Below are 132,867 nucleotides of genomic sequence, written 5' to 3'. Positions count from 1 at the left end.
GCTTTGGTCATATCTTCCTCGTTTGAAAAGAAGTTGGTTAATTTCTCCATCTTGTCTGGGAGAGTTCGTAGAACACGTTGTCTATGAGACTATTGCATAATCATAATATTGTAGAATCTCCGTGTCCTCGGCAGCGTAATCGTATGGGTACGCCATCCTGTTTAAGGTTGTTGGGCATTCCTGGACTAATAGAGATATAGAGTACCACCTATCAGGGACTTTATTTGAGCTTGACTGTTGGTAAAGATTAGGATATCTCTGTTCGATAGCCTATGATACCAGAGAAAGTTGGCTGTTATTTTATGTTTGATATCTCGACCTGAATTGGACTACAATTGGACTGTTTCTGAAAATAATCTAAACTCCAAATTCTTGAATAAAAATTCCTCCCCCTACTTGTTATCCTCGTTTAGACATATCCATGTACGCGGATAGGCCACGAGGAGACCCACCTTCCTTCAGTCCCGCATTTTCCGAGATGACGAAACCAAAGTTTCTCTGGAATATCTGGTCTTGGGAATGTAATAATCAATATTATCCGGTAGGTTTAACATCCTCTCGGTAATTCTCGCATTTCCATATGATCTGTAAGATAATGCGTTTATTTTTGCCATTTTTGTGGCCAACAAATCTGTTGGAATCCAGTTTAGCAACGCAAATATGGATTTCTTTGAAATTCTCCACAGTGATCCAGTTATTAGGATCTACATTCCCCTCAGAACTTTGTGGAGGATTTTGCCTTTTGGTTAATATTTCTTTCCACCAAACAATAGCTCCATAAAACTGAATTAGTTTGGCAACTGCTTCAAAACTATTCACCTATAGTTTTCTTGCAGGTGTACATTGCCGTTACGGCTTTGGTCGATCTTTCAATGATTATAAGTTCCCATTATAGTTTACTATCGAAAATATGCCTTTGGTGTTTTGCGTTCCGTTCGGACGAGGTTGTAATAAAACCATTTTGTATCCGATTCCTTCTATCAAGAATAGTTTGTGTTTAAAAAACATAATCCAAACATCTGGCAACATGAAATTCCTGCTACAACAATAACTGCAACGAATTCAATTATGCGTTTTGTACTTTTCGCATTGTTTGTACAATCGAAAATCATGATAATGACGATGACAACAACGATGATGATGATCATGTCTTTAGACCATTTAATATAAATGCATACTGACTAAACATTTAACAACAAAACCATTAGCATATGAACATAAATTAGGCTTATTCCGTTTTATTTTCGTAGTTCATTGGATTCGTAATGCGATATAATTACAGAAGAAATCCTACGTTTTTGGGGGGAGAAAATTGTTTTGTAAAGTGCTAATCTTAAATTGTCATCAAGTCCATTGGAATAATGTTTATGTCCTTTATTGTATTTAATATTGAATGCATGTTCTCATCTGATGTTGTATATCAAAGTGTTTCAACACTACATGTTTCGTTTCGGCTTAAGCTTTTTGTTCTCAAAAATATACATTTTTTTAATGTTGTAAATGAATACTTTGGAGTCAAAATTATATTTATGATACACAAGTTACCACATACGTTTGTGGACAAACAATACGATTTAATTAAAGTAAAAAGAGAAAATAATTCTACACTTTTAAATCCTTCAAGTAAAAGACAATAGTCATCTGAATATTAATAAATATTTATTTATTGTTTACCAACTTCTGCAACAGGCTGTTATTCTAGACTTGAACGATGTATACAATTATTTAACTTTCAATTTTATTTCACTTCAAGCTCTTAAATTAATGTATTAAAACTTGTATTCCTTTTCTAAGAATAGACACAATTCCATAATGGTACGAATGCATTGGGATTTAAGATTAAATCTCAGTTACCTACATGATTGTGTGACTCTATGGACGTCGTCTGGTTGTTGGTATGGTTGATTGCCAACAAGTAAGAGTAAATCAACAACAACAACAACAAGTCTAAAGAAAAATAATCTGGTGCTGCTGTCAGAGATGTTCATGTAACTTACATAAGGCCTGGGAAAATGTGTGGGTGTTGGAATTACATAGACACGCACTTTATACTATTTTGTGCAAAATATGCTCAGATTCATCCAGAGCAATGTTATGTTGGAAAGTTTTAGCTGGCGCCATTTATAAAGTAACTTAAAATAATTAATATATTTAAAGTCTTTTATGGTGTCCATTCGGATTGATGATGTTGAAATTCGAGTGGTTTTTCAAATTATTTCCACAAATATTATTAAATTTCTAAAGAAAGTTGTCCACAAATAATGACACATGTACATAATGTTGATTCATGAATTTATGAGCTATTTATTTTGTCCCCTAAGGACCCTAACCGAGAAAGGACTTAGACCTGCTATGCAGACGATGTCTTAATACTTCTAAAGAGAAATGATCTAAATTACTTGTGTAGAAGATCTGAAGAGGATCTGAAATCTGCCAATATTAAACCGAAGACGGAAATCTGTCTTTTCATAAGAAAAACAAAAGTTTTTAGTGTATTTAATACTGTTTCCAGGGCAAGAAGATACCGGTGACAGATAAAGTTAAGTACCTAGGTGTAATCCTTAATCGGAAATTAATTTGGAGACACCAAATAGATGATAGGATCAATAAGTCACATCGGTGCTGGGCGCTATATAGGAGAACCATAGGCATGAAATTTGTCCTTAGTCCTTCATAGCTTATGCTTCAATACTCTGTTGGACTTCTTTGGACTAAAAACGTAATATCAAACTACTACAGATAGTTCAGCGTACATGCTGCTTGGGTATAAGTGATGCCAACCAAGGCTCTGTAAACGTTTCCAGATATTCCACCCATTGAATATGTCGGAAACTCGGAAACACTGATCCCAGATAGAATGTCAAGCGGAATATTAGAGCAAATACCCGTAGGAATCCATTGCTACACGAATTGCTCTAAATGGGGGGACAAAGTTGGCCTCGGGTTCTATTTTGAAGACCCAGAAGCAGAAATATATATATTTACCTAATCACAACATTAGCTTTCAGTCAGAAGTTCGAGCAATAACGGAATTCGTAAATTGGATTAAGCCCAGGGCTTAACATTTCAGATGATAACGTTAAATCTAAAACCGTATTGGAATGTAAAAAAGATCTAACCGAATACTCTCCCAGAGGTAAGGCTTACATCATTGCAGAGTACCAGGGCACTCGGGAGTAGTCGGCAACGAATGAGCGAATGTTATAGCATTAATTGGAGGGGACCTGACAAACGAAAAACCATTTGACCCATAAGGCCTCATGGAATAATGAAACGGTTGGTAGAACCACAAAGATCCTATGGGGTGACCCCAACTGGAGCAAGAGGAGAATTCAATGAAGTAGAGAGAGAGAGGACAGTAAAACTCTGGATCACTTTATAACATGCCTCTGATTGGAAAATTCTTAGGAGCGCGTAACAGACTGATGGCCTAGGGGTATATCTTCGGATTTGAAGTAGATACATCCTTCTTATAACCTAACCTAATCCGAAATTGCCGTACTCTAAAGAAGGGGTAGGAAGAAGATTTATTTATGAATATATAATAATAACAAGCATCAGTGTATTACAATGTCAGATTATATTATAATTTCCAATGACTCCTGAGATTAGTGGATCGATTATCTACCTTTGTATGTAAGCCAAACTTGATCAGCATTCCATTAGTGGACTATTCGTAAAATTTTAGTTAGACTAATATGCCCCACTACTTTCCCCCGTATTCAGTATGTTACGTTAAACGTTCTGCTATGATATATCTTAAATGTAGGGCCTCGATATATAAGTTAATCTTAATAATTTAAACAGATCATCTATTATTCCCTCTGAGTTTCTTACCACTTACGCACTTTTTAAATGCAATTTTTATGTACTTGGATTAACAAAGTAAAAAATTTAATAGAAATTTAGTATTGATATGTGCAATCGAAATCGCATTGTTTAGGCAAACTCCACTCCAAAGGATGATACATCTGTTGATACGAACAACTTTATTTGCAGACAAAGACCACAGAAAAATGTGAAATTACATGTCAATAGACATGTTCTTCTTGGACATGCAATGATCATACACTGAAAGAAATATTCATGTAACTATTAAGGCTCCACAATGAATCAACTGATTCGAAAACTGCATAAGTCGATCCTTTAGATGTACACCACATTATTGAGAAAACAAAATTCATATTTAAGTTAAAGAAGAAAAAATCTTAAAACAGTATGGAATTATTATATTAAATGTATGGCAATATTTTCTTGCTGTGTAGTACAAGTTGCTATTATGTTGAAAATATGCTCTCGTGAAAATAAAAAAAAACAAATTCAAGCAAAACAAAACAAAACAAAGTTAATGGGCTGAAATGCCGAACAAAAATTGAAATTCCAAAACAATGTATCTACTCGTTGTAAGTAAGTAAGTTAAATACGTCAATCAATCGAACAAACAATTTCTGTAGCAACTTTTAAGTAACTCATCGTCGTTAAGCTTAAATGAAGAAGCAGTTAAGGCATTTTATTAAGTTGTCCTTTTTAACAGATGAATGAAGAAACAAGGACAACCTAAACAAAATACGAAAAATACATTCAGTATAGTTAGTTACATTCAACATGGTGGCATGCCACAAACATTAAGTCCGTCAACAGTCAAACACACAATCTGTTTATTGTGGGGCACAAATCTTTGTAATGTTTTTCTTTTAGTTTGTTCTTCATTCATCTTTGCTCGTATCAACAGCAAAAGTTACGCGTTTGATGAGACATTGATGCTTTAATCTTGCAACAATTTGAGATGAAAACAAAATGTGATTTTTATGCATGAACATGAGAAAGAAAAAATCAATTGATTCTTAACTACATCAGTGACAAAACTGAAATTTGGAATCTACACTCTGATTTTTACAGTGAAAAGTTTCCGTGCAAAAGTTTTCTACATTTAATATTATATGTACGATAAGGTTTGAATGTCATATTCGTTGGGCTTATTTAATAAAATTTGACAGGTGTCTTCAATTTTAAATTGATATTTTTTCCAAGTGTACTTTCGATTAAAAGCATAAGTGTGTATGTTTTGTTTACACATCGCATCATTTGAGTGCATACGCTTAGGAGAACAAACCGCAGTTATGTGCAGGAACCTATAATCAGCCTCATTTGACTCTAACCCTCAAAATATTACTTGAAGGTCAATAATGTACTTATATCACGATCAAATTTTGCATAAATAACTTTAATGTAAACCTAAATTTCCTTTATCAATATTTATACATTTAGACACATATTTACACTTGTCCCCGTATAACGTCTGTGATTGTCATTATTTCCTATAAAAAATATATAATTATAAAATTTACATCTGTGCTCAATGAAATTTTTCCTTCCTTACTTAAAATATCTCCAGTGTAAGCAACAAAGTCTCGTTATACTAACTTATTGACTGTCTTCAATGAGTTGGTGGGTTAAGTTAAGAATTGATTTGATTTCAACTTAAACATATCTTCAAATCATTACTATCATTAAAAGTTCCCTCCTATTCGTGATCTTCTTCGTTCAACAACAGCAGCAGTTCTTCTTCAAAAGTCAACATTTGCGTTTAAAGGAGACATATACTGAAACATTTGACATTGTTTCGGGTGACATTAAATCAAGCAATCAGCGTATAATATAATCTCTGGAACAATAATAAAATAAATACACATTGCAATGGAAGGCTTATTTTTAAGAACAAAACAAATCAATTTTTGTGATTGATCACTCGGTCAAATGACCGCATTCAATAGCATTAATTAAGTTGAAAAGTACAAAAATGGTTTCATTTTATTTAATTGGAACCTAAAAGTTGCGTGAATAATTTGCTATATTTTTAAGGAACCTAATACAACCTAAAGAATTGGATTAAATATGGATTGTTAATACAAAAAATTTAAAAATAGTACTAACTTATCTATGAAATAGCGTACATACTAAACTATAGATTAAACTATATACCAAACTATAGTTAGATAAGACTATAGATTAGACTAAAGACTAGACTATAGACTACACTATAGACTAAACTATAGACTAGACTATAGACTAGACGAGACTATAGACTAGACTATAGACCAGACTAGACAATATACCAGACTATATACTAGACTATAGACTAGACTATAGACTAGACTATAGACTAGACTATAGACTAGACTATAGACTAGACTATAGACTAGACTATAGACTAGACTATAGACTAGACTATAGACTAGACTATAGACTAGACTATAGACTAGACTATAGACTAGACTATAGACTAGACTATAGACTAGACTATAGACTAGACTATAGACTAGACTATAGACTAGACTATAGACTAGACTATAGACTAGACTATAGACTAGACTATAGACTAGACTATAGACTAGACTATAGACTAGACTATAGACTAGACTATAGACTAGACTATAGACTAGACTATAGACTAGACTATAGACTAGTCTATAGTCTAGTCTATAGTCTAGTCTATAGTCTAAACTATAGACTAGACTATAGACTAGACTATAGACTAGACTATAGACTAGACTATAGACTAGACTATAGACTAGACTATAGACTAGACTATATAGACTATAGACTAGACTATAGACTAGACTATAGACTAGACTATAGACTAGACTATAGACTAGACTATAGACTAGACTATAGACTAGACTATAGACTAGACTATAGACTAGACTATAGACTAGACTATAGACTAGACTATAGACTAGACTATAGACTAGACTATAGACTAGACTATAGACTAGACTATAGACTAGACTATAGACTAGACTATAGACTAGACTATAGACTAGACTATAGACTAGACTATAGACTAGACTATAGACTAGACTATAGACTAGACTATAGACTAGACTATAGACTAGACTATAGACTAGACTATAGACTAGACTATAGACTAGACACTATAGACTAGACTAGACTAGACTATAGACTAGACTAGACTATAGACTATAGACTAGACTAGACTATAGACTAGACTAGACTATAGACTAGACTATAGACTAGACTATAGACTAGACTATAGACTAGACTATAGACTAGACTATAGACTAGACTATACTATAGACTAGACTATAGACTAGACTATAGACTAGACTATAGACTAGACTATAGACTAGACTATACTATAGACTAGACTATACTATAGACTAGACTATAGACTAGACTATAGACTAGACTATAGACTAGACTATAGACTAGACTATAGACTAGACTATAGACTAGACTATAGACTAGACTATAGACTAGACTATAGACTAGACTATAGACTAGACTATAGACTAGACTATAGACTAGACTATAGACTAGACTATAGACTAGACTATGGACTAGACTATAGACTAGACTATAGACTAGACTATAGACTAGACTATAGACTAGACTATAGACTAGACTATAGACTAGACTATAGACTAGACTATAGACTAGACTATAGACTAGACTATAGACTAGACTATACTATAGACTAGACTATAGACTAGACTATAGACTAGACTATACTATAGACTAGACTATAGACTGGACTATAGACTAGACTATACTATAGACTAGACTATAGACTGGTAATGAGTAGTCGTTATCAATAACATTACTTAATTTTTTTTTGAATGAGCGTCAGTCCAATTATCTAAAGCATGTATCCAAAGTTTGTGGTTCGAATCATAGTTGATATCAGTATATTTTAAAAAACCTCGATTAATACTTTTTTAAGACTTTTCCAAAAAGTACTATAAAATATCTGTGGAGCCAGGTTTAAGCCCGGCAAAGTAGTGTAAGCACATTTGTAACATTTGTTATGTTTTGAACCTCGTCCAACAAGTAAGTTATTCACCCTAAAAGTAAATACTTCCACATTGCTATAATATTACTTGCCTGCTTACCGGGTAAGTAAAGTTTTTCCTGGGTTATTCCAGTACTTGAGAATATAACATGGCCTTGGAACTGTGCCAATTAACATGAAATCACATATTCATGTAATGGATCAGCTTTTCGCAGAATTTTATTTACCGGAGCTGAAGGAGTTTTTTAGTTAAACATTGTAAGAAGTTTAGAATTTGTGTGTTGTATTCGACTTTTAAGATTAATGATTTCATGCTTTGCATTGTTTCAGGGAAAACATTTTTCTCTTTTTGTACTAGAATCGATTTGATTATATAAATTGCATACAACAATCTAAAAATTAAATTGGAAACAAAAAGATTATACACTTCTCTTACCCCATAATTGTCCACTAAACTTAATATTAACCTCACCATTTCAAATCATATAATTATTAAACATATTTCTTGGTGTTTTTGTCTAAATAATTGAATAATTAACCCAGCAGGAAAAAAATTAAAAAAAAAAACTTCGATTCAAAATTACTAATACCACAAACAGTCAATTCCTGATGGACAGAGTGAAGAAAAAATACAGTAAAAAATATATATAGGAACAAATGGTCAGTTCAGGGATCAGGTGGCTGTTACAAATTTGCCCAACGATGGCAACTACAAAAAAAGAATAACAGACCATATGTATCAGAATTGCTATAAGAAATCGAGCCATTTTACCAGTTTATTTTAATCTTTAGATACTTAAAATACCACAAAAAATTATGCCGCAGGGTATAAATTATATCAAATGCGGTTGGTTGGTGGTGGCGGTGGTCAGTTATTGAAACATCATTCAATACGCATACGATGTGCTGAACACAACCGAAACATTTGGTAAATATACACAAAAAGTTGATGAATGAAGGAGCAGAAAAAATGCATTCAAATACTATGTTTGCAAAACCCTTCAATTTTTAGTTGTCAATATATCCCTTAAAAAAGTCTAACTTATTATCTGGTTAACTCCTCTCAATTAAAACTTTAGTATCCACATGTAATCTAAAGTGTAGTCGTTTAACTACTTTTAAAAACATACATATGTTTTGGAGTATTTTTGTGTGGGGAAAAGTGACTTCCAATTTAACACTATCACTTTACACATGCAATCTTTTTAAATCAGGACAGTACACCCAGCACTGCAGAGAACTATTATTTATACATAGTAAGTACATACATAGACTCATGCCTACACGAATCCCCATCATATAGACTTTGTGGTTTTTATGTCGTCTGCAAAATTTACAAAAAAAAAAACATGAGCTAAATACCAAAAAATATGTTGTGACTGTCGATCAGCAAGCAGCATCAATACTAGAGCAACGAACGCATCAATAGCAAACGAAGAAACAAAAAATTAAAGTTTAAAAAAAAAACAAATTGTACAAATTGTTATGCGAAAGTGGGGAAAAATGTAAAAGGCAAAACCAAAACTAACCAAAACCCGACTAAGCATTTAAGCCATTCTACTAAGTCATCAAAACTGTACTACACATTTATACATATTTTAACTTATTCGCATTTGTGTATGTTGCCAAAAGTAAGACACAGCAATTTTATTTCCAAAAATTAAAGGAGAGAAAAAAGCTGCCGCCTCGTGCTGAGCAGAAGCCAAAACTTTTTATTGCACAGTGTTTGAAACTTCACTCAATATATGTAAAATGTTAGGTTAGGTTAATTTAAGGTTGTATCTACTTCAAATCCGAAGAAATACACCTGGACCACTATCGGGCCTGTTGTGCGCTCCTTTTCATGGAAAATGTCTTTTTTGGTAAAGTCAAAAACCTGCTCAAAAAATTGGTTTCTAGGACGTAATTTATAAGAATTTTCCAATCACTGTTCGTGAGAGATGTTATATCCGGAATAATAACACTCCTCATATAGTTGGATCTAATTTCGACGAAAGCCTAACGAGGGTAAAGAAAGTGCTTTAGAGTTTCATTATCATCTCTACAAGCTCTACATTCGTCTGAATTCGCAAGTCAAATTTTGTACAGCTGCAACAGAAATTCTATGTGTCCACTCAGAATGCGTTCCATCATACTAACCTCACCTCATTTTACTAACATGCTCATTTTTAGGAGGCTTTTCGTTTTCTCGTAGGGTTACCCCATAGGATTTTTCCGTTTCATTATTCCAAGAGGCCTTATGGGTTTCTCTCACCCATATGTTTTTTCATCAGGATACATCGATCTACCTTCCCTTTAAAGCTATAACATTCGCTCTTTCGTTGCAGACTACCCCCTAGTGGCTTGATACCCATATGATTAATGCCGAAGTGCTTTACGTGAACGCCTGCCATTATTGGCCAATTTCACGGTGATCTTTTTCACCACAGGGTGAGCTTCTTTGACGACTCACCAACGATCCATTGTGGCAATTTTTGTACATGCCAGTCCATGTACAAGCACTTTGCTCAAGTACTTGAACTATCTAATCTCTTACCATTGCTGCCCCGTTCCTTAACCTCGGACGACTTCCATTTAAAACCACTCAGATGGGATGGCCTTTGTTGAATTGGCAACAGCATCTAGAGCAGAGAAGCTCAATATGGCCGTGTCATAGCACGCGTGATAGGGTAAGAAAATTCTGCTGACGCTAAGTTGATACACATACACTATAGGTTTAATTCTTCTTCTTTTTATAATGAGCAATATCAGTTGGTTTGCTCTCAACTTGAAAAAAAAATCAAATCAGTTGCTGATCAGCACTTGCCAAAGCAAGGTCTGTGCGCGACGTTTTTAAAATACACACAGAAATACAACAACAAAATTTTGAGAAAGCCGAATTAATGTAGGAGAACATGGGAGAACAGTTGATAGTTTTTTATATATAGACGTTGCTATACGCTGGCTGTCAAAATCCATAATAAATATTTGACAGTTAGCATATACTTTATAGTTTGTAGTCATTTTATTAGTATACTTTTATTTTGAATTAAATTCTGTTCTCTGCTGCTTTACCAACACAAATAAAACTATGGTAGTCTATGGTAGTATGTGTTTGAGCACCACTGATCTAGAGACATAACCAGTAGAGCAAAGTACGAATCCAACAAATAAAAATCTCACAGAGAACACAATGTGGTAAATCTGATATAAACATAGTTTTCACTGAACACACCTAGACAAGGAAAGAAAATTCAATAGTATCACTTGTACAAGATACCTTTCATCCATCACTATTTAACTGTGCACACCTCTTATTCATCCAACACACTCATAAGAGAATAACAGACTCACTCTGGGTATATGGGTGGATGAGATCCGTATATCCCTACATTCATCCAATGCTTAGTTCCACAGTCACTCCTCTGTGGGCTATCTGTTGTCATTCGGCAACAGCACCGAACTTATCCCTAATTATAGTTTCAGACGGAGGAGTGAATTGACATTACTAGTTTATAGTCCAGGCAGACTAGAGTTTCTGGTAGCACCTCTTTACACCAAGATTGCAATACACCAAGATAGGGTCTATTTTCAAGTAAACATGCCCCGGGGGATACCCATATGATGTAAACCTTATATGTGGGAGTGTATTCGGTTACAGCTTCTCTACAATCCAACACTGGCTTAGATTTAACTTTATCATCCGATACCGCCCTAATTGCCTTCTGGCTGTCGGTAACTATACTATGCATTCCGTTATTGCTCGAACTTCTTCCTGGAAACTAGTGTTGTGATTAAGTAAACGGTGGTATAGATATTTCTGTTTCTGGGTCTTTAATATAGAACCCCAGGCCCATTTTGTCCGTCAATTTAGAGCCATTCGAGTATCAACGGATTCCTACGGGAATTTGCTCTCATGTTTCGCATGACTAAGACATTCTATCTGGGATCAGTGTTTTAGTATAGTTTCCGATATATTCTGTGTCAGGTATACGATAGGAAACGTCCTTCCAATGTGTCCAGTATACATTGATAACGTGTTCTATAACCGCTTTTGGCCAGTTGGCCCATAAGCGCCGCCTTATATCTTATATATGTTTCAACTGGTGGAATATCTAGCAACGTTTCCAGAGCCTTGGTTGTCGTAGTACTCGTGACAACGCCTATACCCAAGAAGCGTGTACGCTGAACTCCCTGTAGTAGTTTGATATTACACCTATTGTAGAAATTTCACTTAAATGTACCGAAAGAAGCTAAAACCAGATAAATAACTGGTAAATAACCTTAGCTTTAAATCAAACTACTATATTCTAACCTATAGTTTAGACTTAAAACGATATTATAGTCTAGCCTACAGTTTTGACTAAATCCAGCCGATAGTCTAGTGTATAGTTCTGAATTTTAACTATATCAGACCATAAACAAAACTATAGAATATAGTCTGGTATATAAACATGTGACCTATAGTCAGATTTAAAGTCTAGTTTATAGACGTCATTACTATAGCGGCTATAGTATAGTCCTGACTATAAACATGACTGTAGCCCAGCCAATAGTATTAACTATAGCAGACTATAACCTTGCCTTAAGTCTTCCTAACTATAAACGTCTTCGAAACTAGAGGCGAAATGCTGATGTCAGGATTATTAATTGCTGGTAGAGAACAGAGGATTTTTCAACATTGAATACGCATCAAATTATATTATTACAATTTATTATGTATTTTGCCCACTGTGCTCAGTAAGTTACAGCCTCTGTAGATGCATGTGTATGTGTTATTCGGAAAATAACAGCAAAAAACATAAAATGTGGCTGTGCAACATTAAATTAACCAAATTACTGATTGCATTTGTGGCTGGATGTTTTTTTTTCTGATATTGCTGCCACTTTGGAAACGACTTTTTTTGTCGCATTCGCTGCCGTATGAGTAGCAACAAACTAACATGCAACTTTACTAATATTACTGCATTGTTATTGTTCTCCTCTGCATACAATTTACTGTGTTTTTATTTTTTGCTCCCTGTTATTTTATGACCAAAGTGTCCATGGTGGTTATAAGTTGGAATGATGATTTTTTTTTTCGGTGCAAATTTTTATACCCCGAATATGTGTGAGCGGATTAACATTGAAAGTTATAGTGTGTTATGAGTTTGGGTAATGTTTGATGTGTTTTTTCTCTTTAGTCGACATTTTTTTGTTGGTTTCAATTTTAATTTTGTGTCTGAAAGTGATGATCACCGACCAAAATAAAAAAATTTTCTGTGTATGGCTGTAATTTACATACATTTGTTCAGCGATTTGTGTACCTTACATCTGTCTAAGTATATCAAGTACTTGTGATGCTATTTGCAACATTTGGGGATATGAATTCTTTACATCGAAGGATTCTTAAGATTAAAGGTCATTAACAAAATCGATTCTTGTTTTAAGACTTTATATGTATGTCCATAGCCCTTCCCTAACTGTAAATATTTCGATAAATTGATATTATTGACTCCTATATTCACAGCCAAAAAATCAAATTTTGAGGGGCCCATTATATCCGATTTTGTCAAAATTGTCGTCATTTTTGGCTTATACAGAATTGAATTCCCTTCAGAAGAAAATGTTACTTTGTAGTGGTACTTTTAGTCTCATAACACTTCATCATATTTGTAGCAAAATTGGTAAATGTGGTCTTGTTTTTCTTTTTTTGCTCAAATATACAACCCGATTATCTTCTGAAACATGATTTTGTTGGTTGTTGATTATGAAAATTATATCAATTCGTTTAAACTTTAAATGTTGTTGTAAATTGTGAAAATAATGCCAATTTTTGTTGCTGCTGTATGCAATTTACTGCATGTTTCGATGAAATAGTGTCTACTTATTATCTCCAGCCTGTTTGTTTGTTTGTTGTATACTGCTGCAGTGGCATTAAATTAAGCGTAATTCTTTTAGTTTTTTTGATCTACAACTTGCAGATTGCAGATGTTTGAAAATAAAAAAATAATAATATACCAACGTATCTATAAATATAAGTAAAAAAAATCTGTTTCCAATTACTTAAATGACCACAAAACTTTATCAATTATTTATCATATAAACTCACAGATTCTGAAAGTATGTTTTTAAAAATATTTTGTGGTTTAAATGTTCTGTTAGAGTATTATAAAATAGTTTTTTTTTGCAATGATTTTAATCAATGATAACTTTTCAGCAAAAACTTATATTGAAAAGTAATGAGTTAAAAAGCTAAAAACGTTTTTCACAACTAATTTATTAGCATTCTAAAGGTAGGTACGTTCACAACCTTAATATATCGTTGAAGTTATTACTTTAGAACATCTTGATAATTTGTTTCGACATTATTTGCTATGTCTTTTTCGTCAAATAGTTGATAGGTGTGAACGTAGCATAACTCATGATTTTACCACGGTGATGACATTTGAGGCAAATTCTTACTACGCTCGCTTGCAAATAACTTCTTAAATTAATACTTACGAATACATTTATTTCGCTTAACGCACAAAAATATGCACGATAATTACAACAGTTGATAATTATACCAAATCAGTGTGTTTTATACTAGCCTTCATGATCCTGATGACCCTCGCCCCTATTCAAAGCCCTCTTCGAAATATGACTTAAATGTACGCAATTTTATTCAACAAAAGATGGCTAAAGAATATCTGAGGCAAGGTACAATTCGACTTAAATGCTTTATTATGAACACTAAATCACATTTTATTTTTATAACTAACCAAACCTAGGGTATTATATGGTCGGCCTCGCCCGACTGTAACTTCTTATTGTTTTTGTTTGAAATTGTTACCTTCGGAACAGGTTCTGTGGAAGTGTTATGGAGTCGTGGTTCGTTCTATGGAACTGTTCTGGAATAATTCTTTAATCAATGATTTTTGTTCGAAGCCTTAAAAAGGCTGTTCTGGAACTAGTTATTTTTTTTTTGCTCATCGAATCTTTCCCAAATGAGAAAAATTTTAGAATTTGTCTAAAAAATTGTTCTCGGACGAATGCAAACAGTATGCTTCTAGAACTTGTTTCCTGGAACATTACTTTTAGTCGACTCTATAACTCTTCCACAGAACCAGTTGCGAAGGTTGCAGTTATGACAATATCATATAAAGATCTGATCTTAATCTACAATCCCACGAGTTTTCTGTTGAATGATCACATTTGTTTCGTTCGAATTAGGTTTTCCAAAATTTGGAAAAGTCGCACAAAAGGGGATTTTTCGGAAAAAAGTCGCACTGAAAGGGGATTTTTAACGCAAAAAGTTTCTAAAACGTTTTCTAGCTGTCACCTTTAAGGTTTCAGCATATTAAGGACATTCATAAAATATTTTTCCACTGGGGGCTTAATTTGTAACTCGATTATAATGAAAAAATGTTCGAATTTGTATGTTAATAGTTTGAATGTTAAATTAATTAACATTGTGTTCGAAAGATTTTTCTTTCAAATCGAAATACAAGGTAAACCCCCTGATCAACTCCGAATATGTTTGAAAAATTCCATCTCCTATGCTCACTATTTGTGGGCCGTTTCACCCGTAGAACAGTCAAATAGACAGAAATAGATTTGTATAAAAGCCTAAATAAAATCGGTGAGCGTCTTCTATTTGTAAAAACATATGTATTATTTTTATAAAATGTATGGGATCATAGCTTAACCTCAAATTCATTATCGTATATCAATAGTTACATGAACATCAATGCTATTTTCGGAGTAGTGCATTCAATGGGGGTAAGAACATTTATAGACCGATTCACATAAATATTGGTAGGAATATTTTGGTTTCTTTAAAATTTATTTATGTCGAATTTCATAGGTATAACAACATTTTTAAATCAGTAATGATTGTTAAAGTAATTTTCTGTAGGAGTGAAGCTCCTACGGGTGTAGTGTCAACTACAAAAAGATCTTCATAAAATTTGGTAAAAAGATTTTGGTTCCTACATAATTTGTTTATATTATATGGGTTTATTATATCTCCATTTTCATAAAATTTGGTATGCAGTTTTTGTATTCCAGAAAAGTTCAAGACTGTTATGAGTGTTAAACTTACATTTTGAAGGGGAACGTCTACATGGAGAAAGGCCAATTATGGACCGATTCATATAAAAACTTAGCAAAAAGATTTTGGTTAATATAAAATTAGTTTTTGTCGATTTTCATACTTGTTTTTCTGGGGGATATACATTTTAAAGAAAGATGCATATAAACTAGTCAATCTACTGTTTCGATAAAATATAACGAGACATTGAGAAAATGGGGGTATGTCTGTTAAAGTTGTTTTTCGGAGGGCACTTATATGGGAGCTATGCAAAACGTTGACTAATATTGCCCATTTTCAATACTAAACAAACCTGCCTATTGGAAATATTTGTGTAAAATTGCAATCCTGTAGCTTTTTCCGTTCGGGGGTATGTCTGTTAAAGTTGTTTTTCGGAGGGCACTTATATGGGAGCTATGCAAAACGTTGACTAATATTGCCCATTTTCAATACTAAACAAACCTGCCTATTGGAAATATTTGTGTAAAATTGCAATCCTGTAGCTTTTTCCGTTCGGTCTCTATCATGCTTTCAACAGACAGACGGACGGACATGGCTAGATCGTCTTAGAATTCAATAAGAACCAAGAATATATATTCATTTGTGGATCCATGTCCAACATATATTTCGATGTGTTACAATTGGAATGACAAAAACAATCACCATCTTTTTTGATGAGTATTAATATACAAAAATGTGTTTTATTCAAAAAGGGGCAAAAAGTGGTAAGAAGCGAAAAAAGTCGCAAATTTAGTTCATTTTGACAAGGGGTCACAAAAAGAGTCAAATTGCGACTTTAGTCTCACAACGGCAACGCTGATCCGGTATATGTTTGTCTCTCATTTACAGACATATTAAACTGCGGAACAGTCTAGAGTCTAGACCTTGGACCAAATCCTTATGTTGACAACAAATGTGGTTACGGAAGTGCAAATTACTACTAAGAGACTCCTAGTGGAAAAATATCAGGGTATTTAATGTATCGTTTATCAAGGATTTCTACGTAAAGCGCTTAAAGTATCACGTTATTTTGACAAATACTTACCTTAACATACAAACATATATAAGAAACTATAGTCAGGCTTGACCGACCATATAACACCCTACACCAATTGTGAGTATTGAATTTGATTTATTTTATATTTTTTTTTATCAAATTATTTTAAATATTGCGACCTGTAGCGAGCGCACAGGTTTACACGGACACACAGGCAGGCATAGCTTCCCAGCAAAAAATCTGAAATTTTTGGTAATAGCCAGTAATTATTTCATATATTACTTGGTAATGAGTGTTCATTATCATCCACATTATTTCATTTAGCTGAATAGGTTATTACTGGTAAAGAACAAAACAATTTGGATTTGTTATGGCTCAATTGTCTAGGTCGTTCAATTAACAAACAGGGGGTTCGTGGTTCGAGCCCTGCTGGATACTGTTTATTTTTTTCAGAATGACATTCATTTATATATTTTCGAAAAAAGCCGTTCTCAAAATTACAAAAAGCAACATGTTAATGGAGCATCGAGTAAGCGGCTGGAGTGAGAAACATAGAAAACAACTGAATGCCTGGGTTCAAATCCCGGCCGAGGAATTTTTTATTTTTTGTTTTCTACATACAAAGTCGGCCCAAAATAACTAGCTATCACATAACATATTTGTAGGTTTATTTGTAACTAGTTATTTCGCAAAGTTTTTGTAATCAAATTAGTAACCATTTATTAATTTGTTTAAGGTAGGTACATATTATTTGAACCTCGTCAAACAAAAATAATTAGTTATTCACCCCAAAAGTAATTAGTTTCCACGTGATTCCAATATTACTTTCTAGATTACTAGGTAATGAAAATTTTTGCTGGGTTAATAGAGACAGAAAGTGATTCTGAAGAGAGAAGACAGGCAGATATACAGACAGACACATAAACAGACGGACAGATATATATAGTTTAATCGACTCAAAAAGGGAATCTGAACCGATTGGTATATTTTTGGGTGTTACAAACATTAGCACAAATGCATAATACCCTCCCCACTAAAGTGGTGTAGGGTATAAAAATGAGCTGAAATTGGTTTGACATTTATCTTCTGTAGCGTTTGCATAACATTTCTAAAATTATCAAAATCAAAGAAAACCACAAAAGATAATTTTGTTTAAGCATAAATAAGTTTTTTATTTATTATGTAATTGATATACTATATGAATAATCTTTATTGTTAATGTTTTGTTTTATAATTTTTGTTTGTCACTAATTTCATTAATAAGTAGATCTTATTACACTAGAATTTTTAAAAATAGTATTTATGTCTGAGTAAATGTTAATTTTCATTGATAAATTTTATTTTATTGTTCATGTCATTTTTTTTTTGCGACTGAGTACATGTTTCTTGTACATACGATATTCAGTTGTTTTCATTGTAAATTTAAACTGTCACTGCAATATTTTAAAATTTGTTTTTGTTAATATTCTTTATTGTTTTACTTGTTTTTTTACAACTCATTATTGTTTTCTTTTTTTAATAATTTTGCAAAATACATGTTATTTTATAGTTTATTGCACCTATAATCATTTTTAATAAAATTTTATGAATATATTTAGTTTTATATAGTTTTTGCTAGAAATTGAATAAAATTAAATGTTTAAAAAATTATAGTTTTATAATGATACTTTTAACGGATCATTCATAAACTAGAAATAATTATTTAGATTTTCTTTTTCTTTAAAATAATTTGAATAGTTTTCAGTTTTACCAATGATTTTTTTTTGTAAGTTGGGTGTTTTACAATTCGTTTAAGCCCAATTATTATTGCAGTTCATGCAGTTTATTTCATCGTTAATATTAAATTACATTTGTTTTTATTTTTTTGTTAATTGTATTAATTCATTATAATTACTTACTTAATATTTTAGTAGTAAAATTCATTCATTCATTGAGCAAAATTTTTATTTTTCTTTTTTAATTTTATTTTTATTTTATTTATTGTTAACGTTGCAGTTCTGTTTTTATTGCTTGCATTAAAGTTTTTGTTGTTTTAAGTACTTTTTTAATTAAAAATTTAATTATTTGGTAATAATAAGTTGTTTTTTATTTATTTGTTTGTCTTTTTTGGTTTTATCTAGAGAGTTTTATATTACAAACTTTAATTTCTTTGGTAAAGTATATTTTGAATTCTTTTAGTTTTGTATTTTACTTTTCTTTAATGGACTAATAATAAACTATTTTTAAGTTATTATAAAAAAAAAAACTTTGTAAATTTGTTAACTTAAAAAAATTATGTAAATAATGGAATAATGAAAAGAAAATTTAATTTAGCCTTTGTACGACTCCCAGGGAAAACGGAATTAGTAACTATTGTTCTTCAGACGTTAGAAAATTACACCTTTTCCGCTGCCACGCCTTAAGGTCATGGCATCTAAATGTCCAATCAAGAGCATCTAGGTGCCTTTGACTATCTACATGTAGAAAGGACAAAGGTAAGACTTGTAGCGTTAGATCAATTACTACTAAGTGACTTTTAGACACGGCTGTCCAACGTGATGGAAGCTTTGGTCAGATGGTATTGAAAAATTATAAACAGTTTGGTGTCAATTTGGTACCAGGCGTGTATATTTCTTTTTCCCTCTGTGTAATTACTCCGGATGTAGTCGAGATTGACTTGGTCTCTCTAAGACAACCAGAGAGATTAAATATTTACTTCTGTAGAAGTGGTTCCAATGAGAATGAAGAGAAACATTCATACGCATCAATTGTCAGTGTCACAATGGGATTTGCTTTCCCGCAAGGCTTAATTAATCTCTCCTAAATTGATGTTTGTAAGATGGATTCGTTTGCCTCAGCGCCCACCGTAGGAAGTCAATTGTTTTATTCGTCCCGGGTATTACAAATGTAGTAATGATTGACCCAAGAAAGTGGGCTATTCTCTGATGATCAGAAATTTTATACATACATATATTAAAAATGAACAAAATTTTTCAGCCAGAAAAAAATTTGGAAAATTTCTTAAGATGATATAAATGCAATAAGCCCTTAACGAAGCGGGATTTTGCAGGAATACGACCTGCACACATTTCCATATGAATTAGGAAAATTAAACAAATTAAAGGGTTGGACCAGCTGTCATGGGTATTTACTATATACATATCAGGTTAATGCTGAAAACTGATCTGGTCACTTCGAACTTGTAGACTTTGAATCTGTTGAAACTATGTGACCAACAAGTGATAAAATCGGTATAAGGCCAACAAAAAACACATTCATGGACAAGATTTGTTAAATATATAAAAATCATGTCCGAATTGAAAGATATTTACAATTATGTACATAAAAATAAAGATCAATATTAACTAAATCAACAATATTAAAAAATAAGAAAATTAAAAGAAACAAACAAAATAACACATTATATTTTAATTATACATATTATTACTGATTTATAAAACAAATTCATTCAGTCTTTGGCTTTATCTTTACGATTTGGTTTCATGTTTTTTGGGCTTAAAACTGCATTGAAAATTAAAGAGAAAATATAAAACTATTGCGAGTATTAGAAATGAATACTTAGTTATAAAAAAATCGTTTATTTAGGATATGCCCAAATCATGAAACAAATGTTGTTTTATAACTTCACCTTCTTCTTCGAGTTTTTGAGCAATGACAGTATTGATCAGGTTAAATGCAATGGCGAATAAAGTAAATGACGCATAGACGCCAAACGCAAGCCAACGTATTAAATTCGATTCGGTTTTATGTTCAAAATTCGTTAATACTAAAAGTCCAATAGTGAAACCGGCTAAAGATCCAGTCAAATGTGCAATATATGATACCGAGGGTATTATATCTAAAGAGTCTTCGTTTATAAATTTGCTATAGAAAGCATAGCCCGTATCACAAAATACTGGAATTGCAAGAAATTGATATTGGTTTTCATTTTTTACCTCAAATAAACTTACCAAATATTAATACGGCCAATAGTTGAGAGACACCATAACGCATTTGTCCAAAATTAATCATGACATTTGCCAATTGTGCTGCCAGCAGCGCATAAACACCACCACTCGCTCCCACCAAATACACTTCGGAATCAATCACACTAGTACCCAAAGAGCCGGCTAAAACACCGGCTAGATAAATTATCGCAATACGTGCGGAGCCATGTACCATTTCTAATGGCAACCCATAAAGCAGTTGAACGATGACATTGAAACCCAAATGAAACCAATTTGCATGCAAAGCCATGTACGTTAGAAATCGCCATATCTGTAGGCGACGATCTGGACGATAAATCAAGAGTGACTCACTTGGTATGCTGGTGCTGTTCAACTCCGTTTGGGGTCTTACTGTTATGTAATCGTACAGAAAAACGCCGATCTGTAAATAGAGCCATAAAAAATCAGAAAATTAAATTAAAATATGTAGAGTATCAAACGGCTTTGTTGCTAAAGAATTTTATGGAAATTTATCAACCCTTTTGTTGTTACTATTGAACATTTCAAAACACTTTTGCACAATGGCCTTAAATCCATTTGAAGAATTTATAAAAAATGGGGAAAATATTTATTTTTGACCTCAATATTTTAACATAAAATCTTTTAATTTATAGAAAAAATACAGGCTAGTATAAAAATAACCCAACAATGACATAAAACATATATCGATTGATACAGACTTTATGACGGCGACATATAATAAAATGAACAGACTAAAGGATGGAGTTGGTATAAAAGTCTATGCTTTTTTTTACAGCAAAAGTTATGCACTCATTCCACAACCAGTGGATTTGTTTAATACGAGTATATTTCAGTGTATAATATAAATGTGCTGTTAGTAAATAGATTCGAATATATGTAAATACATATTGAAGTATGTATATGTTTTTGTAAAAATATTAAAGTCGTTTAAAATTCCTTTCAACTCTGGTCAGCAAATTGGATATGTAACTGATTACTGTAAGCATCTAAGAAGGAAGACAATTACCGACCTGTTCTTTGATATCAATGTCTACATGGACACGACGGTTATACGGTCATAGTTTAATTGACCTTAGGTAGGTAGATAGTAGAGCCCTGCATGAGTGACTTAAATAATAAATTAAAACATTTGATTTTTTTCAAACACTGTGTTTGACTCACTCATTGTTTTATGAATGAAATGAATAGTATATTTGAAAATAAGGAATGTTAGTCAATACTCAATTCAAACGAAACAAGTAATGAGAGTGTTTGTGTGATTCAATTCAAGTAGTATACAGTGAGTGAATCGAGTGAAAGCAAAACAATTTTTAATGGGGTCTTCAGAGAATTGATTTCAACAGACAGACGGACAGACATGGCTTAATATATAATAATATATATAAGGTGGCGCAAAAGTAATCCTCCTATCAGAAAATGCTATAAATTTTGCGATGCCCCTAATGTCAGTTCTGTTTACTACACGAATGTCAAAACAGAACTGACATTAGGTTATAAAGATCTAAATTCTAGGATATATGTATATATGTACTTTATAGAATCGGAAAATTATCTTGTGTACATTACAAACTGAATGACAAATTAAATATACCATTCTCACGAAAGTAGGGTATAATAAATCTATAAATAACAAGGGTTTGTTTTTCGTGCCAGCAAAGGCAGTATAAAGCTTATTTGCTATTACTGCATTTTACTGAAGTTTTAAGCAATACTGCCAGATTATTAGGAAAAATACAATTCCTAATTCCTACTTCGATAAGACGTTATGACACACTTAATTGAGTCATAGTGTCTATGGACGTTATGACAATTTCAAAATTACACAATGTCTATGAGCACACCTCCCCGGGTCATGTTTCCTTGATGAAAACTCCATCTTGGTGTATTGCAATCCCGGGGTATAGAAGTGCTACCAATACCTCTAGTCTGCCGGGACTATAAACTGGTGATGATCAAATGTATCCTTTGCCTTTCCTTGCAAGGCCTTGAAATGATTTGATATGGGGTCTAACCAGAGAACCACATAATATGGCACTACGGGTGGCCAGTTGCCTGCAGGACTTTGTCCTGTCTGGTCAGTTGATTAAGGTTCCTTCGGGATCCACGCAGTGGCTGTGGTTTATATCCAAAATCGCGGAAAGGGACTGTTGGTTTGGTTTGATTCACGGTGAAGTAATATCTTTTCAAGAAAAGTGTCTGTTATCGTCGTTAAGAGCGGTACAAACCACAGGGTAAGCTGTGGAATAAAATGTTGGGAATGAGCTGTTAATGCAATGATTGATCATTAAAATGATGTGTTGACTGTTGGATACGATGTATCTTATGGAAGAGATGAAAGTGTCGGAAGAGATGGAAGTATCGGAAGAGACGGAAGTGTTGGAAGAGATGGAAATGTCGTATAAGACGGAATGGATGATGTAGGAAGGTTGATAGGTTGGTGTTTTGCTGCATACTTAAGTATGATTGATGGTTTTTGAACGGTTTGGTGACGATGTTTAATCTTTGTTTTATCGACAATTTTCCTTCACGGTTGGGTGTGTTTGGAGTTTACTCTAATCATGCTTAAAGCAGTAGGTCCTAATGGCCACTGAAATAAATCTTGTCAAGTTATAATGGAATCTGTGATTCGATCTACCAATTTGTCTCTAGGTGCTGTTGCCGAAGCAACAGAGCCTTGTGATGTGGTTGTACGACTAATGGTTGTTAATACTACCTGTGCGAATCGTTAGAGGATGGGGACGCTACGGCGTCGCTCATGGCTGTGCATATACCTATTGATTAATCTCAGTGTTGATCCCGAGATTATAGATTCAATGGGTACGATGTTGAGGTCTTCGTTGACCCCTCTCTTTAGATGCATCTGGTACTTCTCAGCCTGTCGGGGTAGCTTGCTACTTGTCTTTTCGCAACGTGATCAACGAGCTCTTTAACAGAGTACTTGTACATGGACCGGCTAAGCCTTAATTTATCCAAGCCGGAATTCGAAATACCCCAGAGTTTAAAACCCATGCGCCTGAATGAAGGCCGTCCATCCAGGACACTTTTTTTAAAAGAAATCCAAAAGGTTTAGTATTTAGAATGAGAGTATCATAAATACTAAACAAATTTTCCAATACATTTCATTTTCGAAAGTGTAATAATCTCTATGGACACTATGACACTTTTTAGTGTGTCACAACATTGATGTGATTCGATCTACACTATGACACTGGACATTATGACAGGCCACCAAGGAAAGTAGCTAGCTGTGGTTTGGTCATGGTGTCATGTCATAATGTCTATGGACTTTATGACATCAAAAAGTATCCATTGACGTTATAACACTTCCAAAAGTGTAATGGTGTCCATGGATGTTATAATAATACTTTCAAAAGTGTCATTATGTCAATAAAATACGAATGAGCTAGAGTTCTGAAATTTATGCGATAAATGTTTCCCTGAAAATGAGCATCAATCACATCAATTGCTACACAGAGAGAAAAGGAAATATACACGCCTGGTATCAAATTGACACCAAAGAGTTTATAATTTTTCAATAACTTCTTTTGTCAAAGTATATACATACGTATGACAACACTATGTAATGTTGACAACGCAACGTTGTCAACATTGCAACACTTCCTTGTCAAAATCTAAATTTTTTACACATCCGTTGTCTAAATATTAACAAACGTGGTAAGCTTACTATTGGCAACGGATTGTTTGTCAATAGTGAGCTTACCACGTTTGTTAACATTAAGAAAACGGATGTGTGTAAAATTTAGATTTCGACAACGAACTGTTGCAATGTTGTCAACATTACATAGCGTTGTCGTACGTACTTATGTATATACTTTGACAACGGATGGTATTGAAAAATTATAAACAGGTTGGTGTCAATTTGGTACCAGGAGTGTATATTTCATTTTCCCTCTGTGTATGCATATGCTTAATTTAGCGAAGCCGGAATTCGAAATACCCCAGAGTACAGAAGCCTTGCGGCCGGCCGAAGTCCGTCTATCCATGACACTTTTTAGGAGCAAATCTTTTCATAAATTCTAAACAAAATTTCTAATACATTTCTGTTTTGATTGTGTCATAACTGCCATAACACTATGACGCTTCGAATAATATTCTTGAATTTTTCATTTTTATTTCAGAATTTTCCATCTGTATTTCAGAAATTTTACCCAGAATTTCCATGCAAAATTTCAAAGACGAATAGATATTTCTGAAATATATTTAGAAATTTATGAACAAAGAATATAAAGAAATTGTGGCTTGTCAGTTGGTACGTAAAGGAGTTGTCATTCGGTACCTAACTCTAAGTATGTATTGGCAGAATTTTTGTATTAGTATTGAAGCTCCAACCACTTTCACCACACTTTCCAAACATACATACTTGCATAAAATCGTACATAAAAATTTTAGGAAAAATAAATAACATTTAAATTTCTACATTCGCAGATTTTTAATTTATTTTGCCCACATCTAATCAGTAAACATTTAATAAATATATTTTTCGGACTTAAAATCTCTTTTTTTGCAAAAATAATTTTTTCATTAAATAATTTTTTCATTTTCAATTTCCAGATTATTTAAACTGAATGTTAAAAGTTTTTTTATCTGGCAACACTTTAGTTAACTACATACTAACAAAAATCTAATAAAACTTAGACAACTACAATAATTCCAAGTGGTACGACGACACAACTCAAAGTAGACTTATTATACTGTCTCGTACTATTTCAATGAAGTTTTTATACCCACCATCAAAAAAGATGGGGGGTATATTTTTTTGTCATTTCGTTTGTAACACATCGAAATATTGGTCATAGACCCACAAAAGTATATACATTCTGGGTCCTTATTAAATTCTAAGACGATCTAGTCATGTCCGTCCGTCTGTCTGTCTGTTGAAAGCACGATAGAGTCCGAACGGAATTAGCTAGAGGGTTTATATTTTCCACAAATATTTTCTATAGATAAGGTTTGTTTGGTATTGAAAATGGGCAATATCGGTCCACGTTTTCGGATAGCCTCCATACAAGTGGGCCCCCGAAAAACAGCTTTAACGGGCATATCTGCTTTAAAAGTACGAGTATAGCGATAAAATTCGACAGAAATAAGTTTAAAATCTCCCGCCCAAATTTTATGAGGATCGGTCCATAAATGACTCTACCCCCCATATAAGGACCCTCTACGAAAACGACTATAACGCTTATAACTTGCTTCAAAATGATAGCAATGCATCAAAATTCGACATAAACAAGTTTTAGTGGAACTAAAATCATTCTGAAACATTTTATGGAGATCGGCCTACCCTACCCCCCACATTTATAGCTCATAACTTGCTTCAAAATTGCAGTAGGTCAACGAAAGTCAGCATAAACAAGTTTTAGAGGAACATAAATCTATCTACCAAATTTTATGATGATCGGTCCAAAATTGACCCTTCCCCATATATAAGCTCCCCTTCAGAAAATGACTTTAACGCTTATAACTTGTTCAAAATGGTAGTTAAGCAATGAAATTCGACGTAAATAAGTTTTAGGGGAACTAAAATATCTCCCATAATTTATGGAGATCGGCCGATAATTGACCCTACCCCCCCATATAAGGTTTCACTCAGAAAATTACTTTAAAGCTTATAATATTCTTCAAAATCTCAGTAAATCATCGAAAGTCAATATAAACAGGTTTTAGAGGAACTAAAATCTCTCTGACAAAATTTATGAGGATAGGTTCATAATTCCGATATATTAAAGCTACGAAATTCTACGTAAACAAGTTTTCGGGGTACTAAAATATATGTGACAAAATTTATGGAGATCGGCCCATAATTGACCCTACCTCCCAACATAAGGTTCTTCTCAGAAAATTACCTAAAAATTCATAATTTGCTTCAAAATTCCAGCATATCAACGAAATTGACATAAACATGTTTTTTAGAAACTAAAATATCTCTGCCAGATATTAAGAGGCTCGGTCCATAATTGATTCTACCACCATAAAAGGTCCTCCTCATAAAATGGCTTTAAAGCTCATAACTATAACTTTATTCAACATACATAAAAAAAACAACTTCTTCAAAATTATAGTAAAGCAATGAAGTTCGACAGAAAAAAGTTTTATAGGCCTTTCTCATAGAATGACATTAACACCCATAAGTGACGATAAAATTCATCATGAACTAGTTCTGTAGGATCTAAAATCTTTCTGTCAAATATTATGAGCATCGGTTATATAGTAAAGGTCTACTTTCCGAAATTCACTTGAAATTTAAGACACATGATTTGATGGTGGGTATATAAGATTCGGCACAGCCGAATATAGCACTCTTCCTTGTTTAGTTATAAAACTGTAAATACAAACGAAAAGTCATGATACAACAAAAAAAAACAAATAGGCCACCTTCTAGACATGGGTCAACATAAAAAGGATTTACTTACAAATAAAAATAAAGAAATAAGTCAGAATTAAAGCTAAAGGAACATATTCTAACGGATGAATAAATAAATGACTGCGGTATTATGTTTGTGTGCATGTTAATTGTTTTTAATATATGTGTGGGTGTGTGAACAATGCGTGAGTGTTAAGTTTGCCTTGTAGAATGGGAGGGAGTGAGTGTTCTGTTTTTTTAAATACAACTGTCTGGGGTAAGTCTCCCCTAGTCTGATTTGGTCTAGTCTGGTTTGCCATTTATTTGCAAAATATTTATGTACATATGTATGTATGTATTTATGTATATGTGGTTCTGTTTGTCTGTATAAGTATATAAACTTTCTTCTATTGTGTTGAAACTTGCTTCAATAACAATAATAAAATCTATGTACTGACAATTTTACATACTTATATACATACACACACTTATACGTTTTGTGGCACAAAACTATGTAATTTGTTTTTTTGTTGTTCTTTTACGTGCCACATAAAATGGTCTCGTGTTCTATACGATTTTATAAAAAGAACAAACAATATATTACGTATACGTACATAATCGTTTATTTTGTAATTAGGAGGTCAATTTGAAAAGTATTTTAAATTTTACTAGACATACAAACAGACGGACATTTTAAATATACATACTAGTAATTTGTGTTGTGTATTATATGGGGGCCACGTACGAATATACTTTCTTACTTGATTTATACTATTTTAGTCTGATACAAATCATATTTTAAAAGAGGGTGGTACATATTTACCCGCTTACATGACTACCTTCTCTATCATTTTCAAACCCCTTTTTGGTCCGCTTTCCTTAAAATATTGTTATACTAGTCATATAGTTTTTTGCACGTGTTCTTTTGAGTGTGTTCAGCATTTAGCAATATGTGTATAATTGTGACTTTGTTTTACAAAATGCCACATACAATAAAAATACTTGCCTCTACACAAACAAACATAGAACTTACAACAACACAAGTAAGTTTCAGCTTTTTCCCCGTTTCGTTATATTCGTTTCATCGGTATTTTTCAACTCCAAAAACCATTATAGAAACTCCAAGGCAATCTTGACTGTCTGACATGGTGTCTCGTCTAAAGAATATTTATATTTTTCTATTCGTTTTGTTGTTTGTTATAATCTCGTCTGAACAATATATATGTGTATGTGTATCTGACTGTATGTACTTGTAGCCATGTCTTGGGGAGTTTTACCCTGTTTTTTCTAGTTTCCTCATGTATATTTGATGATATAAATCTCAAATAACAAATAACTATAAAATGGGGGAATTTGCAAATGACTTCACTCCTTTTTCTGTAACAAAAAAATAAGTTTTATCAAAAAATAAGTGAAAAGGGTTTCCAAAAGAACTCATAAGGGCATAAGACGTCATTGTTGGAATATATGTAAGACGACATATGCGATAATATAAACAAGCTCTGTATTAATCTCCAAGCGAAAGGCTTTCGTCCAATTAGTCTTTCATCTTTTCAGTTCAAAACGCTGGAAACACTCATTGACTCACATATTAGGCAACGGCTAGATAGCACATCGCGGCTTTCAACATGTCTGCCTTAAAGTGGCTGCTCTACATGAGGTTGACAGAGTTATAGAAAGATCCCTGGAATTTAAACTATATACTATGGGAGCCTTCTTCAATAACGTAAATACTTCTGCAATTCAACAAGCTCTTGCTAATCTAGATGTTGAAGAGTATATTGGCAACTGGTTAGTAACTATGTTGAAATCCAGAATAGTTACTGCAAGTCTTGGTAACAGCGTTAAGCACAAACAGGTGGAACGAGGACATCACAGGCCGGCGTAATCGCTCTACTACTTTGGCTCAAAGTCGTTAACTCGATTCACATTGAACTGGACAGCAGAGGGATAAAAGTTGTTGTTTACGCTGAAGATGTTGTGATATTGGTATCAGGAATGTTCCCAGACGTGATTAGTAATGCTTTGGTGCTTCTCGATAATTGGGACACAGACAGCGGCCTAGGAGTAAATCCAAGCAAGACAGAACTGGTACTATTCACAACAAAGACCAAGATTCCAAGCTTCAACATGCCGCAGTTAAAAAACTGCGAAATACCCTTATCGAACAATGTCAAATATCAAGGAATTAAGAAGGCAACTATACCTGTCGTATAGTTTGGAATGAAATGGGGACTTAGTCCCAACATAGTTAAATGGATGTACACAGCTATAGTATAGTTAGTATAGTATTCTTATATATGGATCTCTTGTATAGTGGACTTCAACTAAGAAGAAATTTGTTGTAGATCATCTATACAAAGATCTGAGATCAGCGTGCATTGGGATAACAGGTGCTCTAAGAACTAGTCCTTCAGAAGCTCTGAGCACTATATTGCACATCATTTAGATCTTCATATTATGGCCATATCTGCTTGCAGCGCAGCGAGGCTTAACTCATCCAGAAGTTGGAAATCAAGAACATATGGATACGCTAAGATTTTAATCCAATTACCTCCAATCTTGAACCAACCATCCTCACACACTGATTTTGATAGAGTTTTCAAAGTGAGAGTTCCTTCCAGAAGCGAGTGGTGTAAGGATAACCAAACGATTATACCACCAGAATCTTTACAGATGGTTCTAAAATGAACTGTGGTGTTGTTTCTGGTGTCTTCTGTGAAAAAGAAGGGGTAAGTATATCTCACCGTCTTCCCAACAAGCTGAAATATTAGCGATAATGTCAGCTTGTAGGGTACTACACGACCTCAATATCCGCGGCAACATAGGAATTTTTGTCGATAGTCAAGCGGCACTTCTCTCACTAAATTCTTATACTACCCCTTCCCTATTAGTTAGACAATGCAAGAAAGATCTGTCAAAGCTGGGTCGCCAGTATGACCCTTGTTTGGGTCCCTGCGCATAGGGACTATTATGGAAATGAAAAGGCAGATGAGCTTACCAGAATGGGATATGCTCTTGATATCTCCAACGCCGTTCCAGTAGCAACCCCGTTAGGTTTTATCCAGTGTAGTATCCTCATATTCTATCTTCAAAAGGCTGAAAATAGGTGGAATAATCTAGACTCATGTAAAGAGGCCAAGATGTTGTGGCCCTCCTTCAATGAGAAACACACAAGACACCTTATAAACCGAAGTAGATGGGATATATCGAGATTAACAGCAGTAATAACAGAACACTGGGTGCTAGGCAGACATGAAAATAGGTTTGGGCTATCCTTCAATGAACACTGTCGTTGCAAAGACAGGGAAAAGGAAGAAACGGTCTTCCATTTTCTCTGCAAATGCCCTGCTCTATCCGTAAAAACCCCGTTTTCTTGGCAGTTACTTCATATCTAACCTCGGTGAGATATTTGGATATAAGCTTAATGATATCCTGAGATTTCTCACTGCTACAGGCTGGTTCTAAAACTATAAAATAATACATCTGACGAGTGGAGTGATCCGGTCAAAACGAAGTCTCTTCTCTCCATTGAAAATATTGAGAATTGACCCTATCTCCATTTCCGTAAGTCCATGTGAGAATCTTAATCATTTTAATCACTCTACCATATTTTATAATAATTCGTCCTTAACTACCACCTAATTGTCCATATTAGGTGTCAATTCTGGTATAATTATCCAAAATGATAGGCTTTACAGTGCATTTGTCTTTTAAACGAACTTAGGTTTAAACCAGAGCCACCACGTGCACCCCGAAGGGACCTCTCCATTAACCGGGACAAGACAAAGTCCGAAACACTGGCCTACGGTTCTCTGTTCTAGTTCGATCCCATGGAAAGGCAGAGGATACATTTGATCATCACCAGTTAAAATTCCCGGCAGACCAGAGGTATGTGTTGATAGCACCCGGGAACTTTCATCAAAGTAGCATGCCCCAGGGGGACTTGATATTACAATCAATCGACTAGCTACCTAGTCGTCCGAATAAGATATTTTAAATGAATATTTAATAGGTATCTGAAGCCGATATGTAAAAAAATAAAGAAAATACATAGTGGAAGAATGACATTTTATATAATTATAAAAATATTTGAACGTTTAAGGGTTAATTTCGTTTTTTTTTTTTTTTCGATGCCACCATAAATACGAGTCTTTATTATATATTTTACCTAAATAAGTTTCTTTTAGATCGGGTTAAAATAAAATAATATATCACTATGGTTTCAAGAAAATTTACCAATATTTTATATTTTGAGTTGAATTTTACAGTTCATGGGTTAATATTATTCGATTTTACTTAAACTTTAGATATCTGTTTCCTAGTATCTGGAATTTTATATTTTAAAAAGATTTTATATTGGCGGCTAGAATAAAGCCATCAGTTAAAGTAGTCCAGAATGCACTTTTATAACTTTCAGTTTAAGTCTAGAGGCAGAGACGGTCAATATAACTTCAAAGTTGATTGTCCCCCCGGGCATGTTTCCTTGATGATAGACCGCATCTTGGTATATTGCAATCCGGGGGTAGATAGGTGCTACCAATACCTGTAGTCTTCCGGACTATAATTTGATGTTGACAATTTACTGCCTGGCCTGGCCTGGTCCTTGCATAAATTAGAAAGAGGTCTAACCAGAACACCACATAATCTGGTACTACGGGTGGCCAGTTGCCCACAGGACTTGTCCTGGCTGGTCAGTTGGTTGAGGTTCCTTCGGGATCCACGTAGTGGCTGTGGTTGAAACCTAAATCGCAGGAAGGGGGTGCTTGGTTAAAAGACTGATACACGGTGAAATATAATTTTCAAGATACATTTCTGTTATCGTTCTTATATGCTGGAGCGGTACAAATTACAGAGCATGACTGTGGATTAATAAAATGTTGGATTTGAGCTGATAATGCAAAGATTAGATATACGAGGAGGAATTTACTGTTGCTCTGATGTTTCTGATGTCTACTCTGATTCTATAGAGAGAATGTGGTGATTGATGGATTTGACGGATGGTGTAACGATGTGTTAGACTACGTTCTTGCAAAAGGGGAAGGATGACGTGGACTGCCCTTTCTTTAATTTATTGGCGATTTTCCAAAATGGTTGAGTGCATGCTCAACTTATCACAGTTGGTCTTTGTGGCCACTGAAATAAAGTCTTGTCTATTAATATGATCCGTGTTTCGGATCATCTCCATTTAGATTCTATTGAGATTTCGATCGATATCGTATGCCGTAATTTGGGCCCTGGTATTAGTGAAAATTATTTCAAAAGTTTTTTCAACGTTAGACTGTGAATTATTGAGAATCAAGTGAACTCATTTTCTCTCCATACACTTGTTCGTGTAATATAAAGCTATGTATGTATGTAATATATTTACTATATAGGAGTACTTTAATAATATATACATATGTACATATAAATACATATTTTTCCACATATTTACCATTTAGACATGGTAGTCCCGTTGGTTGTTGTTAGCTTCAAATCATACAATACATACAATATTCATTTAAACGAAAAACTTTTTTCTATAAATAGTTGAGTTTTTCTTTTTCTACTTTTTTGTTTCAAAATTACTTTTGATAGAAAAATATATTTTTATTCCCGAAATGAGAAAAATAAAAATGAAATTACTTTTAGATTTGTTGCGGTTTTATTACATTTCTCCAACATCCTCAATGATTAATGACCCGACTTGAAAAGTTGTACTTTTTTAATAAAGAATACTTTTATTGTGGAAAAATACTGTTTCCTAGAAAATGAATTTGTCTGTCTAGACTTTTTTTTAACAACATACGTTTCTAATACAAATTGCGATTAATCGATAAGGATACGTGACATCTTATTTAAGGGACATTAAAACTTTAATGTGAGAAAGTTTTTGTATTAAATTAAAGTTTGATATTGATACTTAATAATGGTTTAAAACTTTTATTTAGTATTTAATATGTGATTTAATAGGCAGATTTTATACGCTTATGTTTGCAAATAAAAGTGAGTCCCAAAATTTCAGCCAATGATTGTGGTGTAAGTAGATTTTGGGCAATTAAATAAATATCGAATATAAATATACTAAATTATTACACGTAATTTTATCTAGAAATCCCAACCGAATTTGAATTTGAATCTAATTCAAACTTTACATGTTTATTATCAATAAATATTTCATCAAAATTTTGAAGTATTTTATTTTCTTCTGTGATTATTTTAATAGTCTTCATTTTAATTGTAGGGTGCTCTAGCAATAAAACTTTTCAAGTATTCCAATAACTTGACAAAAAAGGTACACATATTTATGTTTGAACCACCCTCAACTTTATACAAATAATAAGCACTACAATTAGAAAAGTTTTTTCAAGTGCGTGTTGACATCATCTTAAATGTTCGAGTAGTTTTCGAAAATTTATAGCGCCACTTACAAAGACTACTTTAGGGAAAAAAACAAAATTCTGAAAAGGAAAAAATAACATTTATGTTAAGGAATAGTTGTACACAAAGTGTATAAAAATATTTATATGAAAAAGCTTAATACGATGTGACAAATATTAATTGGTATTTCAGGAAGGAAGTTTGCAATTACCCAGCAAAAAATAATTGATGTCATACTTTACAAACGACATCTAAGTTAAAAGTGAGGAAATAGATATAGAAAAGTCACTATGAATAACAAATTCGAAGTACATCAAATTTTGGTGAAAAACCAATGAAATTTACATAAACGTGTCATTGAAAGAATGTGATTTATTTTTGACATCCAAATATCGGTTTTTACTGCTTCTAAAAATAAGATTAGATGTTGTTCAAAGTTGCTAAAAATGAGCAATATAGTAAAATAAAAGAAATATTTATATATTTGAGACCCGGGACTTAAACAGGAAAAATATCTACTTATACCAAAGACAGACAAAGTTAAGTACTTAGGTGTCATCCTCGACCGGAAATTAAAATGGAGACACCACATAGAGGATATGATCAACAAGGCACATCAGTGCTGGGCAATATGTAGGAGAACAATAGGCATGAAATGGGGTCTTAGTCCTACTATGACAAATTGGCTTTATAAAAGTGTAATTAGACCAATTCTAAATTATGCTTCAATAATCTGGTGGACTGCTTTAGACAAAAAGTGCAATATCAAACTAGTACAGGGAGTTCAGCGTACATGCTGCTTGGGTATAAGTGGTGCCATGTGTACTACTTCAACCAAGGCTCTGGAAACGTTGCTAGATATTCCACCCATTGAAACATATATGAGGCGGCGCTTACAGCCGAACGGCTCTTTACTTTAGGCGAACTGGCCAAAAACTGTTATAGGACACGTCATCAATGTATACTGGACACATTAAAAGGTTATACACATTCATCGGTCGTGCCTGATCGCAAATCAGACACAGAATATGTCGGAAACTTTGAAACGCTAATCCCAGATAGAATGTCTTGGTCAAGCGGAACATTAGAGCAAATACCAGTAGGAATCCGTTGCTACACGGATGGCTCTAAATTAGGGGACAAAGTGGGCCTGGGGTTCTATATTGAAGACCCAGAAACAGAAATATACCACTGTTTACCTAATCATAACACAAGCTTCCAGGCAGAAGTCAGAGCAATAACGGAATGCGTAAATTTGATTAGCGACCACAGCGCTTAATATATTTACCGACAGCCAGAAGGCAATTAGGGCGATATCAGGCGATAGAACTAAATCTAAGACCGTATTGGATGTAAGAAAGCTTTAACTGAATACTATCCCAGACGTAAGGCTTACATCATATGGGTACCAGCCCACTCGGGAGTAGTTGGTAACGAAAGGGTGAATGTAATAGCTTTAAAGGGAAGGGAGCTCGAGGCAGTTAACCTGACAAACGCAAAACCATTCGACGCAACAAAAGCTGAACTAAAAATATGGGTGAGAGAATCCCATAAGGCCTCTTGGAATAATGAAACAGTGGGTAAAACCACGAAGATCCTATGGGGTGACCCTGATGAGAGCAAGACGAAAAATCTCCTCAATATGAGCAAGTCTGAAGTTAGTATGATGGTACGTATTCTGAGTGGACACACATGATTACGAGCACATCTCTGCAAAATTGGACGTGCGGATTCAGACGAATGTAGAGCATGTGGAGAGGACAGTGAATCTCTGGAGCACTTTCTTTGCCACTGCCAGGCATTCGTCGAAGTTAGATCCAAGTATCTTGGAAGTGATGTTATTCCAGAAATAACATTCCTGACTAACACTGATTGGAAGATTCTTAGGAATTACGTTCAGGAAACTGAGTTTCTGAACACTGAAAAATAATTCGTTCAGTGAACTTTTTTTATGATAAGGAGCGCACAACAGACCCTATAGTGGCCTAGGTGTATTTCTTCGGATTTGATGTAGTATACATCCTCCTATCAACCTACCTACCTACCTAAACAGGAAAAAGGTGATTCCATTGAATATAAAATTTACATTAGCTTAAACCTTATTTCAATGTTTATATAAGTTGTGAAGTTGTGAAACGTCCATTTGAAATCGGTGGCGTGTCATAATGTCCATGGATGTTATGACACACCAAAAAGTGTCATAAATAATAGATTCGTATATGAGAATAGGACTTACTATAGCTGTATACATCCTTTTAACTATGTTTGGGACTAAGTCATCATTTCATCTCAAACATCTTACGATATAGTAGGCGACTGTTGCCTTCTTGAGTCTGTGTAGGATGTTAAGTATCCATGATATTTTCATGTCTAGAATTATTCCTAAATATTTAGCATTGTTTGATAAGAAAATTTTGCAGTTCTTTAACCGCGGTAGGTTGAAGCTTGGAATCTGGGTCTTCGTTGTGATTGGCTACTGTATGTGGACCAGTTATTGAGTTTCATGGGACCGTTGAACATAATATCAGTAATCACGTCTGGAAACTTTCCTGATACTAGTATCACAATGAATCCAAAGGATGATATACTCTATTGCATTTTGTAACATCTTTGGCAAAATACCATCGGGTCCTAGTGACGTAAATGGGGAGAATCTGTCTACCGCCCATGAAATTCTTTCCTGGGAGATAATGTCATTATTTATTTGTGATAGTCCTATTTTCATTAGCAGTTTCCTTGACACCATCTTTGCAGCAATGGAAATGGGTATTCAATAAGACATCAAGAGATTCTGCTGATGATTCAGAACAAGAGTCGTCCTTCCTTTTAATATAGATCGGATAAGATTGGCCTTTAACAAGAAGTTTTCTATGTCCAGCAGAATCCTTTGTATTGTCTATAGATTTGCAGAAGCTTCTCCATGATAATAATTTTACGATTGTTATAACTTTATTTTATTTATATGTATGCTCTCAGTATGGCTGTCACGATTTATTTTTTAGCTCTACGCGTTTTGCTAAGTAGTTTTGATAGCTCTGAGCTCCACCATGGCGGCAAGCTTTTCTTTGCCTTAATGATTAGGCAGGAAACTTTAAAAGCCTTGCTAACAACTTAAAGTTTTACACTATTTTTCCACTTCAGGAGCTGGCATATTCCTAAGTTTATGTCTGAGGATTCCATGGAACTTGAATCAATTCGTAATCTAATATCGAAGAGAAACCAATTATGGTCTGAAAAAGACTTTTTATTGGATACCCTTCACATATCAAATGATATTTTAGATTTTTGGTCCACCTAAATTTTGAATTGGAACCACAGTGAATAGTAAAGAATGCTCGTCTTCTGGAAACCAAAACTCAAATATGTACTATAATGTACAAAAACGGACTTGTGTTACATTTACTGAATATATAAGCAAGTCCTTGACACATACATATATCAAGTATAAATTGACTCTTAGAAACCGTCATTCGCATTTCAAATTGTGAAATAATTGAAAATCCAATTTATTTCTTCTTTTAACATGCACCCATAGCAGGTTACCTTGATTAATCTAGTCTGTCGCGACTATAAACTGGTCATTTCATTTGACTCCTCGATCACACCTGGAATAATTTGCCTCGCGCTCGAACCAGAGAATCTATCTTATCTGATACCACAGGAACCGGTGGATCGCAGGGGTATTGTGAAATCAATATTTCGGGATGAATTCGGTGCTGTTGCCGAAAAAGGCAACATATACCCCTAAGAGGAGTGACTGTGAGTAAATAAGATATAGAACTAAACAAGAGGTAGCCGTATTTCTAAAGTGAGTGTATTGAATGTTTTTCTCTTTGGACGTGTCGGATGAATGAGATGTGTACTGGGTTGAATGGTAATAAATGTTCAGGATTTAATCTGACTGTACTGAATCAAAAGAGACTATTCCATCTGCGTAGTTGTAAATGAAAATCATGCTTTTAGAGCATCTCCGAAGTTAAGCAATGAGGTAACGATAGTAAGAGATAAGATAGCTCGAGAGCTTGTACATGGTAAAGCTCTTCGAGGTTTTCTACTCAAGAAATGTCAAAAAATTTCTTAATGAAAAACCTTTTACTAAGTACGTAGTTACTGCGTAAATTATTTAGCTGAAGAGCAATCGATATATGTATGTAATTTCTATTTGATTTCATTCTTTACACGAGCAGTGTCTAAAATAAATGAACAGAATTGGTTCTCGGTTTACGTCTTCACATAAATTCCAGTAAAAGAAGGTTTAAATTTGTTGATATCAACTTTGCTTATGAGTTCAAATTGTTCCACGAATGAAATTAATCGAATTGAGTTTACTTACTCTGAGTAGACAATTTATATACCAAACTCTTAAAAACGCATAATTCTACTCCCGTTTAAACATATTTCATTCACACTGTAGATTTTGACAAAATCAACAAAACCTGATGATAATTTTCACTTGGACTTACATACATATGTATGTATGTTGAAACATGCACATGTCACCCTGTCATAGAAAAGGGTAGGAGAGGGTTGAAGTAGTATAAGTATGGAACTTTCATTTAAACGTGATTAAAATAATAATAGAAACATTTTTATTAAATACACTCATATTAATATTTGGATTCTAGAATAATACATAAATATAAACATTAACTACGTTTTTATTTATTTGAAAATGTTCAATACATAAGTTATTTTATATTTCGCTCATAGTTAAATATTTCAGTAGTTGGCTCCTCATAAATAAGGGGGTAAACTTCAGTTTACCACCCACGTTTCGATTTTAATGTCTGTATGACTTCATTATTCCACTTGTTCAAATCAAAGTGTTGCCATAGTGGCGTTAAAAGCCCACAACATACATAGTTCTACAGCAAACAAAAAAAAAACTTTTTTTTTGAAGTTCAAGTAAAGTGTGGTCGATTTATTCAACAACGTCATATTGATTTTAAACAATATTTTTTCTGTAAGAAGGCGCTTGTAGTGCTGTGTAGAAATGTAACCTAATTTATTCAAGTCTGTCCAAGACAAACTTTTTTAAAACATGTTTTCCCTCATTTATATATTTTTTTTCGTAACTTTCAGAATTCATTGAACCTGCAGAAAAAAATTATATATAAAAGCTCCCACATGTCATTTTATTGAACTCGTACTTATTTAAGTTCGTACGTAGAATGCCAACATATTTTTTGATTTTTTTGGGACATTCATACATGTGTTTCCAAATGATGATGTAGATCATGTTTTTGCAAGCATACTTTTCTACACACACACAAAACTAAATGAAGCACATGTTTGCGAATAAGTAGTGCGTTTTCGGTTAAGTTTTTGTTAGTGGTGGCGGCGTCTGATCCAACACTAAATGAGACTATTTTTTTTGTTTTGGAGTGATTCCCTTTTTAAGCCACCCAAGTGGTTGTTAAAATGTTTGCTTAACTCACTGGCAGTGTGGTTTGTAAGTTGGCTGGATGGATGATAACTGCTTGTTTTCTTAATGATATTTTAGTGGTCATTTGGACAATTGTTAAGGATTTTTTCTTGTCTTATATATTTTTGCATATTTTTTTGATGTACGAATAATTTAACATGTGTGTCGGTTAATATAATACATAATTATGTCTGACGTTCATTAGTAACAAAACTAATGCAATAGAATTTCGATTATTTTTGCAATGTGTTACATATTACTTCGAGGGACCATATTTAGTACCATTCTGCTGATATTTTCATTAAACAGAATGTTTAATTATGAAATACATTTTGAAGAGTTAATTAAATAGCTGGATGTAAGGGTAATATTTATCTCCAAACCCGGAAGACTTTGTTATGCAACATCAAAGTCTATCGACCGATAACGTTCTTCCTACTTAAAACTTTGGAACGGACAGTCGATAGCATGGTTTGAACCAGTATACCAAACAAAGATCTCAATTAAAAGCAAAATACTAATGTAAAGGGACTAGTGGAAACCGCCGTTATACGAAGTTGTTCACTATATAGGCGAATCCTTCGATATCAAATTGTATACATGACCACACTGATACTCTTATCCAATCTTTAGACCTGTTTTATGTTAACCGGGTGCTCCGTAACTGGATCAACTAAGAAAAACTATTAGCAAAAGGGTACTTCGCGGTACACCACAGGGTGGTATTTTGTCTTCTTTACTTTGGGTGACTAAGATTCAGAGCCTCCTAAGAAGTCTAAGCGAGAATGATCTGTCTGCTGTGTAGACGATGTAGTAATACTTCTAAGGGGAAGGGATTACTTGCGTAAGCCGGCTTAAGAAGATCTGAATGGGGCCTTAAGCGGGGCTCAATCGAGAGGCCATAATGTTAACCCGGCGAAGAAGGAATCGTTTCACAAGCAAGACAAAAATTTATATTTTTATTGAACCCTATTTTTTGTCCAAGAAGTTGCGGGTGATCGATAGAGTTAAGTACTTAGGTGTAATCATTGGCCGGAAATTAAAGTGGAGGCAGCACATAGAGGATTGGATCAACAATGCACATCGATGCTGGGCGCTTGTAGAAGAACCATAGGCATGAAATGGGGCCTTGGTCTAACTTATGCTTCAATAATCTGGTTGAATTCTTGGACAAAAAGTATAATATCAAACCACCACAGAGATTTAATAAGCGTATCTTTTTTCTTGGGTATAAATGGTGCATGAGCATTAGTCAACCAAGGCTTTGGAAACATTGCTAGATTTACAACCCATTAAAACATATATAAGATATGAAGTGGAACATTAGATCTCTAAATTGGGGGACAAAGTGGGCCTGGGAATCTAGATTGAAGACACAGAAACAAAAGCTTCCAGGCATAAGTCCGAAATTGGATTAGAATAAATATGGCGCCCTTAGGGCTTAACATATTTATCGATGGCCAGAAGACAATTAGGGCGATATCAGATGATAAAGTTTAATCTAAGACCGTATTGGATGATAAGAAAGCTTTATCTGAATACTCTCACAGAGGTAAGCTTTGTATCATATGAGTACCAGACCACTCGGGAGTAGTCGGCAAAAAAGAGCAAATTTATGTGCATTATAGGGAAAATTAGATGTGCGGATTCTGACGAATGTAGAGCTTGTAAAACTCTGGAGAACTTTTATTGCCATTGTCTGGATTTCTTCGAAATAAGATTCAAATATCATGTGATTGATATTATTTGGGATATGACATCACTTAGGAAAACTGAAACACATGGAAAATTCTTAGAAAATACGTCCAGGAAACAGAGTTTCTTAACATCGGACGATAATATATTCATTGATCACTATTTAAGTTCTTATAACTTTCCATGATGAATCCTTTCGCGCAGAAAAGTTAACCATTGGACTTATTTTTCTTTCGAATGAGACATTTATTTGAGGCGTGAGATCAAAACTACGCTCTACATTGAGCAAAATTCAGAAATAGATCTTGGGACATCTTGGGAGCTTTAACTGAATACTCTTCCAGAGGTAAGGTTTACATCATATGGGTACCAGCCCACTCGGGAGTAGTCGGTAACGAAAGGGCGAATGTAATAGCTTTAAAGAGATGGGAGCTCGAGGCAGGTAACCTGACAAACGCAAAACCATTCGACGCAACAAAAGCTGAACTAAAAATATGGGTGAGAGAATCCCATAAGGTCTCTTGGAATAATGAAACAGTGAGTAGAACCACGGAGATCCTATGGGGTGACCCTGATGGGAGCAAGACGAAAAATCTCCTCAAAATGAGCAAGTCTAAAGTTGGTATGATGGTACGTATTCTGAGTGGACACACAGGATTACGAGCACGTCTATTCATAGTTGGACATGCGGATTCAAACGAATGTAGAGCATGTGGAGAGGACAGTGAAACTCTGGAGCCCTTTTTTTGCCATTCGCCAGGCATTCGTCGAAGTTAGATCCAAGTATCTTGGAAGTGATGTTATTCCGGAAATAACATTCCTGATTAACACTGATTGGAAGATTCTTAGGAATTACGTTCAGGAAACTGAGTTTCTGAACACTGAAAAATAATTAATTTAGTTCCCTTTTTTATGATAAGGAGCGCACAACAGGCCCTATAGTGGCCTAGGTGTATTTCTTCGGATGATGTAGTATACATCCTCCTATCAACCTAAACTAAATCTTGAGACACCAATCTCCCATATACTTGAAAGAGTTAATAATATAGGCTGACGTTGCAAATTGTGATATAATTGCACATAAATTATTAGACATGATCGTATTAGTCATGGAACTTGAATACCACATACATTAGCACGATCTTCCGAATCAGAAATTCAACAAGGGCTCGGTCATTTTAACCGATAAGCTTCGTCTCCGTAATATTGGCAAGTGCCTTTACTATAAAATCTACGACATGTGTACATATTGAGAAGAATCTGAGAATAAAATCTTCAGATATGTCTTCTCAAATTTCATTATTATTTACTCCATGAGAAAGAAACTATTTTACAAAATTACAATCTATACGATATCGAATGGAATTCAAATGATCTACTCTTTCCAAAACGCTCTAGTGGTCACAGTAAAGCACTATCTGTTTAAAAGTTTAGTATTTAAAATTCTAATATTTTCCAAGAATTCATTTAAGATCTTAAATTAAAATTGGAAACATTGCGCCATTCATTTCTTACCTCCAACAGTGATATGAAAACAATAAATACTGGCGGAGGCCAGCTACGTTTTCTATCGGCCAAATAAAGTTGTTTCTCATTACATTCACTACTTGCGCCAACTCCAACGGTATTAGTGCCACAACCACTGCCACTAATCACACTTGGCAACAATGCGAACTTTGTTGGCAATTCATAAAAATACGCTGAATTCATGCAATGATGATGATAAAATCCGTACGAATTCGATGATGAACAACGAGCATTTTCAATATCACAATGACATTTTACATTCAATACAACGGCAGCATCTAGATTTGGCTTCTTAAATGTTTGAATTGCTGCTATTTGTTGTTGTGATCTTGTTGCTGTTGTTAAGGCTGATGATGGCAACAGATTCGGTAAATTCGTTAAATTTTCATTGGGAATGTTTTTTGTGGAAGTAGGGATTTTTTCTGATTCTTTTGACTTTGATACAACAAGCATTTCCGCTTGTTGTTCATGGAATATCATTGCGCTTAACAACACACAGAGCGGCAGCATGCAGCAACAACAACCGCATCAACTGCTGTTATACAACAGTCAACAACTGTAGAATTAAAGTTGCAACAAATAATCCCTCATTTAATACTTTGGTAAATACAACAGAGACATGATGATGATGTTGTCGTTGTTGCTGTAATAGTTGAGCTGTTGTAGCTGATACAGACGAGGAAGATGGTAATGATTTTTTATTGCTTCTTCCTTTACATTTATATATTCTTCTACATGGATGGAATAAACTACAACTCTTTTATTTATTTCTGTTTGATTTTTTGTTTGTTTTGAGATTTTCTTTTATTTTTGTTGTCGTTGTTGATGCTTAATTTAAAATGTAGGAACTTTGATTTACATTGGGCACACTTGGGGCGGTGATGCGCTCTGGCTGTCAGTTGGTGTTGGTTGTGTGACAGTGACACTGTTATTTTGTGGCAGCGGCGGCGCTAAGTACTGCTACTGTGCCACGCTAAAATCATGTTACATGTCACCTCTACAGCATGTGGCACATACAACTTAAGCCCGTTGGCAACATTTCACTTTAGCTGCAAATAAGTGAAAAAAATTACAACAAATTACAACTTATTTAAGAAAAAAGCAGAGAAAAGCGAGAATAAAAATAAATCTTAAAATACTCGTAAACAATTTACAAATGAAAATGTCTTTGCAGTAATTGGCTCAAGGTTAATTTAAAATAAAATGCAAATTGACTTGAACAATTTAGCACCTTGTGTATAAATTTACCCAAGAAAAATACACTTGTCATTGTAAGAAAATGTAAAATACTTGAAACCTAAACAAAAACTAAATAAATAATAATAGACAATTTCCTTTTTACACTTAAAAACATTAAATTTTTATCTTTTAAGAAAACTAGAACTAGATTTTATATACATTTTTCTTACTTTATATTTTCTTCATTTGAATAAAAAAAATTACGATAAAAACTAAAATTACATGAGCATTTAATAGACGAAATGTCTTCTGAAATAGAAACACGAGTTTATCATCAATGTCGCCAGTTTTTGACGCCGACACTGTCAGACGGAATCAGGGTTTTTTCCGTCGTGCGTCGCATGTTGTAATTTAGTCTGCTGATTTTTTTCTTACACTTTATTCACTTGCCAACAAATATTTTTGCTCACTGCAAAATTTTTTTTTGGAATCTTGTCAACAACAAAGAAATTGCTTTACCTACCAAAATTGCATTTGCCATTAAAGAAAACCCTCATTCACACACAAAAAGTTCTATAAATCACTGAATTTTTAAACTTAAATGCACTTGATTTAAGACATTTTTAGTTTTAATTCAGTTGATTATACAAAGGATTTGGGCACGCGATAAAATTAAATTGTGTATACAAAGTGATTGGTTGAGATAACTTTGATTTTATTTAAAGCAATTAAAGCATTTGATTTCTGTTTGTGATTTTTATTAAGCTTGCACAAGTTTACGAATTCAAATCTTTGATATGTATGATTCTTGTCGAACAAATATCTGATTTATCAGTCTTTTGAATGAATGTAGGCACCTTCGTTGTTTTTTAGAGCGTGCCATTTTCCTAGTCCTAGTCTAGGTACTTACAAATTTTCCAAATTTCTCCTAAAGGGTGCATAGAGAAACTTCTCAAGATGGAATGTCGAAGTGCTTTATGTGAACACCCGTCGTGTTGGCCTTATTTCACGGTGGTCTTTTTCACAGGGTGTGCTGTTGTGACGACTCACCACCGCCCCATTGTTGGTGGAAATTTTCATACATGGCTGTGCCGGTCCATGTACAAAAATTTTGCTTAAGTCCTCGAGCTATCCAATCTCTGACCATTGCTGCCCCATAACTTAACTTCCCAGATGCAGATGGGATGGCCTCTGTTGAGTCGGCAACAGCACCTAGAGATCTATTCGGTAGGCTGAAACACGAATCTATCAAATAAGATGGAAACTTTGTTCTAACTCATCATATACATTTAACACTGACTAATTTCCAACACTTAGTCCCGCAGTCACCCCTTTGTGGGGTATCAATTGACTTCGGCAACAGCACCGGACTTATCCCGAAATATAGATTTCATCGTGCATCAGTCTTTTAATCTCATTCTCTTCCCGCGAATTTGGGTTTAAATCACAGCCACTACATCCATCCCGAAGAAACCTCAACCAACTGATCAGCCAGGACAAAGTCCTGCGGGCAACTGGCCACCCTTAGTACCAGATTATGTGGTTCTATTGTTCGACCCCATGTCAAATCATTCCAAGGAAAGGTCGAGGATACATTTGGTTATCACCAGTTTATAGTCCCGGCTGACTACTTGTATTGGTAGCTCATCTTTTCCCAGGGATTGCAATCACATCAAGATCAATCATTAGACTTCTTGCCAAAGTAGGCTCTCTTGGTTTCAAAATGACTGCCTTCGCTTATGACGTTGATATATCGGTAGCTGATAATAACCTTGAAATTCTATCCCAAAGGATAGAATTATTATTCCCGAAAAAATTCACTCTAGCACCTAAAACGTCATTGTTTTAAAAGAAGATACAGATAGGTCCAAAATTTTAAACTGAATTAGTGGTGGACCAAGGTCTGAAATACCAACGATTTAGAGGACAGTTGATTGGTTAAAGTTAGTATATCTTGCTTGAAAATATCCTGCTCTGGGAATGGACTATGAACTGACATTGAATAGGGCCTATTATTCTAATCTATCTGGTGTATCAAATGTTCAATTGAAGTGTCACATTGTATTCTTAACATGGACATTGTACTCTTCTTCTAACTCTATCATCAGTTTTTATTTCTCAGTCACTCTCCTTCTCAGTTACTTTTGTTCTCTTCTTTATTCTCTCCTTGTAACTTCTTCACATACTCGTCACCTTCATGAGAAGGGTTTATATAAGTTTATCACTCCGTTTGTAAGTTCTACAATATAATTTTCTGAGTCCTTAAGTTAGCGGAGTCTTGTACATAGCCATGTGCAGATGTACTATATGTGTGTATGTTAAAATCGGTTTACAGAAAACGCCAGATATCAGCGAATCTTCAATAATTCTATTACACGTACTTTCGAAAAGATCTTTATTTAAAATCGGTGTACAAATAACGGAGATATGAGGAAAAATCGGAAAGAACATCTGAAAATGTCATCAAAAAATGAGAAATTTTGTGTGTGCTTTGACAAAAATAAAAAACAACAACAACTTACAGCATTATATGGAAAATTTCGTTTATGTACTTTTGATATATTTAGGGCGATATCAGATGATGAAGTTAAATCTATATATATATAGGATTTTAAGAAAGCCCTGACTGGATACTCTACATCATATGGGTACCATCATTTGACACAACAAGAGCAGAATTAAAAATATGAGTCAGAGAAACTCTCTCTTGGAATATTGAAACGGTGGGCAGAACCACAAATATCCCATGGGGGACCGTAACGAGAGCAGGACCGGAATCCTCCTCAAAATTATCAAGTCTGTGGTTAATATGATACGTATTCTGAATGGGCACACAGGATTACGGACACAACTATACAAAATTGGACGTGCGGATTCAGACGAATATATTACATGCTCTACATTCGTCTGATTCCGAGCACAGTCATTTATATCCCGACAAGTTATATTCCGATATTACCAGATGTTAAGAAATGTCAGATTTATTACTAAACTTTTCGATTTGGCCCCATTAGGCTTTGTAAGTGCGCATAGAAAAAGACTTTTGTAAACCCGAATCTACAAACCATATTTATTGATGCGAGAAATACATACCTTTAAAATATTAAATATCCGTTTCAACTTCATCAGTTTATAACATCTATATATATAAAATTCTAACGTTACTGACTGACTGATTCACTGACTGATTCATCATCGCACAGCCTAAACGGTTGAAGCTAAAGAGCTGAAATTTGGACAGGAGGTTGGTCTCCCGCCAAATAGATCCACTAAGACGGGATTTTTGGAAATTCGAATGTTTAGGGGGTAAAAAAGGGTAAAAACGGGTAAATTCGGTAACCTTATATCTCCTAAACTAGAAAAGATACAAAAACAGTTTAAAGCTTATCGCCGTTCATTTAAAAAATAAACGGACAGGTGTCTGGTACTTTTTTAAAATTCGGCCCCTTTAGGGAATAAACGGGTAAAAACTGTATTTTGGTACTTTTTTCGCACCCCATGTATCTTTTAAACCAGTGCACATTCAAAAAATATTTTTGACTCCTTCATAACTTAACGAAAAAATAAAAATATGAATTTAGTACTTTTTGGATATTCGGACGTTTAAGGGGTTAAAATTGTACCTATTTTTGGTACTTTTTTCATAAAACATTGTTTTTGGTTTATTAACTTATACATATGAATACATAACAACTACGATGTTGCAACTTTTTGGAATAGAATTTTTATTTCGTTAATGGGGAGGAAAAAAGTACCAAAAGGGGTAAAAACGGGAAATTTGATTTTATTCAACCACAATGATCCAATTTAGATAAAATTTTTAAATTTAGAAACACTAAATATCCTAATGGGGTATTATTTGGAACCCCGGTATCAAGTGATATTTTTTGGTACTTTTCATTCTCCAACTGGTCCTTTTTGAGTTTTCTATGATATTGAAATAGAAACATGAAATTAATAATAAAGGGACTTTTCGCTACTTTTTCGTTCTACACAGGTACTTTTTTGAGTTTTCTTTAAAATTTAACCTAGAAACATGAAATTAAGCATGCGGAGGCCTTAGTTAATGAGAATCTATAAAAGGGGACTTTTTGGTACTTTTTCGTCCTTCGACTGGTGCTTTTTGAGTTTTCTATAAAATTTAACCTAGAAACATGAAATTAAGCATGTAGAGCCCGGAGTAAATGAGAATCTATAAAAGGGGACTTTTTGGTACTTTTTCGTCCTTCGACTGGTACTTTTTGAGTTTTCTATAAAATTTAACCTAGAAACATAAAATTAAGCATGTAGAGCCCTTAGTAAATGAGAATCTATAAAAGGGGACTATTTGGTACTTTTTCGTCTTTCGACTGGTACTTTTTGAGTTTTCTATAAAATTTAACCTAGAAACATGAAATTAAGCATGTAGAGCCCTTAGTAAATGAGAATCTATAAAAGGGGACTTTTTGGTACTTTTTCGTCCTTCGACTGGTACTTTTTGAGTTTCCTATAAAATTTAACCTAGAAACATGAAATTAAGCATGTAGAGCCCTTAGTAAATGAGAATCTATAAAAGGGGACTTTTTGGTACTTTTTCGTCCTTCGACTGGTACTTTTTGAGTTTTCTATAAAATTTAACCTAGAAACATGAAATTAAGCATGTAGAGCCCTTAGTAAATGAGAATCTATAAAAGGGAACTTTTTGGTACTTTTTCGTCTTTCGACTGGTACTTTTTGAGTTTTCTATAAAATTTAACCTAGAAACATGAAATTAAGCATGTAGAGCCCGGAGTAAATGAGAATCTATAAAAGGGGACTTTTTGGTACTTTTTCGTCCTTCGACTGGTACTTTTTGAGTTTTCTATAAAATTTAACCTAGAAACATGAAATTAAGCATGTAGAGCCTTTAGTAAATGAGAATCTATAAAAGGGGACTTTTTGGTACTTTTTCGTCCTTCGACTGGTACTTTTTGAGTTTTCTATAAAATTTAACCTAGAAACATAAAATTAAGCATGTTGAGCCCTTATTAAATGAGAATCTATAAAAGGGGACTATTTGGTACTTTTTCGTCTTTCGACTGGTACTTTTTGAGTTTTCTATAAAATTTAACCTAGAAACATGAAATTAAGCATGTGGAGCCCTTAGTAAATGAGAATCTATAAAAGGGTACTTTTTCGTCTTTCGACTAGTACTTTTTGAATTTTCTATAATATTGATCCTAGAAGCATGAAATTAAGCATGTAGAGCCTGGAGTAAATGAGAATCTATAAAAGGGGACTTTTTGGTACTTTTTCGTCCTTCGACTGGTACTTTTTGAGTTTTCTATTAAATTGAACCTAGAAACATGAAATTAAGCAAGTACAGCCAAGATTAAGTGATAACCTATAAAAGGGGACTTTTCGGCACTTTTTCGTTCTTCAAAAGGTACTTTTTGAATTTTCTATAATATTGAACCTAGAAACATGAAATTAAGTACGTAGAGCCCGGAGTAAGTGAGAACATATAAAAGAGGACTTTTTGGTAATTTTTCGTTCTTCAAAAGGTACTTTTTGTGTTTTTTATAACATGAAATTAACCATGTGGGGCCCGGAGTTAATGAAAATCTATAAATGGGGACCCTTTGGTAATTTTTCGTTCTTCAACTGGTACTTTTTTAATTTTCTATAATATTGAACTTAGGAACATGAAATTAAATAAAAGAGGTCTTTTGTTACTTTTTCGTACTTCATTGGTACTTTTTGAGTTTTCTAAAATATTGAATATATAAACATAAATTTAAATAGGGGACTTTTTGATATTGCAGATATATATACATTTACAATAATATTTATTTTATTCCATTACGATGAGGGTAGCGAAGCACACTGGGTATAGCTAGTATTAAATATATATGAATGTTTGCACTTTTCTTAGATGATCAAATCTTGGCAAGTCAACCTATTCGACTTTACCAGAACCTGCACAAAGATTATTTTGTTTTTGTTAATTATGTATAACTTTAAAACCATAAAATTTTCACTTTAAAACGATGCAGACAGTAATGGTTAAAATAAATATTTATTAAAGCTTAAATTTATTTTTCTATGCAATATTTCTCATAGCAGATTATCTATTTTTCAACCAGAAAATGATATTCGTAAAATGAAAACATGAAAATTAATATTTCAAAGTCGACAAATTCGTAATCCCTAAAGGTCGTATAATACGATATTCAATAACACAACTGCACTAGACTAGATAATTAAAGCCGGTGTAAAGGTAAACTAAAAGGATAATGGTTTGTTGGAGACATACGAGTATGAGTATAATATTTCTGGTTCGTTTGTTTGTCATTATGTTGCCCTTGGTAATGAGTTTCAACTTAATAACGATGATTACAATTTTAGCCAAGTTCAGGATACGACAACAACAACAACATTAGCTAGATGAGAATGACAAAAAACCAAAATAAGACTAGAAGGGGAAGTAAAGCGTTGAAAAACAATATATTTAACCACAGAGTTGTTGTTGGGTTTGCTGAAGTTTTTTTTTCTTCTCTCTTATGCCTGTTTTCCCTCCAAAAGTGAAACATGGAAAAAAGGCTAATGGAATGAATTCTGAAATACAATACGGCAATGTACGTGCAAAAGTTGCGACATACAATTATTGAAACAACAACGATAACAGCGACGACCTCAGCTACTTCCATAAAGGATATCAATAATAAAAGCAGGAAAAGAATCAAACACTAACAAAATATGAACATGTCCTAAAATCGTCCAGTAAGTAAAAACCAGTTGACGTAATGCCACTTTGTTCTGCTCTGCTCCTTTGCTAATCAGCGAACGAACATGAATGTAACAAACCAAAGCCATGCAACCGAAGCGAAACAAACAAACCAGACCAAGACAAACAACAAACGAACAAAAAAAAACTTGACAGAGTCATAACTAACGGAAATGTTTGTTTCCTACCGGGAATTGTCGTGTGCGTTGACATTGCTGTTGCTTAATACAAAAATTAAAACTAAATGCTTCCAAAAAAAAACTTGTTTCTACTTTTGGAAAGGACAACACGATTCGTTCCTTTCGGTATTCATTTGCCCAGTCGAGTTTAAGTGCTCAAAAAAAAAACAGCGTTCAAACTGGTTGATAGCGTGTGCTACCAACATTTAAAAAGGATATTTTATGCAACAAAGTACATTTATAACAAACTTAATATCAAGCATACAAATGGGATATTAGTTGGTCCTATATGACTGACTGAAGTTGAATAAACGTCCTTAAATCAAAAGAGAACAAGTAATATTATTATATTTGGCTACGGCGAATATTTTCTACCCAACACCAAAACTAGAATATGTATATCATTGCATAATTCCATCAAACACAGCTCTCTAGGCCCCTTTGATTAAGTCCTGTCGTACTCAGTTTAGTCATTTTTGGACGGACGATAATTTATTATAATTTAATTGATCCCTCCAATTTCTCTACACTACGTCATAGCGTGACTTCAACAGATAGAGAAACAGGCGAACACAGCTAGTTTGTTATAAAATTTCGATGTGTTACAAATGAAATGACAAAATCAATATACAGTTCAGTTTTGGTGGTTAGTATAAAAATGCTTCATTCTCTCATACTAATATTTAATTCTTGTACAATATCCGCAAAGTTAATGGATTTTGTAAGTGTGTTTTGTAAAGTGTATTTACACTTGTAGTACGAAAAAATGTTTAAACTTGAATAGCAGGTGTAATGATTGTTTTTTATAATAAAAGTGTCCTGTTTTTCAAATTAAATCCATTCGTTTATTTTTTCACAGCAGAGTTCGTAAGGATTTTAGTAATGCGCAATAGCACAAAGTACAAGGATACATTTAGTAATATAGTCCAAAATTCGAGTGTTATTAGTAGAATAACTTTTCAATAAGGCGAAAAGGGATAACGATTAGGCGAGCTGGTCATAGTTACAATACGTCCAAAAGGGAATCCAAGAGTTCTTTAAAATGTATTATAGGATAAACTCTGGGTGGCGTGTCATAAAGTCCATGGATGTTATGACACACTAAAGTCCATGGATTTCAAAGATTCCAAGGAGCTTAATTTAGCGAAGCCCCTGCGCACGGCCGAAGGCTAGCTATTCAGGGCACTTTTTCTAAGGAATCCAAAATGCAACATACATCAAATTTAGGACCAATTCTTGGAATTAAGAGTATCACTATCCTAAATTCTAAATAAATTTTCCAATACATTTCTGTTTTAAAAGTGTCACAATGACCATGGACATTATGACACTTTTAAGAATTGTTATAACGTCCATGGACACTATGATACTTTTTGCTATGACCATGAACATTATGTCACTGGACATTATGAAATGCCATCAAGCTCTGCAGAGATAAAACCTAGGCTTCACGGCTACTAAACATACTTTTGAAACATCCCAGAATGCCTGAATTCCCAAGGAAATTAAGTATTACCGATAGAGCTAACTAGAATGAAGAACAGAACACGTTGTAGTAAGCGAGCGTGAAAAATATAATTTTTAATTCTTTTAATATCTAGGGCCAGATGTCATATTCCCAGTCTTATCAGAAATATTTGAGGGTAGCCTGGTACATTTCCATGAAATTGATATATGTAGGTAACAGTGGTACAATGGAAGTGCATATGTCAGAGATATCAATAATCCTTCTAGAAATAACAAAGCACAACAGGAACTCCTAGGAAAGTCAAAGAAAGCAGACCAGCGTATTTTCAACAACGCGATTATGTCCTCTATAGTCGATGAACTAAAAATAATTAACTAGATGGTTTTATGCTGAAGGACATGACAATTAATTCCATTTTACGTATGGGTAGAACAAAGACGTGCTTTAACGGCAACGTTCTGAGGAGGAGGCTAATCTTCAGGGGCAACAGTCCGGTACAAAACGATCGAAACCACATAAGCCGCATGACAGGACTTTCAGTGAGGTGCCCAATAATCAATTCACGCTATGTCTCCATAAAACAGAACCCTCCTTAAGTGTGAGGACTGCGGTTGGTTTCACAATCTAGTGAAAGTGGTATCTGTTGACGAAATAGCACGAAGGCCTAGTTCCACAGTCACATTCCTGTGGCGGAGATAATGGAATGGTTGGAGATTCCAACAAAAGATTGGAAAGTCGTCAGGTTTTCCCAACCAGTAGGAAGCTCTAGAAGATTGTGGTGATTCTGAACCAGAAGTCGTTGGCGCCGCTTTTGTGAGAAGCAAGGGAAGGTGTACTACGGTTTCTGCAAAGGCGACGTCAACAAACTGCTGGAACAAGCTGATTCCGATCCTGAACAAAATTCTGCAGATATGTCATAAGACAAGACTGTCTTCGTTCTCCTTGTGTCAGACAAGGAGGACCCCAACGTCAAGTGGAGTCCTCTTGACACAAAAAAAATGGTGAGAATAACCCATATTAATCTCCAACACTCCAAAGTAACTTCTGCAACCCTGCTTCTACGTATGTTGGCGTTGGTGTGAATGATTAAGCAGTAAGCGCTGGCAGTTTAAAAACTGCTACGTATACTGGATCGAGAATTTTCTAATTTTTTTCGATCATCTTCAGATTTTCTTCGAAAAGAATCAGAGAAGAATTGAATCTCGAACGGTGGATCATTAATATATTAATTAAATATACGTCAACAGTGTTGCACCAATCAAAACTCTTAATTTTATCATTATAAGGTCAAACTATGTTCGCATTCACTCTCTGTCACAAATCAGAAATTATCTAGTCGAATTTACAATTAGGGGCAGGGTGCACTTATAAGGTGAAGTCAATTTAACAGCTGATCACTCATTTTTTTTATTTGAGGTAGATACAACTGTCAAAGTACACCATTTAGAGTTGCCACAATCCGAAAAAATATGTACATCTATCTAGGGATTCATTATATTTTTAGGACAAAAAATTAATAAATAAATTTTATATTCATTTTAATCCGTAGTAAATTTATACGAAATACTCAAAAATTGCACAAACTATTTGTCTTAAATATGCATCTATTTTATCAATTATAGGGAACTTTTTACTAATCAATTGAGAGTACAAACATCCCACAATTTTTAGTCCATGTTCAGAGTAATATTATATTTTTTTTTAGTCTGAGATTGGCTATCTCTGTACCCTAGAAATTTTTAGAGTCTAAACAAAAGTTTTAAGAAATTATATGTATAATTTATTGACTACTCCTTTCTCAAACCTTATACCTTATTCGGTTCCATGCGATTAAGTCAAATAACAATTAAATATTTAATATTTCTCTAACTACACATGCAACTGACTATGTGTAATTATTAAAGTAGAACATCAGTGATAATGTCGCATCATACCGTACATATGTACAATGTACATATTTATGTCTGTTGGTCTGTCCGCGATCTGTCTGCAGACTTCTTAAACATGTAGCAAGTTAATTCATGCTGCAAACAGTTAATAAAGTTAATGTTTGTTTTTCTGATGACAATAATGATTTTTTTTTTTTGTTTTTAAATTTTAATTTCACTTATAGTACTTCATTTTATAATATTCTCATTGTGTGTTACTTTGTTGTTTTTTATTGTTTGAAGTTGACATAAAATTAACTTAATTTAATAAGTTTTCTCTTTATTCGGTAGTGCCCTACACTTCATCAGAACATATTTGATCAAGCATTGAGTTAATCGTCTCCAGTTGTAGAGCAAACTTGACCATGTAGAACAAACTGAACAAGAATCTCTAGATTATAATGCTTCTATTGCAATGCAATCTAAAAGTTCTTAACTGGGTCAATTCTTGCTCTTCCTAGAAGACTTGATAAAGTTGATGGCAATAATCCAATATAAGACAATTTAAGACTTATCCACAGCAACTCTATACCTTGAGTCTGAGCCGTGCCCGCGCAGGGGCTTAAGCATCCTAAGGATGTGAACTAAGAACTACCCTCCTCATACCTCACAGCGTCTGTCCTCTATGATAAGAGTGGCTGTGGCTATCTTCGGCCTAGCGATATTGACTTCAATTTGGTAGCGTCTGTTCCATTAGTTTGGGCGGCGAACGGACTGAAGCATGATCACATTGATCACTCACCATCCTACAAGACCAGAATATCGACAAGTGATGATTGGGCCGCGTACTCTATCCTAAGCGATGATATGATCTCAATCTATACTGCTGGCTCAAAGACAGAAAACGGCATGGGATCGGGAATCTTCTCTAATAAACTGAATCTTCTACTGTCTCTTCGACTACCTAACACCTATACGGTCCTTCAGGTTTTATTAGAAATACCAGCTGGTTTTCACGGAGACCGCAAGAACCAAGTAGTAAACGAAATTAGGGAGGGAAACCATTCTCTCAATATAAGGGAATGGCAATTCTAAGTGAACTCGCCAACTAGAGAGCAACCCACGCAACATAATTTAACCTATCCTCAGCAACTGAGTCGATTAGACAATTTATATTAAATCATAATACTTAGACCAACTTTACTATCGAAATTTTGCCATAGTGTATCTTATGATCGGATTCTATCTCTATAATATTCTCTTTTGTTATATTTAAACAAGTTAATGCTGTGACTTTATTTAATTTCATTAAACCTTTAGGTTTAAGCAAATGTTTTCGTTAAATAAAACAATAATGAAAAATAAAAATAAAACAAAAATTCCATTCCAGTCAAAATATAGACAGACAGAGATCAGAGAACTTTAACAGCATGTGCTGCGTGACATGAAATGAAATGGGTAATGAAAACATACGGAAACACTGACGTACTGACTACAACACTGAGTCGATAAGTGTTGTAGTCAGTCCGTCAGTGTATCCGTATGTTTTCATTGTTTGTCGGACTGTTCTCTATCTGTCTGTCTGTCTGTCTGTCTGTCTGTCATTCTTTCTGACTGTCTCTACTATTGACATTTGGACAAAGTTTTATTTTTTTTAATTCATATTTTCACATCACAATTTTAATTGTTGTTTATTATTTTTATCCATTCAACAATGTTTGCTGTATGACTGTCCGTCTGTCTGTGTGTTGGAACATTTGCCTGTTTTTAATGAGATGGTGTATAGAGATGGTACTTATTATTACGAGTATGAATTCGAGTAGTATTTTTTATGCGTGTGAATTGTAGCAAGTACATCGTATGGTATTCTTTTGCAGACATACTTAATATATGTATTTCTTTTTGTGGCAGAAACACAAAGAAGATGACAAAAACTATATCAGAAAAATATAATGTAATTAAACAATAAAACTGACATTTTTGAAAAAAGGGCAAAAAGACCAACCAAAATATAAATAAAAAAGTTAAACATTCGCCAATAAAGGAAATAAATATTTAATAAATATCTGAATATGACAAATACTTTCTTAAGAGCACATTAAATATTCATTCACTTTATGATGATATCTACATTAATTACCATTAAATAACTGACTGGACATTTTTAAAATTTATCATTTTAAATTTTAAATTATAGCATGAAATAAGTAAGAAAAAAATAATAATTCCAATGAATTAGTCTTATACGATTAATGATCAGATAACATTTTATTGAATTCGAAACAAAATATTGTGAAATTGTTTGATTAAAATTTTGTTTCAGTAAAAAACCACCTACTATTTGATTTAATAATTACTGGATAAGTTATCGTTTTTTCCAAAATCCTCAGAATTTATGCTATTTTTGAAATGTATGTAAAGCAAAGTTAACATTAGGGTGATAACCAAAATAAAGCTAGTAGTGTTCTAATAACGAAAAACCGGTTTCACAGTCGGCAAATTATGGCATTCAAACGAGCAGAAAATAGGTTATGAGAGGGAGGCTAAAGATAGTAGTATTTGAGAACATTCGATTTTACATCGCAAGAAGACCAGGAAAGGCCTATGCTGGAGTTTATTCCACATGTGGAAAATAAAGATTAAGAGCGAGTTTTTTTTCTAATGCATTTCGCTATCCATTAAACAATCGAATTCCAATGGATGTACTCTTAGGAGTGCTGCATACAGGATCCTTAAATGTAATGGAATACTTGCAATTTTAATATCCTTAGAGTTGGTACTCGTATACTGATACTAAAAACAATTTGTTTTGATAAAAAACCAAGATGCTACACCCTGTGTCTAATGTTTTCGAACTATTTAGAGCCACCAATTCACTTTGACCAAAGAGTAGGATAAAGAACAGAGCCTTGCGATACCCCAACTTGCATAAAGCTATACTGATACGAAAAGCAATTAGTTTTGATAAAAGGGCAAGATGCTACACCCTATGTCTAATGCCATGGAAATATTTAGAGGCACCAATTTACTGGTGGGGGATGGGATCTTTTGTTAAGTTTGAAAGTTATCCGATTGCTAGTCATTTGGGAATAACCAGAAGCGAGATCTGTACTGAAATTTTCAAGCACTCACTACTTCCGATCATTGGTCGTGTATTCCCTAGTAATGGTGCACAAATCCCCAATTAGTCGACAGCTAGAGTGAGAAGGCGTTCTTGTAGCTGAGTAACCTGATTGGCACTTTAAAACTGTGCATCTTAGGTAAGTAGGTGTCTTCAATAATTTTGCCAATCACTAAAACTGAACAACACAACGTCCTGCCCAGTGTTTGTTAGCAGTCCCAAGTCTGGGATTATCTTAAAACACAGTGACTAAACTACAGAAACTATGCAAATCAACGGATCCCAAAGATGATGACCCTCAGCATGAAAACATACGCACAGCCCTTAGAGCTTGATCCGGTGGGCAGAGAACTTAGGAGATATGTCCTGCTCATCCTAGGATTTTGCGACACTAGATAGCCAGAACACTCTACTCTGAAAAGCCAGAAAACCAGCCAAGATCGAAAAGCTATAATTAACTGGAAGCCGTAATAATCCCCGCTAACTTCAGCACAATATCTAGAAACCTCACATGCGTACATTGCTATGGACTACTAGATATGTCTAACGATTTGGAGAATGAGGGCTTTTACAGTTGTCTCAGTCGAATACTATTCTCGATAGCAAGGGGTAACATACCAATTGCGATAGGTGTCTTTAACGCACAAGTAGGCCCTGACAACAAAGGCCGCGGTTACGCATGACATCGGTAGATTAACAGAAAATGGAATGTTGTTTACTGAATTCTGCAATAATTTAAATCTTGTTGTAGGAGGTACTTCATTTCCCCACAACAACCTGCAGTTACGACAAAATGGTAAAGCGTAGAGCTTGATGCGATAGAAGAAACTTTTACACAAAAATCGCTTCTGATGGCCAGAAAGCTGTGGAGGAGAACATAACTGTACGCAATCACTAACAAGCTTTCTGGCAAAAACGTTCAACAACTAAGCCTCTGAATAAGACATGGGAGAACTGACCACGTCTAGTTTAGAACAACTCACAAGTTGCAGGCAACACTACTCAGGATTGCTGTCCAAACCTCCGTAGCTTGTGCACTTGTACCATATTGTGAACTTCAACTCCCTGATTTGAGGAAATATTGAAGGCTGTTTTGGCTTTAAAGGCTAGTAGGGCACCAGAAGCGGACATTATAGACCCCGAAATACTTAAGGTAGATGGGCAGAATGCTACAGCCAACATACTGCCACTAATTGGAACTTAACTCAAAGAGGGCATAATCGTTCATATTCTCAAAAAGGAAAACCTAACGGAATACTTCATGACCTTCGCGTTGAGTAAGCTGGTTTTCGGTAAAAAATTCCTCACCCGACCATATCAACCTCAACAGAACAGTCTTCACAATGGAAATCACCTTTGTATATGGCATTTATCGAAGGCATTCGATGTAGCTAGCTTAACTGCACTTGATTGAAGGGAATCCAAACAAAAATTTATTGTAGCACATTGTAACAGAAATGTTTTAACCAATAAGATCTTTGTCGACCTGTGTACCCGTGAGACTTTTCTTCTTTTCTGTAATCCATATATACAATGAAAACTCATTAAGCAAAGTGCGGCATGCCTTGGAATTTTTATTATGCCGATGATTTTGCAATAAAAAGCTTTTAAGTTTCAATATATTTTATTTATTTTGTTGCTTTTATTACTCTTATTATGAATTCATATCTATGTGCTCATAATTTGGTTGATATTCATTTGATACATTACTTATTTATTTATTTATGAATACACATACAATATTGTATGTCTTTATGGATGTTGATAATATTGGGTGCATAAAAAAGCTATTTCTTTCGAAAATTAAAAATGAATAATGAAACGGTGGGTAGAACCACAAAGATCCTATGGGTGACTCTGTTGAGAACAAGACGAGAAATCTCCTCAAAATGAGCAAGTCTGAAGTTAGTATGATAGTACGTATTCTGAGTGGACACACAGGATTACGAGAACATCTATACAGCATATGGAGAGACGGTGAAACTCTGGAGCACTTTCTTTGCCACTGTCAAGCATTCGTCGAAGTTAGATCCAAGTATCTTGGAAGTGATGTTATTCAGGAAATAACATTCCTGACTAAAACACTGATTGGAAAATTCTTACGAATTACGTCCAGGAAACTGAGTTTATGAACACTGAAAAATAATATACTCAGTGAACAATTTTTTTCATGAAAGGGAGCGCACAACAGGCCCGACAGTGGCCTAGGTGTATTTCTTCGGATTTGATGTACTATACATCCTCCTATCAACCTAACCTAAATTACAAATCACAATAGCCTTTCATTGGAAAATTTAGGAGGTGGATTCTATCCGTTATGGCGTAAACTTAGTTCAACAACTAAATAGATTGTGCTTGACTCATGACACCTGTCATTCCCCAACGGGTCTACTATAGCAAAGTGCTTGTGCGTGTAAGATACACAATGGGGCGGTAGTGAGTGGTTACAGAAAATCACCTAGTGGTTGAATAAGAACACCGTGAAATAGACCAATACGGCAGGTTTTCAATCTGGAATAAAATTGTTTGAAACAAATCGAAAACTGCCTCCTAGGAAATCATTAATTGTTCTTTGGTTGTTATGAAAGACTTCTTGTAGAGGCTATTGATCCTACTTTTCTTTCTTTGAAATTATCGGATACCAAAAGTTATGGAGTGGGTAAATGTATATTAAATATATATTTTCGGTATTCCCATTAGATCCAATTTTAGAACAATATTTGACGTTGAAACTTTACTAAAGACTATTGAAACTACTGTTTTCCAACCCAAAACTTTATTACATCAACAGCATTTGGATTTGGAGATTTAGTCTCAGTCGTATTGCCATCAAATAGCTAAAGCAAGCAGCCAGTTCCCCCAACCAATTGGTTGCTATGATTTCAAGAAATTTTTTTATTTATTTGTTTTTGTTTTTTTTTTTGTTGTTTTGTCTGCTTTTCGGGTTTTAATTGTTTTTCACCATTTCAGTGAGTGAGTGCCATTATTTTTGAGTAGACTCGTTACAATTTTTGTCTGCTGGTTTTATTTTTGAATTTTTCACAATAAGTATGTATGTATTTTTTTCGTTGCTGGTTTCATGTGCTGTGATTTTGAATGATTTCGTCAAATATCATCGTAATCTTTTTAATTCTTCCCCCACCACTTTAAATTAATTCGTGCCATTCATCTAACCAACAATCAGAGAATCCAAAGTGTAATAAAATTATTTTCGTACACGCTGCTTATTCACTGTGCATTGGATGGGGGGGATGAGATGTTTTTTTTTGTGGATTTGGAATTTTCAAATTTGTTTATTGTTTCGGTTTTATTTGCTTAAAGAAAATTTCGTTTTTATTTTGCGAGGGTTGACTGTCTAGGGCGACTGGAGTGCCTCTTGGTTGTATGTTTTCTTGTATATGTTTGCTGTAAAATTTTCTTTGTTATAAAAGCGATTTAACGATTTAAAAATAAATAAATAAAAATCTAAAAGACATTTTTAAGATGTTTGTTTTGTTTTTCCAAAATTGCTATTTTTAACAAATTATTTTTCCAGTTTGTTGAGGGGTGTTTTGTGGTTATTTTTGATCTTAAACCGTATGAAGTAAAAGATTTTCAACATAGAAACAATTTGTAACAAAGATATTTTAATTCAATTGTCATGTTATTTTTTTATTTGCTCATTTGAAATGTTTAAACGATTCGTGATTTGTAAGAAATACACAATTATGTACATATGTATGTACGTAAATATACATATGTATTTTAAGAATTGAATGAATACATCAATTAGGAACATCAATTTCACTGAGCCTCTTTATATACAATTAATGAATTAAATGTTGAAAAAGTTTTACAAAACACTTTGCCAAATAAATTGTTTAATATGAGCATTTCCACCGAAAAGTATATTTTTTTGTCACATCACATCATGCACATTAATTGACAATTTCTTAGGACCATTCCTTTTGATTGGTTCTTTCTTTATCGTATGTATAGAGCTATTAGAGCTCTACAAAAAAATATAAATAATTTTAATATATAGATATATTCAGTTAATGGCGTGTCTATCATCATTATATTAATATAATATTTTAGAAGTAGGCCCTATATTTAGAAATTTTTGCACAAATAATCTTTACTGATTCCAAATGTTTATTATTAAAATATTCGTATATTTTTTGGCCTAAGAATCAATTATGTTCAAAATTAAAACAATCGATCCAAAATTTCCCATAGCCCCCATACAAAGGTACATATTCTCGGAAATGGATTTATTGTTAATAACTTAGTTGGTATCACCAACAGATTTTGCATATATGTATATAATATAAACAGAAATCATACTTAGATCGGTATCGAACCATAATTGATCATAGCTCCCATATAAAGTCCACTTCCGAAAATCACTTAAATGCACATAACTAATTAAGAAATAAAGATATTGGAATAATATTCGACATAAATAGTGTTTTATGTATACATAAACGACTCTATAAATTTCTTTCCGGATCAGTCCATAATTGGTCATAGCTTTCATATAAGGACCACTTCCGATAACCACGTAAACGGACATTTTCTATTACTGAATGAAGATATCGGTATAAAATTCGTAATGAATACGTTTAAAGTAGATATAAACCACATTGAGAAATATTTCCCGAATCGGTCCATAATTGGTCATAAACCCCATATAAGAATCAGTTCCGAAAAACGCATACTTCATTGGTAAATAAAGATATCGGACTAAAATTCCGCATAAATAAGTTCTTTACATATACAAATCACTTTCAATTTGTTTCTGGATAGACAAATAATTTGTCTAGTCTATGATATACGGTCCACTTCCGAAAATTACTTAAACTCACATATTTCATTGACAAAAAGAGATATCGCTAATATATTTTTTGTATATATAAATCATTCTGAAAAATGTTTGGATCAGTCAATAATTGCTCAAAGCTCAAATATAAGATCCACTTTCTTAAGTCACTTCATTCCACATATATGTATATATATATGGATAAAATCCGACATAGAATATTTTGTGTATCGATAAATCATTCTGCGAAATTGGTCATATCTTTCATAGAGGTTATAGACTTGATTAAAGTTAGTTCCATAGATGAAAAATGATTTCTAAATGATAGCACCCTCATCACGGAATATTTAAAACTAATTATATGGGTTTTTCATAAAAAGTAGCTTAAAGGTGGAGGGTATTTAAGATTCGGTCAAGCCGAATATAGCACTCTAACTTGTTTTTTGCTCCTTTTTGAGACGTTATAACAGCGGCAACACAACTTTATTTATAAAACGTTGTATGCCAGCTAAATGTCTATTCTGTCAGCTTAAAAAATTAAGATTTAACATCTGACATATGTATTTTCTTTCTTCTTCGATATATCTTCACCTAAACCTTGTATTTTTCGCCTTTATTCTAAAAATCTGTAATTGCTGAGATATCATAGTTAAATTGAATCAGAAAGTGATTTTGATTGGAATATCCTCATGTAGGTGCATAATACCCTCTGCACTGTTGTATTGTAGGGTATAAATACCATGAATATCCCGAAAGTCATGAGTTTTCAAGCTTAAGGTGAAGATATCTCGTAGAAGAAAGAAGATATGACATATGTTAAGATATTATTTTAAAGTTGGCGGATGACATACAACATTTTGTAAATGATGATGTCTTGGAGTATTATAAATTCTCAAAACGGGCTAAAAATTTAGTTTTTTCAATGTTCAGGACACGATATCTCAAATCCCAGATGTAATGGAAGTCAGATTTGGCTTTAGAACGGCTAAAATTATACTTTAAAATAATATAATTTGGTTTTAGGGTTTCGAGCTTTTTTAAAATTTTGTCGGCATGTGTTATTTTAATAAAAGTATTTTCTTATGATCGTGGATTAAATAAATTTTAACAAATGATTATAAGAATGTCCCGAGAAGCAGCCTTTTCAAGAATCACATGTAAACGATGCGTATTAATGTTCTGATCAATAAGTGCGAGAAAAATTAAAAATATATTTTTTGTCCTAAGACTATTATTAGACTATTTTTGGAATTTACATGCCCCTTACAATGCACTCCAAGTCGTTCAGAAGTACTCTAATCTAACAAAAATTTTAATTATTTTTCCCGCGGTAAGCTCAAAATTGCGTAATTTTTGAGACTTATTTCGAAAGGAGATATGTTCAATCACTGGTAAGAAGTTGTAGTTCACGGGTCTACCCTTAGGATTATTAGATAGACAAATATATATGTCCCATATCTACCTTAAATTATACCAATCGTCTTGCAACAATTTTCCTAATTATACTCTACACCACTATAGTGGGGAAAGTATTATTCGTTTGTGCTGATGTTTGTAACACCCAAAAATATTAGTCTTACACCTACCTTAAAGTGTACCAATCGACTCAGAATATCTTTCGAATAAGATATGTCCGTCCGTCTGTCTGTCTGTCCGTCGTCTGTGTGTCCATGTAAACCTTGTGCGCGCATACTAATTTTTCGATTAAGGGATGGGTTTAAAAATTGTTAAAATCGGTAAATTATTTCGCCTATCACCCATAAAACCGTACCCCCCGAATAGAGCTTTTGAGCATATAATTATGAGAAATGTTCTAGTATCTCTACAAAAATCGTGGTTTTATATAAGTCTTATACTCGTAATGATCGCTCCATATTTGAGCATAGCCTTCATACAAAGTCCCTTTCAGGAAATGACTAGAAGATCAAAATTCACTTACAAATACTAGTATCACGATGAACTGTTTAAGAATAGGACCATATACTCTACTGTAGATTATTTAATGCCTATAGTTTAAATTAGTAAATATGTAAAATTACAAACATCGTTCTGTATATTTACTTTTCATCTTGCCACAATATGTAGAATATGAAAATAAACATGCAACAAACCCCTAAACGGAATGAATTTATTTATTTATTTTTTTAATTTAACCACAAAAATACAAAATGTTTTTGCAACAAAACATGAAAGTTTAATGACTAAAATGAAATTGTAAATTTACTCATTCGTACTCGGTAAAAGTACTTTTGTTTCAGTTTTTTCTTTACGATTTTTTTTTTCATACTAAATTAAGAATAAATAGTTTTGCTCAAATACAAAAAAAAAAGGAAAATGTGAAGTGGTCATGAAAAAAACTTAATATTTTCATCATTTCGTACTTTCTCTTTATGCAAGTGAGTATTTGTATCGTGTGTCCATTGTGGGTGGTTGTGGATATAATTTTCATGCGTCCACTTTTTTAGAAGATTTTTTTCTAAATTGTTTTTAATCTACATTTGGTGTTGTATTAAGGTAGTAAAAATAATATAAACAAATTTATTTTAATTAAGTTTCATGTTGGCCAAAGCTTCTAGATGATAATTCTGGGATGATTTGTATATCCTGGCTTAAAAATATCAGTATAACATGAAGTGCAACATTAACCTATGTTGTACTTTCACTCTCTGTTATCGTATTATATGAGGATCGATCTGTAGTTAAAACTAACCTCAAGTCCGCCACTTTTGAAGAAAATCAGTTGATTGACATGACAATAAATAGTTTAAAAATTATTGTATTTATATAAAATTCGAAAAAATTATCAGTATTTTAAGTTCTGTTGAGTTCGGTTCATAATTCACTGATCCCTACATCACACTGATGTTCATATTTATATCGTTAAACTGCGAAAGGCTCAATCTATACAAATGGGCCACTTCCGAAATTTATCTTACCATTAATCGTGGTAATAAGCGTAGAAAGGATCAATCCATAAAAATCTATACATATGGGGTCCCTTCCGAAATTTACCTCAAATATATATAGAAATAGAATATTTTGCACAAGCAACTATAACTGGTTTTTTAATTCTAATCTGTGAGAATAATTGGAGAGGTTTTATCTCTAGATCATTTTATCTAATCCCCGACATACCTACAATAAACGGAAAGGCATTGAACAGGGATATACTTTATGAGATCTTGAATTCAACCCATATATGTCTAAAAGATTCATATTTTCACAAGACTATGTATATATCAGAGATAGGTTTCATATAGAAACCCCACTAAGGGACCCTTGAAGATGATTTCTGAGATGTTTCATTTATTTGGGAATATCGGATTAGGCTTTCTATGAATAGAATTAATCCATTAGATAAAGAGAAACCAACCACCCTACGAGACCAAATACTTAAATTACATTAAAACAGTTGTCAGTTTTTTGTATACCACACAATTAAACAATTAAAAAAAGAAAGTGTTTTAAGTTCCAATTCAAACCACAGTTTTAAACTAAAATATAAATGAAACTAAATCATAGCAAAACACCTTAACAAGTACAATTCATGGCAAAAACATACAAAACAATATAATTTTCACTTTTTTTTTGCTTCTAACTTTTTTTAATCCACAATATTTACACATAATTTTTACTCTTACCTCGACACAGAAATTTAAGAACTTCCAGTAGTCAGACAGTAAAAGCTGCAGTAAGTCATAAAACCACCAAGTGGGAAACAACACACATACAATGTAAAAGCAAATGTATCTTATTGTATCACACACACACATAAACTGAACGGACCCACTGTGAAATAATATATTAAAGTAGAAAATTTTAATTTTCAAATGACTGCCTTTTTAGTTTTTTTGTTCACTTGTAATTGCACAATAATCAAGCGACGGACTAGACCCGCTTCTTAAGACAATAAAACGTAAAAAGAAACTTGAATTTCATTTAATAACCATAAAAGTCTAAAATAATAAAATCTAAATTATAACAAACTAAACAAAAGAAAAAAATTATTTAAAATTAAATTAAGATGATAAACATAAAAAACTGTCACATCATAAAATAGACAAACGAAAAAGAATTTAATGCTTACGGAAGAAAACAATTAATAGAAATCTGACTTTATTTGATTCTTTTTTTAAAAAGAAATGTGCACGTTTTATTTCAAATGATGAAGTTGCTTACGGAAAAAAACTATTAATAAAAGAAGAAAACATTCACATAAAAAAATCATAGTAAAATTTTATTTCTTTTTTTTAACCTTTATTCCGCCGATGTTTGCACGTCTTTTTTTAGAAATCACATTTATGCATTTATCAACATGGCCACCAGCGGTGACATTGTGATTTGAATAATTTCATTCAAAATTGATTTAGTGCAATCGTTATGGCCTCTACTGAAGGCTTGGGCCAATTATGGACCGACCTCGTCCAATTTAGAAGATTGATTGAATTTCGGATTTTTTTTTTTAACCACTATTTACTTATTCATTCTCGGGGGTGTCGAAATGAAAGCCGCCATCTTACGCCAAAGTTGCCAGAAGAAGACACCGGGACGATCTCTGCCGGTAATCCGACAGGCGAAATTCCAATAGACCAGCCGAGTAAGTTAGAAGATCTGGTGAACAATAAGATAGTGGACCACGCAATCGCTTAAAAGGGCAAACAACCAATAGAGGCGTGAGTTGCTAGTTCAGCATGGGATGTTGATGAGGTTGGCATCTCACCTATGTGTTAGCACCCTAAAGAACTTGGTGGCTAGTCTTGCCATGAATAAAGGTGGGGCTTACTTCGGCTCTAAAGCTGTCATATTAAAAATTGGGATGGCTGTTACAACAAACCCCGAAAAGGACTTTAAAAAAATCTAGAAACACAGCATCAGTAACCACTACTGATAACGTTGAGGAGTCAAATTCTAAAATCGAGGAAGTTGCCGCTAACTCGCCAGAAGAAAGTGCAGCTGCCCTTTCCAAAAATGGGAAGGCGCCGATTGAAAGGGCTGTCAAAACCGGCCCCGACAAGGACTCTAAAACACTTATGACGGTACCCAAAGCATCATTAGCAAGTACTGAAGCAAGGTCGTGGCAACATATATCTCGCTTCCGTTTACCTGCCCTTCGATTCTTCGACACTACCACCAACGTCGCATCTGATGAAACTGCTTGAAGAGGCACAAAGGAAAAATAAGAAAATTGTAATAGGTTGTGATGCAAATTCCCACCATGTAGCTTGGGGTAGTACAAACAGAGGAGAAGTATTAGATATAACTATATATTCAGAAGAGCTTAAAAACAACATTCAGGATTGGAGAGTTTCGGACGAGCACTCCTTTTTGACCATCGATACATAAAATTCAAAATACTAAGGCCACCACCAAAGCCTATAAAGTTTCGGAATAAGTCTAAAACTAACGTATCGTAATAAACTTGGTGAATATAAGAAAATCGTTCGAAAAGCCATACGAGACTCCTGGACATTTTTCTGTGAACAGGTAGATAGCGTAACTGACGTATCAAAGATAAAAAAGTTCCTATCCAAAACTCATGTTCAGCCGGAATCTTTGCTCGATGACACGGACAGGAGACTGGAGGATATGGAGGAGACAATGAAACTCTTAATGAACTCTCATTTCCCACCCGGTATATCGAATAATATAGATGAACCGATATTGGAGGAAGGGGAGGCTAATACGGAAATAGTAATTACATCTGAAATGGTTAAAGGTGCAAACAAGAGCTTCGCTCTTGGCTGGATGGCATTTTCCCGGCACTTTTGTAGATAGAGGCGGGACTGGTTTCCGTACATCTGTCACGGATATTCACTGCATGCTTGAAATTAACATACACCCCAGTTAAATGCAAGGGTAATATTTATACCCAAACCTGGGAAACCTAGCTATGCGACACCTAAGTCTTATCGACCGATAAGTCTTACGTCCTTCCTACTTAAAACCTTGGAACGGATAGTCGATAGTAAGGTTAAATGCAGTATACCAGACAAAGACTTAAATTTAAGCAGAATGCTTATGTAAAGGGACGATCGGTGGAAACTGCTTTAAACAAAGTGGTCCACTACATAGGTGAATCCTTCGATAGCAAACTATATACACTGGCGGTATGCATTGAAATCGAAGGCGCCTTCAATAACGTGCATACTAATACTCTTATCCAATCCCTAGAACAGTTTCATGTTGACCGGGTGCTCCGTAACTGGATCTACTAAAAGCTAAGTAACAGATGGATAAGCTGCAAGATGTACGATATAACTATCAAGAAAAAGGTATTTCGCGATATACCACAGGGCGGTATTTTGTTACCTTTTCTCTAGGTTACCACGATTAATAGCCTCCTAAGGACCCTAACAGAGAAAGAACTTAGACCTAGTTATGCAGACGATTTCGTAAATTACGAATACTTTTAAAAGGAAAGGATCCAAATTACTTGTGTAGAAGAGCTGAGGAGGCTCTGAATATGGCTGGGCTCAACCGAGAGGCCTCAATGTAAACCCGGCGAAGACGGAAATCTGTCTTTTCACCAAAAACACAAAAATTTCTACGTAAACTGAACCTTGTTTCCTGGGCGACAAGATACCGGGGACAGAGTAAAGTTAAGTACTTAGGTGTAACCCTTGAACGGAAATTAATATGGAGACACCACATATAGGATAGGATCAACAAGGCACATCGGTGCTGGACGACCTGTAGAAGAACTATAAGCATGAAATAGGGTCTTAGTTCTACTATGACAAATTGTCTTTATAAAAGTGTAATAAGACCATTTCTAGCTTAAGTTTCAATAATCTGGTGGACTGCTTTGGACAAAAAGTGTAATATCAAACTAGTACAGGGAGTTCAGCATACATGCTGCTTGGGTATAAGTGGTGCCATGTGTACTACTTCAACAAGACTTTGGAAACGTTGCTAGATATTCCACCCATTGAAATATATTTACGGCGCTTACAGCCGAACGGCTCTTTACTTTAGGCGAAAAGCCGTTATAGGACACGTCATCAATGTATACTGGACACATTGGAAGGTTATACACATTCACAGAATATGTCGGAAACTTTGAAACGCTTATCTCAATGACTTGGTCAAGTGGAACATTAGAGCAAATACCAGTAGGAATCCGTTGTAAGACGGATGGCTCTAAATTGGGGGACAAAGTGGGCCTGGGGTTCTATATTAAAGACCCAGAAACAGAAATATGCCATCGTTTACTTAATCATAACAAAAGCTTCCAGGCAGAAGTTCAAGAAATAGCGGATGGGGCTCATAGCGCTTAATATATTTACAGAAAGCCAGAAGGCAATTAGGGCGATATCAGGTGGTAGAATTAAATTTAAGGCCGTATTAGATTGTAAGAAAGTTTTAACTAAATACTCTCCTAGAAGTAAGGTTTACATCATATGGATACCAGGTCACTCGGGAGTAGTCTGCAACCAAAGGGCGAATGTTATATATAAAATTATATAAAATTATATTTATTCCATAAGACCTCTTGAATAATGAAACCCCATACATGGGGTGACCCCATACATGGGAGAAGTTAATTATATCGACTAATTAATTGACGATTTCATTAGCATTAAATTGAAAAAATTATAATTATTATTTTTTTCATTAGCATTATTTTGTCTAATGGCAATGCTTTTTAATGGAACGATTTCATTAGTAATTATTTAAAAAGAAATTTTCATTACCATTATTTAATGGATTTTACAAATTTTCGAATATTAGTTCGATTTTCGAAATTAATTTCGAATATCCGAACATTATAATGTATTGTCATTAGGTGAAATCATGCATGCCAATTTTCAGCCCATTCGCACTAGAAGAACTAGTTTTAACAGCATTAAAAAATTTACGAACACGAATTCGAATTTTCGAAAATTTTTTTTTTAGTTTTTATGACACAGAGATTAATTTAAAAACATAAAAAAAAATTTCGAAAATAACTTCGAATTTTCGAACTTAGTTTCGAATATTCGAACATATTATTGTATTGTCATTAGATGTACTTATGACGGCTAAATTTCAGTCAATTTGGACTACGGGAACTGGTTTTAAAAGCTTTCAAACCTCGAATCTTCGAAAAATTTTCCTTAATATATTTTTCGACAATTATAAATACTAATTAAATTCGTTTTGAAAATTCATTATCAAATTCATTACCATTATCAAAAAAAGTTGTAATGAAAAAAATATAATTTTTATTAAATGGTACTTAAAATATTTTTCATTACAATTTTTTCTATAAATGGTAATGAAATTTTAATGCTTAATGAAAAATTCCCATGTATGGGTGACCCTGATGAGAGCAAGATGAAAAATGTCCTCAAAATGAGCAAATCTGAAGTTAGTATGATGGTACGTATTCTGAGTGGACGAGCACAACTATATAGAGCATGTGGAGAGGACAGTGAAATTCTGGAGCATTCTCTATGCCACTGTCAGGCATTCGTCGTAGTTGGATCCAAGTATCTTGGAAGTGATGTTATTCCGGAATTAACATTCGTGACTGACACTGATTGTAAAATTCTTAGGAATTACGTCCAGGAATCTGAGTTTCTGAACATTGAAAAATAATACATTCAGTGAACAATTTTCTTCTTATGAAAAGGAGCGCACAACAGGCCCGATAGTGCCCTAGGTGTATCCTCCTATCAACCTAACATATGTATAAGGCATTATCAGGTTTTTGCTGCGAATGCGCAAGATATAAATGCTGTAGAACAGGTTTTTAAAGCAAACATGACGCTGAAGTATCGGAATGCAAGACGAAGATCCATTTAGATCTACAAAAACAATATTACTTACACCAAGTGTTTTGAAAGGATAACATCATTTTGTAACCCAATGAATCATGTTCTCGTCCTTATTAGAAATTGTACTTCAGTTTGTTTCAGAGAATGAGTATATATGTATATCATATTGGATTATTCAACGGGACAGATTTAGGAGAATCAATAATCATAAGAAATTCTAAGATTCCTAACTACCAGTGGTCTAATTAGTTGTCACTGTATATTAATAAGTGCGATAGAGGTTTTCAACACTATATGGCGCTAGTTCCAAAATAACTTTCAATGCTGCTGCAGAAATCCCTCCCCAACATCCGTTTTGCACTTCTCATCTAATCATCGTATTTTAGCTTGAAAGGCAATGAGCTTCATATGATATGAGATCTATGAAAACATAATTAAAATTTTCGATTCTTAAATTAATTATTTCATTATCCTTACTTACCTTCTAGATTCAAATTATTATTATGTATAGTTATAAACTAAACCATAATTTGACCTAAATTCTATTTCAAAATGTCTCTTGTTTGTCAATTTCTAAAAACATTTATTTATCTTTATATCTGACACGATCATTATTTTCTCTTTAAAACCACATTGGTACATTATTCAAAAACAACTATGTAAATTATATTAATCATTTAACATCTTATTACATGTTAAACACTTAAAATTAAATCTGTTGTGAATAAAATTACTATGACAGCGTGATTGCACACACACACACAACATTTTATGGACAACAATAAATAAACAATGTTACAGCTAAACAGATGGCGATCAATTTAATTATCTCACCATAATAATCATCATATGAACTCATTTAATATGTATAATTCTAATTTTCAAAACAATAACGAAAAAAATGGAAACGTTTAACATTAACGTGAAACCATTATTTAACCTGCTTTCAACTTGATCTACTTTTATTCTTGCAATTTATGACCGACCATTTAAATATGAAATTAAACATTTAATAACAAGAAAAAAAGAAAATATCAAAAAAACACAATAACTTTTAAAATAAACAAACAACAGCAACAGAAATGTTGAAAAAACTAAAGAAATAAGAGCAAACATGTAAACGACATAAAACAGAAAAATTAAGATCAATGATCAACACGTTCCCCACGATACCGATTCCCAAACTAATCAACACAAGAAATCTAAAAAAAAAAAAAAAAACGGCAACAAATCATCTACATTAACGCAACATTTGTTGTGAACAAAAAAAAATTCAGAAACAATAATATTTATTAATCTTGAGATTTTTTTTATAGTTATGCAAATTTAGTTTTATTTCCCAATGGATAAAAAGTGATGGCAAAAATATTTTTAACTTTATATTTATCATATTTCTATTAATTAATATTATCGGGTAGTAATTAAATTATGTATGTAATAAATATTTAGTCTCATTTGTTCAAAATTATTATATTATATCTAAACGGCTAGTCTGATCGGAACATAATTTGACATGAGGGTAGCCAAGAAGAATTAAAGTTTAAGATTTGTTTCGCATCCGATTTCAAAGATTCATATTTTTAAAGATCTACAAGAATATCTCCATCGGAGGACCCGGTGATTTATAAGGGTCAAAGCTGATCTCTATTAATGATAATAGAGCTACTTGCATTATAAATCGTAGTTGGTATCGCTCTATCATCTGCAATGATCTTCCATCCTGGAAAGATAGTATCTAGTGAAACTTCAAGGGATTCCCTACTAGACACTGGGGACTTTCATGTCTTCCCGATCATGTTTTTAAAATGATTCACTGAGGAATAATAGGATGACAAATTATCTTATCTCTTAGCCTGGTTAATCAAACTATGACACTTTTCCTGAGATGTGAGAAAACTTTAATATGAATACACCTTGGTTACACCCATGTTAAATTTAATCCCGATCAGACCAGCCTGTAAGAAATGCCAGACTTATTTTCAAAAAAATGTCATTCTGCTTCACAGTGTGATCGTATAAAAAATCAGAAAAATACTTTTAATCCCACAATATACTCTTTGTGGTAACAGTACTACATAGTTCAAAACTTAATTTATCCACGCCTGATTTAGATTACAAGCTGAGGTTGATCCGTTTTCTTCTGTCGAAGCCTATTGCAAGATACAATAAATAGTTCAAAATCTTGTGTAATGTAGAATACTCTGGCTAAAAGATTTTTAATCCACTGACCGAAGTTCTCTAAAGTATTGATCTACGCTGAATTTTAATCTGATCTCACAATTTGTCTATTTCGAGATATGAACTTCCTAAAGTTTAAAACCCTTTTCAACATATTCTAAACTTTATAACAGTACGAATTGTTCTTTATTTATAATTGTTTATGTTGTCTTAAATTCAAATCTATTAGATCAAAATAGAGATTTAAGCTCTGTTCATGTTCCTAGGTTGAATACATTTTATATAGGCCTTAATTGCTCCATTAAATTTTGAGAGGGTGAGTCTATTACAGTGTTGCCAGGTTAGCCTTTTTAAGGCTAAATTTAGCCTTTTAATTTATCATTTAGCCTCGAAAATTATGATTTAACTTCTGGCATTTTCTAGTCTCTTTTCCGTTTTCTTATTTAGCCTTAAGGTTAAACCTTAAAATTTTTATTATACTTTTAACAGTTATACTTTTAACTATAAGAAAATTTAGAAGCATTTTTAGATTTCAAAACTTAGACGTCGCTAGTGAATAGAATAAGACACACCTAAAGAAAATCGATAATTTTGGCCACTTTATGGAATGAGATTGCGATGTAATGGAATATAGAATTTTATGTCGATAGCCAAGCCTTTTAAAAGTCCGATTTAGATATAACTTACTACAATTTATTCCTGTTTTTTATTAGATATTCTTACCGTTTTTTAGCGAATTTCGCACCATGTTTAAAATATATTTTTTTTAATCTTTATTCCATTAAAATTGGATATTATAAATAAATACATATTTAAAAAAAGATATTAATACTTAATTCACTTTTTATTTTTTATACCCTACACCACTTTAGTGGGGAGGGTATATTGGGTTTGTGCTGATGTTTGTAACGCACAATAATATTGGTCCTTAAAGTATATCAATCGACTTAGAATCATTTTCTGAGTCGATTTAGCTATGTCCGTCTGTTCGTCCGTCCATGTAAACCTTAATCAAACTACAGATAATTCAATGAAAGATTTTCGATGGTACCGGAGACGGAGCCTATTGAAAATGGTTAAGATCGGTCTATTACTTAACCTAGCCCCCATACAACTGAACCCCTGAATAAGGCTTTTAAACCTTGTAATCAAACTATAGGTCGCAATTTTGAAGATAATTCAATGAAATTTGGCACATGATCTTCTATGGTACCGGAGACTAAACCTACTGACAATGATTAACATCGGTCCATTATTTCACCTCATACAGCTGAACCGGACTAATAGGGCTTTTAAGTTCATAATTATGTTTAACATACTCGTATCTCGACAAAAAGCTGCAAAACCAAGTTCTATACTAGCCTTGATGACTCTTACAAATTTTATAATTATAGGGTCTCATTTGACCATAACCCCTATACAAAGCCTCCTTCAAATTTTGACTTAAATGTCCACAATTTTATTCAACAATAAATGGCTTAAGTATATCTGAGGCAAGGTACACTTCAACTTAAATGCTTTATTATGAAAACTAAATCACATTTTATTTTTGTAACAGGTGTAGGATATTATATGGTCGGCCTCGCCCGACTATAATTTCTTACTTGTTTTTTTTTATTTTCAAACGATCGTCTATTGTAATGGATAAATATTAAAAGTGCATTTACCTCCAATTTATTAAAAGTTAAGTTAAAAATATATATGAATAGTCTGAATTTTCATAGACAAGGCCTTTGACCTTAATGATTGACAACTACTAATTAGTTAAATTTTTTAAACTCTAAACATACGTGTGTAATTATTGCTAAATGAAAGTAGATCTGTTTTGGCATACATGTATGTATGTATCGCAGTTTAATTATGTATTTTGGTATATTAAGGGTATAACTAAAATCTTTGATTTGAAAATGGCTTAACTTTCCTTTACTCCCAATATACACCACCCTACAACACTTTTGTGGGAAGGGTATATAGTCCTGATGTACATACTACTTTGAAAGTATGTATGTACTTAAAAGTTGGCTGATCACTTGAGTTAAACATAAATCGGCTAGAAAAACAAATGCAACGTTTTACCACTAACCGAAACCAAAATATTTTACGAACTAATGAACATTTAATAACAAAAACTTTGTACTAAAAATGTCGAATTTTTATTAAACAATACGAGTATTTCCGCACAAAAAAAAACCTTAAGAAAAGACCTTAACATTTTACTGTTATAAATTATGATTGAAAATAAAAAAGGTAGTAATAAAAATATTTATGATTGAGTCTAACTACTTCAGTATATAATAAAAAATATATAAAACAACAAAAACAATCTCCTACACCAACCACTGAGGTACAAACGTACTTATTTGTTGCACTTGTACGAGTATCTATGAGTGTTGTAAAAACGTGGTTAAAGAATTTATTTGTTTTTATTCAACATTTCTGCATCATTTCCGTGTGAATTTCCGTTTATAGTTTGAAAGTGTCGTTGCACCTAAAACGGTGAGTGTGTTTGTGTGTGGAAAACCCCCCCACAATTTACTCATACAGAAATATTACAAATTCAAAATTCAAACAATAATCATGTTTTGTTGTATGTAAAACCGTAATTTGTCTAGAAAAAAATATAATAATAAAGACATTCAAATTTGTTCGAATGAATGTCCGTCTGTCTGTCTACCATTTCTGTTAAATAGAATAAAAGAAACGAGACCTTGCAAGTTGCAACGTAATAGCAGTTGATTTTTTGTTTTTGGTTTTTATAACTTTGTTTTTAATGAACTTTATATACGTTTTTTAAATACGTTCCTCCTCTTCTTTGCGCAGTTGACTTGGGTGTCTAATGCGATTTGTGGTGGGTTTCCCCCTTGTTTTAAAATGTACTTAAATTATTGGTATTCTATATAAGTAAATCTATATAAAAAAAAAAACAAACAAAAAAATAATAACAACAACAGAATTTGTAGTTGCAGCAAAAAAAGGCAATAAAATATTTTATACAAACAAGTGCAGCCAATATGTAAGTTAGGGTGTTCCAAAAATAAATTTTCCAATAGCAATCTCTGGCAGACTAGCTGTCTTTTTTGACGTGATTAGCGGAAATTGTGGTTTAGTTAATAATAGAATTAATTTAGTAATAGGTCCAAGCAAAGTAGTTTATATGTGGTTTAATTGAGCATTTTATCTTCTTAATAGGTTGTTCCAAGTCTTGATATTGCTAGACATGCACACATGTTTGTGGCTTTAATTGACACCAACATACATACTTCTGTATATCAAATACAAACATATCTGCAAAATTAGGTAATAGGTAATTGATGTTGTATAGTATTGATGTTAGAAAATTTGAGCATTCCGATTTGAAATGATTAGGACACAAGGTCAAGAAGAGTTCGGGAGATCTTGAGCTCAACTAAAATAAGAAAGTACAACAATATGGTATAATAATTTCGGCTAAGAATATGATCGGCAAATCTGCATGAAGTAAAGAAAAATTCGGAAACACTTGATCTGAACTAAAATATCAATCTCGAGTTCTTGATTTCAGCTAAGAATACTACCGGAAAATCTACAAGAGGTCAAGAAGAACTCGGGAGATCTTGATCTTGACTAAAATACCTACATATGTACAACAATTTGTCAAACTTCCAAAAGTCAAGAAAATTCGCTAATATTTGATTACGATCGCCAAATCTACACAAGGTCAAGCAGAATTCGGGGGCTCTTAATTCTGTATGAAGTTCAATATAAAAGTAAAATACTATAAGATTTTGTACAAACGTAAGAAAAATTCAGGGGTTCTTACAGTTGGCAACCTTCAATACGGTTTTGTATGTTAAGTGTTGACAAGATTTCGAAGAGCTTTACGTGAACAACTGCCGAGTTGGCTTTATTTCACTCTGCTACTTTTTCAACCACTAAGTGAGCTGACTAGATGCCTCACCAACGCCTCTTTGAACATGGTTCTACTGGTCCTCGTACAAACACTTTGCTCAACTACTCGTGCTATATATTCTCTGACCATTGATGCCCCGTTCCTTAACTTCCGAGATACAAAACATCACTTCCGTTTATGACCACGCATATGGGATGGCCTCTACTGAGCACTTAGAGACGTATTAGGTAGACCAAAACTCGAATCCATCATGTTCTTACTCACAGAGAACACACTGTGGAAAATCTGGTATGAACAGAGTAAACTTTGAGATGTCTTTCATCCATCACCATTCAACCCAGCACACTTCTCATTCATTCGACACACTCGTAGAGAATAACATCCGACACACTCACTCTAGGTATACTGATGGGTAAGTTTCATATACCCTTTATAATATACATCTATCCTGTATAATATACAGTTAACACCAACGTTAAGTCCCACAGCCACTCCTCTGCGGGCTATTTGTTGTGTCGGCAACAACACCAAACTTATCACGAATTTATAGACTTTACCGTGCATCAGTCTTTTAACCGGCATTTTCTTCTCACGAATTTTGTTTAAACCACAGCCACCACGTTCACCCCAAAGGGACCTATTCTGTTACAGTTACAAGACAAAGTCCAAAACTCTGCCCTGCCGACTACTAGTTCTCGTGGTACCAGATTATGTGGTTCTCTGGTTCGACTCCATGTCAAATCATTCCAAGAAAATGCCTAGGATACATTTGATCATCACCAGTTTACAGTCCCGGTAGCAACTCTTTTCCCCGGGATTGCAGTTACACCAAAAAATAATAAATATGAAAAATATTTTGAACCACAGGTTGATTTATTGAGTATTCGTCTGCAGTCTAGTTACTCTAGATGTCCCCGGGTGGCGGATAGGGGCGGTGATGGACAATCTGTCTCTCCCAGCTATAGTTTCACTTTAGGTGGGTACCTTGGCCTCCGTGGCGGACAATGCGTCAAGTGTACAGCATGCCGTTGGCAAAAATAAGGTAAGGATGTACACGGAGAGTAAATCAGCCTTTAAACTAAAAAACGGCTTTCTGGAGCACAGAGGAGGAAGTTGAAGAAGATGCTTCGAGAAATCATAGTGAGTCAATCTCATGACACTCCAAATGAAAAATCGGATTCTCTCTCAATATCTGAGGCAAAGAGGTTCAGGTCTTCCGAGGAGTTGGTAACTGAGAATAAAACTAAAGAGAAAAAGAGCTCCCGTAATCTAATATACAGTCGAAGCCAAGCCATACCATACTCAAAGGAACCTCAAGTCAGAATCCTGCGAGTAAGGGTGACAACGCCAAGTCAAATATTCCGAAGACTCGCCAGAAGACAGAACAGCGGAGCTTTCCAAAATCGGGATGGTGCCAATTAAAAAGACTGCTATTCATAGGCCTGATACCACACCGCAGTGCCATCAATAGTACCCACTACATCAATAGCCACTTCAGGCTTCCCAGAGGAGTAAAATCCAAAGAGCGAGGATGTGATCACCAACTCGCCGGAAGACAGTTTAATGGATGACCATAGCTTAAATCCAGGAACCTTGGACGATTCGCAACAATGCTTCTGGATTAAATCACGTAAATTTCCAAATTTTTTACGCTGATACAGGGTCTCGCCCGAGAACTTGGTAGCATTAACCTTTATATTCTATTTGTTCAGTCATTTTTCTAATTTACTGATATCAGACTGATGTTCTTTGCAAGCTTTGGAAGCTATGTTTCTTTCAAGAACCTCAGGATTCAACAAATTTACAAACTTTTAACAATATCTCATTGGGACTTCAGTGCAATCTAATCTGTCACCGAAAGTTCATCATTAAAGTCTTTAACTATTCTTGTTTGCTTATCAGATGGAGAAAATTTTCGTTTAACACTACCACTTCCACTTTCTGTTTTATAAGAGTTTCTGGTAGGAATCGAACTTATGACTTAAGTACATATAGACTACAGCACTACCAACAATCCCAAGGGACGCCCTAATGTCTGAGTTTTTTGAAACAACAAATAAAATATTTATTATAACGACTACACACACTCAAAATATATCACGATGAACACATGCACAATAAAACAGACTAAATATATTCGGGTGGTAGGTAGGCAGGCAGGCAACCACAGTGGTTGAATTTAAGTTTCCATTCCATTCCATGAAAGACAGAAATAGTACCACCAGTGAGTGTGGAATACATGGCAACAAAATTCAAAACACAAATCCGAACTTTTATATTTGTTGTTGACGCTGTTGTTGTTATACCCTACACCACTTTAGTGGGGAGGGTATATTGGATTTGTGCTGATGTTTGTAACATACAAAAATATTCGTCCTAGACCCACCTTAAAGTATACCAATCGGCTTAGAATCGTTTTCTGAGTCGATTAAGCTATGTCCGTCCGTCCGTCCGTCTGGCTGGCTGTCCATGTAAACCTTGTGCGCAAGGTACAGGTCGCAATTTTTAAGATAATTGGATGAAATTTAGCACGCACGTTTTATTTGACCTAAGGACGAAGCCTATTGAAAATGGTTAAAATCGGTCCATTATTTCACCTAGCCTCCATAGAACAGGACCCCCCGAAAAGGGCTTCTGAGCTCATAATTATGTTAAATATACATATATACCGATAAAATACGGCACAACTAAGTTTTATAGAAGTCTTGATGACCCTGCCAAATTTCATAAAGATCGGGCCACATTTGACCCTAGCTCCCATACAAAGTCCCCTTCAGAAAATTACTTGAATGTCCCAAATTAACTTATAAACACAAATATCGCGATGAAATTCAGCACAATAAAATATTATGTAAATATAAATATATTCACAAAATTTTATCGGGCTTGGTCCATATTTGCCCCTAGCCCCCATATAAAGCCTCTTTCAGAAAATTAGTTTGTCATCCGTAAATTGCTTAAATGTATCGGAACAAGGGAATATTGAAGATAAATGCTTTAGTATGAAAAATAAATCACATAAAATATTCATAACTGGTGTAGGGTATCATATGGTCGGCCACGCCCGACTATACTTTCTTACTTGTTTTTCTTTTTGGTTTTTCATTACAAAAACATTTGTAGTAGTTGGTGTTTTGTTAAAGTTTATTTGGTTTTCATTTTGGCCTTTTTGAACATAAAATTTTTACAATTACAGTGAAATTTCGACTATTTCGATAGCATAATTAAGGATTTATAATCAAAAAAGTAGGAATAATAAAATGTACATTATATGTATTCGCTCGCATAATCCTGTTTCAACTGTTGTTTAGACTGAGTATTTGTACGAATATAACTCCGATACGAGTATTAATAATCGTTGAACCGTAAAATAAACACACAAACTCTATTGCACACTAACTGCTGCACTTGTTTAAATTTGTTCAAATTATATTTTTAAATAAAAAAAACATTCAAACACACAACCAAAAAGCTAAATAACTTTTACTACTAAATCATACACATGTATTTTTACTGATTCTGAAATTTAGATACTACGAAATTTATTTATTTAATGCACTCGTGTCCTTTTCTAAATGTCAAATGAATGAATTATTTTGTCTCTATACATGTATTCCTTTGTAGTAAAAGTTGAAATGTTTTAAGCGGATTAGGCGGTGTTTAGAGGGTTGCTAAATTTTGTATTATAATTTCTTTGACATTTATTGTAGTCTACTTAATAAATATGGTAGTATATAGTTATCATTAAATTAACTATAATAAGTTTAAAGCTCAAAACCGACAGACTTAAGGTGTAATCCTTAACCGGAAATTAAAATGGAGGCACCACATATAGGGTAGGATCAACAGAATATATCGGTGCTGGGCGTTATGTAGAAAAACCTTAGGAGCCTTAGTTTTATAAAAGTGTAATTAGACCAATTCTGGACAAAAAGTGTAATATAAAACTACTACAAAAGTTCAACGTACATGCTGCTTGGGTACAAAGAAGTGGTGATATGCACACTACGTCTATCAAGGCTCTCGAAACGTTGGTACATATTCTATCCATTGAAACATACATGTACGTATATATAAGATACATATGTACGAATGGCTCCTAGCTTTAGGCGAACTAGCTAAAAGTGATTATAGGACACATCATTAATGTATACAGAACACCTTGGAAAACTATACACAATACTATACTCGATAATACACTAGACATAAAATATGTCGGGAACTTTGTAACACTGATCCGAGATAGAATGTAATGGTAAAACAGAACGTTAGAGCAAATATTCGTAGGAATCCGTTGCTACATGGTTGGCTCTAAATCGGGCCTGGGTTTGTATATTGAACACCCAAAAACAGAAATATACTATCTTATAACATCATTAGCTTCCAGGCAGATATCCGAGCAATAAATAAACACGTAAATTGGATTAATATAAATATGGCACCAACCGGGGTTAACACATTTACCAACAGCCAAAAGGCAATTATGGCGATATCAGATGAATAAGTTAAATCTAAGACCGTATTCGGGAACGCTATAAATGCAAACCATTCGACGAAACGAGGCTGAATTCAAAATATGGGTGAGGGAATTCCACAAAGCCATGAAATTAAATGGTTAGTATAACCACACAAAACCTAAGGGTTGACTCTAACGAGAGTAGGACGAGTAGCTTCCTCAAAATGAGCAATTCTGAGGTTAATATGACGGTACGTATTCTGAGTGGGAGTGATATTATTCCTGATTAAATATCCGTCTCAATTCTTAGGAATTACTTCCGGAAAACTGTTCAGTGAAGGTTTTTTTATAAAAAAAATGGCCATCTAATATAAGTTTCCATGGATTATATTCTGATCCTCTTAAAATCGTGAATAAAATGACTTCCTAAATTTGCAATTCTAAATATTCATCCATTTTTGTAACTGCTGCGAAAGTTAGTCAAATCAGGGAATCGTAGAGTGACCATAGCAGCTGTGTAGAAAGTGGTTATAAATGACAACCTAATTTTAACACACCCATGAAGTCAGCCAGCTGTTTGCTAGAGACAGCCACTGCTATGTCACCAATATATGGTATAGTTTTGCACATTAAAGAATTGTGTTCCAAGAGAACTTCTTGATTCACTATGATCTTAAATTTAAAGTTAGTTCTCAACTTTATCGCATTAAGGTTGAAATTTACTCCCTCTTTTCGGCCATCAGGGAATTGAAATCTTTATTAGCAGGCGTTTCTTGGACATTCGATTTAAAATTCCAATAAATAGGCCATTAGTGGTTCAAAAGAATGTTAGTTACCACTTGTAGAATTTCCAAAATGACAAAACTGCCATGATTCTTCTTGGCCTTGATATTAGCATTATGGGCGGCGAAACAACATTTTATGGAATATTTTGGATTTAGAAAGATGATAACAACAATTCTTCTTAAATTTAAGTAAACATTTAGAAAAAATATGAGAAAAGTTTATTTTCCAAAAACGAGTTGGAAATCAAACATTTCAAATAAACTGATTATCAAGTGTCCTTTAACACCCACACAATCAATTTTAATTTATCAAATGCATTTCAATTTATTATTTCTTTCGAAAAGCAAATAAAAGTTTTTTCTTAAAAAACACTGAACATTTTAATTATATAAATTAAATTTCTTAATCTAAGATCAGCGTCAAAATGAATTAATATCATATAAACAACAAAAAATATAGCAATAAACATAAATCAATAAATAAAATGTTTTGACCTCAAATGGGATCATAATTTAAATGTATAATATTTTGTTTTACATTTTTATTGCGTTTCTTTTTCAACTCCCCAAGTTCAGGAGATATGTACCAAAGAGACATACATATATACACCGTTTGTAAATTTGCATACAAAATTCCCATTATATAAATTCCATTACTAACGTATACAGTCCAGTCCGTCAGTCCAACCATTCATATTAATTGTTGCCCGAAAAACTACATAAACTTTTTTCGTTTGTTTATTTAATTCTTTAATTATAAGGTTGGTTGGTAAAATACCAAAAAAAATCGTAAAGAAAAGAAAGAAATATACCAAATTCATACAGATAACAAATGACCACAACAATTTACATAAATAGTTTTTGGTTGTTATAACAACAACAACTTCGTACCGGCAACAAAACAGTAACAAAACCATCATCAACACTTTTTACAACAAATAAGTTCAACAGCACATACACACTCATACTACATTTATTTACATACCGAAAATGTGAATATTCATTTAACAAACAATTAACTAAAAGTTTAACACATTTTCGGTTTTTTATCTTTAAAAAAATAAAATACAAATTTGTATACCCTACCCTTTACCTTCTGTGCACTATTTGTCATTCTACTTGTAACACATTAGTCGTGGAAAAGAAATCAAAAACAATATACATATATACAGTTAATCTCAAAAATAAGTATACAGAAATACTGACAATTGGTTTTATTTAAAAAAGGATATTATTTTTTCAAAAATCAAAAAAGTAACACATATATTTATTAAAAACAATTATGATAATTATTATTCACTACTTTTTTCAGGGTTATTTTGATTACTTGAGTTCTTATTTAAGGTGTAGTTAAATAGGTGCAAAATTTACGTCACAAAAATAAGTATACAGATAATTTCAATATGTATTTGGCTTAATGATATTAACAAAATTCATGAAAATTTTACCTGTTTGAATGTAATTATTTTATAAGAAAATATTCTGTACACTATAACATGGAAAAAAATTCACTTTTTGTTCCGAAAAATTGAAATTTTTGATAATTGATCTGAATAATATTTATAAGAGCATTTTTTCCTATTTAAGAACATCTGGCTATTTAAACCGCCGGAGTTTTGGATCGAGTATTCAATAATATCCCTCGTGTGTTCATTATGATGCATTGGAAGACGATATTTTAACTTTTAAATTAATTGTTTCTTTACAATAATTGCAATCCATTGCGGAACATTGCCGTTTTTAACATAGTATAGCGTTCATATTCGATATTTAACGGCGATTTCCTTAATTTATATCTTAAAATGCGATATTAATAATATTTGTACTAGTGTCCATCAATTAAAACAAGTTTTTTGGTTCAAATCATCCGTTACACACTCCTAAATAATACCAATAATCGTCAAATGGTAACCATGTCAATAACATACACTACATATCGGTTCTGAAATTGATTATTGTCCAAAATAATAAGATTTTTATATTAAATCAGGCTCAATTGGTGGTATGAATACGAATTGAACAATTTTGAACACGGATACATCTTAATTTGTTGCTAGAACAAATAAAATGTCAGATCCATAAAACATGGTTATTGTATCGAGTATATCAATTTATGATTGGTAGCATTATTGTATGCTTTGGAAATCGGAGTATTTGGAAAACCTGTTTATATTAAAGGAAATATATAGAATTATCCAAATTTTAAAGTTTATGTTGTAAATCTTAAGAAATCGGAGTTAAATTTCGGATTTTTAAGAACGTACTGTGTTCAAAATGGCTAAATCCATGCATATAACATTAATTTCGAAATAACAACTCTTTTCAAAAGTTAAAAATTCTATTTCCAATGCATCATTTGGAGGGTTCAATGACCACCAGATCCAAAATCCGGGGTCTAAGGTGGAAAAAAATCGTAGAAATGAGAAAAAACTGTTCTACTAATTAATTCCAGAGCCAATCGGCCCAAATTTCGAGATTTCGGAACTAAAAGTAGATTTTTTCCAAGTTATTGTGTAAAAAATATTTTATTAAAAAGTAATTATATTAATACAAGTAAAATTTTCATAAATTTTGTTAATATCATTAAACCAAATATATACTGAAATGATCTGTATACTTACTTTTGTGACGTAAATTTTGCACCTTTTTAACTTCAGCTTAAATGAGAACTCAAAGAACCAAAATATGAAGAAAAAAAGTAGTGAATAATAATTATCATAATTGTTTTTAATAAATAAATGTGTTACTTTTTTGTTTTTTGGAAAAATAATATCTTTTTTAAATAAAACCAATCGTCAGTATTTCTGTATACTTACTTTTGTGATTAACTGTAGCTATTTCCATCAGTCCATCCCTCTGTGTGTTGATCGCAGCTCGGTAGGACATAAATGAATAAAGCTAGAGACTGAACTATTCCACCAATATTATTTGTTCACCCGTAAAAAAATACAACAAACTAGTGTTGGTTGTCTTAGTAGGTTAGTTGTTGGTGTTATAACCTGTCTAGTCCGATAGTGGACTAGCGGTCCCAGATATAAATTTTTTGGACATTCAACTTCTCAAATTTCATTCACCGGAGATCGTGGATTCGATTTCCCCAGAGCGCACAACAGCCCCGATGGATGCCTAGGGATATTTCTTCGGCGCAATGAGGCGCAATATGAATCGCTTAATCACGACTTGATAAAAATTTCTGAATGGGGTCGTGTTAAAAGAGTCGATTTTAACGGCCGCAAGACACAATGTTGTTTTTTTAACACATTAACGTTTGGCAGAACATGTTGGTCCATCTATATTTATGGATAGTGTAAATATTAAGGAATCAGAAACTCTTGATGTTCTGGGCATGAAAATACGGTGCGATGTCCGATAGACTAAACACATTTCCAACTGTCGAAAGAAGCATTCTCGGTTTTTTGAAACGGTGTAAGACATACTTCACTCCATCTGATCTTCTTACTATTTACACCACTTATATCCGACCGAAAATGGAATACAACTCCCATGTATGGGCTGGAGCTTCGAAGTCTTTTTTGGATCTACTCGACCGCATTCAAGAGAGGGCGAAGGTACTTATCGGTGACAATAGGGTATCCAACTCTATTGATTCACTGCAGCACCGTCACAACGTGGGGTGTATTACACTGATACTATAATGGAATGCGTTCCTTTGAAATTAGGGAACTCGTTCCCGATATTGGTATATTTTTACGTAGCACACGACTGTCTTCAAGAACACACCCGCCGTAATACTTTTAAAGGAAAAGGATCCAAATTAATTGTGTAGAAGAGCTGAGGAGGCCTTGAGCTGGACTGAACCGAGAGACGTAAATGTTAACCCGGCAAAAACGGAAATCTGTCTTTTCACAAGAAAGACAAAAATTTCTACTTATACTGAACCTTGCTTCCTAGGCAAGAAGATACCAGCGACAGACAAAGTGAAGTACTTAGGTGTAATCCTCGACCGGAAATTAAAATGGAGACACCACATAGAGGATAGGATCAACAAGGCACATCGGTGCTGGGCGATATGTAGGAGAACTATAGGCATGAAATGGGGTCTTAGTCCTACTATGACAAATTGGCTTTATAAAAGTGTAATTAGACCAATTCTAGCTTATGCTTCAATAATCTGGTGGACTGCTTTAGACAAAAGGTGCAATATCAAACTACTACAGGGAGTTCAGCGTACATGTTGCTTGGGTATAAGTGGTGCCATGTGTACTACTTCAACCAATGCTCTGCTTCAACAATCATCGGACGTGCCTGATCGTATATCAGACACAGAATATGTCGGAAACTTTGTAACTGATCCCAGATGGAATGTCTTGGTCAAGAGGAACATTATATCAAATACCATTAGGAATCTGTTGTTACACGGATGGCTCTAAATTGGGGGACAAAGTGGGACTGGATTTCTATATTGAAGTCCCAGAAACAGAAATATACCACCGTTTACCAAATCATAACACAAGCTTCCAGGCAGAAGTACGAGCAATAACGGAATGCGTAAATTGGATTAGAATATATATGGCGTCCACAGCGCTTAATATATTTACCGACAGACAGAAGGCAATTAGGGCGATATCAGGCGATAGAACTAAATCCAAGACCGTATTGGATTGTAAGAAAGCTTTAACTGAATATTCTCCCAGAGGTAAGCTTCACATCATATGGGTACCAGCCCACTCGGGAGTAGTCGGTAACGAAAGAGCGAATGTAATAGCTTTAAAGGGAAGGGAGCTCGAGGCAGTTAACCTGACAAACGCAAAACCATTCGACGCAACAAAGACTGAATTAAAAATATGGGTGAGAGAATCCCATAAGGCCTCTTGGAATAATGAAACAGTGGGTAGAATCACGAAGATCCTATGGGGTGACCCTGATGAGAGCAAGATGAAAAATCTCCTCAAAATGAGCAAGTCTGAAGTTAGTATGATGGTACGTATTCTGAGTGGACACACAGGACTACGAGCACATCTCTGCAAAATTGAACGTACGGATTCAGACGAATGTAGAGCATGTGGAGAGGGCAGTGAAGCTCTGGAGCACTTTCTTTGCCACTGTCGAAGTTAGATCCAAGTATCTTGGAAGTGATGTTATTCCGGAAATAACATTCCTGACTAACACTGATTGGAAGATTCTTAGGAATTACGTTCAGGAAACTGAGTTTCTACACACTGAAAAATAATTCTTTCAGTTCCCTTGTTTTTTTTTTCATGATAAGGAGCGCACAACAGGCCCGATAGTGGCCTAGGTGTATTTCTTCGGATTTGATGTAGTATACATCCTCCTATCAACCTACCTACCTAACTTCCTAACTAACTAACTACGTTCTAAAAAGAGAAATAAAAATAGTGAAAAAACTTAAACGCTTAAACATGATACTACATATGATAGATTTCGTGTCAAGTGGCCCAACATTTAAAATCGATGTCTTCCTATTTTGATGAAATTTGCACAAAGCTTAGTACTATTGAATGGTAGGCCAGACACAAAGCTCTTAAAGGAAATGCTTTTTTTTTTTTTTTTTTTTTTGATAGATGTCCCACTCGCATCCCATTATGGTACTATAAAGCCCTTAAAGGAAATTGTATAAGATTTCTTTTGAGCTAAAAAAGGGGCCCATTTACCAAAAAAAATAATAATAATTAAAAAAATGGAAACAATGAAGAAATAGCTATCTGAACTCCTTTGGGCAAATTTTGGTAGGTCCAATTGGTGAAAAGTTACAATCATTTGTATAAAACCCTGTAGAACCAAATTGTTCAACTTTGATTTGAAATTGCCCATATTTATGTAATTTTATAATTAAGTAGTATAGCATCACTTCCAGCCACTATGACCGGTCAACCGTTTCCATTTTTGTTTCATTTAACTCAATTAGAGTTTAGAGGAGTTCACTTAAACTACATATTTTAGATAAAGGCAATTATGATTTTTTATAGACTCTTAAATTTTGCCACAAAGCTGAAGTTGAACAAAAAAATCATAATTTTTGTTAATTTTATTTCTACAACATTAAAATTGCGTTTTTTTTTTTTTTTAATTTTATTTTAAATTAAAATGAATGAATTATTGCTATATGCTGCTGATTTATATTGTTTGTTTATTTTTTTTACTGTTTTTCGTATCTTGTCTTAATTTACATGTAAAATGTTTAATTTTCCTTTACACTTCAGTAAATAACAGTGTGAATTTTGATTGCGCGAGTTTTTTTGTTTTTTTTTTTTTTGTTTGTTTTTGTTTTAATGGACGTAATAGACACGAAAAACCATAAAAACAAAGAAATTTACTATATTTGAAATAAAAACTAATTATGAAAATATAACATAAAAAATAGACTACAACTAACTCCTCTAACTCTTATTTATGTATAAGATGGTTGCACGAACTGACCATAATTATGAATATTAATTATTTCTTGTTTTTAAATTATTCAGAAACCAGTAGGAGCATTAAATTATTTTTGATTTACTGAAACAAAGTGTGTGGTTTAGTTGTTTTTCTCGTAACGGTTTTTTTTTTTTTTTGTTTTTGATGGTGTTCCAAGACATATTGGTAACTTGAAAGAAAGTTAAGTGTAGTTACTTTAAGATTGTTGCTATATAAGTAATAATCCTGATTTTGAAGTGTTGAACTATTATAGCTGATAAAGTCAAGGACTTGAGAAAAGAAAAACTCTTCTCCCTGCTGGACTTTTGATCAATTATTTCATCACTGTGCAACTAGGCAAGGAGTTACTTATAAGCAGGGAAACCGAAAACATGCTCTACAAAAAGTGTTTTAAGCGCTTTAAATATGCCGTAAAAAACTCAAAATATGCTCTTAAAATTTAAAAAATAGGCTTCAAAAATAATTATTTTAAATTATATTTTAACATTGAAAAGCTTAAAAAGACTGAAATTGTAATGAAATAATAAATATTTAATGTCATATTTCATCCTACTAGATTTTTTATAATTGATTCATCTGATAGTTTGAAGAACTAATCAAAAAATCACCTCATAAACAGTACATACTTTAAAACACAATATCTCCCGATTTTGACCTAAATTTTCAAAACGGAGTAAGTAAGTAAACGGAGTAAGGTGTCTCGGCATTTTTCTGTGTTTTTTTGACATACTTACAGTGTTATCAATACTAGTTTTTTAAACTATAAAAATGGATTGGTGTCACGAAATCCAAAGTAATCGGTTTTATGTCCGATTTAAAATTTAATGCTTTATTGAATAAAAAATATAACATTGGTTTTCATAAGACTAATGTATTTTTTGCAGTTTTCAAGTTCTAGAAAGAAAATAATTTTTTTCAAAAATGTAAAATAAGCTAAAAAATTAAAAAAAAAAATAAAAAAAATTAAATTTGATTTTTTTAAATAAAGTTTTGAAAAGAAAATTAAAAATGTACAAAAATGAAAAAAAGCGAAAAACTTCAAAATATGCACTAAAAGAGTAAAATATGCTCTAAAAACTCGAAAATATGCCTTAAATATGCTACAAAAGTCAAATCATGGAAAATTTTGCTCTTATGGGTAAAATATGCAAAAATATGCTCTAACAAATCGATGCCAAAATTCTTAAATTGGTCTGAAACGTGTAAATATCTTATCCATGAGTCCATACGACGCACCACAAAAAACATGCATTTGCATATTTTGGTTTCCCTGCTTATAAGTATATACTTACTCCATCTATAGATGGAATGGTTGGTCCAACTTTTATTGATGTATGTGTACCCCAGTATAGGATTAGATTCAATCAGATTCAGTTTTCTTCAAGCTCATATAGCAGCTATGTAATTGTGAGATACTCTTCTGGCTGAAGAAACTTAGAAACACCATCGGTATCATGTTGGATATTAGAATTTTCTATGAAGAGCCACTCTCCTCTTTTACAAAAAGAATAACTTCAATGTATACTACAACTAAGATATCACAAGATGGCACAACATTCGAGCCTGGAGTTATTTTGGGTTCGGATTACTCCAATATACTTGGAAATAAGATTGCGGACATATTAGCTCAAACTTTTTCTCGCCTGTTCCTGATGAAAACGTTTTAGTGGGAGTCCCGTTGTTATATAGAAACTATATAGGTCTGCTCAAATCAGATGGTTATCAAATTGCACTAGTGCCAGTAAGGCTCTATGACAACGATAGGGCTTTAACATGCTCTGCTGAGGCTACTGGCAGTGCTTTGGTTAGCATGTGTGTAAAATTGGAATCACGTACTGCAAAACATGGGAACTTTTGTTACGTCACTTTTAATATAAAAAAGATCAAATTGAATGTCCTTCAACACTAGTACTTTTATCCCACCTTATTTCCTAGTTCCAAAAAACTAAGGGTTTCCCCCAGAGTGCCGGTATAACAGAAATGTGATCTTAACTTATAAATAACTAGTATACCCTGGGTGCTTCGCTACCCAAATTAAATTAAATACATTCAAAATTTTGTTTACTTTTTTAGGAAATTGAAATTGATTAAATATTTTTTTAACGTTTCATTTTTATACGTTCAATATCACTTAATCACGTGATTCGCATTCAGTAAGAAGCTTATATTTTTAGTTTCATTCATTTAGCTTCCACATTATAGAAAATTTTGAAAGTACTATTTTAAAAAAAGTACTGTAAAACACCACTAACAGATTATTATTTAATAAAAAATTTTATGTTTCTGTTTTCAATATTATATACAATTAAAAAATATAATTTGATGAATGAAAAAGTACCAAAAGTCCCTTTCAGTTGATTCTCATTCATTAAGGTCCCTACATTTTAAATTTTATTTTCAATATCTATGTTCAATATCGTAAAAATATCAAAAAGTACCATCGGAAAAACGAAAAAGTACAAAAATCTCTCTCAATAAATTCTCATTTAATAAGGACCGTGTGTCATGTGTTCCGGTTAACCATTATAAAGAATCTAAAAGGTACCATTTGAAGAATAGAAAAGTACCAAATAGTTCCCACTTACAGAATATTATTCAGTCAAGACCATGTATGTTAAAATTAATGTTCTTGGTGGAATATTTTAGAAAATTAAAAAAGTACCATTTATGACTAAAAAGTACTAAAAAGTTCTCTCCTAAAGAATCTTATTCAATGAGGACCGAGTATGTTTAATAATCATTTGTTTTGAATTCATATTAAACAACATACAAATAGTATCATTTGAAGAAAGAAAAAGTACCAAAAGTGTAATATATTTTGCCTTAGTAGAAAGTACTAATAAAAATAGTACAATTTTTCCCCTTTTCGCTTAGAAATATACTTTTTCGAGAATTATGTTTACAAAATGTTTCGTATTTAAATTTATATATCACAGATAAAACTAAAACGATTCAAATCTGCATTCATTTGTTCCAGAAAAATAGTTCTTTTAAAAAGTACCAAACAATTTTATTGTGTGTGAGTAAATAAACTACTTTTTCAAATTTTATAAAAATTGGCTCAATGAGTTTGAATAAAATTAAATTTCCCGTTTTTTCCCATTTTGGTACTTTATCCCCAGTGAAATAGCAAAAATTTTATTACAATAAATATTACAGAGTTAGTTCGTAATTTAATAGGAATAATTCAATAAACCGAAAAAGCTTTCTTAATGTGCTAAAAAAAAGTACCATAAATACAGTTTTCTCCCTTTAAAAGTACGAAACAGGTGTCTCATAATTTTGGGAGATGTATCCAAAATATTTATAAAAATTTTATTATGTTAATTAGTTCAAAAGTTATAAAGGGCCAAAAAAGGTAGCAAAATCACCTTTGTTATACATTTTTACCCCTTAAAAGTACGAATTTCAAAAAAGTACCAGACACCCATCTGCGCATTTTAAGAGTAGATACACGTGCAGTTAAAATTTTTCTTATATCACTAATATTGTGTAAGATAATTAAGAAAACCTGTTTTACCCGTTTCCACCCCCCGCCCCCTTTTTATCCGTAAATGTACAAATTTCCAAAAATCCCTCCTTAGTGGATCTACAAAACCAAACACACATCTACTGTCAAAATTTCATGATTCTAGGTTCAGCCGTTTGGGCTGTGCGATGATGAATCAGTCAGTCAGTAACGCTACTCTTTTATATATATAGATGATTTTATTATATTATGGCTACTTTGGAAAAGCTTTTTAAACTGCTAAATAGAACAACTGACAAACTATCGAAGCTTAAAAATTCAAAAAATAATCAAATCAAATTCATGCTTCTAAAACAAGTTGTTTAAATCTTAATCGCAGAAAAAAAAAACATAAAAAGAAAATAAACTTTTACCACCTGGAGATGTATTTACGATTAAAATGAGAACGAAATAAACTAAAATTACATTCTTTTCATTGTTAAACAAGAAACAAACGTGAAAATACACAAACGCTCAGATACTTACAGTAAAAATACTATAAAAAAGCAACTTTACGTAAAACTATATAGAAGATGAGATTGCAGGAAATGCAACAAAAAAAGCAGTATGCCACACATTCGTACAATTTCTCAGTCATACTTAAAAAAACACAAATAACAACAACAACCGGACGGACATAGTAGAATATTCGTACATACGTAAAATGTTTCGTTAAACAAAATAATGTGAGAAAATGTAAAATAAACAGCATTTACTACCTTATTTTTTTCATTTTTAATATTTCAAAGATACATCTTCATATCTGCAGATAAATTTACTTACTACGAATAATTTTTTGTTACAAATTTTACTGCTTTTAGTACTAACATCGACCGACAACATACATACATATAAATCCAAATAAAATAAAATGTAACATGAAGTAAACAAAAGTATGCTTTTGGAAAAACTTCTAAAAGAAAAATAGGAAAATTATGTGAAAACTCACTGTAGCCGTTAGAGTTTGAATGCGAATGTTTTTGTTTAGAATCGTAAAGGACAGAAGGGAATTAACAATAGAGAAATTCAGTTGGAACAACAAATTTTGGCATAAATGTTTGTAACTAAATTGTAGAAAAGCACTGGTTAACTAAAGAAAAAACACAGTCACACATAAAAATAAATAAGTTTACTCTGGTAACTACGAAGGTAAATTTTATTTTTTTCGGAAAATCGTAAGTATTACACTGACAAAATAGTTTACAAAGAAAAGTAAAAATTTACTTAGCATTGCAGCCCTTTTATATATTCTAGAACCTTATGATATTCTAAAACAATCTAGCCATTGCGATTTAAATGTGCGGGAAGTCTGAATCGGTCAGTCGCAATACAAAACCAATGTGGCTCCAAAGCTGGATGCAGCAAAAGAAGCAGAGGAGTACCTCTGGTTGGACTCTAGCGGGGCTTTCTACAACATACACTCCAAATAGATAATATCGGCTCTAAATGGTTTGGTTATAAACCAGCCGGTTCAAGCTTTCATAAATATACTACTGACCAAAGGGGCTATTTTCTAGAAAATGGTAGAAGCAAATTTCACGAAAGTGGCAAACAGCGGAACTCCAAAAGGAGTAGATCTGTCTTCATTACTATGGAACCTTGCATTAAATAACCTTATAAACTCAGGAACTCAGGCCCTTGGGTTCTAGGACCCACTTTCACTCTTCTATATAAGGTCTTCATAGATTGCTTCAAATAGAAAGAAGGCGTAAGTGGTGGCTTCTACGTAGCACCACAAAATTCCTGTCTTATGTAGCGTACTTCAGGCTGAATTATCAGCCATAAAACGGGCTGCAAACTGGCTCAGATATATTGGAATATTCAATATTGATATTTGAATATATTCTGATAGTTAGGCTGCCCTATAAGTTGTTTTTATTAACATCGCACTTGGTCCTAGAATGCAAGACATCCCTAAATGATATAGCGAAACATTATATAAATAAATCTGTATCGGATTCCAGGTCATCAACAGATCTCATCACGGACAATCTTGCGAAAGTGGGTTCCTCACTATCAACAGAACATACCATAGACTATCTTGTCGGTCTACCGCTTTCAAGCTGCAAACGCTCGATTCTTGATAAACTTCCCAAGATTGCGCAATACAAATGGTCAATTTAGGTTACCTTTAGACTGGCGAAGATCATGTGGCCGTCGTATGACTCACGAAGATTACAAACCTTAGTTCAGTTTCCGTGAGCGAATATGAGGAACTTACTTGCAGTGGTGACTGGCCCCTTGGGCTCCATATTATAAGACTGAACCAACGAGTAATGAATATTACTCACTTTTTCTGTTAGTGCTCTACACTAGTTGAGTAAAGATGCACGGATTTATTCTAGGCTTATAACTGAAAGATAGATTCCTTTATTCGTCCGATAGAGTAATATTGTCAAAGTGTGCTAAAACGCTGCCACTTTCTTTTTTACAGGTATCACCAAGGGATCTGCGATTTGGACCCAAGTATATCCCTAGTTTTAACTTGGATAATCTACTAACATAACCTAGTCATGTCCCTCCGTCTGTCTGTTGAAATTACGATAGGACCTTCATAGTAGGAGTTAGAGGTTTGACATTTTGCACTAATATTTTCTATTGATAAGGTTAGGATATGGCCATACAAGTGAACTCTTGGAATAAGGTTTAAATAAGTCAAGTTGACTTCACAAATCAGTTTTTTCAAAAAAATATGTTGTATGTATGGCAGACATCGGAATCATATAATTATGTAAACCCTCTTGCAGAAAATAAGTTTACTGTCAATATATTGTTCAAAAAAAAAATGGTTGGATTTACACAAGAAAAAAACCTTTTGTAAGGCATTATTCACTATTTCAAATTCTGTAGAACTCCGTAGTCCATAATTGACATAAGCCCCCATTAAACTTCTAAGACCTAAGTCCATATATAGGACCAACTTGCAAAACATCTCTCTAATTAGTAATTTTTGTATTTAACTTAACAATTTTCCGTTTAAGATATTCTCAAGATTATAAAACCGATCTCGGTTGTCAATATAATACTACAGGTGTCATTTCTTTTCGTACGATATGTTTATAAAAACAAGCATAATCTTCTATTTAATTATTACTCAACATTTTCTTTCGGTGGAAAATCTTATAGAACCCTCCCAAAAATGTACAAAATACACCAAAACACTTTACAACGCACTTTATATGCAAATTAATGAAAACTGTATGAAGAAGATGAAGACACAAAAAAAAGAATACAAATTCCAGCGGAAATGTTGCAACTGTAAACGAAAGAATAACAAATAAATAAAGTCATAAAAAAGAAACTTTTCTTCTTTGATGAAAATCTCACAGAAAAATACCAAAGAATGCTAGAAAAGCGCTTTCATTTTGACCAGAAAAAAAGAACGACTAACTTACAGCAGCAGCAGTAACAATACCACCAACCAAACCAACGAACAACTAAAACTCTAGAGGAATTTCAAATTACAACAAAAACAAACAAGTCAGATACAGGGAACTGAAAAAACCCGTGCGTTAATTCTTTAAGCAGCTGCTAAAAATTATTCAGGTGTGTTTTTTTATTACAACGGATTTTGAATGTTAATGATTCATTTTTTTTTCGCTCACTCGCTCGCTTGTTCGTACGTTTATTTAATTTCTTTCAAATTAAACGCTTTTAAAATATTCATGGCTAAAAGTGTCTAAAGCGTCGTCATAGGAAACCCCCACCAAGCAAAATTATTTTAAAAACGAAACAGACTCAATGTACGCGTAGTTATCTAAAATATTTTAAAAATGTTTCTTGTTTAAATAAATATTTTTATGTACGAATATGTATGTATGTGTATTTATGTGTATAAATGTTAAACATAATCTTATCTTACTGTCACTGCATACAATTTGCATACATATTAAATTCTGTGTCCGTCTGTTAGACATTAATAAACAGTGATGAGCAAAACTATTTAATATATTGTTAATGTTAAATATTTATCTATCTATCTTTTCTAAAGCTGTGATGAATTTGAATCTGATATCAGATTTTCCCCATAAAAAGGAATTTTTTGGTACTTTTTCGTTTATCAAACTGTACTATATATTTCGTTCTTTAAAAAGGTACTTTTTTCTGGAGATGGTGCTGATATTTGTAACACACAAAAATATTCGTCCTATAAGTATACCAATCGGCTAAGAATCGTTTTCTGAGTTGATTATTGAGTCGAAATTTTCAAGATAATTGGATGGAATTTGGCACATACACAGGACGAAGCCTATTGAAAATGTTTAAAATCGGTACATTATTTGACCTAGCCATATGATACCGTACACCAATGACTATATTTGTTGAGAAAAAGAAAACGATTTTCTAAAAGTGGGGTTATATGGGGGCAGGGGGTTAATATGGGCCTATCCTTATAAATTTTGGTAAAGGGATTTACGTCTACATTAAAGTTGTTTATGCAGAATATCATCGTGATATTAGTGTCAATAAGTGAATTTTGACAATCAAGTAATTTTATGAAAGGGACTTTATATGGGGGATAGGGTCAAATGAGGCCCGATCATTAAGAAAATCAGCAGAATCATTAGGACTTATATAAAACGAAATTTTTGGAGTGAAACAAGAACATTTATCATGCTCAAAAGCCCTATTCGGGGGGTACGGTGTATGGGGGCTAATTTACCTAGCCACCATACAATAGAACTAATATGTTAAAAAAACCTGTATAACGATAAAAAAAAGCAGCACAACAAGCCTTTATGATCTTGGCAAATTTCATAAAGATCGGGCTTCATTTGACCCTAGCTCCAATACATAATTCCCTTTAGAAAATTTAATTCAGCAAAAATAAAATTTATTTATTTAGTTTTCGTTCTTAAATTGCTTAAATGTATCGGGAACAAGGTAGTATTAAAGATAAATCACATTTGATATTAATAACTGGTGTAGGGTATTACATGGTCGGTCACGCCCGATTAGACTTTCTTAATTGTTTGTTTTCCATCTGGTATTTTTATACCTACCATCAAAAAAGATGGGGGTATATTGAGTTTGTCATTCCGTTTGTAACACATCCAAATATTGGTCATAGACACCCAAAAGTATATATATTCTAGGTCCTTATTAAATCCTAAGACGATCTAGCCGTGTCTGTCCGTCAATCTGTCTGTTGAGAGCACGATAGAGGACGAACGGAAAGAGGTATAGGTTATAAATTTTGCTTAAATGTTCTCTGTTGATAAGGTTTGTTTGGTATTGGGAAATGTCGGTCCACGTTTTCGGATAGCACCCATAGAAGTGGACCACCGAAAAACAACTTTATCTGGCATTACTGTTTTAAAAATACGACTATTGCGATGAAATCCTACAAAAATAAGTTTCATATAAGCCAAAATCTTTCTTTTATGGGGATCGATCCATAATTGACCCTACACCCCATATAAGATCCCCTTCAGAAAATTACTATAACGCTCATTATTCGCTTAAAAATGTGAGTATAGCGATAAAATTCGACATGAATAAGTTTTGTGAGAGCCAAAATCTCTCTACCGAATTTTATATGGATCGATCCATAATTGACCCTACACCCCATATAAGGACCCCTTCAGAAAATAACTTTAACGCTCATTACTGGCTCAAAAATGCGAGTACAGCGGTGACATTCGATGTTAACAAGTTTTGTGCAGGCCAAAAACTCTCTATCAAATTTTATGAGGATCGGTCCATAATTGATCCTACCTCGCAGATAAGGTCCCCTTTAGAAAATAATTTTAAAGCTGAATGAAATTCGACATGAACAAGTTTTATGGGAACTGAAATGTTTCTACCGGTTTTAATGAATGACGATGGATTAATAACTAATCCTACCCCCAATTAAAGGGATACCTTTAGAAAATTGCTTTAACTCTCATTAGTTACTTAAAAATACGACTTAGGCGATGAAATTCGATATAAACAACTTATTTACGAAACATAGTTTTATAGGAACTGAAATTTTTCAACAGAATTTGATGAGGATCGGTCGATAACTGACCCTACCCCCCCCCCATTATCGGTTTCCTTCAGAAAATTACCCTAAACCTCATAACTGAATTAAAGAAACGTTGAGAATAGGTCCATAATTGACTCTACCCTCCATACAAAAAACAGTTTATTGTTATAAAAATTGGACAAAAACAATTTGTTTTTAGGGTCCATACGTAAGCCCTCATAAAGGTCCTCTTCTAAATATTACCCTGATGTTCATATTAATATCGATATATGATGACAAAATTCAACATAGATCTAATAAATTACAAAATTTGTTCAATAATAACGAAAGCATCGGTTCCTTTTCGGCAATGATTTGATGGTGGGTATATAAGATTCGGCATGGCAGAATATAACATTTTTACTTGTTTGATTTTGATACTGTGAAAATAAAATATGTCAAAAAATGTCTTTAAAATTGGTATACTTTTATATCTACTTAGATTTTCAATATTAGTTTTCTAGAGAAATCTTTGAAGGGCATTTTTGACATCTTTTGATCCTAACAGAATAAAATAAAAATAACACAAAATAATATTTATAAAATATTATTTAAAATGTGGTCCTTTGAAATTGAAATATTTATAAAAAAAAAGTATCGCGAAATAAAAAACTGTGAATGCAGTTTTGCTTCTCTAGTTTCAGATTTATATCATCTGGTTCGTTTCTAATGTTTAGTGTCGGTCGGTGTTATTAACCTAAATTTGTGATTTCAAAATTCTATTCTAGATTACGTGGCGTATGAGTAATATGAATAAATTGATAACTTGCATACATATTAGGCTTGGTTTTAAAAAACAATATGTTTCCCGAATTTGTGATATCATACCTTTATGGAAGGTTTTTGTAGCAGTAATCACAGGGCAGTAATATTTTTTTTAAATTTCTAAAGATGGGGGTATATTGATTTTGTCATTCCGTTTGTAACACATCGAAATATTGGTTATAGACCCACAAACGTATATTTATTCTGGGTCCTTATTAAATTCTAAGACGATCTAGCCATGTCCGTCAGCCTGTCTGTCTGTCTGTTGAAAGCACGACAGAGACTGAACGGAAAGAGCTAGGGAGCTGAAATATTCTCTATTACTGCAGTTTGTTTGGTATTGAAAATGGGCAATATCGGCCGATGTTTTCACCTAGCGCCCATACCAGTGCCCCCTGGGAATACAGTGTAACCAGAGAATAACTGTTATAAAAGATCGAAGATAGAGACTAGATTCGTCATAAATTAGTTTCGTATGACCAAAAATCTCACTACCAAATTTTATAAGGATCAGCTCATAATTGACCCTACCCCCCATATAAGGTCCCCTTCCGACAATGACATTAACGCTCATTACTGACTTAAATATACGAATATAGAAACGAAATTGGATATAAATAAGTTTCATATGACCCAAAATCTTTCTATAAAATGTTATGCGCATCGGTCCATAATTGACCACACTCCCCATATAAGGTCCCCTTCCGAAAATGATCTGATCTGATCTTACTGATCTTAAAATACGAGTATAGCGATTAAATTCGCCATATATAAGTTTTATATGACCTAAAATTTTTCTACCAAATTTTATAAGGATCGGTTCCGAAAATGACTTTAACGCTTATTACTGATTTCAAAATTCGCGATGAAATTCGATATAAAAAAGTTTCATATGACCCAAAATCTCTCTACTAATTTTATGAACCGCTTTATAAAATTTTATGAGGTTCGGTCCATAATTGAACATACCGAAATTTACGACAATTGATCCATAGCTGACCCTACCGGTCATATATACATATATGTTCATGATTTAAAAATTGAACAACAATGTTTTGTTAATTCGAATGAGCTAGGTCTATAATTGACATAAGCGCCTGATATTTATAGGGGATTATTACTTTTATGGTATACGGTTTGATGGTGGGCATATAAGATTCGGCATAGCCGAATAAAACACTCTTACTTGTTTTTCTTCTAATATACATACATACACTACAATTGATCTCAGAATTAATTATTTTAACCAACACTGTGCATTTTACTTTTACTTACAGCATTCGTTTAAAAAAATGGGAGGGAAACTTAAACAAAAATTAAAATCAGAAACATAAAAATATAAACTAAAATGAAAACGCCGATACTATCATTAGGTACAAAAATGGGGTCTACACCTTGAGAAATTTACATTCTCATACGTATGTAAGTAAATGTATTATTATTATATTTATTTTATACATTTTGTTTTTTGCTACAAATATTATGGAGCACAAATACGCATAGTAACTTGTAGATAAAAATAATATAACTACAAGATACTTTATGAAACCTACGTACATAAACATAAATATAAAAGAAATAAAAACAACGTGTGTGTATATATTTGAGTATTGTAAGTTAAAAGCAGAGCAAAAGATACTTATAAAACCTTCACTTTGCCAAATGATACTGTGCAATACAATGATACATAATGTATAGAGATACTACATGAATAGACACAGAGTACAAGTGTATCGAGATACAATTATGCATGTTACTATGAATATGTTTGTTGTATGGCAAATGTATCTCATTTTATTTTATTTGTACATTTTATTTTATTGTTTTTTTTTTTTTTTTACTATGAGCAATGCAATGCAAACAAATTTTATGACTTAATATAATTGTATGTAGATTTGTATAATACAGACAGACATATAGTTTTTTTTATTATTATTTTGTTAATATAATAAATACCAGAAATACATGCAGATACAATGTGTCTTATGGCTCAGGTATGTGTGTGTTTGTGTTACACTTAATGAAACTATTTGTGTCGCTACATTCCAATATCTAGCTATCTATGAACACAGATACAAATTTTATTATTCATTCGACAACATTTATTTGCTACAGATACTTGTTGGGGGGACAGCCGAAGACAAGATAAAAAACAAATTGAAAATGTTCACACCAAACCGGCATTTAAATGTGGCCGGCAAGTCATACATGCTGCCCACAGTAACATGCTTATTTAGCCAACTCAGAAAAAGAAAACAACAAACACAATACACACAAATAAAATCGTAATGAAACTGCAAAATAATATTAAAAAAAGACTTTAAACGACGTCATTAAAATCCGTTAAAAAATTTAAATTTTTAGCGCACCTGAACAATATTAATTTAGTTTTTATTGCTGTTTTTTTTTTCTAGCATTCTTTTACCACAATTCTGCACTGCGCCAATTGTATAATTTGTGCAAAATATTTTGCAAACTTAAGGCCACAAATGTCACGCCACCTTCATACAAGTCGTTGGCCGTCTTAACGATCCAACAATCAGCAACAGCAGCAGCGCCATCAAATCACAGCCATTCGGACAGTTGTGATATTTGAAACATTTTCGCCACTAATTTATTTTAATTATTTTTAAATTTAATATTATTTTCTATTTCTGGTAGGAGGTTAGTAGAGACAGGCGAGTATTCGGAAGGGCGTTCTGTTAAAAATATCGGAAAATTGGTACACAAGTTCTTAAATTAATTTCGTGTACGTCATTGATCGTCTGATAAAAAAATGTTGAATTGTAGCCAAAAGTTGGGGAAAAACATCCGATATTATTTGTTAGTTTTTAGTCAGTTTGGACTAAAATAGAAAAAAATATATAAACAAAAACAAACATTAAATGTTTTTGCAAATATTTTTTTTCTAAACATCGCAGTTACTCATCATGTCATTCGCTTTGTAAGTGGACATTATTTATATTTTAAATTATTTGACATGCTATTTTTTAAATTTGGAAAAAAAGAAAATGTAATAGGATTTGATCTTGATCGGTTTTATCGGTTGAACCTATTTTATCATAATTAGTGACATAGTCTAAGAATTGGTAGGTCCCAGTAAAAACTTGGCAATAATTTTGAATTGTAACCATTTACCTGTTATTTTTAATATCTTCTATAATAATATCTTATTAATAATGTTTGATATAAATACTAGGGTTATAAATTTTATATAATTTTTGGATATTTCTAATCGGCCCTATCCATTCCACATAGAGCTTAAAAATATACGTCGAAAAAGTATATTACTTTTTCCCGAGCGTTAAAAAAGTTTCCGCGGCAAATGCTTTGAAGTTTTCGATATTTACTCTAAACAAAATTTTAAGTTTTTTAATACAAAACTGGAAATTTTTGATATAAACTTGTGTCATTGTTTTATCACGAAATCTATACGGAGAAAACTCACGGATAGTGGCGGCGGTTTACCCTTCTTTCAACTTTAGCTTCCAAAAATGAACTTATATAAAAATTCATGAAAATTTGTTTGTGAATGGTTTTAGAAAATCGATTTGCCGTGGAAGGTTTTTGCACCAAAATGAGCTGAGAAACAATTTTTCGTTATCAGAGCACCACGGGCTGCTACGTAGTGGTTTCCTTCAAAATGTTTACCGATTCAATATTTGTTCTCAATCGGAAAAATTCCCATAAACCTTTTTATACCCTCCACCACCATCAGTGCTGATAGAGGGTATATATAAGTTTGTCATTCATCTGAGACCCAACAAAGTATATATGTATATTCCGGGTCCTTATCAAATTCTGAGTTGTCCTAAAACACGCTCACGTTAAAACTAAGCAAATTCACCAAAAATATTCATTATTGTCCTAAGCAGTTTGGTATTGAAAATCGGTTCACAACGTTAAAAGTTATGAGTAAAAATTTCAGACTACCTCGATAAAAATTAGGTTTTTTTTTCGTAATTCTTAAGCAGTTTTCTCAGCAATTACAAAAGATAATTCGATGAATTTTGTCACACGTCATTTCAGGAATCAATTATGTTCAAAATCATAAAAATTGATACAGAATTTCCCATATCCCCCATACAAAGGTACATATTTCCGGAAATGGATTTATTGTTAATAACTTCCTCAAATATATCGGTATCAACTCAAAATTTTGCACATATAAATATAATATGAACATAAATTATACTACTAACGTAGATTGTTATCGGTCCACAATTGGTATTGGCTCCCATATAAGGCCCACTTCCGAAAAGCTATTGAAATAAAATTCGACATGAATATGTTTTGTGCATGTAATTTTTTGTAATTGGTCATAGCTCCCATATAAGGTCAACTTCCAAAAATCACTTAAACGTACATATTTAATTAACTAATAAAGCTGTTGGGGTAAAATTCAACTTGAATATGTTTTGTATATATATAAATGATTATGCGAAATTTTTTAAGTCATGGATGAATAACCATATACGGACACCACTATATGATAAAAGACCAAAAATAACAAGACCCGTGTCTTCCAGTTTTGCCCAAAGTCATGCCCTTTTTTAGTTAAAGGCCCCCAAAGATTTGGGGCCTCGGTTTCATTTTTGAAAAAAACTGATAATTTTCTCAGGCTCATATCTTGCAAACCGTTCGGAAATTTGATTTGCTCTCTGATCAAAATCGCAAAAAGTAGCGAATCGGTCAAATTTTAAGAAAACAATCAACTACAAAAATGTACCTAAGATCTCAATAAACAACTTTCTAGAACATATGAACTTCCTAGGAATGATAGCTAAGTCGCAAAAGTGAAAAGTTTCCTGAAAATTTTTTAATTTCATTTGTTTTTTTCTTTACTTCAACATTGAGATACAATGCTATCTATTACAAAAATAATAAAAAAGTATTAGTATTATGTTTATAATGTTGATGGACCTGGACTTGCAAATCGCACTCTTTTAAGTTATGGACGCAAATCGTCGTCCGAATCTGACTCTGACTCGGAACTTATGATGTCCACAGGCACGTTACTTCCAGACTGTCTTCCATCTTCTTTACATACTTCATTAACATCATACAGGGTGATCTTGTAACTCCACCAACATACCTGTGACTAATGAATTAGAAAAGGAATGAAAAATAATGCGTCAATGGACATCATAAGTTCCGAATCAAAGTCAGATTCGGACGACGATTTGCGTCGACAACTGACTTCATATGTTCACAATTTTTGTTCTGCAAGATATGGTTATTTTTTTCGTGTTGCACTGTGATACCGAAGGAAAGTGTTTACGGCCCAGTCATCCCATGATAATATTCTGATTGCCAAGGTTCTTATATACTTAACACTTATTTAGTGGGTATAGGCCTATATCAATTGAGTTAAAATCATTTTCTGAGTCGGTTAAGCCATGTACATCCGTTTTGAATACAATTCATCCAAGATTTTGGTAGAAATCGGTGTACTATTTCACCAAGTCCCCATACAACCGGACCCCTCGTACTGTATTTTGAAGCTCATTATTATGTCAAATATACTAATTAGAATGTACAAAAATTTGCAAAACTAATCAACCAATAATCAATAATCAATATTAACTCGGCGAAGACGGAAATCTGTATTTTCACAAGAGAGATAAACATTTCGAAGTATATTGAACCACGTTTCCGGGGCAGAAAGATACTGGTATCCGACAGAATTAAGTACTTAAATGTAATTTATGACCGAAAATTAAAAAGAAGATACCACATCACCGAGGCACATCGGTGATGGGAGCTATGTGGAAAACCATAGGCGTGAAATATGACCTTAGACCTACTATGACACATTGGCTTTATAAAAGTATTTACACCAATTCTAACTAATGCTTCAATAATCTGATGGACTTTTTTGGACCATAAGTGTAATATCAAACTTAAACGGGGAGTTCAGCATACATGCTGCCCAATCACATCCAGATACGGAATATGCCTGGAACTTTGAAACAGTGATCACAGATAGAGTGTCATGGTCAGGAGGTGTATTAGAACAAATACCCGCAGGAATCCGTTGCTACACGGATTGGGGGATAACGTGGGCCTGGAGTTCTACATTGAAGTCCCAGGAACCTAATCACAACACTAGCTTCCAGGCAGAACTCAGTAGGCGTTAACATATTTACCGACAGCCAGAAGGCAATTAGGGCGATATCAGATGATAAAGTTAAATCTAAGATCGTATTAGATAGTAAGAAAGCTTAAACCAGTATTCTCCTAAAGGTAAGGCTTACTAGGCCTCTCGGCAGTAGTCGGCAACGAAAGATTGAACTTTCTTTGCTATTGTCAGGCTTTTGTAGAAATTACATCTAAATATTTTGGGAGTGATATTATTTCAGGAACACTGATTGGAAAATTTATTGGAATTACGTTCAGAAATTACGATCAGTGAAAACTGTCCAAGCTTTTTGTTTTTGCAACAAACATTTTCCGCCTAATCTAACGGACGAATAAAACATACTTATATCTAACATACGAATAAAACATACTTATATCACTTGCAAGAACGGAGGACACTGAGCATCTTACTGTCAACATTACATTTACATGACAGCTTATGTTTCAAAATCCCAACTTGGCTTCTCTTAATGATTCTAAAACGGAACTTTCAAGTAGTCGTAATAGTTATTTTAGGGTCCATTCAATGAGATCACTTACCGCTGAAAAAAGCTTGTTTAGATAAGGTTTCCATAAATGAAAAGCTGCAATAAACACAACAATCCTTTTAGCCTGCTCTTCACCATATTTCCAATATTGTTCTTTATTCTTCGATCAATATCTGCATTTCAATTATTCTTTGAATTTGATACAAAAACTTTTTAGATTGGTTGAAATTATTCTATTAAATTTCTCTTTGGAAACTTAGCCTGGAAACTTCCAACCGATATTTTTCAATCGGCACCTTGGTGCGCTATATCATTATACAAACATAAGTATGTATTTATAAACTTAATATAGAACAAAACATACCCTGATTTTTTAGAGTAGAGGTGACAAAACATGAAAATAATTTAAATTAGTGGGTGTTTGTTCTATTCATTCGATAATATTTTGCTAATTATGCTCATATTTTGTCTATATTTATTTTTTTAAATTAAGAAAACATACATAAATTGGTAACAAGCTTTTAACAAATACTCAAATTTTTAATACATTTCATCTTTTGTTTATTTGATCTTTTTGTATATTTTTAAATATTTCTTTCTCGACTTCTGCTACTTCTTCACACATTGTTGTCATATTGTTTATGATAAATTTTTTGTTGTTCGGTGTGTGGGCCAAGTCAAGAGTGACAAATAATGACATACATGCTTTGTTGGAAATAAGCAAAAAAAAAAAAAGAATTGGGCTATTAATTCAGCATGTCTGTCCGTTCGTCTGCTTGTTTATATATATTTGTATCTATGTATCTGCATACTTTGTTATCTATTATTTAGTATAAATGTCCGTCGGTGTTTGTCAGTTCTTTCAACTGACAGTGATCATTTTGTTGTCTATTTATTTTTGATGTGTTCGTTGCCAATGCTCACTCTGCTAAATGTTTAAATGTCTAAATGGTTTATTGTGGGTGATTTTTATGGCCAGACACTTAAATTAATAAATTTTTTCTTAATATATTTATGTGGCATATTTGTTTGTACTGTAGTGTGTGTGTCTGTTATTTGGCTATTTGATGAAAATGTTACCAAATTATACTATTAAATAAAATTTATTTCAGAACAAATGTATGCGATTATCACATTCATAAATTTATTTAAATTTATAAGATCAACATTCTTAACAAACAAAATGTGTTTTCTTAATATGCATGCATACATACATACATACATATTTTGGCATATTTATACATACATATATGAAAATATGTGTGTATAAATGCTAAATTAAGTAGACTTTGAAGCCTACACCTAATCATATTTGTCTTTTAAATTTCTTTACATTTACAAAGTCCAACGATTTATGGGTAAAATGTCAAAAGTTACAATATCACTACCTAAATTCCAGATTTTATATTAAACCCTTAAATGGAGATTGGATTATTAATTTATCTTACAAAAATGGCGAAATTCTTCAAATATGATAAATGGTTTGTCACACCTACAGTGTTAGCTATGCATGTCCATCCGTCGTTAAATTGGAAAATTTCATCCCCTTAGCTTTTTTGTGGTTTTTACAGACAGACAGACAGACGGAATAGTTAGTTCATCTCAGCACCCAAACGGAATTATAAAATCAATAAAAATATCTCCTATACTATTTTAATATTTACTCAATTACCTACCAGCCTTCTGGCATTGAAATAATCTAGAATTTTCCATTCATAATAATTGCAAAGAAAGCTATTTAGAACAAAAAATATTTAAAGTTACTCTACTCTAAATAGAAATATAACCTTCATTAGAACTTTGAAATTTACAGTTAATTCAATTAACTTTAACAAAATGTGAAATATGCGAACCAACAATATCATCATCATCAAGAGCAACAGCAACAATAGTTTGTAAAAATAGAAAAATAAAATCTACAAAAAAAATATTTATGGAAAACAAAAGACCTTTAAAGCGTAAGCTTAGTTAGTATCTAATAGATACAAAAACAGACAACCGACAAATAACTAAATAACACCAAAACGCCACTTTATCCAGCAACAAACACACAGACATAGATACGAATATACTCTAGATTAACTTTTTGCTAACCATGGCTGTAATATAACAGATTTAACTAAAACTATTCATTGTAAAATGCACTAAATAATACCAGAGCAGCTTTATTCTTATGTTAAATTATTAACTCTGTGAATGGAGACAGAGTTTTTAAAGAGTTTTATCCTTTTAGAAAGGTAATAGAAAAGTACATCTGATGAAATGTTAAAGGAGTATTTCGAGTTTTGAATATTTGACAGTTTGTGAAAAAATAATAATACTTGACTAAACTTTAGAATACTAGTCGTACTGACATATACAAACAAAAATCTTATATAGTGATCAATGAAGATGTTATCGTTCGATGTTCAGAAACTCAGTTTTCTGGAGGTAATTCTTCAGATTTTTCCAATTAGTGTTCGTGAGGAATAATATCGCTCCTAAGATATTGGGATCTAATTCCGACGAAACCTGACAATGACAAAGAAAGTGCTCCAGAGTTTCACTGTCCTCTCCACATGCTCTACATTCGTTCCATCATGTTAGTCTCAGACTTGCTCATACTAATCTCAGACTTGCTCATTTGTCATCAATGTATACTGGACACATTGGAAGGTTATACACAATCATCGAACGTGCCTAATCGCATACCAGACACAGAATATGTCGGAAACTTTGAAACGCTGATCCCAGATAGAATGCCTTGGTTAAGCGAAACATAAGAGCAAATACCAATAGGAATCCGGTGTTATACGGATGGCCCTAAATTGGGGGATAAAGTGGGCCAGGGGTTCTATATTGAAGACCCAGAAACAGAAATATACCACCGTTTACCTAATCATAACACAAACTTCCATGCAGAAGTCCGAGCAATAACGGAATGTGTAAATTGGATTAGAATAAATACGGCGCTCACGGCCCTTAATATATTCACCGACAGCCAGAAGGCAATTAGGGCGATATCAGGTGATAGAATTAAATCTAAGACCGTATTGGATTGTAAGAAAGCTTTAACTGAATATTCTACCAGAGGTAAGGTTTATATCATATGGGTACCAGGCCACTAGGGATTAGTCGACAACGAAAGGGCGAATGTAATGGCTCTAAAGGGAAAGGAGCTCGAGGTAGTTAACCTGACGAACGCAAAACCATTCGACGCAACAAAAGCTGAATTAAAAATATGGGTGAGAGAATCTCATAAGGCCTCTTGGAACAATGAAACGGTGGGTAGAACCACAAAGATCCTATGGTATAGTATGATGGTACGTATTCTGAGTGGACACAAAATTGGCCGTGCGGATTCAGACGAATGTTGAGCATGTGGAGAGCACAGTGAAGCTCTGGAGCACTTTCTTTGCCACTGTCAAGCATTCGTCGAAGTGAAATCCAAGTATCTTGGAAGTGATGTTATTCCGGAAATGACATTCCTGACTAACACTGATTGGAAAATTCTTAGGAAAAATCCAGGAAACTGAGTTTCTGAACACTGAAAAATAATATACTCAGTGAACAAAATTTTTTTTTTCATGAAAAGGAGTGCACAACAGGCCCGATAGTGGCCTAGTTGTATTTCTTCGGATTTGATGTACTATACATACTCCTATCAACCTAACCTAACCTGATCATTTGTTTTCGTTAGGGTCACCCATAGGATCTTAGTGGTTCTACCCACCGTTTCATTAATCCAGGAGACCTTATGAGATTCTCTGGTCCATATTTTTAATTCAGCCCCCGTTGCGTCGAATGGTTGTGCGTTCTTGACGTTAACTACATCGAACTCCCTTCCTTTTAAAGAATGTAAATTCGCTTTTTTGGTACCGACTATTTCCGAGTGTGCCGTTAAAGGTAAATCGTACTTTTGGAAGAGTATTCGGTCAAACCTTTCCTACAATCCAATACGATCTTGGATTTAAACTTATCACCTGATATCCAAGAATTGATACCCGTAGCTTGGCAATGAGTACATATTGTACGTCGTGAAATGTCCTTCACTAAAATTATTACCAACACAAGTAAAATGATTTTGTATAAATTTCCATCACCATTAAAACGAATAGAATAATTCTCCAAAATTATTTCATTCTTTAACAGACAGCCAAAAATGACTAAATATATTCAAATAGTGTCTAGATGGAAACTCAACTTGACTTGATACAAAAATTCACTGAAGCTTATGCAGCAACAACAACAATTAAATACCAACATTAAGATGCGATAGTTTCGCTTCCTTACAACAGATACAAACACACACACACAGGCAGACTAAAACACAGCTTACAATCAGCTGAGCGTGAATAATTGCCACATGGCCAAGCGAACAAAAAAGTGGAAACACATCGAGCAACCAACATTAGTAGCAGCAGTTAGTAGCTAACAACAGAAGTTAAAACAGCAATAACTAGACAATTTTGTTCCTAAGAACAACAGCCGCAGCAACAACAATCGTCAAATCATATTAAAAATAACTAAAAATAGTTCAAGTGTTAGACACAAGCCAAAAACAAAAACAAAAGCCACTTGCTTAAAACTTTAGATACTTCTATCCATGTGTCTATTTGTACTCGACGTCGTCGTACTTACATGAAACGAAAATAAGACAAAAGCGAAAAAAGAAGTTAATCAATGTTAACTTGTTCGCTTGCAAAGATTATTTGTACCAGTGCAGTTAGTGTGTAGTAAAGTGTTTGAAACATGTTAGACTTTTGTTATGTTACATACTTAGTAATTTATTCTCAAGTATATTAACTACTTATAACGATCCACATATAGACATAAGACTGTACAGTCTAACGTGGTCTTAAAGAACTCCAAATATAACAATTTCTTGTTAACTATTAGGTAGGTAGGTTGGCAGGAGGATGTATACAACATCAAATCCGAAATACACCTATGCCACTATCGGGCCTGTTGTGCGCTCATTATCATGATAAAAAGATCACTGAATGAATTATTTTTCTATGTTCAGAAACTCAGTTTCTATCAGTGTTAATCAGGAATGTTATTTCCGGAATAACATCACTTCCAAGATACTTGGATCTAACTTCGATGTATGTCTGTCAGTGGCAAAGAAAGTGCTCCAGAATTTCACTATCCTCTACATTCGTCTGAATCCGCACGTTCAATTTTGCAGAGATGTGCTTGTAATCCTGTGTGTCCACTAAGAATACGTACCATCATACTAACTTCAGACTTACTCATTTTGAGATTTTTCATCTTGCTCTCATCAGGGTCACCCCATAGGATCTTCGTGGATCTACCCACCGTTTCATTATTCCAAGAGGCCTTTTGGGATTCTCGCACCCATATTTTTAGTTCAGCTTTTGTTGCGTCGAATGATTTTGCGTTTGTCAGGTTAACTGCCTCGAGCACCCTTCCCTTTAAAGCTATTACATTCGCCCTTTCGTTACCTACTACTCCTGAGTGGGCTGGTACCCATATGATGTGAACTGGGAGAGTATTCAGTTAAAGCTTTCTTACAATCCAGATAGATTTAGATCTATCGCCTGATATCGCCCTAATTGCCGGTAAGTATATTAAGCGCTGTGGGCGCCATATTTATTCTAATCCAATTTACGCATTCCGTTATTGCTCGTACTTCTGCCTGTTAACTAATAAGAGTCTTAATAGTTATGTTTCGCTATCTTTATTCTAAGATAACGTTCCTCAAATTTTTTCTCCTGGGGTCAATATTTGGAGAGCTGCACTTTTTTTTATAAGAATGGTCCATGAATGGTCCAACATCTGCCGTGGTGGTCTTTTTCACCCACTGGGTGAGCTGTTGAGACGACTCACCAACGTCCCTTTGTGTATCTTACAAGCGGTGGCATTATTCTGCCGGTATATGTACAAGCACTTTGCTCAAGTACTCGAGCTATCCAATCTCCGGACATTGCTGCCCCGTTGCTTAACCCTTTCACGTACAAAACCAAATCGCTGGACTTTTTAAGGTCATAACTTCACCACACACTTTATTTTGACGTATATCGATAATTTTTGATGAAAAATGGAAAAAGTGTTTCTGAAGGATATCGCATTTTTCTTTGGAAAAAACATTAACTGTAGCTGTAAACTCAAACATTAAAATTAAATAGAGAAAAATGTAAAAAAATCTTGGGATATCGGTGTCCCGTATACGTGAAAGTGTTAACCTTCGAGTTGTAAAATCATCACTTTCGTTTGCAACCACGCAGTTGGTATGGCCTCTGTTAAGTTGGCAACAGCACGTATTGGGTAGTAAATCTAGTATGAACAGAGTTTTCTCTGAGCATACCTGGACAAGGAAGGAAAATTCAATTCAAGAGTTTACAGTCCCGGCAGACATGAGGTACTGGTAGCAACTCTATACCCCGGGATTGCAATAGACTGAGATGGATTCTGTCATCAAGAAAACAATATCGGGGGGTTGGTGTTTTAGTCCAATTCTGGTAATAATAATGACCCAGAATTTTAACGTCTTTGTCCTTCCAGGTACCGTCCGATTTTCTTATTGGACTTTGACCCTCTAACGGTGGTTTGATGATCTTTGCTACCTTCCACAGGGAAAAGTTTGTGTGCTTAGTATTACATATGAAATACATTCTGACATTATAAGCAAAATATCAACAACAATTTACTACTGTTAATGTTGTGCTGATGCTGTAACAATAGTTGTTATAATATGGGTTTCAGGTATTTTAACTGTCATTCATCACAGCTATAATCATTAGATGTAAAAATGCTATATACATACATTCATAATTATATATTTAGATACCGGGAGAATAACGTGATAATCAAGTGCCAATATATTCCATAAATTGGTTATAAATTATAGTCAATTAGCAACAAACAGCAACAACAAGAGCAAGAACTATAACAACAGCTATTAAATCTAGCAAAGTTCATTGAGCGCGATATTTTTTGTAACACACTTCTAGACAAACAACAATAGACTTTTAATAGTTTGGGTATTTAACAATTGCTTTAAGGTATCTTCTTTGTTATACTGTTTAAAGCGAAATTTCTAAAAGAAAAATTGACCCAGTCACTGGCGGCTATTTGCCCAGTTTAAAGTGTAAAATAACTAACAAAATTTGGTGTGTGACAGCTATTAAGCAAAATATATATTAAAAAAACCAACAAACTTAAAGAAAAAAATATATTAAAATAGAATTTCTTGAATTCTTTTGATTTAGTCTGATAAAACATAATTTGTTAACAAAAATGTATGTTTGCTGGGATTTTGAAACAAATATAAAAAAGAACATAAATAAAAAACGATATTTCAAAAAACTAAAAATAGACATAAGTTATAGATGATTCTGAAAAACAAAACGTTTTGTTAAACATTTATTGTGGCAATTTTTAAATTTATTTATTTGTTTTATAAAAGATTCATTTATAAAAACGTAAAACTTAAAAGCTGTTGAGATTAATTAGTAAAGAACGGAAATTTGTATTAATTAACCTTGCACGATCATTTATTTCTTAACATCTATTAAATGAATAAGTGTAATGTTAAGAATTTATTAATAACAATTGACTTCCTAAATATTTTATAATAACTAGAAATTGCTAGCATTTATTAACATTCCATCATTGACATTTTTAATTTTTTTCAGTTCTTAAAATTACAAAGTTCATTTTTCTCTCGCTCTATTGCTAATCTATGAATTCCCCAAATATCTAGTCATAGTCATAGAATAATAATTATGCATGTTAGCAACAACTGAGATTATAAATAAAATATATATTTTTAGCTTGTGTGTATTTCCAACAGGTTTGCAAATTATTCAAATATTTCAATAGGCAATGACGAATCAATACAAATATTAAAATTCTCCTAAAAAAAGTGTGACAATCTTTAAAATGACCACAAATTAATGAAATAAAATTAATCTGTCTCTTTTTCTTTCTGCACGTTTGTATTAAAGTAAAAGTGGTTATGAGTCAATAAGTAAAGAATTTGGGGCAATAAATATGTAAATTAAGTGAGAATTAATCATTTTTATAAGGTATTTGATTTATAATGTTAATAGAAAAAAATTAACTTTATAAAATCCAATAAAACATAAAACAATGCATATCTCTCACAGAAGTTAAACAATTTGTTTGTCATTATTATTGAACATTAAAGAAAATTGCATGATATAGAAGGCGTCATGAAATAACTCCCCACGAAATAACTCCCCAAAACAAAAATTAAATAAGTCTTCATATTTGGGGACTTATTTCATTGTGAAATAATTCCCCAATTTAAAGATGAAAAAAGACCCAACGAAATGAAATAACTTCCTAAATTAAAATGAAATAACACCCCATTTTTGGGAATTTATTTCATATGAAACAAATGAATTATAGTTGTGTTTTGTTGCTATCAATGAGTGTTAACGCTTAAAGTTAGCAACAAAACGAACATTACCTGACTTGGCATCACTCCACAGAAGAAATCTGCTAAATCTTGAAATTATTTACATTTTCTTAAAAAAGGTTTTTTTATTTGATATTTTTTTTGATTTAAATTTTATTTTAAAATAGTTTTTTATTGTTTGACATAAACACATTAATATTTGTATTTTTATTTTTGAATTGGTAGCACTTTTATCGACGTTAAAATTAACTTGTATAATTTTACACGTTAACTCCTAACGTTTATAAATTTTAAATTTATATGAAATTGCCTTTGAACGTTAGCAACAAAACACAACTAATTTTAAAATGAAATAAGTTCCCATTTGAAAATAACAAATTATGGAGCATGTCTGTTTTAGTGACATTTCTAAAAAAGTAGGTCGCTCATACTTTCGAGTGGAGCTTAAAAGTTTAATACATTTTACTTTAATCGCTTAATAAAGATTCCCATAATAGGCGGTCTGCGGCCGGGCGCAAGAACTTTCTACTAATAAATATGCGGCCTACGGCCGGACTCAAGCATTTACCGCTCTATAATATGACGAACACCGGTCTCGCTTAATAAAGTTTTCCTAAATTAGCCGGCCTAAGACTCAACACTCTTGATACAGGGAAAGTGTATTCTTAGCGAAGCCGGTGTCCAATGTACCCCAGAGGATAAAACCCTTGCTATCAGATATATATCTTTTTATACCCACCATCAAAAAAGATGGGGGTATATTGATTTTGTCATTCCGTTTGTAACACATCGAAATATTGATCATAGACCCACTTGATCTGTCTGTCTGTCTGTTGAAAGCACGATAGAGTCCGAATGGAAAGAGCTAGAGGGTTGAAATTTCACAAGGTTTGTTTGGTATTGGAAATGGGCAATATCGGTCCACGTTTTCGGATAGCCCCCATACAAGTGGCCCCTCGAAAAGCAGCTTTAACAGCCATAACTTGTTTAAAAATACGAATATAGCGATGAAATTCGACATAAGTAAGTTTCTTATGATCCAAAATCACTATGCAAAATTTTATGAGGATCGGTCCATAATTGACCCTACCCCCATATAAGGTCCCCTTCAAAAATGACTTTAACGCTCATTTCTGGCTTAAAAATACTAGTATATAGATAAAATTTGACATAAGTAAGTTTCATACGAGTCAAAATCTATCTAACAAATGTTATGAGGATCGGTCCATGATTGACCCTACCCCCCATATAAGGTCTCCTTCAGAAAATGACTGCAACGCTCATTAATGGTTTCAAAATACCAGTGTAGCGATGAAATTCGACACAATTAAATTTAATATGAACCAAATTCTGTCTACCAAATTTTATGAGGATCGACCCATAATTGAGCCTACCCCCCTATATAAGATCCCCTTCAGAAAATTACTTTAACGCTTATAACTGGCCTAAATATACGAATATATAGATTTTTTTCGACATAAGTAAGTTTCGTTCGAGTCAAACGAGGTTTGATGGTGGGTATATAAGATTCGGCATAGCCGAATATAACACTCTTACTTGTTATTTCTTGTATTTTTAAGGCCGGCTATTTAGGAAATATTTATTAAGCGAAGCCGTTGTTGGACATACCATAGAGTAGAAAGTCCTTGCGCCCGGCAGCAGGCCGGCTATTAAGGGAATTTTTATTAAGCGATTAAACTGAAATGTATTATACTTTGAAGTCCCACTCGAAAGTATGAGCGACCTACTTTTTTTAGAAATTTCCCTAAAACCTACTTTTTCCATAATTTGTTATTTTAAACTTATTTCATTTTAAAATTAGGGATTTGTTTCATATGAAAAAAATTCCCAAATATGGGGTGTTATTTCATTTTATTTTAGGAAGTTATTTCATTTCGTTGGGGCTTTTTTTCATTTTTAAATTGGGGAATTATTTCATGATGAAATAAATCCCCAAATTTGAGGACTTATTTCATTTTTGGGGAGTTATTTTCATGACGCCCACATTTTAGTTGAAAAAAAAAAATAATAAAAACCGCCAAAAGCGGTTATAGGACACGTCATCAATGTATACTGGGCACATTGGAAGGCTATACACAATCATCCATCGCATACCAGACACATAATATTTACTTTGAAACACTGATCCCAGATAGAATAATTTGGTCAAGTGGAACATGAAAGCAAATACTTGTACGGATTGCTACACGGATGACTTTTAATTGGTGGACAAAGTGGGCCTGGGGTTCTATATTGAAGACCCAGAATCAGAAACATACCACCGTTTATCTAATCACAACACAGGCTTCCAGGCAAAAGTACGAGCAATAACGGAATGCGTAAATTTGATTCGAATAAATACGGCGCCCACGGGGCTTAACATATTTACCGACAGCCAGAAAGCAAATAGGGCAATTGTTAGTCTACAAAGTTAAATCTGAGACCGTATTTGATTGTAAGTAAGCTTTAACTGAATGCTCTCCCAGATGTAAAGTTTACATCGTATGGGTACCAGGCCACTCGGGAGTAGTCGGCAACGAAATGGCGAATGCATTAGTTTTAAAGGGAAGGGAGAAACGCAAAACCATTCGACGCAACGAAGTCTGAATTAACAAGTGAGAGTATTATATTCGGCTGTGTCGAATCTCATATACCCACCATCAAACCGCATGTCGTAAAAGGAATGCTCCCCTATAAACATCAGGGTGATATTTCTCATCAAATTAACTGAAAAGGACCTTATATGAGAGGTAGGATGAATTATTGACCGTTTTTCATAAAGTTTTTCATACATTTATTTAGACCGATTTTGGTTCATATAAAACATGTTTACATCGAATATCACTTCCCGATATGTGTGTCGAATTTCATCGCTATACTAGTATTTTTAAGCGGTGGCGTGTCATAATGTCCAGTGTTTTAATGTCCATAGACGTTATGACATACTAAATTGAGTCATAATGTCCATGGACGTTATGACAATTTCAAAAGTGTCACAATGTCCATGAGCAATGGCACATAAAGTCCATCGATTTCAAAGAGTCCATTTATCAAAAAAAGGCTTAATTTAGCGAAGCCGGTGTTCGAAATACCCATACATTATGACACGCCACCTTTTTAAGCTAGTAATGAGCGTTAAATTCATTTTCTGAAGGGGACCCTAAATGGGGGGTAAGGTCAATTATGGACCGAGCACATAAAATTTGATAGAGAGATTTTGGCTCGTATGAAACTTATGTGTGTCGAATTTTATCGCTATAACGATTCTATGGGGTGACCCTAATGAGAGCAAGAGTAGAAATCTCCTCAAAATGAAAAAGTCTGAGGTTAGTATGATTCTGAGTGGACATACAGGATTACGTGCACTGCTATAAAAAATTGGACGTGCGTATTCAGATTAATGTAGAGCATGTGGAGAAAACAGTGAAACCCTGAAGCACTTTCTTTGCCACTGTCAGATATTCGTCGAAATTAGATTCAAATACCTTGGTAGTGATTCTATTCCGGATATAACATTTCTCACGAATACCGATTGGAAAATTATTAGACTTTACATCCAGGGAACTGAATTTCTGAACATTGTTAATTAAGTTAACAATGTTTTTTTATACCAACAAAAAATTTTCTTCCATGAAAAGGAGCGCACAACATGCCGACAGTGGCCTAGGTGTATTTCTTTGGAATTGATGTAATATACATCCTCCTATCAATCCAACATATTTGAAATAACAACTGCCTTCTTATAACCACTCATTCACTGAGGTTTGTTTAGTTTTATGTTAAACAAGTAAGAAAGTATAGTCGGGCGTGGCCGACCATATGATACCCTACACCAGTTATGAATATTAAATGTGATTTATTTTTCATAATAAAGCATTTATCTTGTTCCGATACATTTAAGCAATTTATGGATGAAAAACTAATTTTCTGAAAGAGGCTTTATATGGGGGCTAGGGGCAAATATGGACCAAGCCCGATAAAATTTTGTGAATATATTTATATTTACATAATATTTTATTGTGCTGAATTTCATCGCGATATTTGTGTTTATAAGTTAATTGGGGACATTCAAGTAATTTTCCGAAGGGGACTTTGTATGGGAGCTAGGGTCAAATGGGTCCCGATCTTTATGAAATTTGGCAGGGTCATCAAGACTTCTATAAAACTTAGTTGTGCCGTATTTTATCGATATATCTGTATATTTAACATAATTATGAGCTCAGAAGCCCTTTTCGGCGGGTTCTGTTCTATGGGGGCTAGGTGAAATAATGGACCGATTTTAACCATTTTCAATAGGCTTGGGTCAAATAAAACGTGTGTGCCAAATTTCATCCAATTATCTTGAAAATTGCGACCTGTACCTTGCGCACAAAGTTTACATGGACAGCCAGCCAGCCAGACGGATGGACGGACATAGCTTAATCGACTCAGAAAACGATTCTAAGCCGATTGGTATACTTTAAGGGTCTAGGACGAATATTTTTGTATGTTACAAACATCAGCACAAATCCACTAAAGTGGAGTAGGGTATAAAAAAGTCTATCTTTATAGACTACCATTCACTTAAGACCCAGCATAGTAAATTTTATTTTAATAAAATTCAAAAAGTATGATTTAAAGAACTTAAATTGAAAAAAGTGCCATAACATTTTACGTGTTAAGATACTTAAAATTGTATTTTTGCATCAAATTTTTCAAAACTACCATTTTGTAAAATGTTATAAAAATTTAAAACACCTTTGTTACATAAGTATTTTCAGCTTTAAACGTTAGAATTTGAAAAAAAGTAGCCGCAACCTGTCTGCTCTTTTTTGAAGTAAATGGAGAATTTTTTCTTGTATCATTAATAATGTGCAAGATAATTACCAAAATCCTGTTTTCCCCGTTTATTTTTACCTCTAAACATTCGATAGGATCAAATATGGGCCGATACTCAAACATTTTTTTGAATAAATCTATATAAAAGCTATTTATGACGAACTGGACAAACAAGATTTATTTTTAAAAATAAATCATTCATTAAAATTTGGATGAACTTGGACTTTAAATTTGAATAAAACCCTTCTAAGCCGAATGTAAAGTTTACTCGTTATGAAAATGTCCCAGCAAAAACTTACATTCCAAAATTAAAAGTCTGATATTAGGCATTTTTAAAAAGCTTAAAACAAATCTAAAAGAATTTGAAGAAATGAAACAAGCAACACTTTATTAAACCTTCCGCGAGCAAGGTGAACTTCAATAAAGTCACCCAAATGCTCATTTGCGAAACTGACAACGACCACTGACATCTTTCGTAAGCCGATTTTGACCAATTTTGATTTTTACGATCTTTCCGAGAGAGAGAGAGAGGGAGTTTTCATTGAATGGATGATCACTTTCACTTTCTGCTTTCTTTCAACGCTTTTCCTCAAGTGAAATCGTGATTCAGAGTGCGATTTACGCCAAATTGTTCACTCAAAAGAGCGGCCAAATTTCAAGCATGGATTCTAGAGTATTTGTAATAGTTCTTTTTTATTTAGATCATAATTTTTAAACACTCGTATTATATAAGTTCTATAAGAAACTTTCATTAAAAACACATTAAAAATCCTAAATTTACTGTTATTTCATTTCGTTGCATTTTTGTGCTCGCTACTGTATGTACTATTTGCTTAATAACTTTTTTGTTTTTATATTTTCCAATATCATATACACACAATACTCGCTGAATGTATCTAAATAATCAATTTAACTTAATACCCCAACAAAAACATCAATAATCAAAAAAAATCTCACTATAAAATACGAGCCGTTATAAATTGAACTTTTACAAAAACATTATTGGTTTAATGTGCGAATAAAAATTGTATTTAAATGAGTTTCTGTAGATGTTTTTTTCGCACAAGCTTGCTCGAGCAAAGTGTAGCACGTTTAAACATGTTTATTGGTTTTGAACTTTGTAAAAAGAAGAAAAATAAAATCAAAACAAAATAATCAAAAGAGAAATAAACCAAACAGCATCATTGAATAAAGTTGAAATAACATGTTTGAATAAATACTATTGTACAAAAACAAATCAATGAATATTTAAATTCATTCATAAAAAAAATCGTCTACAAAAACGGTTACTCACACATGAACAATTGCAGTCAAATAGAAGAGAAATAAAAAGTTGAATAAAAACAATCGCGAAATACGAAACTTAAAAAACAAAACAATCATTATTTATACTAGATTTGTGTGCGATTGAGAGTTTAAAGAATGTGAATATTTTATATTGAGTTGGGTTCATAGATTTTAAAAATCAGATATTTTCTAATAATATTTCTTGTTTTGTTGTATTTTATTGTCACTAATTTAATGTTGCCAGAACTAGTTAGTGATTATGTTTCCTTAGTATTTAAAACTAAAGGATAACATCGGGCGTGCATGTTTACCAGACACAGAATATGTCGAAAACTTTGAAAAGCTGATCCCAGATAGAATGTCTTGGTTAAGCGGAAAACTAGAGCAAATACCAGTAGAAATCCGTTTTTACACGGATGGCTCTAAATTGAGGGCCAGGGGTTCTATATTGAATATCCAGGAATAGAAATATATCACCGTTTACCTAATCATAACACAAGCTTCCGGGCAGAAGTCCGAGGAATAACAGAATGTGTAAATTGGATTAGAATAAATATGACGATCACAGCAATTAGGGCGATATCAGGTGATAGAATTAAATATAAGACCGTAATGGATTGTAAGAAAGCTTTAACCGAATATTCTCCCAGAGGTATGGTTACCAGGCCACTCGGGAGTAGTCGGCAACGAAAGGGCGAATATAATAGCTTTAAAGGGAAGGGAGATCGAGGTAGTTAACCTGACAAACGCAAAACCATTCGACGCAACAAAAGCTGAATTAACAAGTAAGAAATTATAGTCGGGCGAGGCCGACCATATAATACCCTACACCTGTTACAAAAACCTTGCCTTGAATTATACTTAAGCCATTTATTGTTGAATAAAATTGTGGACATTTAAGTAAAATTTTGAAGGGGGATTTGTATAGGGACAATGGTCAAATGAGACCCTATAATTGTAAAATTCATGAGAGACATCAAGGCTAGTATAGAACTTGGTTTTGCAGCTTTTTGTCGAGATACGAGTATATTAAACATAATTATAAACTTAAAATCCCTATTCGTCGGGTTCAGTTGTATGGGGTCTAGGTGAAATAATGGACCGATGTTAACCATTTTCAATAGGCTTCGTCTCCGGTACCATAGAAGATCATCTGCCAAATTTCATTGAATTATCTTCAAAATTGCGACTTGTAGTTTGATTACAAGGTTTATAAGCCCTATTCGGGGGTTCAGTTGTATGGGGGCTACGTGAAATAATGGACCGATATTAACCATTTTTAATAGGCTTCGTCCCTGGGATAATAGAATACCATGTGCCAAATTTCATTGAATTATCTTCAAAATTGCGACATGTAGTTTGATTACAAGGTTTATATAGACGGACGGACATAGCTAAGTCGAAAATGATTCTAAGCCGATTGGTATACTTAAAGGTGGGTATAGGATCAATATTATTGTGCGTTACAAACATCAGCACAAATCCAATATACCCTCCCCACTAAAGTGGTGTAGGGTATAAAAATATGGGTGAGAGAATCCCATAAGGCCTCTTGGAATAATGAAACGGTGCACAGTGAGACATTTGGTACTTTTAGAACGACAAAAATAAAAAATTAAACGCTTTCCAATTGTCTTGCTTGTTATTATAGTTAACAGTAAACATTCCATATACTATAGAAAAATAACTAAAAATATTGCAGAGTTCCTTTAACCCGAAATATAGGTGCTCAAAGTTGCTACTTTAAAAATAAAATAATTTTCTTGTAATATTTCTGAAGCGGCATATTAATTTTGAATGCTTATATCTTGGTAAATATTTCGGATATTATTATATCTTGGTAAATATTTCAGATGTATTATAATTTAGTACTTCAAGATTATTCTGCAATGATTTTTTAGACAAAAGCTCAATTTTAAAGGTTCCATAAAATTATTTTCTAAAGGTGACCTGATATGTGGACCAATTATAATAAAATTAGGTAGAGATATTTTAGTTTTTATAAAACTTGTTTTGCCTAATGTCATAATAATTTTAAACTAATTATGTTCATTAAAGATATTTTATGAAGGGTACTTATAGGGGGATAGGATCAATTACGAACTTATTTATGTCAAATTTCGTTGCTATACTTATAATTTTAAGTCAGTTATGAGTGTTAAAAACATTTTCTGAGGAAGACCTTATATAGGTCCATACTCAGGATCACTATGGACCGATACTCATAACATTTAGTAGATATATTTTGGTCCCTAGTTTTTGTCTAATTTCATAACTATGCGGGTATTGTAAGTCTAATTATAAGCGTTAAAGCATTTTCTAAAGGGGACTTTATGTGGGTGATATGGTCTCTTATGCACCGACCCCAATAAAACTTAGTAGAGAGATTTTGGTGGCTACAAGACCTTTTTAAAGTTATTTCGTCGCTATATAAATATTATTAAGCCAAAATTTCGATGTGTTACAAACGGAATGACAAAATTTAGCAAGATTTAGCATTTTTTATTTTGATTTAGCTGTAAAATTTTAATTTAGCATTTGGCATTTTATTTAGCATTTTTATAAAATAATTTTAGCATTTTTAGCTTTTTTGCAATTTTAGTATATAAATAAAAAAGACAAATTTTTTGCAAAAAATATTTATATTGAAAATAGGTTTAACCGGAAAAAATCAGAATTAAATATCTACCCAAACACAAGCAACAACACATATGAGAAATGTAATAATTTACATAGTAATTCAAAATAATGCAAAAAGATTCATGAAGATAAATAACTTAAAATTACGCCAATACAAGTGAATACTTTAAAATGTTGTATTCTAAAATATTTTTCTGGAACTCAATGCTTTTTTAAATTCGAGGTGATAGAAATAATTCAAGAGATTTCATATATTTTTACAAATACGTTCAGTACGCTATTTTACAAACTAATACTTTTTGTTTGCTCATGGAATGAAACATATAATTTTGGAAAAGGCTATGTATGACGGTTAATTAACAAATTTTATTTTTCCTATACGAAATAAAGAGGTTTTAATTTTTATCATCCTTTAGGAGTTCTTGTTAATTTATTGAAAATAAGTATTGAAAAAATCAATAATATATAATTAAGACTTTCTCATCCTACTTTCTGTTCTTTTTATTTTTACCAAATATTTAGTAATTTTGCTGTCACGTTTTTTTTCATAAAAAAAAAATACATAAATTTCGAAAATATTATTGACAATTTATTCCAGAATTACAAACTTACGGATTTGAATATATCTGTCAATTCATTTCATACATTCTCATATATATTTTTCCGAAAAAATATTGGAAGTATGAGTTATAAACCTGACATCTATTCACCGAGATTTAAAATTAATTCAACGGAATTTTCAATATTTTTGTGACATGAAAACCATTTTTAAAGTGTTTTGAGGAAGACAAATAAAATTGTTTATATAAAAAAAAGTAAAACTAGAAATATTATACTTTTCCTTCCGAAAACACATATAGGTTTTATATCATGAGCAACTAGTGTAATTAATAGAGTTTTAATGTAATTTTTGCATTCAGAAATATTTTAAAATTAGAGACATTACATATTGCTAAATTTACAAAAATTTTGAAATAATTTTTAGCATTTCTGTTTATCTTAATACCACGGAACTTATTTTTTTACCCTACTCCACTATACTGCGTTTGAGTATACTAATCTGTTAAGAATCATTTTCTGAATCGATTAAGCCATGTAAGTCGTCTGACCGTCTGGTAGAGGTTGAAATTTTAAAAACAATAAGCACGTATGCTTTTTGATCCAATGACAAAACCTTTTAAAAATGGTTAAAGTCCATCCTTTATTTTACCTAGCCCCCAAACATATACAAATGTATAAAGCCTTTCTCAGAAAATTTGTTTAAATATATCGGAACCAAGGAAATTGTGAGTTAAATTTTTATAAATTTAAAATTTCGGAAATTAAAAACATAAAGCATAACATATAAATGTGTGCGCTTAAAGAGTAAAATTATATGTATGTAATAGTAATTGGTAACTACTAAATTAAACCCAAGCCTGTAAGAATTGATAAATTAAACATTACAAGTAATTGTATTTAACTCAGACTTGTAATTGTAATTGAAGTTTTGCCAATTACAGTTATTTGTAATTGTAATTGAAGTTTTGACAATTGCAATTACCTGTAATTGTAATTGAAGTTTTGCCAATAACAATTACTTGTAATTGAACAATTTCCAATTAGAATTACTTGTAATTGTGAATTTTGTTCTTTATAATTACATGTAATTTGTAATTAGTAATACCTAAATTACAATTACAAATAATTGTAATTGGTTATTGGTCAATTACACATTACAAGTAATCGTAATTGGGAAAACTTAAATTACAAGTAATTGCGATTACAAGTAATTGCGATTACACATTACAAGTAATCGTAATTGGGAAAACTTAAATTACAAGTAATTGCGATTGGTTATTATTTCAATTACACACTACAAGTAATTATAATTGACCTTGTAATTAATTACATTGTGTAATCATTACCCCCATGCCTAATTTAACTCTCTAATGAGTTACTTTATACGGTCATTACTCCCCAAGTAGGTTAGAAATTAAACACTTCTTCGAATGCCGAAGAGTTCGGTCCAAGCCGCCAAAAATAACCCTCTTCTGAAAATGGTCCTTATGCACATTTTAATATCAATGGTTGTTATATAAGATTTGACGTAATCGATACTTTGATTTCTTAAATCTTCACAACAATGTATAATATCTTTCCCATAGCAAATAATTAAAAATATATAAAATATTTTTTTTAATAGTTTTTTACTTACCGTGCTTGAAATATTGAGTTTTATATGAAGTTTTCGACATGATGACGGTTGACATTGAGTGTTTATATTATAAACAATACAAGTAAAGTTTTTTATTTCTTATTATTATTTGTTTTTTTAAAATTGTATTTGGTTTTACTATTCACTTAATTTTTTTTCTTTATTATCTAAATAAGTTGACAATTAAACAACAACGTATCTTTATATTTTTTTTTCAAATGTGCAAAATATTGCCAACAAAAAGCGCCTTAAAGTCTTCTTGAATACAATTCATGCATCTAATGCATGTGTTTTTCTTGTTACACTTAACAAACAATAAAAAAATGACCTACAAAAAATTGCAATTTGGCAAAAAAAAAAAAAAATTCAAAAATGTATTTATAAAATCTACAGGGCCAAACACACATGTGTAGTTTTTGCGTTTTGTTATTTATATTTTGCAATTTCTTTTTTTTTCAAATTTCTGATGACAGATGGTTTCAAATTTGTTTTTTTCGTATTTCAGTTGTTTTATTTTGGTTTCTGTTCTTTCTGGCAGACACACTTTTTTTACACAGTTAAACAGTTTGCTAAAAATAAATCATCAGATGTCTTGATCACAAGAACGAGAAATAAAAACAAAAAAGTAAAAAACGCATACAAATGAAGATGAAAAATATTTTAACTTTCCCGCAAGTTTACAAGGAGTTAATTTATGTCTTTTAGACATTACTTTCCCAAATATCGATCTCATTAAGAGACTCGAGTTTGGCCACAGGTTGATTATATATTGAAAACGCCAAATTCTGACATTCGAAGGCCATCGAAATTTTTAATAAATGTTTTGAAAATTCTATAGAGATATCGATTGCTTTCGAATGCCAAATTAGTCAGAATGAACGGACAGACAGACAGAAGAATATAAGTTAATTGACACAACTACATCGCCCTTAATTTTAAATGTACATTCTAGTTTTGATTTAATTTTAAAGCCGAATATATCAAAGAGCGTCGCGTTAAAATTAAAAGAAAGGGCATGGTATGAGAGCACATTAACTCTCTTCTATATCCTAGCTCGAATAGTTCAGAAGTTATTAACTAAAACGCAATGAAAATAAATTTTTTTTCTATACCCAGTGTGCTTTGCTACCCTAAAATCTATATAAACAAGAAGCTCACGATTTTTGAAGATTCTAGCTCTAACAGTTTCCAAGATATATGAATTTTTGTATTTAATTAATATGGGAGGTGCCTTATAAAAGTCCGCTAATCTTTTTCGTGGAAAGTTTTAGAATTTGAGCTCTAATAGTTTATTAGATAAACGAATTTTGTTATTTAATTTATAATGGAGGTGCCAAGCCTCCCTTATTGATTAGGTCCAGAAAAATTTATATTAAGCAATTTTCGAATGTGGTTTTATATGTGTCGTTTAAGTGATATTTAAAACTATGATATTATTGGTATATCGGAGCTACCAATAATAAACCAATTCGAAAACATGTTAATAGAATGATTTATCTGTTCGATCCGATTCGAATTTTGTTTAATAATGAATTGTGTGGTATTAAATGATTTTCAGAAATGAACCTTATATCGGAGATAAGACAAATGATGGACTCGTAGAGTGATTGACATAAAAGCAATACATATTTGTGTCGAATTTTACCAAGATAGCTTTATTTGGAAATGAAATATGTGTGTTTAAGGGATTTTCGGAAGTGGGCCTTATATGGGAGCCAATGTGAACCGACACAGATCTACGTTGGTAGTATGATTTGTGTTCATATAATATTTACATGTGCAAAATTTTGTGTTGATACCGATATATTTGAAGGAGTTATTATGAACTAATTTCCGGGAATATATTGTTATGATTTTAAACATACTTAATCCCTGATAGAAAAAAACATATAAAAAAGTATAGTAGGCGTAGGCAACCATATGTTTATTATTTTTAATAATAAAGCATTTATGTTGAATTTTCCCTTAATTTCGATATATTTTTGATGAAAAAATGATTTTCTTATGGAGGCTATATATGGGGGCTAGGATCAATTATGAACCGATTCTAACAAAATTTTGTTAAGGGATTTGTGCCTATTTAATGAGCTATAAATCCCAATTTAGGGGGTACGGTTATATGAGGGCTAGGTGAAATAATGGATCAATATCGTCCTTGATTCAAAAGTAATGTGTGTACCAAATTTCATCCAATTATCTTCAAAATTGCGACCTGTAGTTTGATAACAAGATGGACATGGCTTAATCGACTCAGAGAATGATTCTGAGCCAATTGGTATACTTAAAGGTATATATAGAACCATTAATTCTATGCGTTACAAACACCAGCACAAATCCAATATACCCTCCACACTTAAGTGGGGTAGGGTATAATAAAGTGTGACAAAATTCATCGAAATATCTTGGAAGTTTCTGAGATAACTACTTAAGAGGTAGTCTGAAATTTTTACTCATGGTGGACGGTATAAAAAGGGCGTGGCCATGATATTACCTGGTTATAGTTATCACTTAGTTTATGTCAAGTATGTGTGTGCATTAGATTTAAGATGCACCTGTATCTACTCTTAAAATGAGCGGATGGCTGTCTGGTACTTTTTGGAAATTCGTACTCTTAAGGGGTGACTTTATAACTTTTATAACTAATAAACTTAATAAATTTTTTGTAAATATTTTGGATATATCTTCAAAAATAATGAGACACCTATTTCGTACTTTTTTTAAAATTCAGCCCGCTTTGGGTGTAAAAGGGAGAAAACCGTATTTTTGGTACTTTTTTTGCACATTAAGAAAACTTTTTCGACTTATTAACGTATACCTATTAAATTACGTTCTGACTCTGTAATATTTATTGGATCATAGTATTTGATATTTCACTGGGGAAAAAAAGTAACAAAAAGGGGAAAACGGGAAATTTAATTTATTCAAACTAATCGCGCCAATTTTTATAAAATTTTAAAAACAGTAATTTAGTCACACAAAATAAGCTATTAGTATATTATTTTGGAATTCGGGTTCTAAGGTCTATATAGGACTAAATTCGGGTAAATGTTTGGTACTTTTTGAAAGCGACATTTTTCTGGAACAAATGAATACAGACTTGAATTGTTTGAGTTTTATCTTTGATATATAGATTTAAACACGGAATATTTTGTAAACTTAATTTTCGAAAAAGTCTAGTCCTAGACGAAAATGGTACTCTTTTTATTCGTACTTTCCACAAAGGTAGAATTTATTCCACTTTTGGTACTTTTTCTTTCTTCAAATGATACTGTGTGCATGTTCTATAGTATGAGTCCTTGAGGAAGATTATTTAGGATGGAACTTTTTCGTACTTTTTAACAAACATAGATTTGAACATGCATGGTCCTGAGTGAATAATAATCTGTAAGTGGGGACTCTTTGGTACTTTTCCATTCTTCAAATGGTACCTTTTTGATTGTCTATAATAGGGAACTGGAACACATGACATAGTGTGGAAGCTAAACGAATGGAAATAAAAATACACGCTCCTTACTGAATGTGAATTTATTCACGTGATAAATTTTGATAATATTGAATATAAAAAAACAGAAATATTAAAAAAATTGTAATCAATTAAAATTTTCTACATTTAAAAGTAATACAAATTTTGTATGTATGTATTTAATTAGGGTAGCGAAGCACCCGGGGTATTTTAGTGTTAAATATCAGTTGAAGAAACTAATTCGAGATAGCTGCCCCGAACTGCAGGTTTACAATGCACAAATCCATACATACGCACTCATGCACACACTCACTTACACATATACAATTATTTACATCCGCCATTCACTAACTCAGTCAGATACAGATACTTTTCGAACTTTTGCAAAGTGATTAAAAGCTCTTTAAATAAAGGGAAAAACTTGAAGAAATTTTAAACTTTATTGTTAGAAAAAAAAACTAAGAAAAGTAAAAGATAAATCTTTATAGTCAGTTTATAATTTTTCACTGCAATTTGAATTTGTTAATTTTTTTTGTTATTAGTTTTCTCTTCAAACCATTAAAACCATATGTTTTTAAAGTTGTTTTTTGATTTTGAACCCTTAAATTTTTTATATATATTTTTTTTTAGTTTAGACGAAATATTTTTTTTTTTTTGCAAACGTTACGTTAAGTTTATTGCCATAAATACGCTTTTTTCAAAGTACCGTTCGCAACTGAGCTCGTTTTTTAGGCGAACAGATACTTTTATAGATTTGCCAAGTTTCCAACTGGCACTTGTGCATTTTTTAAGTATTGTTTTTTTATTTTTCGTAATATTTGTTGTGACTTTTTTAAAAATGCTGTTGTTGTTGTTGTTCTTGTCTGCACGGCGATTGTGTCTTATTGTTGTTATTTTGCGACTCCCATTTGTTTTGCTTTGTTTGTTGTTTCGCCCCAAAAAGGTAAAATTCTGTTGCCATTGCAACAAGGCCAACATGTTTGAATCGAACTCACCACCTGAAATCACCGGCACCACCCCTTCTATCCACCACCTAAAAAAACACCTGAAATGCACATGCATAAATAAGTAGTCGAACCAATACAACAACTACACAAACAGCAAACACATTTATTGCAAGTGACCATCACTGCTTAAGACATCACCAAGACACCAGCGTCATCACCTCCTCAACTACCTTTGGCCAAAACAATTATTACACAATACTTCTAATGAAAATGAAAGTTTGATTTGTATCTTTTTCGTATATAAAATAAATATGTATGTAGCTGTATGCTATGTTGTGAGGATTCTTTATAAAAGATATAACCAGTTCAAATCAGCTAATAATTTTTGCAGTACTCTCTGACACGACATACATATGTATTTGATTCAAAGTTCAATTCACTGAATATTTAATATTATTATCAATTGAAAAACCAAAAAGTCCCCTTTTATAGGTTCCCATCGCTATACATTCTTAATTTTATGTTTCTAGGCTGCAATATTATAAAAACTCAAAAAGTACCGTTTAAGGAAAGAAAAAGTACTAAAAATGCACCTTTATAGGTTTCTAGGTTCAATATAATAGAAAAATCAAAAAGTACTTTAAAGAACGAAAATGTACCAAAAAGTCGCAGTTTTCTCAACTACCCCGGGCACTACATGCTTAATTTAATGTTTCAAGGTTCAATGTTATAGAAGAACGAATTATATTTGTCACACCCACCCCCGGGGCATATTACCTTGATAATCTTCCCATCTCGTTGTTATTGTAACCCGGGAGAAAAGAGGCGCTACCAATAACTCTAGTCTGGCGGGACTATAAACTGATGGAGTCAAATGTATCCTCGGCCTCTTCTTGTAATGATTTGAACTGTGATCGAACCAGGGAGCCTTATAAACTGGTACCAGGGCAACCGTCAATGCAGAGTTTCGGACTTTGTCTTGTCTCGGTAAGTGGAGAGGCCCCCTCGGGATGCAAGTGATGGCATCCCAAATTCCCAACACCCCAAATGTTGTTTAAAAGATTGATACACGGTTAAGTCTATAATTCAGGATAAGTTGGGTGCTGTTGCCGAGACAACAGATATCCAGCGGGGGACCCGATGAAAACCCGATCTTGATGTTTTGAAATTCTAGGGAAAAGAGGTGATACCAATGCCTTTCCTTGAAATGATTTGACATGAGGTCGAATCAGAGAACCACATAATCTGGTATTAAGGGTGGGCAGTTGCCCCTGCACTTTGTCCTGGCTGGTCAATTGCTTGAGGTTCCTTCGGGATCCACTTAGTGGCTGTGGTTTAAACTCAAATTCGCGGGAAGAGAATGTCGATTAAAAGACTGATGCACGGTTATATCTATAATTCAGGATAAGTTAGGTGCTGTTGCCGAAGTCAACAGATATACCTAGAGTGAGTGTGTCGGATGTTGTTCGCTATAAGTGTGTCGGATGAATGAGAAGTGTGCTGGCGTGAATGGTAATGGTTGAAAGGTATCTAATACAAGTGATACCATTGAATTTTCCTCCCTTGTCCGGGTATGTTCAGGGTTTACTCTGTTCATAACAGATTTACCACAGTGTGCTTGTTCTCTCTAAGTAAGAAAAAGTACTTTACATATTTGATGGATTTCGGATTTGGATGATAGATTTGGTATTTCGGTCTACTGATTACGTCTCTAGGTGCTGTTGTCGACTCAACGGATGTAAACAGAAGTATTTTTTTTTTAATCGGAAATGAAGCAACGGGTCAGCAATGGTCAGTGATTAGATAGCTCGAGTACTTGATCAAAGTGCTTGTACATGGACGAGCAGAATCATGTTCAAAAATTGCCACCAGCGAAGTACAAGGGAGCAGTGGTGAGTCGTCTAATAAGCTCAACCTGTGGTTGTAAAAGTACCACCATGATATAAGGCCAACACGGCAAGTGTTCACGTAAAGCACTTCGATTTATATATACCCTTTTCTCGAGAGTGTAGGGTATAAAAAGGTTTTTATTATAAGGACAGTATTGACTATAAGGTAGTGATATGGTAATTTGCCGACCAATAAAGTTATTACCCTAAAGTATAAGTGGTCCTAAAGTTTGAATAAATCTCGTTTTTGACCATTTTAAACAAAATATGTGATCAGAAAGTCAAATCTGTAGATTTTAAATGAATATTTAATCTCTCCTTCCTTGCAATAAATTGACAAAAATATTTAAAATGTTTAGTAAGTTTCTTTGAAACCTTCTGAAATTTCTAGGACAAAAAATCTGTAATTGGTTAAATAGGGAAAAAAATCGTATTACATATTTTTAAAGTGACGCACACTGTATATATGTACAACTTTTTTAAAACCATCACTAAAATATTTAACAGTATAAAATTTTATTGAGATGCAAAATTGGCGTCATAAAATAAGACCTCTAATGTGGCACAGATACACAGTCTCACAATTTACAACAAACATTGTACTACTATCAACAATAATTGCAACAAAAATATTGCTTAGTAACAATAATAACAACAACTGCTGGCAATATACAGTACCAATTCATAAAAGTATGTATGAATGTGAAAATGTTGCAAGTATAATATTCATTGTGTGTTGCGAATAAAGTGGCAAGTAGTTTGTGCACAAGTATTCGTATGCAGTTTGAGCAGCAGCTGTTTCAATAACACGTTTGTTTGTTTCTTTCTTTCTTTTTTCCTCTATTGTTTTTTATTGTTGTTGCTATTGTTATTGCTGCATTTTTTTATTATTGTTGCAGTTGTTGTTGCTGTTGGGTTTTATTTATACGTTGGATTAAACAAGTGATGTAATCACTTGTACATAAATATTTTATAGTGGAATTTCTGCGATACTCCGTTAGTCAGTTGTTTGTTAAATGTTGCTAAAGCTGATGCCATTACCGAAGCTGTTGCTATTGGTGCTGCTGTTGCAGTTACATTGGTGGTAGTTAGTCTTGGTGGCTGCCACTAATTCTATGGCCTGTTGCTAGAGCGTACGTACAGCAACAATCGATTATAATTTATTGGAATTCACTTACAATTCACAAAGTAGTTCAAGAAAGTTTAATCACATCTGTTCAATTCAATTCAATTTTCAACAAGAATTTTCTTTGCATATTTGCAGTTTTCATATTGCGGAACTTCAATCTGAAATGGAACAAAACAATTATTCAATTTAGAAAATCTTTCTAGATAAAAAACGACGCAAAATAAAATCATTTAAATATAATTATAGTGAGATAGATTTAATGGTTTATCCAATAAGTTGTCATTTACACATTCAGCTTTTTTTCTATTTAAAATGTTAAATACAAATTGATTTCATAAGAAAATAACCGAAACAGTAAAACCGTTAATGTGATTTTGCAATATAGTCGTCAGGAATTTAATTTTTCTGGAAGGTTAATTGAAATTAAGAACATTTTTAAATTGAATTTAAAAGAACGAAAATATAATTCATACGCTTAGGTTCATATTTCATAATATCCAAGTTTATAGGTTAAATAGGTTCCCAGATATACGAATGTTTGTATTCATATGGAAGGTGCCACAGCCCCTATTGCTAATCCGTCTGTTTTCCCCTATTTGTTCATATGGATTTCAGTGTTTTCGTACAAAATTTGAGTGTACCCACACTGTAATGATTTCCCAAATAAATGAATATCTACCAACAGGCTCCTTTATTTAGTAAAATTTGAGAATTTTAAATTATGACCCATGTACAAGGTCTATGGTGATATTACTTGCGGTTCAATATTTCAAGACTGTCTTTAACACGGTCTTATACAGGATGACTTTGGCGCCAAGTTAAATGTCTATTCAGGCAAATGCATGGGTATGTGACATGATTAGATTCGGAAATATTCACATTATTTAATATCACTGAGAGACAACTAGCTATTCTAAGTGTAAACGAGATTTGTTTCCTCTTTAACTTTATTCTCCGATTTTTAACTGCATCTCAATGATACTGAAATAGTTCTCGATGTTTAAGTTAGGTAAACAGTTGGTCCTAAAACACTTCTTTGTATTACACTTTATCCTTAGCAGACGAGGCTGTTTATTTTCTATAAAACTCCTTTATGAAAAACTCCGACAAAAGCCGGGAATGCTACATATAAGTAGAAAGATTGCTGAACCGAACTTTTTTGTTCGAAAGCTTTAAGTACTTATTCAATTG

The 132,867-nt window shown here is 33.1% G+C and overlaps 1 protein-coding gene across 7 annotated transcripts; it reads right to left on the bottom strand.

The window, feature by feature from the left end:
- Window positions 1-17,988: 17,988 nt before the first annotated feature.
- Window positions 17,989-128,547, bottom strand: LOC119608139 (protein rhomboid-like). Of its 7 annotated transcripts, none has more exons than XM_037962540.1 (5): window positions 128,029-128,547; window positions 124,249-124,839; window positions 42,170-43,230; window positions 20,793-21,210; window positions 17,989-20,737 (listed from the first exon to the last, which is right to left on the bottom strand). In XM_037962540.1, the coding sequence occupies exons 3-5, from the start codon at window positions 42,689-42,691 to the stop codon at window positions 20,424-20,426; spliced, it is 1,254 nt and encodes a 417-aa protein (XP_037818468.1). In that variant the 5' UTR covers window positions 42,692-43,230; window positions 124,249-124,839; window positions 128,029-128,547; the 3' UTR covers window positions 17,989-20,423. The 7 variants fall into 7 exon arrangements, with proteins under 7 accessions (XP_037818468.1, XP_037818397.1, XP_037818779.1 ...); XM_037962469.1 differs by having other exon boundaries at window positions 124,249-124,817; XM_037962851.1 differs by having other exon boundaries at window positions 124,249-124,415.
- Window positions 128,548-132,867: the final 4,320 nt, after the last annotated feature.

This window comes from Lucilia sericata, unplaced genomic scaffold (genome assembly GCF_015586225.1).
Source record: "Lucilia sericata isolate MDLA Ls3-8-SP2 unplaced genomic scaffold, ASM1558622v1 Contig000000F_arrow, whole genome shotgun sequence".
NCBI classification, from domain to species: domain Eukaryota; kingdom Metazoa; phylum Arthropoda; class Insecta; order Diptera; family Calliphoridae; genus Lucilia; species Lucilia sericata.
This window is presented reverse-complemented; position numbering and strand designations above follow the sequence as displayed.

Bases quoted from the DNA above. Each gene is read 5' to 3' on its own strand.
- LOC119608139 (XM_037962540.1), bottom strand. From the start codon at position 42,691: ATGCTGCCGCTCTGTGTGTTGTTAAGCGCAATGATATTCCATGAACAA. The intron at 21,211-42,169 runs GTAAGAAATGAA...CTCTATTTACAG, and splicing joins TTTTCATATCACTGTTGGAG to ATCGGCGTTTTTCTGTACGA. The intron at 20,738-20,792 runs GTAAGTTTATTT...TTGCAATTCCAG, and splicing joins ATTGGCCGTATTAATATTTG to TATTTTGTGATACGGGCTAT.